Raw genomic sequence first — 143,387 nt, 5'->3', positions numbered from 1 at the left:
AATCTTATTATTCTGATTTTGACATATGTAGGAAGGGAGGCGGTGGCTTCTGCGCCGCTTAGAGGTTAGTGGGAAGAGCTAGCACCAGAGACCCTGGGTCTCAGACCCTGACACCACTGAGACCCTGAGCTGGTACCACTCAGACTCTGGGTTCCGTATGCCACGTTTCTGCCAACTGCGAGTAAAGAATGTTCGCAAGTGTAGTGACTCCATTATCTCAGCCCAGTCACCAGTGACTGCACACAACAACAACAAAATAGCAAATCACGAATGAGGGTCGACTCGACCCACGTCCCCCAACGTGCTCCTCGCAAACACGAGTTGCACTTTGTGGGAAGTCGATACAGCAATGCCTCGTTTAACGCGGTAGTAGATGCTTTCCTGAAAAGTGCCGCGTTAAGCGAAACCTCCCCCTCCCCCCCCCCCGTAAATAATGCAACGATTACGTTTGTCGAAATACGATGTGCTACTGTGCGCACGTGGTGAGAATGGCGGCACAAATCATTGAGGGTGCACCGCGGCGTTGCTGTGCCATTCCGCGTACTGTAGCAGTCCGCTCGGCCATGCAGCGCAATTAAGAAGTTTGGTGTCGACCACTCAGAAGCTGCCGAGTTGTAGCGGGCACATTGCACACAATAACGACGCGCGTACCGCGTTATAATGGGGCGTGTACCGCGTTATAATGGGGCGTGCACCGCGTTATAATGGGGCGTGCAATGCGTTATAATGGGGCGTGCAATGCGTTATAATGGGGCGTGCAATGCGTTATAATGGGGCGTGCACCGCGTTATAATGGGGCGTGCACCGCGTTATAATGGGGCGTGCACCGCGTTATAATGGGGTGTGCAATGCGTTATAATGGGGCGTGAAATGCGTTATAATGGGGCGTGCAATGCGTTATAATGGGGCGTGCACCGCGTTATAATGGGGCGTGCACCGCGTTATAATGGGGCGTGCAATGCGTTATGATGGGGCGTGCACCGCGTTATAATGGGATCGTGTTCCTCGTGCGAAATGTGTTGTCCCGAATGGGAAAAACGGCGTTAAGTATGTATGTTGAACTTCCTTCGCACCGTGTCGTGCTAATCGGAGGCGTGATACCGAAAACGCGTTGTGTGAACGTGCCATAAGCGAGGACTTGCCTATCGTGGTTGTCCTATATGTGTAGCCGTGTCTCCCGCGATAGGAATGCAGAATTCCCACCACCACCTCTACAAAGGTGAGTGCCACCCCCGACGCACACATTTCCTTTTCATTATATACAACGCCGATTGTATTCTTGAGTTGTTTTTGTGTGTGTGTGTTGATGCAGGCCTTGTGGAATGTGAGCAACAATGTGAAATCTCCTGTTACTTTGTCAACTGACATTGTATACACCGAGACCAACATTCGTTTTAAAAACCAGCCCAATCCTGCTCGTAGCCCTCGCAGCCCTTGTCCGAGCCGAGTCGGCACAGCGACGTCACCCTACGGGTGGTATTCCGCTGCCTATTTGTCAAATCGAGCCAAAATCTAAACACGAGAAGACGTCCGAATCTACCTCCGGGCCAAGCAGGGCCACATTGGGCATGGTCTCACGACTTACGCCATTAATTGTGTGTGACGTCAGTTTGTAAACGCTGTTGAAGACGCAGCACCAACGCGTTATCGACACGCGCGTCTCGGCTCGGGACTTGACGTCAGCGGCACGGCTCGGCTTGAGCAGTGGAAAAAAGAACAATAACCTGGCAGCGCCAAGCCAGCTCGGCACGGCCCTGTCGCGACTCGGTTGCACAGTGGAAAAGGGCTATCCGAGATAAAAATCCGATGCAGGGGTTTGTCTGCTTTGAAAAAAATGCTGCTGGAAAACTATATAGACTTATACTAAATTGTGTTATTTTATTTTACCAGGTAAGGCCCACTGAGCTATATAGCTCTTTGTCAGATGCGACCTGTCTATCATAAATGACAGTCCAATGAAGTGGCTTATCGTGTGGAAATTTATAGCAGCGAAATACTCTAAAATCCACACGGCTACGGGGAGAACATGCAAACTACAACTAAACAGCAGGCGTCAGGGTAGGGATCGAGCCCACGCCCTCCTGTACACCAGGCGAGGGAGTTAACATCTCCTAGCCACCGTGATGATGATGAGAGAGAGACACGCACACTACAACTAAACAGCAGGCGTCAGGGTAGGGATCGAGCCCACGCCCTCCTGTACACCAGGCGAGGGAGTTAACATCTCCTAGCCACCGTGATGATGATGAGAGAGAGACACAGACCTCCTGTACACCAGGCGAGGGAGTTAACATTCCACAACTGTGGCGCCCAAAGCAATGCAATGCGCAGAAGGTCGACAACCCGATGGACTTGTACAGTAAACATTTACATTTTTGACGATGAAACAAACCCCTGTTTGTGGGTTTATACTGCATACACATTCGCCCCCCCCCTCCCCTTTAAAAATACAAGAATGAAAAATCCTGCGTACGAAAGTATTTCGTAACACCCTCCAACACGCACGTGTCGGTTCGAGAAAGGAGCGTTACTCTTCAAGCCGCGCGCACGCATCACGTGGACGTCTCCAGGTGACGTCACAAGGTATCATAGGCGGGGTAGAAAGAACATTTTTAGATTCCTTTTAGCGCTGTTTTTTTGTTTCCAGAATTTTAGGAAAAACCCTTTTGATAATTAAAAAAAAATTGCCACGTTGTGCTGTTAAGGACAAGTCCTTTTATCGCAACGCAAACGTCTTTACGAGAGAGAGTTATCCCAGTAAACGTGCCAACGTTGGAACAGTTGGACGAACGTTGACCCAACGTTCCACGTGCACTCGTCATCGCCCTTCTGTGCGAGACGATTGGGCCGACAAAGCAATCCGTTGGCGATTTCAAGCTTAGTCTTGAAAGCCTGAAAAGCAAATTCACTCCATTAATTTACACCACATGCGACGACTGTCTGTGTTGATACGTGCTCTTGGTGTGTGTGTGTGTCAGTTTGTATGCAACCGATAGGGTCGTGGATAGCGGCACTGCACTACGAACCGGGCGACCCGAATTCGATCCGCGCTGACAGCCGGCATTGGTGGCGAATATCTGAGCCGCTCCTGGGCCTCCCCTAGGTCGACTCAAACCTAAATGTGTACCTTGGTGTAGTGCCGGATTATCCTAGTAGCAAAAGTAGCAACATATGTTACGGGCCCCGCACTTACAAGGGCCCCGCGCTAAATGCTTTCGAGCTATCAATTCCGGTTCCGTGATTTTGCACATGCTCTATTACTATAGTACTATACCGCCTTCCAACTTTTATGAACGACTGGGTGTTTAAGGTTAGCGATTTGTCGTATTATCTGGCTGTATAGCGAATGAAAAAAATACAATTTACTTTACTGTGCAAGTTAAACATTTGTGTGTTTTAATATTTTTGTGTATTTTTTTTATGCAGGGCCCCTTTATAACATCATATGCTACAGGCCCCCCACTAGCTTAGTCTGGCACTGCCCTGGTGGGGCCGGGCGTGGTGTTGGCCACCTACCCTCCCTCTCGTGTGCCATTCCGGCCTCGCTAACAGCACTTGCCCCCAACAGTCCGTAGAGCCTAGATGGGGGACCTTTTTAATTTTAACCTGCCCGATCTTGCTGCATCTCGAAGAATAAACAAGGGTCGAGCCTGGTGAGTACTTGGATGAGAGACTGCCTGGGAATATCGATTTTTTATTTGGTACCCCGGGGTGAAAAGTGGCTGTAGAGGAAGGGATTCTTGAATCCAGCTGTGCGGAGGTTTGAGTAATTGCCACCCTTGTATTTGTGAGTTTCTTCCAAGTTCCTCCCCGCATGGCGACGCCCTCGTTCGTGGAAGAGGCCAAACATCCCCAAATAGAAGAGAATGAGCCTTGAGGTCTCGATGAGGTGTTTTTTCCAGGATAAATGGAGTCCATTATAATCGAGGGCGTTATCGACGTACGCGTTGTTGACTGCGCTTGACAAACCTATTGTTAGAACTCTGCCTGGCCAAGTCGAGAATGTGGATGGGCCACATTTTCGACGATTTCCCTATACCATGTTGACTCACTCGTATACGAGGCACAGTGAGACCACAGAGAGCAAGCAGCCCGCGCTGTGTGCGTGTGTGCTTCGTGTGTGTGCTTCGTGTGTATGCTTCGTGTGTGTGCTTCGTGTGTTCAACTATGCGCGTATTGCGAGAAAAAAATGACAAAAATCGGGGTATCTTACATAAACGGTCACGTTATCTCTGCTCAAAGAGCACATGGGGAATGTTGTCTCAATTGTCCACTTTTGTGTCGATAGCGGAAATTCAAATTCCACATTCCCATGCCGGAGACCAGTCCGTCTCCACAAGGCGGTCCACTGTTGTACCGACATGTATGCTGAACTTCTTTCGCACCGTACGTAGCCAACCGCGCTAATCGAATGTGCGGGGGGAGGACAATAAACTAAACACAAAAAGCAGATCGAAAGAAATGAGTTTCCAGTCTAGATTTTAAAATTCAGAGAGCCTTACACCACGCTCACGGAGCGTGGAGAACGCCGTGTAGCCTGGATTAGTCGCATCAGTCACACGTAAACACATTCACTTTCCCCACTATCGCTTTGGGCTCGACTTGCAAGCCATCATGTTGGTACAACGTCCGTCATCATCATCATCACCATGCCTGCAGTACTCCTTTTACCGACAGGTCCAGTCGACTTCCGAATTGGAGCCTGCAGATTTCAGTTTGCGAGCCAAGTGTTGTCCCATGACTGTGATCGTTTCACACGATCTAAGTATAACCACGTGACGTGGTGAATTGGTGGGCGCAACTTTCAGAGATCGCCCCATGCGAGTGTTCTGGCAAGTCACTTCTGAAGCATTATTTGGGTTTATTTTTGTCGCAACGAGTTTAGCAATCTCGAAGTGTCACGCGAGACGCGTCTTGCGTACAAAATGTCAGCTCGTTAGGCTTCGCAGATCCGAATATATATGAAGCGACAAAGCTTTGAAAGAATATAAACGGACAACGGTGCAGGTTAAATAAAAGTGTCTAAAAACAGCGGGCGACAAACCCACCTAGAAACGCGCGCGCGCGTAGCCGCTAACCTTCATTATACAGGGTGTTAAAAAAGATGGACCCGATTTAAAATCGCTATATCTCTGCAACCACGAACCGTCCGTGAATGAAACTCGTATACGCCGTGCCCAAATACCGCGTTGAACGTTCAAGTTCCTCCTCTCAGTGGCCCCCACGTGCGTTGGGGAGCAGTGAGCCACGTTCTCCTCGCTTCACCGGGCCCTGTCGCCCTCCCCCCCCCCCGCCTCTCTCCACCTTCGTTCGGCGATCGGTGCTCTGTGTATCTGGGCTCGCGTTGAGTTGCAAATAGAGGAGAGAAAGAAACATTTCCATCCACAGTGAACGTGGAACGTCGGGCCCACGTTGTGACGTTGTTCCAACCACGTGCCGACGTGGGGCCGCTCAACGTTGCGCGTTTAGTCGGTCGTTGGTGACGGCGTCGATGCGTTGTCACCACCAACAACAACAACAAATCGGACGAAATGGAGCGCGCACTTCCAATGAGCCGTGAATTTTGCCCAGAGTTAGAAGCGTCGAGACTGCTCGTCTCGTGTTCACGAATCGCTCGTTCTTCGCAACGCTGGCATTTGTTCGAATTCCTGGGAGTGCGGGTAAGGGCGGTAGCGCAGCAGAGGTATGTGATTGCGACAGTAACAATAAACACCAACAGCAACAATAAACACCAACAGCAAAGTGACGTAGCACCCAGATTGGGTTTCTCTTTTTACGTGGAGAGATGCATATGGGAACGAGGCTCATTGTAGGCTTTGTTATTTTGTTGCATTCGGGTCGTGGGTGTGGATGGATGGCTCAGAATTGTAATGCCATGTCAGAGAATCGAAGGGCCGCCACTGCTGAGGGTCTGGGTTTTGAATGTCCGGGCTTCAGCCGACCGTCAATAAGTCTGGTATTCTCAAGTGTAGTGATGTGATGGTCTCAACTTGGTCACTCATTGATTGCGCAGAAATATAATCTGGAATACTTTAGTTAGTTTTATGTTGACAAATTGCAGCTCTGAGGTTTGAATAACACGTCACAAACAACCCACACTCACCAGTGTGGTGAAGTATGGTCAAACAGTCCCAAAGATGGACGTAGCATCGGGAGACCTTCATGCGGATACGGCTTGACACCTCCGATTGGCACGGTTGCAAGTTGTTAGATACGGCTCCCTGATGTAGTGATTATCTTCATCTTGTAAAGCGTTGTGAGATGAGATTGCATTTGGCACTGCGTACATTCACATCGATGGCATTGTTGGCTCACGTCGCTCATTGAACAGGTATTTATGAACACACGCAATTTACACTTAGTGGCCACACAGAGACATCGGTGGTAACTTCGGGTGCAGTGCACGTGATGCAAATAAAATCAGGGCCGTCATCCGGCAGCAGTGGCGGTGGAAGGTGACGGTGATGATGAAGTTGCGCAATTATTCAGGAGAGGCGGGCTTCCCTGTACGCGTGTCTGGCTCTTAGGCCGGCACCACAGGGGCATCGCAAGTAAGTTGGAGTGTTGAACGTGTAGTCGGGTATTCACGGTGGTTGGGTGGCTCTGAGCCCGGCACCACTGAGAGCCCCGGGTTTGAATCCAAGCAGCAGCAGCCGTCCGTGAGTTGATGCTAGTCTGAGCGCAATAACAAAAACGTCGTTTTCTCCGGCTACTCTGCTTCGTTCACACATGAAGCGAGACACTCCTTGATCTAATCATTATAAACTAAACGCATTTGTTAATAACGCCGTGGCCTTTAAAGGAAGCAAATATAATTGGCGACGTATTGGGCAATGGACCTTCTTCATAGGGCATCAAATGTCTATGAAGAAGAACCATTGCCCAACATGCCCTATTACGTACTGTTTTTACTCTTAAGGCCACGGTGTCACAGTAACACCCCGGTCTACGTCGGGGATGCGTTCCTTAAAGGTGCGACGACAAATGTCGAAACGACGTTAAATCGAAGTGAATTACAGGGTAGGTGGAGGCGACGGATAACGAGACAGGTCGGACGACGTTGTACTGTAGTGATATTAATAAGGTGACGACGCATTTGCGAAACGACGTAAAAGGGGTAGACGGATAAGCGGGGTATGACTGTTATTGACAAGTGCTGAGGAGTCTTTGTTGTTCACTCTGCTTGTGCACCACTGTCAACGCAGCAGCAACACAGCATCACTGAAATAATTTCCTCGATCATTTAATGTTAGCAGGGTTCTCTTGATAAAAAAAGTCTTGAAACTCAGTGAGGCTTTCCTGGATAAGTGAATGACATTCGTACGAACATTATGATTTTGATATATATGTAAGTATTATTCAAGTCCAGTCCGCCTCTTTGGCAAGTAATCCTTGTTAGGACGAAAGCGGCCAGACCGCATTCTTTGTGCGCTAATATAACGCGAGTTGCTTTGACCATTTGCTCACTGGTCACCTCGCAAAAATCCACCCGGCAACGTCGGCTCCCGCAATCACAACGCGAGCACAGAATCTGCTGTTTTTGACTCCCTCCCCTCCTCTTCCCACCTCGATTTTATTTCAATCGCGCCGTGGGTTTCAATTCACGAGACGAAGCGTCAATTGGGAACTTGTAAGAGCAGCGCTTTCACCCCATGTTCGACAATGGCCACGTGGAAGGAGATATCAAATAACTACTTTCGAGATTCCTTTTAAGTGACTTTTTAAGAAAACAAATTCAAATATTAGCACAATTTAACAACTACACTAGACTCCCTTCGCACAAACCCCCCCTTTACAAAGTGTGTTAGAAGTGACTTTAAGTATATATTTGTTTAGTGCTGTACCCAACCCAGGTACTTCATCGAAACTAAACATCTTCTCACTACCTGTATTCCTGCTGGTGGTGGTAGTGGTCATGATGGTGGTGGTAGCGATGGTTGTGTTGATATTGACGGTGGTGGAGGTAGTCGTGATGGTGGTGGTAGTGATAGTTTTAGTGATGATGGTAGCGGTAGTGACAGTGGTGGCGGTTGTGATGGTGTTTTGTTCACGATGGTTTCAGTGATGATGATCATCATGATGATAGCAGTGTTGTTCTTTATGATTTTCGATTATGGTAATGGTACTCTGTAGGTATTTCCAGTTGTGCTGTATCGCTCTCATGTGTGTTTGGGCATAAAACATGCGGTACAACCCAAACACATATCACAGAGCTTTTATGATGGTGTCTTTTTTTAATTATGGGAAATTATTATTTGTATTGATAATGTTGGTAGTGGTGTTATTAATGATGGTGGTTAAGTCATATTGACGTTACGGATGATGTATTCATGGTGGTGATGTTATTGATGACGACGAATCCTCTCCTTTTACTGCTGTTATTAAAATCGAACACCTTCTGTAAGAAGTTGAGAACGTCCGTCACAACTCCCATCATGCCTTGCATTAATGCATGCCATGTGACTCATGTCATTGCATGCACCATGCTCGTAGCCTTGCCTACACCACCAGCTCTGTAGAGCTGAATGTGTGGAACGCTGGACCATCGTCGGTCCAACGGGTCTCACCACATGCCAACATTGGTCCAATGTGGCATATTTACTGGAATATTATCGTCTGAGGCCACCAACTCAAGAGTTGTTGTTGTGGCTACGGCTGCTGCTGCTGCCGATGCCGATGATTGTAATGATGGCAGCCGTAGTGCCGTCGTTGATGACGATTACGTAACGACGATTTTGTGAATAAATTGTTCACAAACTCGAGCAGTTGCAGAGCTGCGCCTTTACCTTTCAGCCATGAATGTACGGGGTGGTCCGGTTGTCATGTGACCCCCCAATGAATTGACCCAAAACTTTTCTTAATATTTCTTTACATATTCATTTATGTTAATCTTGCTTTAAGAATATTACGTTTTAGAGAATTAAATTGGGGGGGGGGGGGGGTCACAAGACATCTGTACCACGCTGTAGAAGGTGGCCTGTGCTGTGACGTGTAAGTTACATTCGCCCGGCCCAGGCGGGCAACCTGCGGCTCTTGAAAGGACTTATTCGTCACGTGGTATTCGCATCTATTGGCGCCTCTTACAAATATATTGAGGGTTTTTTTTGCATCGAATTCTTCTTCTAAAAAAATGCTCTTCTTGTTATTTTGTTGTTGCAGACCCCATGGGCCCAGGCCCTGCGCAGAGGAATGTGGGTGGACCGCCTCCTATCGACGATCGACTGCCTCCCCATCATTCCTCGCATTTTCATTTGGAGTCGCATCTCTCTGAACAGCATGGATTTTTATCTTTGCCCGGGAATGTCCGTCATCAACAACACTGCTTTAATGGAAATGCATATATAATAGGCGACGTTTCGCGCAACGGCCCTGCTTCATTGCACATGTTTCCTATGAGTTACGTGCCAAAATGAAAATGTATTATTTCAATCTGTCGCTAGTTTTTGTTGCATCACGTTATATCGCGGTGGCTTTAATCAACACATTTCCTTGAGAATGAATCATTGTGGCGCAGTATTGGGTTCCAACCATTGTAATGCCGTATATGTTGTACGTGACAAATTCTATACTGCACTGGTAAGTCTTGCACAAGTGTAATGACACGTGTCATTGCCTTGAAAGGACAAATATATAATGCTATGTTGCATGTGTGTATTGTGTTGCATGTTTGTTTGCATGTCGTGTGTAGTTGTATAGCCTGAACAGACTGTTGGGGCAAGTGCTGTTAGCGTGCTGTGGTGTAGTTGTTAGCGCGCTCCACTACAAACCCGCCATTGACAATTATTTGAACCAGTCCTGGGCCCCCTCTAGGTCGCCTCAGCCCAAATGAGTACCTGGTGCGGTGTGTATACATCGCCACTGGGGAGACAAAGGCGGTCGGATGTGGTGTTGGCCACCCACCCACTCGTGTGTTCCGTGACACTAACAGCACTTGCCCCAACAGTCTGTTCAGGCTATATGGGGGATCTTTGTTTTTGTTCGGTCTGTAGTTGCGTGTTTATGTGTGTATAGCGGCGGTGTAGTAACGTGGTTGTTTAGGCTTTGGCTTTTATTTCCTTAATTTCTGTACTGTATTTTATTTTTTAGGGATTGTGTAATTTCGCTGACCCAGGTCACTCTTGCAAATGTGACTCATCCTGCTCCATGGAGGGTCCCACTGGTTAAACAAAATTAAAATCGAAATGCACTGGGAACCCTGCAATTCCTGGCCACAGCTAACATCAGTGGCGAGTGATAAACCGAACCAGTCCTGAGCCTCCACTAGGCTGACTCAACCTCAAGTGAGTATCCATCTGGTGCGGTTTGCATTAGCACGAGCGAGACAAGAGAGACCAAGCGTGGTTGCCGGTCACACCACCACCTCGTGCACCGTGTTGGCTTTAATAAATACTGCACTTTCTTACCAGCACTTGCCCCGTCGGTCTATATAGGCTCTACGGTTGATCATTGTCTTTGTGTGAATATCCCTTTTTGTAAAAAATGTATAACTTGCATCTGAGTGGCCTCGACGTCGACTAGTACCAGTGGCATTACATCAACCTCTGTGGAGGAGGTTTGTTGAAGACGCAAGTGGGCAGTTGCAGGCAGTCGCCCTCCCGCAACTCTCGAAAGGCCCAGTTGGCGGTTCAAGAGTTTAACATTTTAAAGAGCAGGGAGGTCAATTTAACCGTGGCCAGGTGGTTAAGGGGTCAGAGCACCAAGTCAGTCCCACGAATGTGCCTGGTTGAAAATCTAGGTTTTATACACCCGTGATGAAACTGGGTTTTCACTTCATCATTAGACCTCCTTTGCCAGTACCAAAATATAATAGGGTTTTCCCCTTTTTTCTGGCAACAAAACTGAAACTTTTTTACAAAAGGCCTTTTGGCGTCATCTGGTCGAGCACCAATTGGGTCGAGACTCAAAAGAAAGCCGTCCTTTGGTGTGGACCAATCAGTTTCAAGGACAATGCATATATTATCATAGTATGTTTTTGTTTGCATTTTGACTGCAGGTAGTCGTTAATGCAGACATGAATCCTTGTAAAAAGATTTCAGTTTCGTTACCAGAAAAAAGGTGAAAACCCCTATTCTTATATCTGGGGTTTCACTGTTAATGAATTGATGGCCTCAGCTTGGTTACCAGCCAATTCGAATAAATAACCTCACTGCATTTTGGTTTCGCTTAATTTGGGCAAATTGCAGCTCTGAGGATGTAAACGTGCATATGCAGTGTATACTTTTCTATATATGTATACAAGTTTAATATGCGACGTTTATCTGTATCAGGATGTGGGGAAGTGCTGCCCCCTTGTGTGTTCACACATCGGTCACTGCATTTCGGAAGCAGTTCTCTGATATCTGTTTTTGTGGGCTCACTCTCTGCATTGTCAGCTGTTCGTGTGCACCACTGCTAATGCAGCATCACAAAACACATTTATACTATATATTCTTAGTTTTTTCGGTAAAGTCACGTTGAAGAGAAACAACAAAATAACGTGACTTTACCGAAAAAACTAAGAATATGAATTACTGCAGTCACGAAAGCTTTAAATCAAAATTTACATTTATACTATTTAAGCAAAATTAACATCACGTATTGCCAAAACGATGTCATGTGACCAGCACTTTTAACGGGAAAGTAGTGACGCCTTGTACATGACATCAATTCCTGTGACCTCACATTGTGGATATAAGCCAAAACATTCGTTTAAGAACGTACATTTCTCATTATCGACTCAATTTCGTGATTTCGTCCGAAAGGGTTAGGAAAACAGCCTCCGTAATATGCACACGCGGTCACAATCCCTGTTCTGTATTTTTGATTTTTTTATTCAACAAAAATAGACACGTGGGTTCAACGTTAGGGACCCCCAGGTTAACACAAGAAGAAGAATAAGCTGCTGATCTGGTCGGGACCATGTGTTCATTTTGAAACCTTTGAGATAAACAATCATGATCATAATCACCATCATCGTCGTGGACAAAACTCGGGACGCTTTATCAAAACGTAAAATCACAGTGAGTCGCGAATGTCAGACAGCATGTAATGATGTTTACAACTTATAGATGTTTAAAGGGAAAAGCGCGTGTACGTGAATGCGGTGTGCATGTCAATGGTGAATAATAACAAGCGGTTCAATTGTTAACATAGTGGACCCCCATCCCCGCATCTCCGATTAGCACAGTTGGCTCGATACGGTGTGAAAGAAGTTCAAAGTACGTACTGTGAACAAAATAGGTCGACGGAGTGTGTACATGAGTACAAATTATATTTAAAAACGTGTTAAACTGATTATCGTTTATAATACATCCCGATTTCATCTTCCATCAACCGTTCGGTTTTTAAGACAAATCGCGTCACATTTGAATAAAGACACTTCCCACAAAGCCAACAGCTCTTGCGAATCCCACGTGGACTGTGTCCTGAGCTGCCCAACACGACTGTGAACGTTTGTTAATGAGAAACATATCCTTGAAATGGACTTTCGTGCACGCTGTAGTTGTCACTTTTATACGAACTGCAGTACTTTTACAATAAACAATGTCTACTCGTAACGTGCTGCACAGTACTCGCTCTTGAAGACGAATTAATTTTTTGAGCCAACGGCGAATCGCAAGTTGCCACACAGTGAGCCGGCACCAACATTTCCCGAGTTCTGCTGTTCTCTATAAAGGTGTTATCGGCCAATTAATTATGAGTGTTCACATGTGGGAGGAAACCGAAGCACCCGAAGAAAACCCAGGTGTGCGAGGGGGAAACACTCTATCCCATACAGACGCAACAGGCGGCGTGCACATGTTTGCTGTGCCGCCTCCTGGCGAGCCAGAGTACGGCTCCTCCTGGCGACGCTCACGGGACGATAATTGTTTTTAATTGTGTGGTGATCCACCAGTCCTCGCTGCTGGCTCCACGGTGCTGGATTTCAGGCGTGCAAAGGCACCACAGCCAGTTGCCGGCAGGGGCGGAGCCAGGATTTTGACTTTGGGGGGGGGGGCTGACTTCAATATTCTGAGATATCCAGTGTAATGTTTTCCAATGGGCGCCACAAATGTATAAAACAATTTTTATTGGATTTCAACGCAGAGTTTATTAATAGGTCGGGGCCGCTGATGCGGCTAATAAGTTCGATAAGTTCGAAAGGCTGCCGCTCAAGCAGCCTGCAGGGCAGCACAAGGTGGCAGCCTGCAGCATTTTGCAGCAGCTGGATATCCGGTTATCCCGATTACCGACTTTCCCAAAATTTCAGGGGGGGCTGAGACCCCCCCTAGCCCCCCCCAACCCCCCCAGCCCCCCCCCCCTCGTGGCTCCGCCCCTGCCGTTGCGGCAACGTCGCTAGCGCGCACCTCCGAATTACTTTTAAGTCTTTTTCGTGAGCTTCAAACGTGTGTCTGATAAGCACGAACTACGCAGCCGCAACGTAGTCAATCGATTCAACAAATCTAGGACTGTCGGCTTTCGCGGTTGTGCTGTTGTGTATCTCTCCGATGTGCTTTTTCGTCGCGGTATCCGACGTTTTGCTTCACGCGCCGGGAGTTTCTTGATATGTGGGAGCGGAACGTCGGACAACGTGCCGAACAACACCGAAAACACACACCTAATAAGAGCTGTTCTTGCTGAGATTGCTTCTTCATGTCAATGTAATCATAATCGATCGCTCCTGGATTTAAATGTTTTTTATAATGATAGAAAAAGAAACCCCACCCCAACGATAGGATTGTAAACATTAGCAAATGCATGACATCTCAGTGCATATGCACACGTGTAGGCCATGATGAACCAGTGAAGATGCACAACTGGTAAAGTAGAAGAATCAAGTCTTTTCTTCGACCACAATACATTCCTAGATAAGACGCGTTAGGCATTGTCTTTTATGTTTTTGAGTTCACGTGCCACGTACAAATATCGCTCGGATTAGCCTTGAACGGCCAACGGCCCAACATAGGAAACACGGCTCTTGAATCAGAGCCCGTTGAGAGAGATGACAATGTCTCAGTCTTTTCATTATCATCATTATCGCCGCCGTCGTTGTAATCATCATCGCTGTCAACGTCATCGTCACTGTAATGAATCACCGTGGACACTGTCAATGGCACCGTCATTAACAACATCATCATCGTGAACGCCACATCACCAGAGTTAGTGTCATAATCGCCGCCATCATCACTGTCATCGTCATTGTGAATGCCACGATTGTCGCAATCGTCAATGTCGACAGCATCACTGTTCTTGTCAAATTCGTCGTCATGCCCATCATCGTCTTTGTATCCACATTCACAGAGCGACTGTGCTTTAAGCATCACGGGACAGCTAGTAATGTTCCAGCAATGTTCCAGCAATGTAGCAAAATCCCGATACTGGGAACGACCTCAAAGCCCCCCCCCCCCCCCCATCATCCTGGCCCATCGCACACCCATAAAGGTTCCGTCTCACAGAGCCACCAGGCGGCAGTGCAGGCGTGGTTGACGAGGCTAATGCGTGCCACGTCTGCACAAATATTTACCAAGTGGGCAGGTTAGGCCCGGTTTAAGTGCAAGACCACATTTTTATTTAGTCATCACCAATCTATTTTAAAAAACCTCGCCGTATTTTTTCAATACCCATGCCTTAGAACAGAAGAAAGTATGCAGCGAGCTCACGTTTCAGGCAATGGGCCTTCTTTGGAGTCTCGAATCAGGACCATTGCTACGTAAAAGTATACATTAAGCCTGCAATGCGCGCGTCCAGCTTCTACTGCTGGATTAGGGCCCTCCCCGCACCGTGCGGGCCACGGGGGTGGCTTGACCACACACATCACCACCGCTGGGTCAGGGCGGGTTAGTCGTGGAGGGCAGTATCGACGGTGAGAGCATGGTACCAGAATGTTATTTAGTTATTTTGCTGCACCGACCTTGGCTGACAACGTAGCCCCCCTGGAGGAGCCATCAACGCCAGGTTGATTGCATGGCTGTCACTCAATGCAAGCAATACCCGGGCCGTAGCCTGCTTAGCGTCCAACATCTGATGGGATTGGGTCAAAGGCTTCCCTGTTATTGGGCAGTGTTGGTAACAAACGTGAAGAGGATTTAACACGTAGGCTTTCGCGACCAATATCATCCATAAGAGGTTTTTGTTGGGTTAGATGGTGTAAATATATAAATGCGTCGTTAAAACCCGCCACCTCCCGACACAGCCAACTAGTAAGGGTTATCACGTAAACAGAACATGCCAATTCGTCACTAGCACAGCACACCGGTGTGTTGGGGAGCCAAGCCACAATTGTAAATGTTGTGATGATTTTTTTTTAAATCTGTGGTTGTGGCACCACATTTTTAACTCTACCCCCTGAGAGATAACTAAATAACAGATGTTAGCTAGCGTTCAGGAATTCAACGCAAGATCTCAGCATGCTGGCCATTTTTGCTCTGACAATGGCGATTGGTCTTCCAATTGTTTTCCACTTGTGCTATCAACGCCACATCGTCACCAAGACACATTTTCGCTCGAAACGGTCGTCAGAAAGAAGCGTCACGTCACGCAGTGTCAGGGAACGGCGTCCAGAAGTTGCCGCCACAGATCTAGGTCCGAGTTCCCTGCAATTGCCTCTTATCCACGCTACGAAAGTTGTTGCCTGTTTACACGACCTGCTATAGAGGTGTCTTGTCACCTGTACAGGAGTACAATACAATGCTTTTTTTCTCAAATATGGAATTCAGCCACATTATATCCCGTTGCATTTGATATCATTCTTTTTGAGCAGTCCATGCCGAAGGCGGCGGGGGTTATATACCAATAAAATCACTATTCTTGAGAACCTGGCTTAATCACGAATTGCGTGGCTGAAACCCACAGGTTGGAGCCCAGGACGTCAGTGGTGTTGGCTCGGTGCTATGACACAACCGTGATAAACCCCTCCGAGACACGTGACCTACAACCTCTGCACACACCAGCGACGATGAAGCCCCTGGGCCACTGTGCAGTTCAACGTTGGTGCAAGCAAGCCTGACTCTCAAGTTAACTTCGCTTCACCAGGTGGGAACTCAAAAAGACCAGGATGGCCTCGTTTGCACGAGCGACCTGGGGCGTTAGTCTGTCAGCCGGGGGGGGGGGGAAATGATTGCTATGCATAATCCCAAAGGAGTAATTTGTGGGTAATTTTTTAATTAAGTAGATTTGGAGCCTGACGCCAGGGTCTTTATAACGTCCACTGAACCAAAACTCCGCGCAGCAATAACAAGGGCAGCCGCTGCATTTGAGCCGTGGAACTCTGCAACAAGCGGCAAACGCGCAAGTCCGAGGCCAAATAAAAACGACATCGCGGAGACGACGAAAGTCGAAACCGGATCAGAGCTGGCTCACATTGAACCAATGTTGCTGAAAGTATGCGCTTCCCAGAAGGCCATGCGGCTGATGGGATGTGTAACAATCACTTTTAGATTGTTTTTCTTTGTTTATGCGGAGGCTACAGATATGTGAATGAGGCGTACTGTCAATCAAATTGCCACCTTTCAAAAACCGAGATCTGGTACCGGTATTGTGTTGACTTTATGAGAGCATACCACTCCGTTTTGATAACAGACCTAGGCTGACAGAGAAATGTGTCCGGGTTTGGTCTACAGTGGACAAGCGTGGCGATCCTCTAGATACGCCTCGTGTGGTTGCAGGCCGTGTGAAATGAAGCAGCTGGTGGAATTGGGCCCGCTGCAGGCTGTGGGTTCTTCACCCCGCCGGTGTACGGAGACACCCGAGCGTGTGAAAGAAATTCCCGTGGGAGGACGTGGGAACACGAGCAGTTCATGGGACGGCAACACAAATACTCCACTGAAGTCAAGCTGAGGTGTTAAGATGATTGTTGACGGGCCAAACCGGAGCCCTACCATTTCAAGGTGGTGCCACGATGGAGCAAGTCCACCGATGGACACCGATTGTTGACTATCCAACGAGACACTATCCTGAAGAGCCAACAAAGGAACTACTCGGCTTCACTTCGTGTCTCGATGACACGGGAGCTGCGATCAACCGCGCTACAACTACACGTATGAAGCGGCGAATTCAGAAATTGCCTCATTGTGACTGCAGTGGAGTGAAATCCGATCGTTGCCCAAATCACACGCACGTGGTACGAACATAATCCATCTGGCAGCCGCAGACGCCAAGCTTCTCCATGCGTCTGCTGCTTTTAAAACGCAATACGAGAGGTCGATGGTACTTGCTTTAACGAAGAGAAGTAAAAATAGCGGGGCCCTTGACAATTCCATTTCAGGTCTGTCCAAGGAACATAAACCATCACGCGACACTTGGGCATCTTCGCAGCAGCAAATTTTGGCTGGCCATCGAACAAAGACGGCCACTGCATCGCGCACTTTCAGATGCACGTGTGGCCGTCTGGAACGCTCTTCCTTCCAATATTAGAAAACTGCTGGAGCGATGCACATTTACATCAAGATTGAAAACTAATTTCTTTAAAACAGCTTTTTGTTTTTAGTTTGTTCTCCTTCCCCCGCACCTCCGATTAGCATGGTTGGTTACGTACGGTCTGAAAGAAGTTCAACATACATACATACGTTGAACACTCTCTGGACAAAAGAAACCTCTCAATGAGCATCCTTGGTATGGCCGTCGATGACTCATTCTCCATTTGCATTCAGAGGGAGAACCACATCTGAGATACAACTCAGGTATATGGATTATGACTGGTAAGGCATCCCTGAAAGGCAACTAATTATCTTCGTATTTGTGATCATAAACTTAGAATGTAAGTTACTAATAGCCGAAAAAAATATCAAAATAAATAAGCAGACAATACGCCTCCTTTCCCATGTCTGTCCCTCCACATAAAAAAGTGAAATATTTATTTTACACATCCCATCAGCCACATACGGGAATATGTATTATCTGCTTAACTTGTTTATATTCACCACAATGACCCAAATGATTTGGTTGTCATCAAAATACCAATGTCTCTGGATGGGTGCTTTTATGTTTGTGTGTACAGGTCGAATTCTTATCCTGATAAGAATGATCGCGCATACATACACACGCATGCAGAGAATTTGAATGATATTTCGTCATTTGTTCGAAGTCACGCGAAGTTCTGCATGGGTTTTCCAGGAACGTCTAAGAGCATGCACACTCAACGTTCACACACACTTGTGCACGTGTACGCACTACCACATATGCACACCACACACACACGAATGCACACCTACACTCACACATACATACTTGCACATTCATACTCACCATCTCACCACAGGTATAGTGACTGATGGGGGCTTATTGAGCAAAGCAAGGCCACCGTAACGTACAGCTAAGTGTACAACACATTCTGCGTCCGGATAACCGGGAGGGACCTGACTGGTTATGGGATCTAATCCGGGAAGCATCCGTGGCGGAAAACCTTGGGTTAAAGGTCTAACCCCTCCACCACCATATAATGCCCCTTTCATGTGCAAGTGTACATATCCTGCCACGAGGCGATTTGCAGGTAGTTTTGTTGGGAATTAGCGGGCAACGGCCGTTTTAGTTTTCTTCCGGAAATTCACACCCAAACAAGAGAGAAAAAAAGCATGCGTATGCATGTATTCTAGAACACGCTTGAACACGTGACTATTCTCGGAAGCATTTAATGAGCAACGATAAAGTTACGTTTCAAGTTGCACTGTGAGACGTTATTGGGAGAGGGGAGGCCACACACACACTTGTAGCAATGGTTTCATGAGTTTGTTAAGCACGGCTTTTCATCTCCACTAATTTTTTTTTGGGGGGGGGGGGAGGTGGTGCAGCCCATTGACCGATGCAGCCGGTTCTCTCGACGGCAAGACCCTAATAGAAACACAACCTTACACGAAAGTTTCATTCACATTGGACCACCTATACAAGAGTTATCGTGCCCCCCCCAACACCCCTCGTTACAGACAGCTGGACAGAGATAATGCGGTTCACGCTGTCAAGGTACGTGGGCAGCGCGGGGGCGTGGCCACAAGGGTGGTGGGCGTGGCTATAATGATGGTGGGGCGTGGTCACATCGACGACGGGCGTGGCTACAGAGACGGGTGGACGTGGCCACAGCGATAGGGCGTGGCTAAGAGATGGGTGGGCGTCTCCAGAGCAATCCGTGGGGTTGCAGCTCCACAGGTGGTTTAAATTTCGATTTAAAACTTTCGTGACTGCAGGGATTAATATTCTTGGTTCTTTCGGTAAAGTCACGTAGAAGGGAAATAATACAAATAATACAATAAAATTCTCACTATTGTTTTATTTGTATTATTTCCCTTCTACGTGACTTAACCGAAATAACCAGTAATAAGTGGTTTGTTTACGGTTAGCAGCCAATGAGTAAGGTTTGTCACGGTAAACAAACCGTGCCAATTCGTTACTACTACTACAGCACACCGGTGTGTTGGAAAGTAAAATCCACAGCATTTACAATTCCGAGTACCGTGACGTTTCGCCAGTAATTACAACCAGCATCATCAGGCGACAGCCATAGTTGTGCAGCTCCCCCGCAATGGTTACCCCCCCCCCCCCCCGCCTTTACCAGAGGGATGGCGCTTAGAACCGGGGCGGTGGGGGGACAAGTCAGTCCGTCGAGTCGCGATTGTAACGGACAACTGGAAATTATAATCGACTATTTTATTTTGGAGGTCAATCTACTCGGGCCCCTGGAAAGCTGGCCCTCCCCAACATCTTAACAGGAATAAAGAAGGCAGGCAACCCCCCTGCAATCCACGCCCGGCCTGATGCGACTGACGACATCACCAAGCCATGCCCGTCACCTCCCATCCAGCGGCAAACATGAGACTTGCTTTCCCCCCACAACTGATTTCACGTTATCCCATGAGCCGAGTACTCAAACCGATAATCAGTGATCTATTACTTAGATAATCGGAAATCCCATCGATACATAGAACATCGTCAATGATGCCCAACACGTATTAAATACAAACATTACAAACACACATTACATACAGCCGCATATGACCTATTAACTCAACGCACTCAATCCTGTAAGATCTCGCAAGCTTAGCAGGATTGAGCCTGGATAGTGCTTGGAGGGGTGATCCCTGTGCGTAGAAAGTTGATGTAGGCTGCTGTGTGGCTATGCAGTGGACAGCAGAAGGCAGCACAGAAAAATCCATTGTTGTGCTGTACTTCTATGTTCCCATGCCTCTGCTCGCCACCTTCAACCCACACTGCCTAGTGTGGTGAAGTATGATCAAAACCACTCCCGTGACCCACAATGTGCTGGGAGGCCCTCATCCAGCAGTGGATTGACACACGGGCTTTAACATGTACATTACATAACAAATACATTATTTGCGAAGTTCTGTAATGCATACACAGAATTACATACGCATATTATATAATATGCATACATTAAACATACATGCATGCAGGAAGACGTACATTACTTACTTACACGTAACTTTACACACAAAAGCATAGCCATAAATCATGACAAATATTCTCACATTGTGGGCATGTGCCTTCTTTCAGGAAGACAAATTTGTAAACCTAAGAATAGCTTGGGGCAAGCCTTCATGCAGCGGTGGACTGATCATGGCTGATCAAGATGGATAACCACCCATCACTTTGGATCTCATGGTCAAGTGATTTGGCTACCAACATTTCTGGGACCCATCTGACCACCGTCAACCCTCACACATGTTTGCGGACCACCGTTAATGCCTGCCATGTGACATCCACATTGCATATACAATCCTCCCGGGCCTTTCCTTCCTTCAGCTAGAATCCTCAATCGACACCTAACCTCTCTCGTCTCATCAAAGATCCCCCGTACAGCACAGACTGCTGGGGCAAGTGCTGTTAGCGAGTAGCACTTACGAAGGACGGCACGACGCACGAGGGGGTGAGTGGCCAGCAACCACGCCCGGCCGCCTTTGTCTCCATAGTGGCAATGTTTACACACTGCACCAGGTACTCGTGTGAGGCTGAGTCGACCTCGGGGAGGCCCAGGACCGGGTCAGATAATCGTTACTGGTGTTGGTGACCGTGGGCGGGAATCGAACTCGGGTAGCCAGGTTCGTAACGCAGCACGCTAACCGCTACACTGCCGCTACATTGCCGCTACCCCCACTCGTCTTCATCAGTAACATCACCAACATCACCGTAGACCTTCTTTTGCTACAGTCAACATGCCATCCAGGGACCACCACTCTTACAGTCATCACATCACCACTGACTCTATAGGTCATCCCGTTAAGTACTGACCATTTTAGAACGTTTGACTCCAAATTAAAATGAATGTTGAGCTGAGCCAGTAGCGGCAATTCCACATTCCTTCCTATGACATGGACCGGTCTATCAACGTGATCACCGTTGACTTCCCACTGACTGTATCGGCACGTCTCAGTTGTGCATTTGTCTGTGTCCATGAGAGGAGCAATTTATGACCAAGAACTAGTTTTCAGCGCTCGCGATGCATTTGTCGCCTGCACGTGAACGGGTTGAGAATAAATTTGTCATGCACTCCAAGTAATGTTATTGTGATGAGATTACCTTTCATGTAATCACATTACCAAAGGTAGGCACTTGCAATTCTAACAAAGCAGGTGTATGTCACTCAGTTTTAGAATTATTGAGCATGTATCGGTTAAATACTTTTTTAATTAAAAGTACCTTCACTAAAAGAAAAAAATTCAGGTCGTTTCAATTGGTGTTGGCAGCTTCAATTAAGAAGAAATGTTATGACAGCAGTGCAAGTGATAATAATTCACAGGCATGAGATCGTGACTGTGGATGGTATTCCCCCTAAGATGCCAGGACGCAATCCAGGGTTGTTGGCGAATGTTTCCTTTACAGGTGTACATTTGGGCAAAATAAACCGTGGCGATATCTCCCATCACAATCGAGAAAACGACTTAGAAAAAAAATACGTGATCTTATTTACGGTCAACGAAAAATCGTGAAAGCGTCCCGGTGACAGTCATCGATGTCCTGTAAAATCCTACGACCGAGCACGTGAAGGATATGTTTTTTCGTCAAAAAATCGGAGAGGCAGTTGAAACGATGGTGCGAGTTTCCTAAATTCCCCACTCCACATCAGTCTATCCCAGTTAGTCGATGGGCAGGTGAAATGTTGTGGTGTGATGGTGTGGTGGGGGTAAAGTGAGGGCACTCCCACCTCTCCCACGACACAGGTGCGGCATTGAACAACGTGTCACCAATGCCCTCTCATGGATGGGAGGTCCCACCCAGGGTCCCACCCACAGTAAGCATGCAACGTGGGGACGTTGGTCCAACGGTTCTAACCGCAAATGCAAACGTTGGGCCAACGTTTGCATTTGTTTACTGGGTTCTTGAGCTCGTGGAGGCCCATTCCGTCAGCTGTGGCGTAAGATATCCTTGATCTCAAAGGTGTGAAGGTTCACACTCAGCTACAGTGAGCTGCACGTTGTTTTGGTGTGCATTGTGCCTTAACGACTACGTTTACTCCAAATTTACTTTCATCGTTTGTTATCGATGTGGATCCAAAAGACTGGTTACATGAATAAAAAGACTGCATGGAAGAGTTTCTTGGAAGCTCAAATCTGTTTTATCACAAATGCGTTCTTGATTTGATCAGCTCGTGAGCAGGGACTGGAGCTAAGTTTAAACAGCAAATTACCTTCACACGTTGTGTTGTTCAAATTTCGTACAACATTCCTCGTTGAACAAAGACACTTTTCTGCGTCCTGATTGCAACAAAGCTGCACATATTTGAACCACTTCCAATTATTTGAGCCACTGATAGCCCATTGGATCAATATTGTAGAGCCTATGAAGGCCTAAAGACCCGACCCCTCCTGCCCTCCCCTCTTGCCTAGACAGCCCAGCCCACGGAGCTCACTCGAACCGAGCAGAGGAACCTAGGCAAGAGAATGCGGCCTGCGCGGTTTATAAGTGGGCGAGAAACAAAGGAATTCGATAGCAATGTTTTAATGTACATTTTTTTTGTTTGCATTAAAAAAAGTTTTAGACTGTCATTAAATGCAAAATAAACTAGTTATCTTGTTAAACATATACATTTTGTCACGAACAAAAACAATCAGCGTCATGGGCTTTTGTCATTGTGTGGACAGCTCATTGCAAACTCATCCGGTCCCCTCGCAGTGCTCTCTTGAATTGTCGAGTAATGCAGTCCGGGAATAAACGAAACGAAACGCAACGCGCACACAACACGGCAACTACGTTGTGATCTCTACACCGTGGGCAGCATTGCGCCGCGCATTTGGCAGCGAGGCATTCGAGCTGCACCGACTTCGAAGAGACCGCGAAAACCTCCTCTTGCAAAGTTTTCGAGCGACGCTGAGCCATGTTGGCGCCTCACTCAACACTCGCTCGCTCACCCGAGTCGCGGTTATTTACGTCGGAAACATTGTATTACTCTCAACATAACTGCATGAGGATTGCACCGTTCAATTTGAGATAACATTCGAGAGGGGGGGTGTGCTCTCATTAGACAAAATGCGTGTTAAATTGTGGTGGAAACGTGCCAAATTCTCATCACCAAAAGTGGGTAAATCCGCAAGGTGATGGTGATTTGGTAATTTTGTTGAGATGCGAATTGATGGTAGCGTGCGTGTTTGGTCACGAGGTGTGGACTGGGTCAGAACTTATTCCAAATCTTGCGTACGGCGACGTGTCCAGGAGCTAAATACCAATGTCGAGGTCTGATAGCCACGAGAGGGCTTCAGGAGAGAGATAGTTCGCGCAAAGATGAAGAGATTATTCAGGAAGGCCAGAGTGGTGGTACAAGTACGGGAGGGGGGGTCCCAATATACGTCGGGGTTAGGGGTCGGAAAGTTGCCACTTGAAACGATGTATAACGGGGACTTTTCCCCCATATGGAATACTACGTGTTAATGGGGGGGGGGGGGCGTAAGAGTGTAAACATTGCCTATGCGACGCAAAGTGGGGCAATTTCCCCGATAAGAAATAATGGAATAAAGTAGGAATAAGGACCGTAACTTATGGAAATGTTGTGTCTCATACCTAGCATCCAAAATACCTACTGTACATGTTAAGGTAGGAGTTGTGTAATTTGGTAATGGCCAAACATCCCCACTGCTGAAATATTGCCTGCGAATTGCTCAATTGGGATTGGACACAGCAGCAGAATCGCCCCCTACTGCGAAAACTTGGTAGGACCCTCCTGAAAAACAGATGAGGCTGAGGCTTTTTGGCTATCTGACAAGATTGGTGGTGGGCGACAGAAGTCAGCGCAGCAAAACAGATCGTCGTACTGCTCTTTTATGCCCCCCTATGGCAACTCGCGCTGAGCGGCGTGGCAAAATATGGTCGAAATAACGCCCAAGATCCGCACGGCGTGGGGAGTGGGAGCTCTTATTCAGCAGTGGATGGACAAAAGTGGGGCTGTGCATTGACGAGGTTTGAAAGGCAGATGAAGGAAGAGATTGCCGAAGGCCGAGCTGCGCGAGGATTGGAAGAAGAGGGAGGATCAAGGCTCTGTCCTGCAGCGAGGCTGCTTACACGCAGTGAGGATGATCGTCACTGGCACATTCATTCATCGTCATCGTGAGTTGGGAGTCTCTGAGAAGTCGCGACGACCGACGCAACGAAACCTGTCGCATTAATGAACTGCCGCGTACTACGTGGAATGGATGTTTTATGGGTTTTTTTGTTATTTCGTAAAAAAATGTTGTTTTTTTCCTCGCGCAAAACACGATACGTGCCAGAATCTGGGCGACACCGGTGGCAGCGGGCCGCCGGTGGCAGCGCGCTCGGCTCGATCACCGCTAACAGCTCGCTCGGCTCGAATCGCCGCTGGCAGCACGCTCGGCTCGATCACCGCTAACAGCTCGCTTGGCTCGGGATGGCCGCTGGCAGCACGCTCGGCTCGGATGCCGCTGGCAGGGCGCTCGGCTCGGGATGGCCGCTGGCAGCTTGGCTTGGCTCAGATTGCCGTGCACATCCTTTTCTTGGACTCCAACGACAAGGACGCGTCCGTGATCGATTGTAAAGCTTCCAAAGCATTTTTTCTGCTAATGTCTCATGAATTCGGCACGCGTTCTGGGTTACCAGACGTGTGGCGACGTTCGAACCAACATGCGCGGTTATGTTGGTATTCATTGTTATTATTACTCAGGGCTGGATTTAGGCAGGGGAAGGGGGCAAACGGGATATTTGTCCATAGTCCAAAACTCCAGAGGGACACACACAAAAAGTTATATTTTTTTTATTCAGAAAAATCTGACTTGATTGGATCTTGTGTGTATCTGTATTTGTCTTGGGAGGAGGGGGTCTCTTCTCTGCCCTGGTGTCCCAGGAGCAAGGATACCTAAACCCGGCCCTGTTATTGGTTTGCCGAACCTCACGTGATCACAAATAGTCTTGCGTGATTGGTGGACTTGAACCCCTGAAACATAGTCCTTCCATCCCTGCATGTGGTCCCCATCAACAAACGATGACAAACAAATAACGACAACGACGACTTAAAACGTACGGCGACGTCGCAAAATCAATGACGGCAAATATAAAATAAAAACACACGAGTACTTTTAAAATAAAAATCATAGAAAAAAAACATTTAAAATACATGGCAAGATGAAAATTGCATCCCATCCATTTCCCTCTCCATCTTGGGCTCAACGACACCGATGCGCGTGTCGCTAAGCCACCCGAATATCGCGCAGGAAAACCGAGTGTAACAACAGAAAGGACATTTACAAAAAAAATAAAACAGACATTAACTTAAACGAATCATAAATAAACGTGTTGGGCACTGCCGCTATGGAGATGAAATCTGCCGCTTATCACTTTAACGAGACCGCACAGGGATGAGAGTTACGCATTGGGGCTGAGCTCAGAGCTAGAATGAAGGTTATCCCCCTCGCATGCATGGATTTTCTCCGGGCACTCCGCTTCCCTTCCGCACAGTAAAACAAAACAAAAACCCCACCCAGATTAGAATTGGCTGGACATCCCAAGCAGGACCGTCACTAAAAACAAAAAACAAGACAACCACAGTCTTGAGATTCCGCGAGTGAAGCTGTCCCGGGTAAACAAAGCATCAAGGTTAAGAGTTCACGGCTAGTGCCGTCAATCACTCCCCCCACCCCTCTCTCAACGAGCGCGGGTGTCTACAGGTCAACCTGCAGCTCTGCTTCGGCCCGGTGAATCGACAGCTCCGCCGGGTAGAAGCCCCCCCCACCCTGCCTCATGTAGGGACCGCCCCGAGGTCCCCCCGTGGGGGCGCCCGGCGACATGAAGTGCAGCGCGGCGGCGGGCGGCTGGTGCTGCGAGTAGATCGCCGCCGGCGCCGGGGAGAACGCGCCGGCCCTGCGTCCCGGCCCGATGTCGTCCGTCGGCGCCAGGCTCTCGTACTGCGGCGCCATCGCCGCCGCCGTCGCCGCCGTGCTCGGCCTCTTGGGCGCCGGCGGCGCGTGGTGCTGATGCGGCGCCGCCGGGTAGTGCTGGGATGACGGGTGCGCGTGCGGCTCCCGGTAGCCGGCATGCGCGCCGCCGGCCGACACCGGCAACGACTGCCGGCGCTCGTGGTGGTAGTGTTGCTGCTGCTGTTGCTGCTGCTGCTGCCGGTGCTCAGGCGCCACACTGTCCAGGTCCGTCGAATAGAACCCCCGCGCGGGCTGCGCTTGGAGCGGTGGCGGCGGCAGTGGCGGCGGCAGGAGCTGCCGGTGCGCCCCCCTCTCCGGCTCCGCTTTGCCCACGTAGTGGACCTCCATGGGCCGCCCGTGCTCGTACCCGCCGACTGGCACCAGCGCGTACAGCTGTGGCGTCGAGCCGTCGGCGCCCCCTCTCCAGTTGGCGCCGCGCCTGTCCGTCACATGGTACATGTGCTGCTGCTGCTGCTGGTACTGCTGCTGTGTCTGAATCTCGGCTCCATCCAGAGGCGACACCAGCGTGAAGCCTTGCTCCAGCAGCAGCGAACGGCGGCCTGGCTGGAAGAAGCAGCCCTCGGGCATGAGGCCGAAGCGGCCCGGGTCCGACTTGCTGCGCAGGTGAACCGGCAAGGGGAAGGCGTCCGAGCCGCCGCCTAACGGCGCCGGGCCAAAGGCCCGCGACGCGAACTCGTCCCCCGACGGCACCACGTTGTCGTAGCGCGAGACGAGCGCGGCAGACTTGGCCTGCTGCCGGGTGCGCGACTCCCTGCGCATGGGCGGGTGTTTGTCACGAGCGGCGCCGACGGCGGCCACGGCGGCCGCGGCAGAGCGGCGCGGAGATGGCGGGACGTCGCGGCTAACGAAGCTGTGCTCGCGCCGGCCGGGCGCCGCCACCCATGCCGGCTCGCCCGGCGCATGGCGCCCGCCCCACGCCGTCGCCGCCGGCGCTTCCTGCTGCTGCGCCATCGGCGGCTGCGGGGGGAAGTCGTCGCGCGTCGCGAACGTGTGCACGCGGCGCAAGCTGAACGGCGGCTGGGCCCCCCCGGCCAGGAAGTCCTGCAGCGTCTCGAAGTAGCTGCCGCCGCGGCCGGCGCCGGCCGCGATAGGCTCGTACGCGGCGCTGCCGCGGGGGGCCTGGTACGCCTCGGCCGCCTCGAGGAGGAAGGCGCCGTTCCGGGGAGGCCTGGCGCCGCTGCCGGGTCTCTGCTGGGGGTGCGCCGCCATCGGGTGGGGGTCCGACAGATTGAGCTGCCCACCGAACCCCGGAGGAGGGGGGTAAGAAGCAAAGCGGTAGTGCACGCGCCCGTTCTCGAAGTACGGCTGCTTGCTCATGACGTCGGTCGGCTGCTGCTGCTGCTGCTGGGGGTGGAGCTGGCGCGACTTTGACGGCGCCACGTACACCACCGTTTCGGGGCCTGGCGGCACTTCGGTTCGCAGCACGGGCAGCGAGCGGCTGTTGACAGCGTCGCCGAACGCCCCGGGCGCCAGCGCCAGCGGCGTCCTCCCGTCCACGGCGCCGGCGCTGCCCGAGCTCGGCCAGAACGGGGTGGACACCGGCGTCGCCACCGCCGACGAGGGCGCCGTAGCCGGACCGGGCCCCTCCGTGCGCCGGCCGGCGGCGGTCACGAACGTCGGGAAGCCCTTGCCGTGCGCGGTGTAGGCGAGCGTCGTCACGAACTGTGTGGGCGAGCCGTCTGCCCTGTGCTGCTGCTGGTGCTGCTGCTGCTGGTGGTGGTGCAGGTAGTGGTTGTGCAGTTGCGACGACAGGAAGTCGGAGGGGAAGGGCGGCCGCGGGGGCGCGATGTCGGAGTCGTGCGCCGTGAGTGGGGGGCTCCACGCCCGTGCCACGGTGCCCTCGAAGCGGCGCTCGGAACCGTCCGCCGACAGCGACAGCTGCCTCCTGTGGCCGTGGTGATGCTGCTGGTGCTGGTGCTGGCGGTGGTGTTGGTGGTGGGTGGTGGGCAGTTTTGAGTGTTGCTGCGGTTGTTGCTGCTGCTGCGATGCCCTGTCCTTTTCCATCGCCTTCTCCTGCAGAGACAGAGTGCAAGTGTCAACAAGAGTTAGCGGAATGATAGCACCAAGCTTCACGTGGGTTTAAACAACATTTTTTTAAAATAAATTCTAGACATTGTAAATCCACCAATGGATGAACATCCATGTCTGCGATGGCAGGGGGTGTTTGACCACAATACTACGCTGGTTAGTGCGGACTGGTGAAGAAGAGGAAGGAGCAGGACCGGTTCTGATATTATCTTGCCACGGGAATTGAACTCGACTTGCAGGGTTCAGAGCGCGGCGCTCTAACCACTGGTGCTATCACTCCTCCGCTGAACACACATTTGTGTGTGAGCAAGTAACGTGAGTGGGTCTGGGCAGGACACACAGTGAAAGAGGATGGCGACCGGTGGTCGGGACGACCGATGGGGGCTGCCCAAGGTGCCGTCCACCGCAGAGATGCAGCGAGGAAATCAACTTGCATACAGGCAGAGGACGTATGATAAACTTGATTGAATGATGTAGCGGAAGAGGAGGTGGAGGCAACAGAGGTGACAACAATAAGGAAACATCAGCAGCAGATGAGATACGATGACGACTGCTGCTGCTGCTGGTGTCACAAGTTTGTGAACAGCGGCCTCCACATAGGGGCTGGACAGGAAGAGGAGGAATAAAGCATCATGGATAAATGCTGTCCCTGCCATAGGAATGAGAGAAAACGAGACGTCTTGGGGAAGCTTTCATCTAGCAGTGGATTGATCACGGCCCACTGAAATCGATGACGGGATACGCGGGGGGACTCGCCTCCGCGTCGCGCCTCCCCCCAGCATCGTTGACGCTGACCAGCGGCAGCCTCTGCGGCCTCGCCGGCACCCTGGCGGGCGCGTCCCCGTCCAGGCTCAGGGCCCTGCCCAGTCGCTCGCCCCGCCCAACGGCCGCCGCCGCGGCGCCGCCGCCACCGCTCGCCCGCTCGTCCGCGGCCTCCCCGTGCCGCTGCTCCCTCTCCCTGCGGCTGTCGCTCGGCTTTTCCGTCGCCGCCGTCGCCTCCGTCTGCTTTCTCACGGCGCCGTCGGACGATTCGCGAGCCGCGCGCTCCTCTGTCGCGTCCTCCGGAGGGCCCTTGCCGTCGCCCGTGGCTCCTCCGTCCTTAATGCCTGTTCGACGAACGTGTCGTCATTTGAGAGGGACGAGCGTCAAGGATTCGCACGTACAGGGGCGCTTGCTCGGCAAGACCTGCTGCAGTCAAACTAGAGGGCACCCCAGTGGCAGCTGTCCCTGTGCTACACAAGGCGTGCGCAGCACCGGCCAGCAGGGGGCGATGATTGCTCCGTGTAGTCCCATTCGAGCAAATCGTGGGGCGTTTTTCAACTTTGGATCGTGAAACTGGCACCCAATGGACTACCCTTTTCAAATGACGTCACACGCTACTAAGAAGCAGACGGTGCATATTTTATGGTTGATACTAACTGAGGCAGCCTGGCAGATTTGAACCGCGAACCTCCGCGTGTTACCGCTGGGCCGGGATACTGACGTACAGACACGCAAAATGATACAACACACACACACGCTTATACAGACATAAACCTGCATACTACACACAGACACAAAAACACAAGATATATGCACAATTCAATTACACACAGACACATGCACAAAGACATCCATTGTCTCCCCGCTGCTGATGTTTACATACCTTGAGGCCGAGTCGACCTCAGGGAGGCCCAGGACCGGTTCAAATTATAGTCACCGATATTGGCCGCGAGTAGGAATCGAATTCAGTCGCCCAGTTCGCAGACCAGTGAGCCACCGCTCTCCATTGACATGGATTGACGCGTACAGATACAAGCCATGCACACTGCCACCCATTCAATACACAAAACAAAGACATACAAAGATCCCCCGTATAGCCTTAAAAGGCTGTTTAGGCAAGTGCTGTTAGGCGAGCACCTATGAAGGTCAGCACGGCACACGAGGGGGTGGGTGGCCAGCACCACGCCCGACCGCCTCTGTCTCCCCCATGTTTACACACCGCACCAGGTACTCATTTGAGGCTAACTGGACCAAGGGGAGGCCCAGGACCAGTTCAGATATTCGTCACCGGTGTTGGCCGAGAGTGGGAATCGAACTCGGGTTCCCGAGTTCGCAGCACAGTGAGCCACCGCTCTCCATTGACACACACGGATTGACACGTACAGACACAAGCCACGCACATCAATCAATACACACACACACACACCGACACGCACGCGCGCGTGCGCACCTTCCGCGGTCGGCGTCCGTGCCCTACTCGCTCCCCCATCCACCGTCGACGAGAAGTTGACCGTGTGGGCGTCGGGCGACCACGTGACCCCCATGACGGGCGGCGACTTCCCCAGGTACTTGAATCCCTTTGCGGCGGCACCGCCGTGGGGAAGCGGCGACGCCGGCCCCGCGGACCCGACGGACCCGGCCGGCGCGGAGGCTGCCGTGGCCGCCGCGGCCGCCGCCGGCGCGGCGGTCGTCGTCGCCGGCGTGGCCCCGATCATCTCGGACACGCGCGCCGGCAGCGTGATGGCGATGGGCTCAGAGATGCTCATGGGCGACGCCTTGGCCGAGTTGCGGCCCGCTTTCGGCGAGAACGCCTGCACCATCTTCTCGGCGAACGACACCGACTTGCTCGCCGCCCTCTCCTCCGACGCCGGCGTCGACGCCACCGCCGCCCCCCCCTCGGGGCCGAAGAAGGGGCTCCGGAGCCGCTCGGCAGCCGGCGAGGCCGGGGCGGTGACGCCGCCGCCTTCTGGCGTCGGCGCAGCCCCCGCCTCGGCTTCCTTCCCCGCGTCCGCACCGACGCACGCCTGCGGCTTCTCCTTGCCCCTGCCAGATTTGGTCGGGGCCGGCGGCGAGCGGTCTTCGAGGATGGCCGCGGCGTCTACGAGCGAGCGCGGCTCCGGCGGGTCGTTCCGCCCGTCCGGCGCGGCGGCGCCGGCGTCGCTTTCGCGAGTTTGCGGCTCCCGCGAGGCTTGCCCCGTCAGCATCACCAGCCGCCCCCCCCCACTTCCCGCCTCGAACTCGCCGACCCGGAACACGGCCGGACCGACCGCCGTCACGCCGCCGGCCGCGACGGGACTCCGGTGGACGCCGGCGGACGACGCGGACGACGACGCCGGCGATGACGCCGACGAGGGCTTGCCGCCGCTGCGCGCCGGGCTCAGGTGGAATGCCATGGGGTCGAAGTCCAGGCCGTCGCCCCCGACGTCCGGGGGGTCCAGGAGATCTTCGTCGCTGCCGACGGATTCCTCTGCGGCGTCGGCGGCGGCGTTGCCGGTTCTCTCCGCCGAGCCGGCGCCGTCATCCCGAGCGCCGCCGCGGTCAACCCTTCCCTCCGCCGCCGCGTTGTGGGAGTTGCTGTGACGGCGGGTGCCGTCGTGCCGGTCCCGGGGCGGTGACGGGGGAAGATTGTCGTAGGAGCCGTACTGCGAGACGTCGGAGAGCGCCGAGGCGCAGTAGCTGGGGGACAGCGCGTCGTTGCTTGAGCGAGGGCGGCGCGGTTTGCACGCCTTCACCTCGACTGCAACGAGACGGCGAGGAGGAAGGTCACGAGAGGGGGTGAGTGATTCATGCGTTTTCATCGCCACCATCATCATCATCTATCTGTGTTCCTGAGAGTGCCTTATTGTCTCAATGCATTTGCTTGCCTGTCTGTGGGTGTGCATGTCTGCGCATCTCTATCCGTCTGTAAAGGGAGCGGTGGTGCAGTGGTCGGCACACTGCAACGAAGAGCCCGGCCCCCTGGGTTCAATTGGTGGCCACGGGTCACATCAGTGATGATGAATAACTGAACCAGTCGTTGGCCTTCCCTAGGTCGACTTGGCCTTCAATACGTACCTGGTGCATTGTATAAACATGCCAGTCTTCATAGGTGCTCACACACGGCATTTACTGCAGCAGCTTAAGTAGGCTATGCAGGGATCTGTGTATTTGTATTTATACAGATGAGCACCTGCGACAGGATGTAAACATCGCTACTAGGGAAACCAAGGTGTCCGGGCATGGTTCTGTCCACCCATCTTGCTTGTGTACTAGGCCGGCCTTTATAGGTTCCCGCTTACAGCACTTGCCCTAAAAGTATATCAAGGCTATATGGGGGATATTTGTCTTGTCTTGTATGATGCATTGGGAGCAGTGGTAAGCTGGCCGGATGTGGTAAAGACCACAACTAATGGTCGCTAACAGTGCTTTCGGCAAGAGACAATGTGCGTTTGTATGTTGATCTTCTTTCACACCGTACGTAGCGAACCGTGCTAATCGGAGGTGCCGGGTAAGGACAACAAAATGAACACAAAAAGCTGCATTGGCTCCAGGGCGATCAAACTCAGATGGCAAACCGCGAGTTTGCGTTGCCTTCAAGTTGGAAATGTAGGCTATACGGGGATCATTGCACACGTGCGTGTGTGCGTGCGCGCGTGCATGTGTGTCCCCAAGCCCTCGAACTAGGCATACCCTCCGTACTATGCAGCGACGTCAGCGACTCCTCGCTCTTCGCCGACCTCAGGCTCCCGCGTTCAGACCGTACCAGACCTACGGGGGGGGGGGGGGGGGCGGACACGGGAACGCAGAGATAAAGCCGCACGGAGATCAACGATCCAAGCCGCGGTCGAACCCCCAAAGCCCACGTGCGGCTCGTGTAGCGCGACTCGCAGCGCGGGGATTGTGAAGCGTAATTATTCTGACTTCCCGGGTCCTCCTGTCGATGCCCGGCGAAGTTTCAATCGAAGCGTCGTGTCTACGGGAAAACTCCGGTTATCGCGGGGTAATGTGAGGGACCACCTACACTCGGATCCAGTAGTACGTGGTGGCTGTCACTTGGTTGTGTAAGCGTGTATGTTGCTTTTGTTGATAAAACCTGATTCAAAAGCCTCTTAACTCACAGGGTACTTGAAAATGTAATGAATGAAACAGAAATTGATTTGCACGGCTGACTACGTACGGTGAGAATCGGAGGTGGTGGGGAGGGGGAGAAGGGACAACAAACAACAGACTCGACACAATCGGCAGTTATCCGGATAACTGGAGTTCTCGCTCGTATAACCCCGGGGTAAAAAAAAAACCCCGGGTGTAACGGGATGCCGGGGCGTGAGGATTGAATCTCACCGGGGAAGGTGGAGCACTGCGTGGAGGTGGACGCCGGCTCACTCGGGTTGCGCTGCAGCTTGCGCCTCGTGGCGCCGCCGCCCCTGCCCAGCTGGAAGAAGGTGCGCCAGCTTCCGCCGCCGGCCATGCGCTTGCCCTTGCCCCCTGCCGGTCCTGCCCACAGTAGCCTCCTGCCGGCAACCAGCGTCAAGGGGTCAGAAAGGCAGAGGTTAGGGGTCGTCGGTCGACGGAGTGAGCGACCCTCCTTAATCGAGGCACAAAGAATCGCATTGGACATCATCACCGCCATATAGAGTGAGGGAAAAAAGTATTTGATACCCAGCTGATTTTGTACGTTTGCCCACTGATAAAGAAATGATCAGTCTATAATTTTAATGGTAGGTTTATTTGAACAGTGAGAAACAGAATAACAACAAAACAAATCCAGAAAAACGCATGTCAAAAATGTTATAAATCGATTTGCATTTTAATGAAATAAGTATTTGACCCCTCTGCAAAACATGACTTAGTACTTGGTGGCAAAACCCTTGTTGGCAATCACAGAGATCAGACGTTTCTTGTAGTTGGCCACCAGGTTTGCACACATCTCAGGAGGAATTTTGTCCCACTCCTCCAAGTCATTAAGGTTTCGAGGCTGACGTTTGGCAAGTCGAACCTTCAGCTCCCTCCACAGATTTTCTATGGGATTAAGGTCTGGAGACTGGCTAGGCCACTCCAGGACCTTAATGTGCTTCTTCTTGAGCCACTCCTTTGTTGCCTTGGCCGTGTGTTTTGGGTCATTGTCATGCTGGAATACCCATCCACGACCCATTTTCAATGCCCTGGCTGAGGGAAGGAGGTTCTCACCCAAGATTTCACGGTACATGGCCCCGTCCATCGTCCCTTTGATGCGGTGAAGTTGTCCTGTCCCCTTAGCAGAAAAACACCCCCAAAGCATAATGTTTCCACCTCCATGTTTGACGGTGGGGATGGTGTTCTTGGGGTCATAGGCAGGATTCCTCCTCCAAACACGGCGAGTTGAGTTGATGCCAAAGAGCTCCATTTTGGTCTCATCTGACCACAATACTTTCACCCAGTTGTCCTCTGAATCATTCAGATGTTCATTGGCAAACTTCAGACGGGCATGTACATGTGCTTTCTTGAGCAGGGGGACCTTGCGGGCGCTGCAGGATTTCAGTCCTTCACGACATAGTGTGTTACCAATTTTTTCTTGGTGACTATGGTCCCAGCTGCCTTGAGATCATTGACAAGATCCTCCCGTGTATTTCTGGGTTGATTCCTCACCGTTCTCATGATCATTGCAACTCCACGAGGTGAGATCTTGCATGGAGCCCCAGGCCGAGGACGATTGACAGTTCTTTTGTGTTTCTTCCATTTGCGAATAATCGCACCAACTGTTGTCACCTTCTCACCAAGCTACTTGGCAATGGTCTTGTAGCCCATTCCAGCCTTGTGTAGGTCTACAATCTTGTCCCTGACATCCTTGGATAGCTCTTTGGTCTTGGCCATGGTGGAGAGTTTGGAATCTGATTTATTGATTGCTTCTGTGGACAGGTGTCTTTTATACAGGTAACAAGCTGAGATCAGGAGCACTCCCTTTAAGAGTGTGCTCCTAATCTCAGCTCGTTACCTGTATAAAAGACACCTGGGAGCCAGAAATCTTTCTGATTGAGAGGGGGTCAAATACTTATTTTCCTCATTAAAATGCAAATCAATTTATAACATTTTTGACATGCGTTTTTCTGGATTTTGTTGTTGTTATTCCGTCTCTCACTGTTCAAATAAACCTACCATTAAAATTATAGACTGATCATTTCTTTGTCAGTGGGCAAACGTACAAAATCAGCAGGGGATCAAATACTTTTTTCCCTCATTGTAAAAGAAAATATATTGGCAAGTGATGTTTCGGGCAATGCCCGATAGCTTTACCCCCCCACCCAGAATGCAGTTCTACCTTCAAATGTAGCTATCTGAATTGACATAACTTATTGAGTCTTGCTTAAGTTATCGAGGTCACGAAAAACAAAACAGTTTGACTGTAACGAGACACACATTTCTCTCGGTGGCAGAGCAAGCGAGGTGGTGTTTCGAGGTCAATTGAAGGCATCCCAGAGATAGCTCTGTGGTATCCGTTTCCATGGACTGATATCGAACACAAACGGCTTGCACCATCCCCCCCCCCGACGCGCGGTACCACCGCCGCCCCCCCGCTACGCACCTCTCGCCGTGCATGTCCAGCGCTGGCGTGGCCTCGGCCGCCATCTCCCACGCCCGCCCGCCCTCTGGCGTAGCGGCCGAGGTGAGGCCGCTCGCTCCGCCAGCGCCGACAACGACGGCGGCGGCGGTGCCACCGGGCGTCAGCGGGGCGGGGGACGCGTGCGGGGCGGCGATGACGGCGGCGGTGGCGGCGGCGGCGCCGGCGGTGGCGGCAGCAACGTCCCTCCGCGCTTGGGCCTCCTCCAGGCTCAGCAGTTTGGTGGACGAGGAGCTGACGAGGAGAGACTTAGGCCTCGGTACGGAAGCGCGACCTGTAACCGAACGAGCGAATGAATAAACGCGGAGGTCTCCCGTCGCGCGCTCTTGGGCTGTACCGCATGTTTTGCGACTTGTCCGGCATTACGTCCGACGTTTCGCGCCACGAGCCGCCATCAACATCCATGCAGCCGCTCGTGAATAGCGCAGGTTTCTCAACCGTCCCTGCGCGGCAGAACCCCCGAAAACATACGCACAATGTGGGGAGCGTAATCGCGGCGCTCAGACTCCAAAAGCCGCGAGGCTGCGGACGTGGCCGACAGATGACAGTGCGGACTCCTCCCTGTGTTATCCCTCTCAATCGTGATTTTTCTCCGGCTACTTCGTTTTTTGTCTTTTTTTGCACAGTAAACCAAAATGCTGCTTCATTTTAAAGAGCGTTGGTCAAGCGTTCCAATTACGAACCCTTATGAATGAAGTTTTGGGTTTTACGGACGCAGTAATGACGTCGTTAATATTAAAGAACGGGGCGCTTCCAATCAGCGCTTAAGCAACTCCTTTCACTTTCCCCTCTCACTCCTACGATTCACTCCTTCCGCGCAACACAGGCGCACCTTCGTGAAAGCTTCCCAGTCGACACCTAAACGTCGGGGGGCCGACGCGGGGCCGACGTCGGTCCAACCGCGGGGCCAACGTTGGCCCAACGTTGGCCCAACGTTGGCCCAACGTTGGCCCAACGTTGCCACGTTTGCCCGGGTGTGCCGCCACGAGAATGAGGGCGCGCGAGCTGACGAAGGCAGCCGACGACTACGGCAGCGGCGAGACGCGAGTCGTCACCTGCGTTGTCGCGCACGATGGACGAGAAGCGGTCGCTGAACAGCACCTCGGTGTGGTTCAGCAGAAACTCCACCACCACGGACTGCATGCGCACCTCCATGAACGCCATCGTGCTGTTATAGCCCGCCATCTCGATCGTCTGCGTCCTGAAAGGCGCAGGAAAGTCGTGGAAAACGGCGGTGGTGGTGGTGCTGCTGTTGTTGGCGACGGTAGCGGTGGTTGTGATGTTAATGGTGATGGTTGCGGTGAGCGGTGGTGTAGCGGTTACCGCGCTGCGTTACGAACCCGGCGACCCGAGTTCGATTCTCGCTCACGGCTAACACCAGTGACGAATTATCTGAACCAGTTCTGAGCCTCCGTTAGGTAGACTTAGCCTCAAATGAGGACCTGGTCCAGTGCGTAAACATTGCCACTCGGGAGACAAAGGCGGTCGGGCGTGGAGTTGGTCACCCACCCACCTCGTGTGCCCGTGACGGCCTTCATAGGTGCTCACTAACAGCACTTGCCCCAACAGGCTATACGGGGGATCTTTGTCTTTGTGAAGGTGGTGGTCATTGTGAAGGTTATTTTGATGGTGGTGGCAAATAAACTTTAGTTTTTGGCTTACTGGTCTTTAGGAAACTCTTGATGTATTTGCGTGAACAACTTTAGAGAGATACTCCTTGGTTCTTTCAGTGAAGTCACGTAGGTGAAAAAGAAGTAAAATAAAAAAATAAAAAATAAATCACGACGTTTCGGGCGCAACACAAGCGCCTGTCATCAGGTGGGACCACCACAGCTAGAAAGAAACTGCTGGAGTGGGGGACCACCACAGCTGGAGTGGGGGACCACCACAGCTGGAGTGGGGGACCACCACAGCTGGAGTGGGGGACCACAGCTGGAGTGGGGGACCACCACAGCTGGAGTGGGACCACCATAGCTGGAGTGGGGGACCACCACAGCTGGAGTGGGGGACCACCACAGCTGGAGCGGGGGACCACCACAGCTGGAGTGGGGGACCACCACAGCTGGAGTGGGACCACCACAGCTGGAGTGGGACCACCACAGCTGGAGTGGGGGACCACCACAGCTGGAGTGGGGGACCACCACAGCTGGAGTGGGGGACCACCAGAGCTGGAGTGGGGGACCACCACAGCTGGAGTGGGGGACCACCACAGCTGGAGTGGGGGACCACCACAGCTGGAGTGGGACCACCACAGCTGGAGTGGGGGACCACCACAGCTGGAGTGGGGGACCACCACAGCTGGAGTGGGACCACCACAGCTGGAGTGGGGGACCACCACAGCTAGAAACAAACTGCTGGAATGGATCATTCCAGCAGTTTGTTTTTTATTTTATTTATTTTTCTACCTACGTGACCTTACCGAAAGTACCAAAGAGTATGGATCCTTGCAGTCACGAAAACTTAAAATCTACAATGAACTTCATAGAGAACCCAAAATTGCGTAAATTATTTGTTAATGTTGCATTGGCAATGGTGCACAAGCACAATGAACGAGAAAGGTCATATTCATCAGCAACACTACCTTCAAAATATATATAAATATATAATTGGCAACATTTCTGGCAATGACCCTTCTTCATAGCACGTAAAAATGATAATTGTGCATGTACATGAGTTGTATAAAACTGGATATTCATTCCTCTGAGATAAGTTGTGGGGTTTATTTTATTAGAATGTTGATTTAACGGAGTATAAATATCACGCAAAAATTTATAAGATATGATGAACACTTGTATGGCTGAAATTGATTGGTAAATACTTACATTTACATAGACCAAAGATGTGTGTGTGTTTTGAGGCCTAAAACCACACCTGAAGCTTATTCGTGCGGAAAATGTATCTGGTAAAAACTGGTAGTGATTGTGTTGATGCTGGCAGTGGAGGAAGTGGTAGCGATGGTGGTGATACCGGTGGTGATGGAGGCAGTGATTGTGGTGATGCTGGTGGTGATGGAGGCAGTGGTAGCGATGGTGGTGATGCTGGTGGGTGATGGAGGCAGTGGTAGCGATGGTGGTGATGCTGGTGGGTGATGGAGGCAGTGGTAGCGATGGTGGTGATGCTGGTGGTGATGGAGGCAGTGGCACCGATGGTGGTGATGCCGGTGGTGATGGAGGCAGTGGTAGCGATGGTGGTGATGATGGTGGTGATCGAGGAAGTGGTAGCGATGGTGGTAATGTCGGTGGTGATGGAGAAAGTGGCAGCGATGGAGAAAGCGGCAGCGATGGTGGTGATGCTGGTGGTGATGGAGGCAGTGGTGGCGATGGTGGTGATGCTGGTGGTGATGGAGGCAGTGGTAGCGATGGTGGTGATGCCGGTGGTGATGGAGGCAGTGGTAGCGATGGTGGTGATGCCGGCGATGATGGAGGCAGTGGTAGTGATGGTGGTGATGCCGGTGGTGATGGAGGCAGTGGTATCGATGGTGGTAATGCCAGTGGTGATGGAGGCAGTGGTAGCGATGGTGGTAATACCGGTGGTGATGGAGGCAGTGGTAGCGATGGTGGTGATGCCGGTGGTGATCGAGGAAGTGGCAGCGATGGTGGTGATGCTGGTGGTGATGGAGGCGATGGAGGCAATGGTAGCGATAGTGGTGATACCGATGGTGATGGAGGCAATGGTAGCGATGGTGGTGATGCCGGTGGTGATGGAGGCAGTGGTAGCGATGGTGGTGATGCCGGTGGTGATGGAGGCAATGGTAGCGATGGTGGTAATGCCGGTGGTGATGGAGGCAGTGGTAGCGATGGTGGTGATGCCGGTGGTGATGGAGGCAGTGGTAGCGATGGTCGTGATGCCAATGCGGACGGAAGGCGGTGACGTTGGTGACACTGGAGGCGCCGGCAGTAGCCGTGCCGATTTTTACCGGAGCAGGTTGGGCGCCCACACGATGGCCAGGTTCTTGCTGTGCATGCCCGTCTTGTCGCTATGCAACGCCAGGGCCCACAGGTGCTTCATCAGGTACTCCAGCGTCCTGCAGAGGCCAGTGAAACGCACGGCCACGTCCCAGGCGTCAGCGCTCGCGCCAGGCGTTGTTCTGTTCGTGCCCGCTCGTCGTGCGCCAACGGGTCGCCGGCGCCCGACCGTGCATGGTTGGTCAACGGGGCTCGCAAGGTGCGCACGTTGATCATTGCTCAACGGAGCTTCGTCTCGCAGTCCAATCTCGACCGACGGAATGTGCAGAGGGCCAGAGAGCTCGACGGGAATTTGACGCTCGCTCGCCAGCCTGGCTGCATTTCCCGCTCGCCTGCGGTTCTCCTCCCACCTCCAATTCGATGTCACTCCTCGAGAGCGAGCGAATACCGTACGGCGAGTTACAAAGTATCAAATCATTAAATTATTTTATTGTGGGCAACGGCACGCGCCCATGCGGTCGCCCGTGCGTGCGTACCTGTAGTGTGGTGGCGGTAACTGCTGGATGGCGTCGTGGATCTTGACGAGTTTGTCCTCTTCCGTTGGGGAAGTCATCGCCTCCTGCGCCGTCAGACGGAACCTCGCGTCACCGACAGCGGCGGCGTAACAAACGGTGCGTCAACACGCCAAAGCCTCGCCCCCACTCCGCCCCCCCCGGGGGCCGAGTGCACGCTCACCGAGAACTTGTCGTACAGCTGGTAGGTGAGCAGGGGGTTTGGCAGCTCGCGGAAGTAGAGCTTGCAGAGCGAGCTCACGCAGTGGATGTCCTGCAGGAACGCCTCCTTCATGAGGTCAGGCACGTGCTCCGAGTCGAACTCATGCCTGCGTGGGCGGGTGGGCGAGTTGGGGGGGGGGGGTAAGGAGTGGGAGAGTTAGGGCTCGGCCTCGCCGCAGATCAACTGCCAAGGAGTGCTTGGTACCGGGTCAAACTCTGGATGGGCGAACACCGAGTGATCTACGTGATCATAATGAGCCACGGCCTATCCACTGCTGGATGGAGGTCTCCCCGACGCTGTCCGCATGCCCTACGGCTCCGTGGTGCTGCAGGCTATATATCTCTCATGCACGCGAACCGAGCCCGCTCTCCTGGTGCTGGTGCCGGGAGACGAGTTTCGCCGCACGTCCTCACCGTAACTTCTGGATGTTGGAGGCAACCCCGGAGAGGCGGTAGATGCCATCCACGATGCCATGCCTCTCGATGAATTCGGCACAGCTCTTCACCACCTGCGGGACTGCACGCAGACACGACCGAGCGATCACTCGTGACTCCGCACCGCACGGGAGGAACCCGCTGACGCATTTCTGGGAGGCTCAACTGGGACCGCATGGTGAGCTGGCAACCCCTCCCCACATCTCTCAGCCCCCAGCCCCCCTTACTCTCATAGGCCCTACCGACCGGTAATCAGGTGGCCCCGCCCACTAATCTGGTGGCCCCGCCCACTAACCAGGTGGCCCCCGCCCACTAACCAGGTGGCCCCCGCCCACTAACCAGGTGGCCCCCGCCCACTAACCAGGTGGCCCCCGCCCACTAACCAGGTGGCCCCCGCCCACTAACCAGGTGGCCCCCGCCCACTAACCAGGTGGCCTCGCCCACTAACCAGGTGGCCCCCGCCCACTAACCAGGTGGCCCCGCCCACCACTCAGGTCGCTCTGCCCGTTATCCACATCATGAGTCGAGCACGTGGCCATAATCTTTCTATCCAGGGACAAAAGCCCAATAATGAATGTTGTCCAGATGCCTTGGACGATGTGCGAGTACCCACACTTTACCCCCACCACACAGATTTAAGACATTTTCCCATCCATTACATCAACTGCCACGCCGGGAGATCGAATCGGAGCGGCCACCCGAGAGGCATGCACGCCCAGGGTGCTCGCCAGCGTCACTGCACCAGGGTGGAGGCGGCGGTAGCCTCACGGGCAACGGAACTGCTAATTGGGTCGTGGAGCTGTTACAGCCAGCTCTGGGTCTGGAGGCGAGGGCAGTGCCAGATTCTCCTAGGAGCAAAAGTAGCTACATATGTAGCTACGGGCCCCGCACTTTCAAGGGCCCCGCGCTAAATGCTTTCAAGCTATCAATTCCGTTAAATTTCGATTTAAAGCTTTCGTGACTGCAATGATTCATCTTCTTTGGTTCTTTCGGTAAAGTCACGTAGAATGAGAATTCTGCACTTGCTCTATTACTATAGTACTATACCGCCTTCAACTTTTATCAACGACTGGGTGTTTAAGGTTAGCGATTTGTCGTATTATCTGGCTGTATAGCAAATAAAAAAATACAATAACTTTACTGTGCAAGTGAAAAATGTATGTTTTCATATTTGTGTTTTTTGTTATTTAGGACCCCTTTATAACATATGCTACAGGCCCCGCACTAGCTTAATCCGGCACTGGGCCAGAGGGGTTGGTGGATCACGCGGGGATGGGTGGGGGGGTGGGAGGGGACTGGATAGGCTCCCCGGCGGACGGGCGACGCTCACCGTCGTGCGCAGAGTTGAGCAGGTACTCCCCCAGGTCGCAGCCGAAGACCCGCTCACGCAGAATCCCGCGCTGCTTCAGCCGCTGCTTGGACGGTCGCGACTTCATGAAGGATCTGAGGAAGGTGATGAGCTTCCCGTGCTTCTTGGACACTGCGACGGGAGGGGCGGGGGGGGGGCGGTGCCGGCGGGTGAGACGCGACGAGCACGGCGGGAGAGGCGACGGGGGAAAGATGGCGACGGCGGACAGCGAGGGGGAGACGACGGGAGATCCAGACGGCAAGCGACAACGTGAGTCGGAAGGCGACACGGCAAGAGGCACCAATACACAAGGATTTACGGCGATGTACAACATCGTTGCCTCCGTACAATACACATCAGGAGACAGCGAGGGGCGGCAGGCGAACACACACACACACATGTACGTACGTAGTACGTATTTTGAACTTCTTTCGCACCATACGTGGCCAACCGTGCTCATCGGAGGTGCGGGAGAAAGACAAAAAAACGAAACGCAAAAAAGCAGTTCTAAAGAAATGAGCAGGCACCGCGATAGCCGCCTACTGTGGGCCGAGTCGACGATGCGGTGTGGAGGTCTAGTCCAAGGTCATCACAGAGGCCGGCGCGTCGGCTCCTCGTGTCGTGACGAAGCTACTTCCTGAAAGGACGGCCTCTCCTGCGTTCGTGCCTCAAGAACGTCAAAGGGATTTCCTGCTCCGATGGAGAGTTGCCGCTGCGCTCAACCTCTCATTTACAGACCTGAGCCTCTGGTGGGAAATTCCACGTTCCTACGGCAGAGGCGCGATCCTATTTTACCGGCCCCCGTAGGGATGATGGGGTGAGTCAACCTGAAAACCAGGATACGAACTCGCAGCCTTACGGCAGCGAGCCGCCCGGTGGTCTACGGCGGAGCCATCGCGCCGGCTCGGCGATGGCACGTGAACACCGGCGGCGGCACGTGAACACCGGCGGCGGCACGTGAACACCGGCGATGGCACGTGAACGCCGGCGATGGCACGTGAACACCGGCGGCGGCACATGAACACCGGCGGCGGCACGTGAACACCGGCGATGGCACGTGAACGCCGGCGATGGCACGTGAACACCGGCGACGGCACGTGAACACCGGCGGCGGCGGCGGCGAGAGGACGTGCACCGCGGAGATGGAGCGACGAATAAGAGGCCGTGTAGCAGGGCGCGAGGCGGATTGCGGGCGGCATCGCAAGGGGCTGTGAGGAAATGGCGACTGTGTGGCTCGGGGGACATTGGTTCAGCAGTGGATAGAAGCCAATGGCTGGAGGTGTATGTGTATGTGCACGAGGGGCTTTTGAGACTAAAAGTATCTCTTTCAAGGGAGCACTGGGTCACAAATACAATACCTCCGATTAGCACAGTTGGCTATGTACGGTACAGACAGCACGTATGTGATAAAGGGGCAACGATACTAATTTGCAAGATCTAACTATTGACCAGAACAAAAGAAAAGCCGGTATTTTGTTGTCTCGAGGCTTTGAGCAACCCTTTGCCCAACAGGACCGGTTTTCTCTCGGGCGAGTCCCTAACAGCGTCACAACTTTCCACGCAAGTTCCGTTCACGCTGGCTCATCTCCACGAGCGTTATCGTGCCCCCGAGTCGCACACAGGCACAAGACGGACGGACGGACGGGCACAAGGAGAGAGCTGACGCGTTAAACAATTGCAACCTCGGCTGGAAAGCGCGCAGAAAAATCGGAGCGTGACGCCCGCACACCGGCTTCGGAAAGTCACACGGGCTGCCCCTTGCCTCACATGTGGCGGAACAATCCGGCGCGAGCGCTCAGCACCCCCCCCCCCCCCTCACCGCTCGCTGCCGGCACTCGCCAAGCACGGTTCGCTGTATGCCGTGTCGCTGACAGGGGCGACTGGCGAGGAGCAACCTCGGTGCCTTTATTGAACGTCCCAAAGTTGCCCGTCTTGTTCTCGCTCGCTCTCTCGCGCCCTTTAAGCCAATAAGTGGTGCTGCGCGTGTGGAATTTGCTCAGGTTCTTAACCCGAATAGAATACGGTAAATGAAACGTAACCGAAGAAGTGGGCAAATAATGGAACGTCGTAGCCTCTAACCCGACTTTGAATTCCGCACGCCCGTCTGGTGGTGAAACACAAGTCGGCCACGGAAAGTTTTCCAGCGGCGATTTTAAAGCACGCATTTTCACGAGGAGAAAATAACTTTTTTTTATTATCGTCACGATGGTTATCATATTCTTTGCGTCTTTCGGTAAAGCCACGTAGATAGAAAAATCAATAAAAATATCGCGACGTTTCGATCGCAACACAAGCAATCGTCATCATTGTGTTGCGATCGAAGTGTCGTGATATTTTTATTATTTTTTTTCTATTAAATTCCTGCAGTCACGAAAGCTTTAAGTCAAGATTCGATCGTTATCTCCATCGGCCAAGATCGATCCACTGCTGGATGATCGCGCGACGGCAACGCTTCAACCCGAGCGCCGGCGGCAACACGAGGAGATTTCGTCGCTCCGTCTCCTCGTGAGACGTCCTCTCGGGGGGGGGGGGCACGTTCCATCCACGTCGGACGCCCCACTCCCCGTCAATTACTCTGAAATATCGCCCACTTCTGGCGTCGCAATGCCATGCCATTAAGCTGCCGTTAACCTGCGCACGTTCTCGAAGGGAACGTTACTTTGAGTGCGTACAAATAAACTGCGTGTGCTTCGGCTGAAATGGCCAAATCAACATCGCTGCTGCTGCTGCTGCTGCGGAGACCGAGCCCCCATTGTTAGGCACCGAATACCTCAGCACATTTTTTGGCAAAACAAAAAAAACCTGACGAACGTTGAACTTCCTCCGAGATCAAAATCTGGTCCCCGTGACTTTTTTTTCTGAAAGAAAACTATTATTTTTTCCCTGTGTACCTAATTAATGCTTGTTTTATTGCTACGAGGAGCGTGCGAGGCACACTTAATCCTCAACGTTTTTTTTTCTTTATCCCATTCAAGAATAAATCATAACCACGACGTCATAACTGTCATCGAAAGCAGCCTGCCACAAAGTTGCTACATATTTTTTTAGATTTACAAACAAGTCTTTCCACTAAAAGAGAACAAAAACGTGAGTATTTTACAACTTTTACCCTCTGATCCTTAAAGGTCTACGGACAAACATCACCATGTGCCAGGCTAGGTGCACTTTGAGGTCAATGCCAAGTGCCCCGCCACTGAAGAAAAAAAAACGCGAAACAATTTACGACTTACGTGACGCGTTGTCGTTTATCCGCCGATCCTAAACGTCCCACGGCAAACGCTGCCAGGTGTCCTTCTCGCTTCGCAGCAAGCGCATCCACACGGCGTCGCCCACACAGGGGCAAGTTCCTGCTCGCTCGCCGGGGCTATCTCCCTCGCGCACGCTCTCAACTCGCTCGCTCGCACGCTCGCACGCCCACTGACCCCGTGCCGACTGTGCGCCAGACCGACCGGATTTAGCTGTTAAGTCGGCGAGCGCACGAGAAAAACCCGGAGCACCAACTCCGCACGGAACGGACCGGACCAAGCTGGACTGGACTACAAGCGCCGATGACGGAATTCACCGAGTGGTCGCAAACAACTGTTCAGTTCCCTTGTTGAGCGAGAACGCCTCCCCCGCGCTCTGGGGCCCGACGTGTGTGTTCATGTTCTTTATGTGTTGTACGTCAAGCGTCAGCCTATACGCCTACGCAAGAAAAAACGGAACACGTGCATTTTTTGCCGGTGTTATTTTAAGGATCACAGGCATGGTCCTTGAGTGAGAAACAAGTACGGAAAAAAAAGCTACAAGTTTGCCAACTATTTTTTTTTGCCAAACATATTTGAGGAATGAGTCAAGGAATCAATAAAATACGGAAAGGAACAGGGGGAGATCGCCGATGCTGCTGCCACTGTAAAAGCAGAAGGGATCGAGTGGGAATGGGCAGGGCCAGGAACGACTGACTAGAGACGAGAGACGAAACTTGCCTCTGGAGTGGAGACCGAGAGAAGGGAAGAAGAAGGAGCGGCGGCGGAGGAAGAAGAGAGAGGAGGGGACGGCAAAGCGACATCACAGAGTCCGGCCGTCACCACCGGGACAAGAGGCTTTGAGGAACGGACCGAATGGAAGAGAACCGGGGGGGGGGGGGGGGGCGAGGCCTTTTCCCTGGCGGTGGGAAGTCGCAACAAAGACGCCGCCAGCATCGTCAAGATGCAACTTAATGGGTGTCGTAACAAGAACATAAACAATGAGTCTTTGTTAAGCCCAACAGAATCACGCGAGAGTCTCTCGAGATTGGTTTCCATCGGGGTTCCCGCGTCGCACTGGGACCTTTAGCCAAATCCATCTTTTTGAAGTTTGGTGTGCGTGTCATGGGGTAAAGAGAAGCCAGGGCGCTTGGAAAAAAAAAACCTAACGACATGTGAGAAAGAATGCTCAAAAGTCTGCCTCAAAGTAAACTCCTTGCTGCACTGCAGTATGTCCGCATAGCCAAGCATCACAGACGTCCGTTGTGATCAATTAACTGTCCGTACCCTGTGCAGTATGCGTGCGCAGTATGTGTGCACAGTGGTGTGAACCGACCGCTTTAACGCACGGTCTCGCGTTCTTAGTCTCGCGTACATTCGCTCGCTCACGCCTATCAGAATATTTATTTATACTGGAGGAATCCGATGAGCTAAAAAGCTCTTTTTTTTTACAGATGCCCCTAAAGCACAGCAACTCTTTCTCCCAGCAGTCAAATCAGTTTGCTCTTCATTTGTATCCGGTGACCTTTCTATGCGCGCCAATGGAACCGTCACTGTCTGTAGATGTTCAGACATCCGACCGTTTGACCCGGACCGATGCCTCAAGTCCCCAGCGAGTCAGATACGCGACGTCGTGTCGCACTTCGCAAGCGGGCACCAAAGCCGATGGCTCCCACCAGCCGACCGACGTCGCTCGAAGGGACGACTGGCTGGCAGTCGACGCTAACGACAGAGAAGCCGTAACGATCCACCTGGCACCGGCACGCGAGCCGATTTCATTGCTCCGTCTTCTCAGCGGACGACTTCTCGGGTGCTCTTGACCTCTGGCCGTCGTCTCTTCCTGCGACGTGTCCTGCCCAAGCCCGCTTACTTTTCTCGACAGTGAGCGACGTCATTAAACCTGGGTTATGTTTTCTCTCTCTCTGCCTCTCTTCGTACTTGCAAGCGTGCATCTCTCCACGCATGTTTGTTCCATTGTTGTTGTTGTTGTCTACCATGATTCTGAACCACGTGTTACAGACTTAAAACTTCTCCACAAAGTTTGTACCAACCCCACAGAGGGGTGATGAGTCAAGCCCCAACTAGGATTTGAACCCTCAACCCTCCGTTTGCGAGCCACTTCGCCCTGCCACTGAGCCTGCTGGCAAGACAGCACTGCGTGGTGCGTTGACCACAGAATACGCGCCGTCCGGTTAACCGTGAACGCCAACGATTCCGCAACGTTGCGTGAAACGGGAGAGGCCACGTGCGCGACGTCGCGGCCCGAATCTGACAAATTACTCGCGGATTTATCAGTCGGGGAAGTCGCATCGCAACGTCGGCCGCTGCCGGCTGGCTTGCGCCCTGTCGCAGGCCGGGTGCCGCCTTCACCTGGGGGGGGTGGGGTCCCCTGCCACCACAAGATGCGCCACTGCCGGGGGGGTGCGGTACAATCACGGAGCGCTGTTGACGACGGCGGCGACGACGATGAATTTCGGGTGGACGGTGGTGGGGGAGGAGGGCGCGGGGGGAGAGGGGGGCGAGTTCGGACCGCGGCCGACAACACAATCCCCGATCCCGTGCCGCCCCCCTCCTCTTTCGTGCGGCGTCCATCAATGGCAGGAAGCCGGGTGCTGCAGTAGCTTCCTGTGTTTGGCTCGGCAACGCACGGGGGTCACTAATTATAACCGACGCCGTCCTTGTTCGTTCGCTCGCTCACCGAGACAAAGGGCCTCCCGGTTAGCCCGGCAGAGGCGGGCGCTGTTAGCGAGCGCCTATTAAACTCCTTGCACTGAGATGGTAATTGGGCCTGGATTGGGTCTTTGCTGTCACAATAACACATCCTCCCACAATGCAATGGCCCACCAAACACCTCATAACTTTACTTTTAATATAAATTAGTTAAATTTATTGAAGGGTCTGTCTGATACTCAATAGCTACTATTAGTAGCCCAGTCCAAACAAGCAAACTAACAGACACACATACAGACACGACAAAGACCCCCCCCCCCCACATATAATCTGAATACACTTTTGGAGCAAGTGCTGTTAGCGAGCACCTATGAAGGCCGGTACGGCATACAAAGCGTGGGTGGCCAACACCACGCCGGGCTGCCTTTGTCTCCCGAATGGTGATGTTTATGCAATGCAACAGGTACTCATTTGAGGCTGAGTCGACCTAGGGCAGGCCCAGGACCGGTTCAAATAATCGTCACCGATTTTAGCCATGATCGGGAATCGAACCCCCGGGTCCCCGTGTTCGTAGCGAAGTGTGCTAACCACTGCACCACCACTCTCCACGCACACAGAGACAAAAACACACAGACACACACGCACACAGAAATCGACGGGCATTCAAAAACGCATGCAAATTCGCATGACACATGGACGCGCGCACACACACACACGCTAATTACGTAAGCATGCTACAGTGCTTACATTAACTTTATCCTTCGCCCCGAGTGCGTTCGAACGCACGGACTCGGCGCAAACCTTTAAGGGGACGTGGCGCGATGCCTCCCTCCCTCCCTCCCCCACGACTCTAAACCCTCCTTCAAGCCGGTGGTCACGGTCAAGGCCACGGAGGTCGAGTCGCTAAGCTTGCCAACTAACTTGGTGTGCCGTCCCCCACGGTGCAGCTTGGCAGAGCGATCTCCTGGGCGGCAGAGCGGCCGGCAGAGCGGCCGGCGGCGCGGTGGCGACGCTCGCCGCCCCACGGCAAGTACTGCCTGGGTTCGATTCCCGACTCGGGCGCCTTTCTGCGTGGAGTTTGTATGTTCTCTCTCTCCCCGTGTTCTGCATGGATTTTCCTTACGGGTTCTGCAGTTTCCTCCCATAGGTGTAAAAAAAAAGTACAATGTAACTGGCTTTGGCCAAAACATCCCAATGCTTAAACATTGCCTGCAAATTAGTCAATTGGGATTACACAAAGCAACGTCTCCCTCTCCATCCCCACCCATGACTGTGAAAAACTTGCAAGAGTTGAACCCGGGTTGCCGGGTTCGTAGCGTAGTGCACAACCACTGCACTCGCATACAAAGGCAAATATCCCCCATATAAGCCTTTAATCTACTTTTGGTGCAAATAATGTTAGCGAGCACCTATGAAGGCTGGCTTGGCACAAGAGGGGGTTGAGTGGTCAGCACCACGTCCGGCGGCCTTTGTCTCCCTCGTGTCAACGTTTACACATTGCACCGGGGGCTCATTTTAGGCTGAGTCGACCTAGGAGAAAATCGTCACGGTTTATTGGTCGTGAGCGAGAATCTAACTCGGGTCGCCGTGTTCGTAGCGCAGTGCGTCCCCCCCCCCATCCCCACCCGACTGCGAAAAACTTGCAAGGACCCTCATGAAAAAGAGCCTTGAGACTCGGCAAAGCTGCGGAATGATAATAACAATTAACAGGCCGCTGTAACATGGCAGGAGTTTCAGGGGGGGGCGACTTCCACGATTGAATAGAAAATGGAGACGCTGCATCGTCGCCCTGCCTCCACGGTAATTCACAAGGGTGACACAAACAAGCTCATACCGACAGCTCCTGTAGGCCTCGGCAAGGTAAGGTAAAAGGTAAAAGCAACGAGCCTACCTTTACCCTACCTTTTACCCTTAACTCATACAAATTACCCGATTACAGGGTAATTACTGGGGTACTACACATGAAAAAGGTTTATAACAGGTAAATGCTAGGTAGAGTGCTTTATTCATATAGAATACTCTCAATGACTCCAATTTTACACGCTTTCTTTTAACTCACTCTGTCTGTTGTTATTGTCGTTGTTGTATCCTCAAATCTTGTAACTAAATTTTAACCCATTTCCCAATGTGGTATCGACTGCAAACTTGGTATACTTATGTTATACTGATGAGAATACTATATTCTATCATAAAAAAATATATATATTTTTAAACACTTTTTATATATTATGTTTCGGCTTGGGTCTAATTGCCCACTGTCAACTGACGTTGGCTATAATTGGCCACGGTCCCTTACGTTGTGGCAAGCTTCTGGGCCACTTCCTGGAGTCATGGAGTTCTGCCATTACTCGTACATTTTATAAAAGCCTTTTTTATATTACTTGTTAAATGGAGTCCACGGACTGCGCCACGGAGCTTTTAGCGGTAAACAAGGTACCGTATTTACCGGGTAATACTTCCGAGCTACCTTTACCCTACCCATAACCTTACCCCTTGGTATGTCGACACCTTTACTCTTTACCTTTACCCTTTTACCCAGTAAAAAGTGTAAATTACCTTACCTTGCCGAGGCCTAAGCTCCTGTGATAAGCCCTGCCGGGTTGTTAACGCGAAGTAAGTTCAAAATCAATAATTACGGTAATGCCACATTTTTACCCAGGAAAGCCTCGCCGAGTCTCCAGACTTTTTGTTGTTGTTGTTGTTGTATCAGAAATGTTCCTGTAAACATTGCGATGTTTGGCCAACATGATTCATGAGTATTTAGCTTCATGTGGGGGCCAACCGGAGGAAACCCACGACCTACGACTAGGGGGTGATGACACTCAGCAACGCCATCTTCTAGTCGCCTAGCAACCCACGCCTACCACACCACCCCAGGCAAGCCACGGTGGTCACCCAAACACTAACCAGGCTTAACTCTACTTATCTTCCAAGGACCAATTCAATTATTCAACCAACCAACCTTTTCACCGAACCTCGCGTTTCGCTGGCCAATACAGTAAAACCTTGGATTGCGAGCATAATTCGTTCCGGAAACGTGTTTGTAATCCAAAGCACTCGTATATCAAAGCATTCGTATATCAGTTGTGTGATCACGTGACGCTCGGCAGACAAAGCGTATACGTACACTACTCGTATTGCAAGACCCTCGCTTGTTTATCAAATGTATATTTATTTAAAAAATTTGCTCGTCTTGCAAAACACTCGCAGACCAAGTTACTCGCAATCCAAGGTCTTACTGTATCTTACATCGTACCCCCATCCCATGAAACCAGAAGGGTCGGTCTACAGCTGGTGTACCCCCTTATCATCATCATCACCACTGGCCATGATCCACTGATGGATGAAGTCCTCACCAAAGCCATCACGATCTCTCACGGCCTCACAACACAACAAACCATCTCGTGTGTGTGTGTCCTATCCTAGAAACAATGGGCAGTAGTGGCGCAGTGGTTAGCGCGCTGCGCTACGGACACCAGGCGGGAACCAGAGGTCGATTCCCCTCTCATGAAAAATAACAGTGGCGATGTGAGCAAGTCCTGGGCCTCCCCCTAGGTCCACTCAACTTTAAATGAGTACCTGGTATAGCGTGAAAAAACCTCAGCACTGGGGAGACAAAGGCGAATGGGCGTGGTGCTGGCCACCCCCACCCCCCTCGTGTGCCGTGCCGGCCTTCATAGGTGCTGCTACTCGCTAACAGCACTTGCCCCTACGAGTCTGTTGAAGGCTAAGCGGGTAGAGGCGGGGGGGCATCTCTGTCTTTATCCCGGCATAATCACGACGCGTGCGCGCATGCAGGGACACTCGCAGCCGACGTCGAGGCCCCCCGGGGTCACAAAACCACCGCGTTTAAAATTCAAACTCTGGAGAACTCTGCTGCCTCATGAGAAGCGCGTGTTCTCTTATCAGCTGATACAGCAACGCAACGCGGATTTACAGGCCACCAAGGGGCGGGGGGAACATGGCGGAGCGCTCGTGTATTCTCCTGCTCGTTGGAGAGAGATTCGCGGTTCGAGCCCCACGACCGCCCGGTTAACGCTGCCACGGACGCATTCATGATGAGTATGCGCCGCCGTCTTCGCAGCGGAGGACGTCAACGATCCCGGGACTTTGCTCAAAGACGAGTAGGCCAAGCGTGTACCGGCTTCACGGTCCGAATTTGCCACGTTTGTAAACTTACTTGCAGATTACTCAAAACTATTAAAAAAAAACAATATTTTTTATAAGAATATAGGTTTTATCCTTTCTGGCAATAAAAGAGTTGTGTTAAGATGCTAAAACACCAAACAGAAACCTTTTTACAAGGAATCCTATCTGCATTAACCACACGTACTCGTGGTGAACATGCAAGCTAAAAACATGCTCTGATATTATAGTTTCTAAGACAATGCACAATATCAGATCATGTTTTTTTTTTGTTCGCATATTCGCCACAAAGTAGATGTGGTTAATGCGGACAGGATTCCTTGCAAAAGGTTTCTGTTTGGCGTTTTAACATCTTGACACCGCCTGTTTATTGCCAGAAAGGGTAAAACCTATTCTTATACAGTAAAACCTTGGATTGCGAGCATAATTCGTTCCAGAAACGTGTTTGTAATCCAAAGCACTCGTATATCAAAGCACTCGTATATCAGTTGTGATCACGTGACGCTCGGCAGACAAAGCGTATACGTACTACTCGTATTGCAAGACCCTCGCTCGTTTATCAAATTCATATTTATTTACAAATTTTGCTCGTCTTGCAAAACACTCGCAGACCAAGTTACTCGCAATCCACAAGGGTTTACTCAGTATGTTGATACTGGCAAGAAAGGTCCTATGCTGCTTATTTTTTTATTTTACTAGGCAAGGCCTGGGGGGAGGGGAGGGGAGGGGTGGGGTGGGGGCCACGGGGGGGGGGGGTGCGTTGTACCTGCCCTGGTGGGATGTCCGCATGCCGTGGCCGACTGTGGGGCCCTGCCGTTGATAATCTCAACGCAGCTGCTGGGAAAGAATCCGACCTGCGGATGAAAAGCAACGGAGAGACGGGAGATGAGACGGGAGATGATGGGGGATGCGGGCAGCCAATCAGATTGGGCGTGAAAACAAGGGGCCCATGCGGGTTGGCATAATAAACAAAAACCCACGTACACACGCGCACACACACGCACACACACGTAAACACACGTACACACACACACGCACACACACGCACACACACGCATGCGCACACATACGCATGCACGCACACACACACGCGCACACACGTGCACACACACGTGCACACACACGTGCACACACACGTGCACACACACGTGCACACACACGTGCACACGTGCACACACACACACGTGCACACACGTGCACACACACACACGTGCACACACGTGCACACACACACACGTGCACACACGTGCACACACACACACGTGCACACACACACACGCACGCACACACGCACGCACACACACAGACGCACGCACACGCACGCACACACACACACACACGTACAAACACACACGCACACAGACGCACGCACACACACAGACGCACACGCACGCACACACACAGACGCACGCACGCACGCACACACGCACGCACACACGCACGCACACACGCGCACGCACACACACAGACGCACACGCACGCACACACACAGACGCACGCACGCACGCACACACGCACGCACACACGCACGCACACACAGACGCACACACGCGCACACACACGCACACACACATGCACACACGCACGCACACACACACGCACACACACGCGCACACACATACACACACGCGCACACACATACACACACGCACACACACACGAACGCACACACAGACGCACACGCACGCACACACGTACACACGCACGCACGCATCACGTGCACACTCGTTCACATACTAAAGGCAAAGATCACCCGTATAGCCTACACATACTATTGGGGCAAGTGCTGGCACAGCACACAAGGAGGTGGGTGGCCAAGACCACGTTCGGCCGCCTTTGTCTCCCCAGTGGCAATGTTGACACACCGCACCAGGTACTCATTTGAGGCTGAATCGACCTAGGGGAGGCCCAGGACCGGTTCAGATAATCGTCACTGGTGTTGGCCGTAAGCAGGAATCGAACTCTGGTCCCCGGCTTCGTAGCGCGGCGGCGCTAACCGCTACACTGCCGCTCCCCACGCATAGAGAAACACACATACACACGCACGCACACACAACACATACACACGGGCGCCGATGAACAGTAAACGGCCGTATGCATACGCACACACAGTATGACAGCTCCATCTGATAGCAAGAAAAATGTGCCAAACACCACATTTGCACAGACCTGCTGACACGCTGGCGCACAAAGGCACTCTCCCTCTTGCCTTGCAGATTGTAAGTAATGTTATTGTAACTTCTAAGGCAGGCACGGCACACGTGCGCGTTGACACGTACGCACATTTAATACACACCAATGCATGCAGACAAGCGAACACACGCGCACACAAAGACAAATATCCCCAGGTGCAATCTCTTTTAACGGACTGCTGCGGGAAAGTGCTGTTCGCGAGCTGCTGCGAAGGCTAACACAGCGCACGTGGGGGTAGGTATGGCCAGCGCCACACCGCAGTTCACACACAGCAACCAGGTACTGATTTAAGGCCGAGTCAACCTAGGGGAGACAGAGAATCGGTTAAAATGTTCGCCACTGGTATTGGTCGTGAGCCGGAGAGGTGAACCCGGTTTTGCCGGGTTCGTAGTGTAGTGCACAACCACTGCACTCGCATACAAGGGCAAATATCCCCCATATAAGCCATTAATATACTTTTGGGGCAAGTGCTGTTAACGAGCACCTATGAAGGCTGGCATGGCACAAGAGGGGGTTGAGTGGTCAGCACCACGCCCGGCCGCCTTTGTCTCCCTAGTGCCAACGTTTACACATTGCACCTGGGTGCTCATTTTAGGCTGAGTCGACCTAGGAGAAGCCCAGGACCGGTTCAGAAAAATCGTCACGGTTTATTGGTCGTGAGCGGGAATCGAACTCGGATCGGTGTGTTCGTAGCGCAGTGTGCTAACCGCGCTACACTTTCGCGCACACACAGTAATGCACAAACACGCTCGTATACACACACACACATACGCGCGCATCAAACGTCCCGCGTTGCGCCGTTAGTCATCGCACCTGGAAGTCGTGTTTACCCCTCCACCATGTCGTGTCCTCCTTGGGAGGCATGTCCAGAACCGACACGAAATTCCCGACCTGACACAGACACGGGGGGCGGTCAGGGAGGAAGACATGGGGTCACAGGTTGTCCCAGGGGGTCATAGGCGGGACAAGGCGGCGATCAGACGCGATCAATTCGGCTGAGCGTGGGCCCACACGAGTGTCAGATGGGTGTTTTTGGTTGAAGTTACTTTGTATGCTTCCCAACTGTGGTTGAGAGTGTCGACACGTTAGCTCCTTCCTAGCTCCGTCCTAGCTCCGGCCTAGCTCCGTCCTAGCTCCGCCCTAGCTCCGTCCTATCTCTGCCCTATCTCCGCCCTAGCTCCGTCCAAGCTCCACCCTAGCTCTGTCCTAGCTCTGCCCTATCTCTGTCCTAGCTCCGTCCTATCTCTGCCCTAGCTCCGTCCTATCTCTGTCCTAGCTCCGCCTTAGCTCCGTCCTAGCTCCGCCCTATCTCTGCCCTAGCTCCGTCCAAGCTCCACCCTAGCTCCGTCCTAGCTCTGCCCTATCTCTGTCCTATCTCCGTCCTAGCTCTGTCCTATCTCCGCCCTATCTCCGTTCTATCTCCGCCCTATCTCTGTCCTATCTCCGTTCTATCTCCGTCCGTCTGTAACGTGAGGGGGGAGGGCACGATGACTATCGTAGGGATGATCCAATATGAACGATTCTTTAGAATGATGTTCCGTAGGAATTAGGGGACTCACCCTATGGAAGATTTCATCAGAATCTATCCCCCAAGAGTTGCGAGGTGAAAACCAGCGCCAAAAGGATTCACAAAACCAGCGCCAAAAGGATTCACACGCCAAAAGGATTCACAAAACCAGCGTTACAAGTCAGCGCGGCGCCTCCCTTACCGACGACGTCGTTACATGCGACGTGATCTGGTGACGTCACACGTCATGCGCGTAATGTTGTCATCACCAATTACCAACAGCACCACTACCTGTACCCAAGACAAAGATCTCCTGTATACCCTTAACAGCCTGTTGGGGAAAGTGCTGTTAGCGAGCACCGATGACGGTCGGCACGACACACAAGGGAGTCGGGTTGTCAACACTACTCCTGGCCGCCTTTGTCTCCCCGGTGGTGATGTTTACACACCGAACCAGGTACTTCTTGGAGGCTGACTCGACCTCGGGGAGGCCCACGACCGGTTCAGATAGTTGTCACTGGTGTTGGCCGTGAGTGGGAATCAAACTTGGGCCACCGGGTTCTGAGCGTATCGTGTTAAACACTGCACTCCCGATCCTCACTACAAATACCACCACCAAGGCCACAGGCATCATCATTAACATCACGAGTAGCACCACCACCACCAACGCCACTACCACGACCGCCATAACCATGACAATGACCGCCATCACCATCACTATTGCTCACCACTTCCTGCTATGGTCACTAAAATGATCACCATTATCGTCGCCACCAGAACTACCATGACCACCATCGTCACAACCATCACCAGCACCATCACCACCACTTCTACCTGCCTCCTCCTACCAAACACAATATCAATAATCACCATCATTATCATCTCTATCACCATCTTCACCACTACCACCACAACCATCACACACCTCCTGCCACAGTCAAGAAAATAATCACATCATCATCTCTAACACAATCTTCACTGCTATCACCATCAATCATCATCCCTCCGAGGGTCACTAAAATGAGCAAGCGCCTTGTATCGCCCCACCGCTTGGCATGACGAAGCGAACAGGAGTGCCCATCCTGCAGATGAGGGGGCGGGGGGGGTTGATTTATAGTTTTTGTTTTAAACTAAACAAAGGTTAAGTGCCGGCGGTGGTGGTGCGTGTGCTCTCTCAGTCATGAACACGGCAGGGGGAAATTCGCCGACAAAAGCTGCAAGAGACTTCCTGGCGTCCCGGCCCAAGTGAGAGGCGGGCTGCCAAGCTAATTATATCCACGGCCGGCACGGGAGAACAACATACAATGCAATATGTACTTGCATTAGAGCAGTGGTTCTCAACCAGGGGGTACGTGGCAGTGTCCCAAGGGGGTACACCGCGAAGCGATTTATAAACGCGTGAGATTATATCATGCGTGAGAGTCGTCGGTGAATAATAGCGTATGAATCTGCCATAATAAAATAACCACGATAGCATTTAAATCAGTATGGTAACCTAGAACAATATAAAAGACCTTCCTAAACACATGGTTACATCCACAATGCGGTTTCCAAGAGTAATCACCGAGCACGAACAAATGACGTCACGCGTGCAAGGCGCCCGTTATTCGCTCGCAGTTACTCGCGAGTAGGGATACCTCGCCAAATGGACAATTGCTTAAAATATTGATGTTCATTTTTCGTACATTTATTTCTCAGAACCATGTTGGGTCAAGGCAAGGAGGGGGGGGGGGAGTTCCTCGATTGAAACAAAATTCAACAAGGGGGTTACAGCAGCCAAAAAAAGGTTGAGAAACCACTGTGTTAGAGCCCCGGCTCCCTTCAACAGAACAAGGTAAGAGCTGATTTAATGCTTTCGTGACTGCAGGGATTCATGTTCTTGGTTCTTTCGGTAAAGTCACGTAGAAGGGAAACAAAATAATAGAAATATATTATTTTATTGTTTCCCTTCTACGTGACTTTACCGAAAGAACCAAGAATATAAGGTAAGAGCTTCCGCTACGTTCAAGTTCACTCTGATAACTAGCGGTCACGTGACGAACGTCACCGTTGGTGACGTGAACCGTGGAGCGCGGGAAAATTATTTCAATTCTGTCGCTCGTCCACACAAAGGCATCGGCCGAGTCCAAAACGGCGACTAAAACGGTCAAGGCGCCACCACTGTCCTACGATTGCCGTCTCACAGCCACTGCTGCAGGCCTCCACTAGAGGGAGCCCTGCAGGTGCGCGCGTCCACACACCCAGTGGGGATGAAGAGGCCATTCAAGCGACGCAGCAGCGACTCTGCCGTGTCCATTCCCGAGGCCGTTCTCCGATGTCACACTGGCTCGCTGCCACAGTTCCGACCGAGAAGGTCTTCAACTCATGACGCTGACAACGGCAGCGAGCTTTAAGAAAGCAAGGCCACAGCACCGACGTCTCAAGGCGTTCCTTTCAGGAGGGTGGTAAATGTGATTGTTTGGCCAATTCTATACTGCAAGCACAGAACTGCAGGTCACATCACTTCTTATTACTCCTTCCCTCGCATTGCCCGATGTTTTGGGATTCCCTCCCTATCATCTCTTTTCCCAAGCCCTGATATCTTTGCTAAATATAAGACGCGCGTTAACCCCTATCCGTCATACCCACCATGGCACTGGTTGTTGCTGGTTGCTTGCCATTTTGGACCTTGTGGGTCTGTGGGCCTGTGAGTCTGTGGGCCTGTGGGTCTGTGGGCCTGTGAGTCTGTGGGTCTGTGGGTCTGTGAGTCTGTGGGTCTGTGGGTCTGTGAGTCTGTGGGCCTGTGGGCCTGTGGGCCTGTGGGTCTGTGAGCCTGTGGGCCTGTGGGTCTGTGGGTCTGTGGGGCTGTGGGTCTGTGAGTCTGTGGGCCTGTGGGTCTGTGGGCCTGTGGGTCTGTGGGTCTGTGGGGCTGTGGGTCTGTGAGTCTGTGGGCCTTCATTCCTCCACATTGCTCCTTCCTGCTCATTATCTCTCGCCGCTTCGCCGTCGCTCTTTCCGTACCAAATCACTGCTGTTCAAGGCGGCGACCGTGACCGAGAGAAAACAAAAAATCTCGGACGGAGCAACGACGCCCTCCACGCACGCACGCACGCACGCAGGCAGGCGCGTGCGTGCGTCCGCGAGGACAAACATGCCTCACAGGCAACACCCCTGGGGCTCGTGTACAGTTACTCACGCACGCAACGCGACGCAGGCGGACGTAACACACGTACGCCAGCCACAGCGAGCGACCCGGGGTGGGGGGTGCGTGTGATGTACTACGCGCCAGTTTAACACGTAAGGCTTTCGCGGCCAATATCATCCATGATATAGGTTACTTTTTTAGGTTAGATCGCATAAATATAAATGTGTCGTTAAACTCGACACCACCCGACACAGACAATTATTAAAGTTTGTCACTTAAACAGAGCATGCCAATTCGTTACTCGTACAGCACACCGGTGTGTTGGAGAGCAAATCCACAACATTTATAATCTGAGTACGACGTTTCGCCGGTAATAACAACTGGCTGTCCGCCCTGATGATGCTAAGCTGTATTAAAAAAATATATTTTATACAGCGTACATATACAGTAGAGCCAATGACCAGTTTTGGTCTCCCGCAGTCCACTGCAGTCTCTAACAACCCGTTATCAAATCATCTCAGTCTGCGTCTTCGCTCGGACGAGAGAATTTGGTGGTAGCCGTTGCGTGCCGATCGCCGGCGCCGCGCTCACCTCGAAAGAGAGCTCGTCGGGCGCCTGTGCGGTGTAGCGCCTGACGACCTGCGCCGCCGCGATCGCCGGCACGTTGAAGGACGCCTCCTCGCTCACCAGCAGCCGGTGGCCGTGATTGTCCACCTGGCGGGAGCGAGCGGGAGCGCAGTACGGTGGTCACCGCCATCGTCATCGTCATCGCCATCACCATCGCCGTCGTCATCATCGCCGTCGTTGTATTCATTAGCGTAATCATCATCGAAATCATCGTGGTCATCGTAGTCATCATCAACATTGTAATCATCATTGTAATCATCATAATAATAGCCATGTATAATCAATTCCACAAAGTTTGTACCCAACTACCATATACCCGCTCAGCAATTGTAAATCCCGTTTTCCGTTCTTGTAGTATAACCTTAACTAGAGCTTAACGTGATGTTTGGAACATCATTGTTTAATAATTCCACGACACACTATATAACCCCTTACCACAGCATCTCTCCCACTTCAGCTAAAAAATGTTCTTGCTGTAGTTTTTCACACCTGATGATGATTGCTTATGTTGCAATCAAAACGTCGTGATTTAATTTATGTTATGTTTTATACGTGACTTTACCGAAAGAACCAAAGAGTATACACATTAGAGGGTCTCAATTTTCGTAGCAACCTCAACGCTGTCAGAAAAAAAAGTTAAATGCACAACTTCGCCCGACAGTCAATGCAGTTCACGTATTTGAGGAGTGACGTGATATCATCATCAGCATCATCATCATAAGCCATGATCAATCCACTTGCTGGGTGAAGGCCACCCCCAAGCCATGGCGATGCCAGACTGTCATCCGATACAACAATCCCCCGCTATCTCCCGCGCACACACAAGCCGACCAAGTCATTCCACCTCCGCAGTGGACGCCCTCTCGGGCGCATTCCCTCCTCTGAATGCAACCGTAGTTCGCCTCGACCCACGCCCACCGTCCCTTCCCGACACCGTGATGGAGCGCAAACGTATACTTGTACGGCCCTCTGTAAATCCACCGCTGGATGATAATTATGATGAATATGACATTTATGAAGGACGATGATGATGATGTTTATTATGATGATGATAGTGATTATGACATTTACGAAGACGACGTTCGACGACGTTCTCACCTCCATCCACGTGAGGACGGGTCCGCAGTTGAGTCTGTCGTCGGTGATGCAGGAGAGGTGCGTGAGGTATTCCGACAGCGTCTGCGCCACCGCCTGCAAACCGGCGCACAGCCACCAGCGCGCGACCATTATTCAACAACTCAACGCGTCATGCACCTAGCCCGTTATGACTCTCAGAGCGCTGTTCGTAACCGGCCGCTTAACGTTTTGAGGCTTTGTTTTTTTAGAGGCCCTGTGCTCAGCAGCCGTGATATTAAAGAGGAACCCGTCACGAGCAGCGTCCGGCGCAGTTGCTTAATAAACATCATCGGTGACGGGATGACAAGGCGGACGCGGCCATTTCTGCCGGCCAATCCACCCCCCTCGCTCGTGCGCCGTGCCGGCTTTCGCAGGCGCCACTCGCTAACGGCGCTCGGAACCCGCCCCCAGCAGCCCATCACAGAGGCCGCACGGGGGACCGCCTATCGTCGCTGTGCGGCGTAGACGACGCCACGCGCGGCGCGCTTGCCTCGCTGCCCTCCTGGTTGCCCTCTCTGCATGGCAGCAGCTCGGGCAGCTGGCTGTAGCGACGGTCGTAGATGCACAGGTGGAGGTGTTTGTCCAGGATGCGGAAATCCTCGTAGCTTCGCCACACGAGCCAGCTCTTGCCCTGCGCCCGGGGAAGGGGCGGGGGAGGGGGTGACATGTAACGATATGTTAACGATAATAACAATAATAATGTTTAGTGTTGTAGAGTGTCGTCATTCATGCAAACTGTACCTCTCCCAATTGCTGAGGGACCAGAGACAAATGGGAAGGCAGCAACGGCAGCAGCCAGGCCCGTGAGCGGGCGCTATTAACAGTTGCCCCAGCTCTGCGGTTCTCTATATACTAAGATGTTTTCAGCAAATCAATGAGTGTTTATATCGGTCCAAGGAAACCGGAGCAGCCGGAGAAAATGCCCGCGTATGAGAGGGGAAACACTCGATCCCATAGAGAAAGCGATCGATGATATGAGTCCGCACTTTGCTGGCATGTTATTTCTTTAAGTAATGGGTCTTTATCAAGAGGTTCAATACTCCACACGCAATACAAACATTTGCTGCCACCAACTTTACAGGGAAGCCAACAATCTACTAAATGAATATTTGGAAAATAATGTCAATAATCAGCATTTAAGGCTTACAAATTTGGCCGATGTTGGAAAACTGCTGTCACATCTGCAGTGAAGCAGGTGTGACAGAAGTATAGTTTAATGCGAGCAATATAGAGCAACCAGGTTCAGTCTATGGGTCTCTATGTAAGTCTGTGGCTCTCTATGTGAGTCTATGGGTCTTTTGGTAGGTCTATGAGTCTCTGTGAGTCTCTGTAAGTCTGCGGACTATTTGCTAGCCAACGCGTCTCTCTATGCGAGTCTATGGGTCTCTACGCGAGAAGGCGCAGATGATGAATCTCGATTGAAGACGAATTTATTTGCAGCTGCTTTTTGCGTTTAGTTTATTGTCCTTCCCCCACACCTGCGATTAGCACGGTTGGCTACGTACGGCGCGAAATAAATTTAACACACACACATACATACGAGCCACTGTCATCACAATTTCCACACGCGTCCACAACCTGACACTCTACCCCCCCCCCCCCCACCAGGTGGCTTCTGTAGCCTCCTGAGCTGAAGTTACGAGCCGCCACCAGCCGTGAAGGCCCTCCCTCGTAGGGAACGTCAGGCCATCATGGCGTCTCCTCTCTCTCTCTCTCTTCCTCTCTCTCGCATTGCGATTTAAGCCGCGCGTGTGATTCACGCCGCGAGTATGATTTACAAATTCCGTCACTTCCCACGTCGCAGGCTCGCTCGATGAATCATTGCAATAACAGCGGGGATATTTTTTTTGTTTTAACCCTCTTCTCTCTCCCTGGCCAAGATGGGAAATAAAATCTGAACGTTACAGCCACCATATTCTTGGTTCTTTCGGTAAAGTCACGTAGAAGGGAAACAATAAAATAATAAAAATATAAAACAATAAAATTCTCACGACGTTTCGACTGCAACACAAGCAATCATCATCAGGTGTGAAAACCACAACAACACCTGATGATGATTGCTTGTGTTGCAGTCGAAACGTCGTGAGAATTTTATTGTTTTATATTTTTATTATTTTATTGTTTCCCTTCTACGTGACTTTACCGAAGGAACCAAGAATATGTTACAGCCACCGTCGTAAAAACTCAAATCAATAACCGTACGCGCTTATGTATTATCCGCACCTCAGATTACCAAGGATGGCTATGTATGGTGTGCGAAATAAGTTAATACATATTCGTGGTGATGCACACATAATACATATGTATATTATGTAGCGCTCAATGTGGACAAGCCTATCCTGGAGGCCTGGATAGGCCCATTGAGGGATTAGCGACTAACACTCGTACTTAGACACCACGCTCGTAACTCTCGATGAGCTCTGGCAATGGGGGAGAGGGATGGCCCAGATACAACAAAACCAAGGATAACGCGTGCATGATTTAGGCTTTAAAACCACTCATTTATTTCGTGTTTACCTACGCAGAATGGTGGCGCAGATGTAGAATGCGTCGTCTGATTTCATTGCCTCCTCCCGAAGTAATCGGTTGACTTGCCGACGTGCTTGCAGTCACGTGGTCATTGAGTCACTTACCCTCGGATGCGTGGAGAGGCCAGGTGCATCCAAAAATCATTCCAGCTATTTCATCGCAAGTGCGGCTATTCTGCAACCTGCACGCCTGAGAGTTACCTGTGGACAATCGTCCGTGATTCAGCGGGGCCTCCTCGTAAGCTGATGGACTAACCCTTTGCTAGATTTTAACCTGGCTCACGTATTCTTACCTACAACCCACCGGCAGAGCGAACGGACACAACGGTTGCGATCGGATCGTCAACACCAAGTCAGCGGAGCAAAATCATGAAGAGGTGCGCAAAGGTTCGCCGAGCGAGACAATGCTTGGAATTACGACGAGAGACGGGAAGAGGGGAAGAGGAAGACGCGGATGAGAGAGCACGTGTAAAGTAGAGACGTGGCACAGGCTGCGAAGAGAAGAAAAAGGTCGGCCGGGGACGGACGCGTCGCCCGACAGGACGACAGCCGGTGGGACGAAACTAACGATGGAGTAGCAGCCAGAGGAGTGAAAACACGGCCTTAGAGGACGTCAATCGGAGAGAGATGGAGCGGCGAAGTTAGCTCATGTGCAGGTAAGCGTGTACATTTGGTAATCGAGGCATTCTTACAGCACAGAGGCTACCAGAGATGCACTATGTTCATGCTATGTTTACTATATTTACACTACGTTGACTACATTTACTACGTTTGAGCTATGTTTACTACGTTTACTGTTTGCACTGTTTACTATATTTACACGATGTTTACGCCTTGTTTATTGTGTTTACTATGTCAATGCTATGTTTACCTTGTTCACTAGATTCACACTAGGTTTAATATATTCACGCTATGTTTATTATATTCACGCTATGTTTACTATGTTTACGCTATGTTTACTATGTTAATGCTATGTTTACCTTGTTCACTATATTCACGCTATGTTTAATATATTCACGCTAAGATTAATATGTTAATGCTATGTTTACCTTGTTTACTAGACTCACACTAGGTTTAATATATTCACGCTATGTTTAATATATTCACGCTATGTTTACTATGTTTACGCTGTTTACTATGTTAATGCTATGTTTACCTTGTTTAATATATTCACGCTATGTTTAATATATTCACGCTATGTTTACTATGTTAATGCTATGTTTACCTTGTTTAATATATTCACACTAGGTTTAATATATTCACGCTATGTTTACTATGTTAATGCTATGTTTACCTTGTTTACTATATTCACGCTATGTTTACTATATTCACGCTGTTTACTATATTCACGCTATGTTTAATATATTCACGCTATGTTTACTATGTTAATGCTATGTTAACCTTGTTTACTATATTCACGCTATGTTTACCTTGTTTACTAGATTCACACTATGTTTAATATATTCACGCTATGTTTACGCTATCTTTACTATGTTAATGCTATGTTTACCTTGTTTACTATATTCACGCTATGTTTACTATATTCACGCTATGTTTACTATATTCACGCTATGTTTAATATATTCACGCTATGTTTACTATGTTTACAACTTGAGTTCGCAGCAGAGCCGTTAAATTGAGGACATTCACCGGCAACGAGTCCCGCGTACAGCAAAAGACCGTGACAGTTGGGCGAGGGCCTGAGAAGGCCTTCCTCCAGCAGTGGATAGATCGCGGCTAATAATGATCCACATCACGATCATCATCATCATAATAGTAATCACCATCATCACTGTCATGCGCAAGGCTAAGTGATCCCCTCTGGCCACAAATCGCCGCCTCGCCCGATTTTACCTGTCCCTCGTGAGGCCGCGCTCGTTCCCCGGCCGCTGCGTCACCCCCGCGGGTTTCCCGCGGTGAAACATTTCACGGGGCGCCGAGACATTTCCTCCAAATTCCTTCCACGTCGCGTCGCATTCCGTCGCTCGCTCGAGCAGCTGGAGCTCACGCCGCAACGCCTGCGGCCCGTTACGTCGGCGGCCGCTTTGGATTTTTTTATTTTTTTTGAAGAATCGTCCGACACCGGCGCGTGAAGAAGGAGCTTGTCCGGGTAGCGCGCAGCTCTTAAGCGCGAGCCGATGAGCACGCTGGAATATCCGGGCGCAGCCGGTAAATTAAAGAGACTTCGCATCGACCCTCGCATCGACCCTCGCCGGCGACGGTTTGCCCCGGTGAGCACAAGTTAGCGTGGGGGGGGGGGGGATGTAATCGCCCACCGAGTGCGTATGTACGTACGTACACAAACGTACGTAAACGTACGTGCAGCGTGTGCACACCGGTGCGTAGGAAAGCGTGTGACCGAGCCAGCGAGCGAGTGAGCCCGGTGAATGGAGAAAGTGGAAAGAAAAAAAATAAACAAAAAATAATTGTAAAAAATAAAAACTGGCAGAAAACAGGCAATCACTTCCAGATGTGTCGGCACTCCCTCCTACTTCCTCTGTGTGCGCGTTACAATTACAGCGTCACGAGGGGCCGCCGCCTGGTGCTGCCTCTCTTCAACACGCCGTGTGGAGCAATGGCCAAAGCTCAACACAAAAACACACAACACACAACAACGAAAACACAACAACACAGCTCGGAACAAAGACTGCGGTCGAGCGCACGAGCTTTACTCGTGGGCGGCGGAAACGCTGGGTTGCGTTCGGCCACAGGGTCGTGGGGTTCTGGGGTCGTGGGGTCGTGGGGTCATGGGGTCGTGGGGCCTCACCTGGCAGTGAATCTGCACAAGGAAGCTGGGCTCAACCCTCGGCTCCGTCCCATTCTTGCCAAAGTCGGAGTGGTCCTCAGCTAGGCACAGCTGGGAAGGAGAGAGAGAGGGCAGTGGTGAGAGGGCGGTGGTGAGAAGGGAGTGATGAGAGGCCATTGGTGAGATGGGGTTGGAAGGGCGGTGGTGAGGGGCTGTGGTGAGGGGCGGATGGTGAGGGCCGTGATGTGAGAGCTGTTTCGGGAATATCCCGGAACAAGGCCGGTTTTTGACGCTTTTCAGGAAACGAAGGGTTGGAATGTTTGGGCGGTGGGAGGGAGAATGGTTGGACTTTCTCTTTTCTCCTCCCAGGCTCTCGTTTTATCCATTTCTCTAAATCTGTCTTTTTTAAAACGTACTATTATTATACAGATATGTTTTTTTTTGCCTGCGTTTGCCATCTAAGCAACACAAACCATGCTGGTAATTTCTCGCACTTCCGATTCGCGCGGTTGGCTACGTACGAAAGAGGTTCAGCTAAATTTCGATTTCAACATCTGTACCCACTTCATTGCCTTAGTCAAATGACTGCTGGAGACATCAGTTTATCGTTGCGCAAACGGGTGAAATGCATTTATTTAGTTCCCGATTAACATAACATTGGACGTGATGGTAGCCGAAACCAAATACATATTTTTTCTATTTCTTTTTACATTTTTTGTGTACGAGACACATGTGTGGTTTGTTAGGGGCTAAGAAGCCGGCTCGGCTTGGGCTGCGAGTAGGCCCTGGGAGGAGGTCACTTGAGGCTCCTGGTTTCGGGTAACTCTGAGTGTGGGCCTCAAGAGCAGTGAAAGAGACAAGAGGACACACGGAGACACAGACACGAGAGACAGAGACACAGAGAAAGGCACAGAAGAGATACAAACAGACGGAGACACGGGGATAGAGAGAGGCGAAGATGAAGAAATATACAGAGAAACAGGGAGAGGCTCGCACAAAGAGATACACAGAGGATACACTGAAACACGCAGACACACATGCCCATACATAGACACAGACATACGAAGAGAGCCACAGAGATACAGAGATAGAGAGAACCACACAAAGAGATGCACACAGGGAGACATGCCAAGGGACACGGAGACACATAGTAAACAGAGAAAGACAGAGAAAGACATGGGAGACGGTGACGGCACGAGGGAGACGGTGACGGCATGGGGGTGGCATTCAGCAGTGGATCGATCATGGCTGCTGCTGCTGCTGTTGTTGTTGATGATGTTGGTGACGATGGCGCTACGGGACAATGGGGGCGGCAGTGCACCTGGATGCTGTCGAAGTCCACGTTGTCGTAGTGAAAGTGGGCGCAGTCGGCCAGGCGGGGGAAGTGGCCCTTGGTGACGGAGATCCTGGTGGGGGGGAGAGTGGGGGGGGAGAGAACGGCGCCGTCGCTCAGCCACTCGCTCGAAAACGACACAACCGGTGACCGCGCGCCTCCTCTGAGAGTTTTCATTTCATGAACGCGTGCAGCAGCAGCAACAACAACGACAAAAATACACATCCAAGCATCACGTTCACCGCGTGCTTACCAAGCCCAATTTATTTTCTTACCAAGACGAAGATCCCCCCCCACCTCCCCCCCCACGGTATAGCCTTAACGGGCGGTAGGGTAAAGTTCTGTTCGCGAGTTGCACCTACGAAGGCCGGCATGGTGCACGAGGGGGGGGTGGGTGGCCAGCACCACGCCCGGCCGCCTTTGTCTTCCCAGTGGTTATGTTTACACACCGCACCGGATACTCGTTTTCAGGCTGAGCCGAACTAGGGGAGGCCCAGGACCAGATAATAGTCACCGGTGTTGGCCGCGAGCGGGAATCGAACTATGGGTCGGACCTATTCTGGGCCGAGGATGTTCACGCCAACGCGAGGCGCTCACTTTTTGAGGTTTGTCACTCTCATGCTGGCGTTGCTGGCACAGGACCTGGCGAGGCCCTCTCCCACCGTGTCCGATCCGTCGTCAGTTTTGGCCTGGAGGTGGAGGGAGGGGGGGGAGAAAGAAATTGGTCAACCCGGGAACATGCCGCACGTCACGGAGCGGAGGCGATGTCGACGGGAGGCAACGCAGCGTGCCCGCCGCTCGGAGCCTGGTGCACACCTCCACCGCGCAAATTGTTTATACCGCCACGGTGGCTAGGAGATGTTATCTCTCTCGCCCGGTACACGGGAGGTCGTGGGTTCGATCGCAACCCTGATGGCTGTATATTTGGAGTTTGCATGTTCTCTCTCCCCGGGGTCGTGTGGATTTTTCTCCAGGTGCTCCGGTTTTTCCCTCCACATTAAGAATCAACATCACGCGTTTAGAGTATGTGGCGACTGCTATACATTTCCACGTGATGGAAAGCCACTTCGTTGAGCGATCGTTTGTGATGGCCAGGTCGCTTTTGAAAAAGAGCTGTATAGCTCAGTGAGCTTTACCAGGTAAAATACAAATACCTTATAGTCTAAGTATAGTATTTTTATACAAAACAGGCGTGCAGTGACGTAGCTTTTACTTTATACATTGTGCCGTAGGTCTCTTGTAACCGCGTGCGTTGATCGCCACGACGAGATTCAGTGTCTGACAACGCCCCCCGGCGAACGGAACAAAGCGTCGGACTTCTTCAAAATTAACTTCCTGAAGCTGCTTCCAGCAAGCGGAGCAAACCGTCGGGACACCGTGCCGAGAAAATCACGCGGCACAACACAAGAGCGCGTTTTATTCTTTTTCTGAAGTTCTCATCCAGGAACGATGGCGGCGCTCTGTCCCGCGGTGGCCTCCCCCCCCCCCCCTTCCCCAACCCCGAGCCCCACGCATCGCGCCGAAGAATTCGCACCTGCCACGGCGTGCCCGGTAAAACCGCGCCACCGCCAGCCGCCGTCGCAAGCCACGGCACGTGCACGCGCATTCCTGGCGAACGTGAACGAGTGTCATCATCCATCGTCTTCCTCCCCCATTCTCTCCCCCACCGCCACCCTCTGCCACCACTCGGCCGTTTAGTTTTGCTGAAAATGATTTTTATATTTTGAGCTTTTTGTTTGTAATCCTCCCACGGCAGGGATGCCATCGTGCTGCAACGGTGAGCACGCTTGGACTTGCATTCCAGAGGTCGCCCGTTCGATTCAACCCCCCGGCGGTATAAATGGCAACGCCCACGGTCAATCGACCGGCAGATCACGTGTGGGTAAGCTCCCACCTCGTCCAATAAGCCTGAACAGCGTAAATGGGCAGGCCAAAAAAATACCCTCACCACAGGGGTGCTCGAGAACGTCCCCGAGCGAAGATCCTTCCGCCAACAGCAGCGCGAGGGCGAAATTGCAGGGCCGCCACCCTTCCTTTGAGTTTTACTTTCCCAAACCCACGAGCCTCTTCGACCCCGCATGCTCACGCTCCGCTTTGAAGTGGCACAAAACACGCAAAACCATCATCAGCGGTGCGGGCGGAAACCCGTCGCCCGCCCGCTCGCTCGTCCGCCCGCTCGCCCGTCGGCGGAACGACTCTTGAGATTACGGCCACACATCACGTCCTGTTTGCCGAGCGGTGCCGAGCGAGCAAGCGGCGATTTCCCGTCCTCGGCGAGCGCGCCGGAGGTTTATTTTTGCGGCGGGGTTTGTCCGCACGATTTTTTTGCTTTTCCCCACGGCCGCTTTCCTGACGGCCGACCGCTCGCCGTCACCGCGGATTCACGGCGAGATTCGGGGGACAGGCGAGACGGCGCGGCGTGTCGTTGCGGTTTACAGTTGCCCATGTGACCCCCTCCCCCCAGACTCTGTTGTGAAGGGGTGCTTGCCGGTGACATGTGCAATTAAATGGCCGCCGCCCCGCGGTAGTTGGCTCGGTTGGTTATGCGACAAGTTTGCCAAAGATCCATGGGGGAGTGGTACATTGGAGAGGTAAGTGGAACCGACGGGGCGAAGGAATGAAGAATTAAGGAAAGGAACAGCGGTCACCGATGATGATGATGATGCTGCTGTTAAAGCAGAAGGAATCGAGTCGGAATTGGAATGTCATGAGAACAACTGATGAGAGATTGAGACCAAGAGGAGGGAAGAGAGCGGAAGGGACGGCAGCAGCAGCAGCGAGGCGACATCACAGAGTTCAGAGTTCGGAGTTCGGAGGCCGCGGATGGACAGGGGCAACTTGGGGAAAGGAGTAATGGAAGAGAATGGGGGAGGCCTTTGCTCAGCAGTGGGAAGTTCCAGGTTGACAACAACAACAATCACTGCCTACAGCCAGCAATAAAGTTGCCGTGGATTTTTTTTCTTACAGATTTGCTGGCAGTTGCCTGGATTCGGAAGCATGTGACTTGTAGGTAGCGCCACAGCGAGAGGCACACTGGATGTGGCGTGCCGGATGCAGACATATTTCAGTCCTGGGAATGAAATCGGTGTGGGTCGGTGAAGGACGAGGGCGCAGGATCTGTCCGGTTGGCGCTCGCAGCAAATGTTGGCCGTGGTCGGGAATTGAACTCAGTGGCCGCGTCCGAGCGCAGTGTGACAATTCACCCAAGAACTTTGTAACCGAGTGAAGTGTCATTGAGAGGCGCACGCTTGGAATTGACACCGAGAGACAGGAAGAGGAGCAAACGGTTTGAGAACACGCGCAACTGGTCAACGACGTCATTCAAAGTGTTCATAGAATTGAGCGGGATGCCTGGGGGCAGGGCTCGTCGCCAGGAGTGATTGACGGCATACAATCCAGAATAATGACGGATCGGCAGCCAAGGAACGGGACGCGTCCGAGAGCGCGTCCTCCGCGGAGACGGAGCGATGAAATCAAGCTCGCGCGCATGCACTCGTGCGGCACTCTACCGCAGAATAGTAACGTTGTGGCGGCTTGGGGGAGGAGCCTTGATCCAGCAGTGGACAGCACGGCTGATGATGAGATGACGACGACGATTAAATCCGATCAGAGACAAAAGCTCCTGCCGCCCCCCCCCCCCCCCCCCCCTTTGACAAGAAGGGAGGGAGACGAGGACTGAACAAACTGGACACAAACGCACGAGCCCAATCACGAGCACAATTTCCCGGGCAATCTCCCCGAGCCCATTCTCTCGGCGAGCTCTCGCTGCGCCGCGTACAGTGCGAGCCACCGGGCCTGAATGTTAAGCGGACGAGGTCCATTGAGGCAGAGGCGGCTCGCGTAGAGGAGGATGGGGGGGGGTGTGAGAGAGAGAGAGAGCACGGTGACGAATGTGGGAGTGCGGGCGAGCGGGCGGGTGTCATCCGCCCGCTCGCTCTGCTGAATCACCAGCGAGCGATGACGCCATCTGTCATCGTCTCCCTCTCTCCCGCTCTCTCTTCTCTCCCGCTGCGTATTCGCGCCGCGCCGCGTCCTGTTCGGCATGGAGCTGCCTCGGCGTCGTGGTTGGCACGCCGAGTGTGCGATACCGAGGTCGCCGGTTCGATTCCATCTCGCGTTCGCGGCAGTTGAAACGGTGGCTGCAAGTTTCTTAAACCACACACCACCCAGCAGTATAAACGGATTCCTCACAGTTGGTCTATGAGTGGCAGACCGCACGTGGTGGGGTAAAGCGTGGGTACTCCCATCTCTTCCAAGATGTGTGACCAGCGAGGGAAAAGAAGGCCCAAAACGCCCTCGAGAGAAGGGATCCCTCCCGGAGCTCTCTCGAGCGTTGATCGGCACGCATGACACACGGGAAGCTCCCAGCATGAACCAGCGGGCCCACGGCACGACCCGAAAATACGCGGCAGGCGAGCCGCACGGCACAGAGCGGCCGGAACGCCGACACGGCGAGGATTCATTCTCACAGCCACCCGCGTCAAGTGGCCCAGGCTTCCCTGCGACGTCGCTCGCAAGCGCCGCCGAATGAAAACTCATTTCATTAAAACTACTTTTTGTGTTTATTTTTGTTCTTCCCCATCCCCCCCACCACCCCCCCCCCCCCCCAAAACGTCCGATGAGCACGGTTGGCGACGTACGGCGCGAAAGAAGTTCAACACTCGTACGACGTTTGACGACCGCCGGCGGTGCGGACTGGGACGGCGTGACGTTGAGCGCTACGCAGCGCCCGCTGCGAGAGGACGCGCGTCGCGGCCTCGGGAATAACCCCAAAAACCACCTCGACACCCTCCACTGGCCCGGCTCGCTCAGCACGAGGGCGCGCCCAGACACAGACCGGGTTAGCTCGGCTCATGACTGCCCACGTGCTCGATGACAGCTCGTGTATTTGTTTTTTTGTTGTTTGTCACGGTTGCTGAGCGCAGGCCCCAGGGGCCCCGAAAAAAATGCCAAGCGGCCAACAACAATCAGCGACTGCTTGAGGCACGATCGGTAATCATAATAATAATAGGCAACGGCGCTTTGTGGATTCCGGCAAGGCTGTTGTGAGACCTGGGGAGGAGAGACGATGGGGTGAAATTGCAAAAGTGGAGCAGTGCGAGGAGAGAACCAGAAAGGGAATATGTTGTGAACTGCAGTGTGGTGGTGATTGAACAGCGTGGTGAGTGGGTGAGCGAGTGGCTGTGTTGTTGTGACTTGCAGTGTGGCGGTGGGTGAACAGCGTGGTGAGTGGGTGGGTGAATGGGTGAGCGAGTGGCTGTGTTGTTGTGACCTGCAGTGTGGTGGTGGGTGAACAGCGTGGTGAGTGGGTGGGTGAATGGGTGAGCGAGTGGCTGTGTTGTTGTGACCTGCAGTGTGGTGGTGGGTGAACAGCGTGGTGAGTGGGTGAGTGAGTGGCCGTGTTGTTGTGACCTGCAGTGTGGCGGTGGGTGAACAGCATGGTGAGTGGATGAGCAAGTGGCTGTGTTGTTGTGACCTGCAGTGTGGTGGTGGGTGAACAGCGTGGCGAGTGGATGAGCGAGTGGCTGTGTTGTTGTGACCTGCAGTGTGGTGGTGGGTGAACAGCGTGGTGAGTGGGTGGGTGAGTGGCTGTGTTGTTGTGACCTGCAGTGTGGCGGTGGGTGAACAGCATGGTGAGTGGATGAGCGAGTGGCTGTGTTGTTGTGACCTGCAGTCTGGCGGTGGGTGAACAGCGTGGTGTGTGGATGAGCCAGTGGCTGTGTTGTTGTGACCTGCAGTGTGGTGGTGGGTGAACAGCGTGGTGAGTGGGTGAGTGAGTGGCCGTGTTGTTGTGACCTGCAGTGTGGTGGTGGGTGAACAGCGTGGTGAGTGGGTGGGTGAGTGGCTGTGTTGTTGTGACCTGCAGTCTGGTGGTGATTGAACAGCGTGGCGAGTGGATGAGCGAGTGGCTGTGTTGTTGTGACCTGCAGTGTGATGGTGGGTGAACAGTGTGGTGAGTGGATGAGCCAGTGGCTGTGTTGTTGTGACCTGCAGTGTGGTGGTGGGTGAACAGCGTGGTGAGTGGGTGGGTGAGTGGCTGTGTTGTTGTGACCTGCAGTGTGGCGGTGGGTGAACAGCATGGTGAGTGGGTGAGCGAGTGGCTGTGTTGTTGTGACCTGCAGTCTGGCGGTGGGTGAACAGCGTGGTGTGTGGATGAGCCAGTGGCTGTGTTGTTGTGACCTGCAGTGTGGTGGTGGGTGAACAGCGTGGTGAGTGGGTGGGTGAGTGGCTGTGTTGTTGTGACCTGCAGTGTGGTGGTGGGTGAAGAGCGTGGTGAGTGGGTGGGTGAGTGGGTGAGCGAGTGGCTGTGTTGCTGTGACCTGCAGTGTGGTGATGGGTGAACAGCGTGGTGAGTGGATGAGCGAGTGGCTGTGTTGTTGTGACCTGCAGTGTGGTGGTGGGTGAACAGCGTGGCGAGTGGATGAGCGAGTGGCTGTGTTGTTGTGACCTGCAGTGTGATGGTGGGTGAACAGTGTGGTGAGTGGGTGGGTGAGTGGCTGTGTTGTTGTGACCTGCAGTGTGGCGGTGGGTGAACAGCATGGTGAGTGGATGAGCGAGTGGCTGTGTTGTTGTGACCTGTAGTGTGGTGGTGGGTGAACAGCGTGGTGAGTGGATGAGCGAGTGGCTGTGTTGTTGTGACCTGTAGTGTGGTGGTGGGTGAACAGCGTGGTGAGTGGATGAGCCAGTGGCTGTGTTGTTGTGACCTGCAGTGTGGTGGTGGGTGAACACAGTGCGGTGGATGAGATGACACAGCCAGTCTGGCAGTCCTTAGCATGTGTGCAGCAATCAACGAGTGAAGTTCACAGGAAATAGTAACGCCATAAACAGTGGTAACGGGGGTGGTAACCGTGCAATAAGAATTGCGATGAATCGCCTGCGAGCGAGTGAATCGGTGAGCGCTTGGTCGTCGTCCGTCTACCTTATGCAAGCACGAAGGGTGCGGTCTATGACCGGTTTTCGACTCTGTAATTATCTGCCAAGTCCCGTCTCGAAGTTGGGTTTCACCGCCAGGAGAATATGAACGGTGTTATGCATCGTGCTGCTTTGTTGTTCATGCGTTCATTGCCGACTGCACTGACACCACCAAACCCACTGCACATAACAACCTGCTTCACCCCGACATCGATGGTCAGGGTTACGGCCCAGGGTCTCAGATGTGCTGGCTCACCGATTTGAACCTAGCAATCGCAGCTGTTGGCTCAATTATTTAAATCGAGGAAACCGCTGTGGTTCTGGCTCACTGGTGAAAACCTAAGAATCTCCAATGGTTCTGGCTCACTGATCTAAAATTAGGGATCTCAGTGCCACTGACTCAGTGCTCTGGTACGAGCCCCCCCCCCCTACCCCCCCCCAAGGCCACTCAGACACCACCTCCCACGTTTATCCTTCATTGATTTATGCGGAAAGGACAGGCGCTGTCAGATTAAAGGCGCTAACTGTATCTAAATCCTCCGCGATGCGCTCGGATTCATTCCCGTCCGCGCGGCTCGCATAATGCCACGCTTGCAGCAGCCGTGGTGCCAGATCAGAGGGGGTTTTTAAAGCTCTGTAGTATTTAGATTTGTCTGACGGGTGTCGAGGGTGAATTTGAAGGTTGGGAATTTTCCTGAAACCGATATTTTCTTGGGTGACCCAAAAGTATCTGACCGAGTCTCACAAATCCGAGTCAGAATTCTACTCATCCCACCAAACTTGTGGGGGGGGGGGGGGAAGGGAGATAAAACTGGTACCGAATGTAGAAAATTAACAGTTGTCTCTATAAATAAGTTGGTCCTGCCACAGGAACATGGAATTTCCACCACTGCCTTAGGGTCGTTTGTGAAGAAATATTAGTATTTTTGTCTGTTCAGTTCTGAATAACTTCGATTCTTAATTCACAGTCCTTTGTCGATCCACTGCTGGATGAAAGCCACTCCACGCTGCGCCGGTCACAGGGGTTGTTTGACCATACTTCACCACGCTGGTCAGCTCAAGGAGGGTTGGCGGTCAAAGGACCTAAACAAAATCTATTTAGCTATCGACTCATTTGTTTATCCCGATTACATTCCTATTAAATCCAGTGTCTTGATCGGAGACCAAAGACATGTTCAATCAGGAATGCTCACAGCTAGCAGTGAGCTTCCTGCTGGGTGAAGAAGCCTTATGAAATAAGTGTCTTTAACAATCACCCAGAGTGCAGGAGAATAGCGTCCGGACGGTAACATCACCTGCGCCTTAAGTCACATCCATTGAACTCTTAATCCAAAACTACACGCACACCTATTATAAGAATGTTCACCATGTGCCGATCTAAGCAAAAATGTACGAAAGAATTCAACTCAATGCATCTGTCGACAAAGGAAGAATATGAAATAACATGACGATGGGACCCCTTCCTTCACTGCCAGCTCTGTGCGTGCTATAATTCTCTGACCTGCCCCAACTGGACATCTGTGAAAAAAAACAGCTTCAGAGCTCATTGGATTCCTCCAGGATAAATAAAGATTCTGATTGTTTTTTTCTCCATCATCATGAGATGGAGCGAATGCTCCCCCCGTGTGTAACCTTGCTGACTTTTGTTCCCACGTTATTACGAGTCAGCTGATCTCGCTTGTAAAGGAAAGCAGTGTTCAAGGCCTGGCGCCATCTTTACGGACACTGATCAAAATCACAATTTCTTATGTATCCTCAAATAAGGAATTCCCCCCCCTCCCTCCTTCCTCATTATGTCGTCAACCAGAAAACGAAATCTGTTTTTTTTTACTAACTCATGTGAAACGTATTCCTACTTAAAAGGCGAGTAACAATTCACCCCCTTGCGATTTGATGAACCGTCACAATTTCAGGGGCTCCGATTCGATTCCATCACAGACCCCCGATGCTTTGAATATCGAGTGGCGGGGGGGGGCGACGTAGCGCCTCGAGTGGCTGCAGGGGTCACGTGGACCAACTCGGCACGCCGGAAGCGTCGAGAAACACCCAACGTGGTCGCGGATGCACGCGCACACACGCAGTTCGACGCACGCGGTGCGATCTTAAGGATCAATATTGGGTCGATTTTTCAAGGGTTTGTCCGTTTCCCCAATAGCTACTTTCAGCAAAGCATTCATATGTAAACTACAACAACAAAAATGGTAACCACAACATTGAAAAAATATAATTATCATAAGGCCCCATGGTGTAAACAAGTGCAGTCTCCAACTCTTATTAGAAGGGCCAATTTAACCTGCAACGTCACCTGTTGTGTATTTTGTTGCGATTCTGGTCACACGGTGTAAGTGACGAATGTGCCATTGAGGTTTCTTGCGTTGATTGTGTTTGTGGCATCGCAGCAGCGGCAACATCACAAAACAGCGCGTTTAATTGGATGCATCGTCTCGGCCCTTTAAAACCATCGGGAATTGAGGAATTAAAACAAATTCTCGCGCAAAAGAGAACATGGTGAAAGAGTAACGGTCATTTTTGAGAAATAATCAAATTCAAGTCTCTAAACCCACCGACGCTGTCCAGGATGAAGGACATCATCATCATAGCATGGAAGAACACAAACTTCACGAATATCACCGGAATCATCCACGCTCAATCCGCTCCCAGATGAAGACCATTCCACGCCGTGGCCATCTCTCACGATCCCGTTCCCTAGTCCGCGCGTTCCCCCTGGCCGCCTCCGCAACGTCGGCACCGCCGCAGTCTATCCGCTGCTGGATGAGCAGCAACACGACGGAGGTGTCTCTCCGACCTGCGTACACGTTCTCTCATCCACGTGCTCCTGCTCCCTTCCCCCGCCTCCCCTGCCCCCCCCCTCTCTCTCCACGATCGGCGAGGTCAGGTCGCGGTGTGACAGGAGGTGGCTGCCGGTGACACTCCAGCGCTGGAAAGTCTCCGAGCTGCTGCGGTTCACCGGGGCCCCACCGATGCGCCGCCAGATTTGCCACAGCCGTGCGTCCACGCGTCCACATGTGGACGCGCAACCGGATTGGGTTCTCAACAATTTACACTAAAGGGCGTGACACCTGTTTACTCATATTATTGTTGGGGTTTTTTTTTTCTTTCTTTATGAAAATTAATTCCACCGTCTTGTTAGGAGGTCAAGACATTTCAAATTCGGAATGCTCGCAGCTAGCGGTGCATCACCTGGTGTGACATATAATAGCCTAAGGAAGGTGACATCACATGCTTCTGAAGTGACATCACGCCCCCCCCCCCCCAAAGACAAAGATCCCCCGTGGAGCCTTCACAGGCCAATGGGACAAGTGCTGTTAGTGATCACCTATGAAGGCCAGCACGGCACACGAGGGGGTGGGTGGCCAGCAACATGCTCGGCCGCCTTTGTCTCCCGAGTGCCGATGTTTCCACACCGCACCGGGTTCTCATTTGAGGCCGAGTAATCCAAGGGAAGGCCCAGGACCGGTTCAGATAATCGCCACTGGTGTTCACCACGAGCGGGAATCGAACTTGGGTGGTTGGGTTCGTAGCGCAGCGTGTTAACCGCTGCACCACCCCTCCGCCACCACCGCCGCCTCCAACCCCCCCCCCCCCCAAGGAAAATTTTCTTTGCCCGGGGTGTAAGAGGTTGCTGTATCTCTGCGCATGAAAGGCAAAGGCGGCTGCCCTGCAATTGCCCACTCACGCCACGACTCGTGCAGAACGGCGTCCACCACAAGCCGGAGCTCCAGACAGCCCCCTCACCCCCTCCTCCAGGGGGTGATTCTCGCCTCCTCTTCCACGCCGGCCAGAGAAAAAGTGGAAGCGGCGGGGGAATTGAAGAAACTCTGCACCATCGTTTCAATTCCCACGTCGCTGTGCGTTTGCGAGTCCGGTGTTCTCACCGTCGCAACCATTGGGGCAGCATCGCTCCGCGCGTCTCTCTCCCGGTCCGTCTGCAGGGTCCCCCCTTTCTCATCCCGACACCGGCTCCCTTCACGCTACGGTGGGAGTTAAAAGCAAATCATCTCGTGGAAACGACCTGATCCCATCGTGGAAATTGTGGAATTTCCACCACCGGCTCGCAAACATGGTCAGCGACAGTGCTTCGTTTTGTGACGTAGACGATGCGACTGTTGTACCGTGACGCAAAAGCGGGGGGCCGTGTTGACCGCGGAGCGGGTATCCTGTTTCTCCGCCTGAATGAGTTTAAAGTGTTGCTTACAACGCCAGGTGCTGTCTCTGAAGAGACAAAGGCGGCCTGGGATTTAATCACCGGCCTGCTATGGGATCCAACGTGCGTGTCTATTTCTCTCTCTCCGTGCGTCTTGTTTCTGTCCGATTCCCCATCACCGTCTCTGTGTGTATGTCAGATTCTCTCGGTCTCCGTGTCTGTCTGTATCTGATTCTCTCTGCCTGTCGGGTCTCTCTGTGTCTTCGTTTATCTCTGCAAGTCTCTGTATCGGTCTCTCTCTCTCTGTGTCTCTATGCGTGTCTCTGGATCTCGCTGTGATTTTATCCGGTTCTCTCTCTGTCTCATTGTCTGTATCGACATCTTTCTCCTTGTCCCTCAGTATCCAAGTGTCAATTTCTGCTGCGGTTACACCGTGTCTGTGTCTCCTAATCTCTACTCGTATATCTCTGTATCTTTCTCTTACAGGTGTCTAAACTCTCTCCACGCCGTACCTTCCGCGCGCCTTCCTGCGCATCGGGAATACTCATCGTCACTCCGTAGCAATCCACGCACATTCCCCGTGGTCGCAATTCCTCTCGACCGGCGTCAGTCACCGTCACCGCCGTGGCATTATGAGATGGAGCGAATGCTCCCCCCGTGTGTAACCTTGCTGACTTTTGTTCCCACGTTATTACGAGTCAGCTGATCTCGCTTGTAAACAAAAGCAGTGTTCAAGGCTTGTGCCGTGTTCACGGATACTGAACAAAAATCACAATTTCTTATGTATTCGCTGTGGCTGGGCGCTGATGAAAACCTTCACGATGCCTCTAGGCCAGCAGGCAGCCTTTGACGATGATTTATGAACTAATGGGAACACTTTGCTCGAGAGAGTTCCGTCTCAAGGCTCGAGAACGTTTGCACGACAAATACAGCCGCCCCGACCCGCAGAACCGTCGGGATGCCCTCCGTTAAAAAAAAAAAAGCGTTCCACTGGGTCTAGCAAAGTGACCGAGCGGGTGGCATCAGCCGAGGAATGTAACGCGTCCGAGAGGGCATCTTCCCAGGAGACTGCGCTATGACATCACCTCGTGCGCGCGGGTTCTAGGTGGAGTGTCACGTCGCGGGAGACGCCGACGGCTCGCGGAGGTCTTCATCCAGCAGTGGACCGGTCACGGCTGACGACGAGTACTAAATGTTACCATTCTGGTTGCCAAAGCTGGCGGCACGTGGTTGGGTGTGCATCGGTCCAACATTTCTCTCCGGACGCACAAACCGAACGCCGGACCGCCCCTGCGTCCATTAGCGATAACGCACGCCGCTAAATGGGGTCGTGTGCTTCGCTTGGCGGCAGCGAGGAGAGAACAATAGCCGCGGCCGGCCGTTTGGGAGACGTTCTTAGGGACTGAACGCGTCCGCGCGTTCTCCGCCTGCCTCGCGCGCACCGCTGAGTTTTCGACATCGCGGGAAACCACCGCCAACGCGGGAACTCATTCGCAGCGGCGCGAGAGACGCCGGCGGCATCTAGCAATGGGCCCACATAATATGGTGATGTAGAGAAGCCGTCATCTAGCAGTGGATAGGCAATGGCTGATGGTCGTGATGATAATGGGAGGCAATGAGGCGAGAGGGATAACAATGAGACGATTACTGGAGAGGGGATCCGTGGAGGGGTAGATTTGCGACGATAATCCGATGAAGAGAGAGCGTGACGATGACAACAGAGAAAAGTGGAAAGGTACAGTGCAGTTCGTCACATGGCCATGTGCGGCGAGTAGGAAACTACCGGCAGCAGGACCGCGACACGTGGAGACACAGGCACGCGGAGACACGGGCACGCGGAGAGACACGGGCACGCGGAGAGACACGGGCACGCGGAGACACGCGGAGACACGCGGAGACACGGGCACGCGGAGACACGCGGAGACATGGGCACGCGGAAACACAGGCACGCGGAGACACGGGCACGCGGAGACACGGGCACGCGGAGACACACGGAGACACGGGCACGCGGAGACACGGGCACGCGGAGAGACACGGGCACGCGGAGACACGCGGAGACACGCGGAGACACGGGCACGCGGAGACACGCGGAGACACGGGCACGCGGAGACACGCGCACGCGGAGAGACACGGGCACGCGGAGACAAGCGGAGACACGGGCACGCGGAGAGACACGCGCAACTCACCACCATGGTCTCCTGCCTCGCCGCAGGAGCCTGCCGGTGGCGGAGCACGGTGGGGTAGAGTGGTGCTGGCGTGGTAAGTGGTGCTGGCGTGGCGAGTGGTGGCAGGGGGCGGGATTTAATCGGGTGCGGCGGCCACGGACTCTCACGGCGACGGTGATGATGTAACCGTGACCCACCTCCGCACACAAAACGCTGCCTTCTACCCCCCCCCCTCTTACCCAACTCCACCGCCTCCTCCCTTGTGTGTGCGTGAGGTGCCGGCCATCCACGCCCCCTCATGCGCCGCCGTGCTCGGAGGTGCTCGTGAACAACAGCACTTGCCCCGTGAGTCTGTTTAGGATAATACAGGCGATCTTTGCCTTTGTGCGCGAATATTCACGTGTCTGTGCACGCGTATATTCACGTGTCTGTGCGTGTCCGTGCGGTGTTTGCGAGGGTGCGGCGCAGTAGGGAGCACTTGGCGATGCATCTGCCCGTCATCTCGGAATCAGAATATCTATTTACAGTGGAGGAATCCGATGAGATGGACGTCCAGTCGTCCATCTCAATTGACCCACAGGCGCCCGGGTCTGTCCCGTGAACGCCTCTCAACGAGCCTTCCACACTTCACGTGGCCTCAAAGAGCACCTAGCCTCCTCCCTCGCTCCGTGGTGACGTCGCCGCCATTTAGTGTCGAAAGATAGGTGCTCGCAAACAGCGCCCGCCCCAACAGCCTGTGAAGGCTATATTTGTTTTTGGTGTGTGTCAGTGTATGTCTGTGTGTACGTGTGTGTGTGTGTGTGGATGGGGAGCGGTAGTGTCGTGGTCAGTGCACTGCTCTGTGAACATGAACCCTCAGCCACAGCCAACATCAGCGGTGACAAATATCCGAAGTGGTAGTTGGCCTCCCCTAGATTGGCTCAGCCATAAAATTCGTACCTGGAACGGTGTGTAAACATCCACACAGGTGAGGCCAAGACAATCAGGTGCGGTGCTAACCACATCACCATGTGGTGCGTCGTGCCAGCCTTTATAGGTATTCGCTGACGTCACTTGCCCCAATCGACTCTTAAAGGCCACACAAGGGGGGTTCTTTGTTTGGTTTGTGCCTTACACCCACCACCATGACCCACAATCTCCATAAAAAAAAAATACACTGAGAAAAACCACGTCTGCACTTGGGTTGCATGAATGTGCAGTGCGAAGTCTGCAGTCTGCGTGGGGTGACCTAACAGCACTTGCCCCAATAGTCTGCTAAGGCTCTGGTGGTGGGGGGTGGGGGGTCTGTGTCTTTGCCTTTGATCTCCGACCTCCGTGCGGGCAATGGGAGCTGCAGGAACAGCCACCGCAGACCTCGTGCTGCGTGCCCAGCTGTCACATTCATTCATTCGCTGAATCGGCCGATCGTTCGCCCGCTCCTTCATTCGCTCGTTCGCGCCACCCCCCCCTCCCCGCCGAATTATCTCTGCGGAGGGCATTTCGCACAAACGCTCGCCTGCCACAAAAAATCTGCCCGGCCGAAAACTCGCGGTTTCATGAGTCACGAGGACATGTGACAAAATAATTACCGCTGTGCCGAGCCCGGGCCACGTGGGGCTCGTACGCTCGTGCTCTGACCATTACGCAAAACCGCGGGGCGACCGCGGGGCTGGGTGCAGCATCCCGAGTGGAACGACAAGCGGCAAGGGGCCGCGTGCCACCAACAATTGTGGGGGTTTAGATGCGCAGCGGGAAAACAAGACGAAAATGTGAGCTGGCACAGCGCGCACGCATCACCGCGGCGACGGAGGGGCAGCTCCGAACGTCCACCAGAGCTGCCCACCAGCTCCCTCTCGCTCTCGACTTAGCCGTGTCCTTCACTCAACACGTTGGCGATCGTGGCCTTCCTTCCATTCATCTCTGTTAGCGATGTTTACTCAACAGCTTCGAATCATTAGATGCTCACGCCCAGTTGCATACAGTTGTTCAAATTGCTTATGTGGCTTAATTTGCTGTTTTCCCTGGCTTCTTGTACCAATAATTTTCCCTGTAAAAACATTGATATTCAATCTCTTGTTTTCTCACGACACGCCCAAAAATTTTACTTGCCTTTCTCTAATTATTCTCATTCATTTTCCTTTGGTACCCTGCTCTTCGTAATACGTTCATGTCACTCTGTTCGTGAAACATCCACCTTAAAACCACTTTTCCGTTGCTTTTAATTGCTCTGCAGGGTCTTTTTAATTGTCCAACGTTCATCGGGACCCATAGACTCACAAAGAGATCCAGAGACTCGCATAGAGACGCAGACACTCGCATAGAGATCCCAACACTCACGTAGAAACACAGACACTCGCGTAGAGACTCAGATACTCACACAGAGACCCAGACACTCACATAGAGACACAGACACTCACACAGAGACACAGACACTCACGTAGAGACCCAGAGACTCACATAGAGACCCAGACACTCATACAGAGCCACAAACACTCACATAAGAGATACAGAGACTCACATAGAGACTCAGAGAATCACACAGAGACCCAGACACACAGAGACCCAGACACTCACATAGAGAAACAGACACTCACATAGAGACCCAGAGACTCACAGCTTTCACACTCACACAGGAGAACAGACCTGCGTATGCAACACTGTAGCAGTCTTTTTATTCTCGTTGCCGTCAGTCATTTCTTATTTTTCAAAACAGACCCCATTTTCTCAAATATATCTTTTGTCACTGCCATTCTTCCGTTAATCTCCATGAACGCCGCTTCCCTCCACTGTTATCGGGCTACCTGAAGAGTCACGATGCTCGCCTGCACGGCGCAAGTGAGCGGTCGAGGCGCAGCCCTGCAATTCCTTCCTCGCAACACTGCTCGCGGAACGTGCCTCAACCGAGAGGGAGCTCTGCAGAGCGGGAGAGGGGGGGCACTTATCCGTGTGCGAGTGCTGCCATTGGGGGTTTGACTGCAGCACGGCGATGACGATGGGGTTGAGTGTTGTCACCATTTGTGTTTTGTGTCGGGGGGCCGCACGTCAGGGGCCGCCAGTGGCCCACTGGGCCTTGCAATAAAGAACGCTGCTCGTGAGCGAATGTTTTCCCACCCCTCGACACTTGTCACACGTCTTAAGGAAGAGGTGGGAATGCCCACACTCGATCCAACCGCGTAAATTAGTGCAGTGTCATAATACGGAGCTATTCGAGAATGCACAGCCGGGAGGCTTGCACGCCAGCGGGCAGAACAACTGCCGTTGAGTGAAATTTGACCATTTTAGACGAAGTTGGAATCCACCGGGTGGAATTCCTGCAAGACGAATCTGACCAGATTCAAATGAAATCCAATCAAATTCCACCACTGAATAACACTGGTTTCATGTAATCAATATTCTCTCAAATTATTTGACGTCACAGCTCACTTGCCGTGCAAAAAATATACAGTGTGGGAAAAGAGTATTTGATCCCCTGCTGATTTTGTACGTTTGCCCACTGACAAGTCTATAATTTTAATGGTAGGTTTATTTGAACAGTGAGACAGAATAACAACAAAAAATCCAGAAAAACGCATGTCAAAAATGTTATACATTGATTTGCATTTTAATGAGGGGAATAAGTATTTGACCACTCTGCAAAACATGACTTAGTACTTGGTGGCAAAACCCTTGTTGCCAATCACAGAGGTCAGACGTTTCTTGTAGTTGGCCACCAGGTTTGCACACATCTCAGGAGGGATTTTGTCCCACTCCTCTTTGCAGATCTTCTTCAAGTCATTAAGGTTTCGAGGCTGACGTTTGGCAACTCGAACCTTCAGCTCCCTCCACAGATTTTCTATGGGATTAAGGTCTGGAGACTGGCTAGGCCACTCCAGGACCTTAATGTGCTTCTTCTTGAGCCACTCCTTTGTTGCCTTGGCCGTGTGTTTTGGGTCATTGTCATGCTGGAATACCCAACCACGACCCATTTTCAATGCCCTGGCTGAGGGAAGGAGGTTCTCACCCAAGATTTGACGGTACATGGCCCCGTCCATCGTCCCTTTGATGCGGTGAAGTTGTCCTGTCCCCTTAGCAGAAAAATACCCCCAAAGCATGTTCCCACCTCCATGTTTGACGGTGGGGATGGTGTTCTTGGGGTCATAGGCAACATTCCTCCTCCTCCAAACACGGCAAGTTGAGTTGATGCCAAAGAGCTCCATTTTGGTCTCATCTGACCACAACACTTTCACCCAGTTGTCCTCTGAATCATTCAGATGTTCATTGGCAAACTTCAGACGGGCATGTATATGTGCTTTCTTGAGCAGGGGGACCTTGCGGGCGCTGCAGGATTTCAGTCCTTCACGGCATAGTGTGTTACCAATTGTTTTCTTGGTGACTATGGTCCCAGCTGCCTTGAAATCATTGACAAGATCCTCCCGTGTAGTTCTGGGCTGATTCCTCACCGTTCTCATGATCATTGCAACTCCACGAGGTGAGATCTTGCATGGAGCCCCAGGCCGAGGGAAATTGACAGTTCTTTTGTGTTTCTTCCATTTGCGAATAATCGCACCAACTGTTGTCACCTTCTCACCAAGCTGCTTGGCAATGGTCTTGTAGCCCATTCCAGCCTTGTGTAGGTCTACAATCTTGTCCCTGACATCCTTGGAGAGCTCTTTGGTCTTGGCCATGGTGGAGAGTTTGGAATCTGATTGATTGATTGCTTCTGTGGATAGGTGTCTTTTATACAGGTAACAAGTTGAGATTAGGAGAACTCCCTTTAAGAGTGTGCTCCTAATCTCAGCTCGTTACCTGTATAAAATACACCTGGGAGCCAGAAATCTTTCTGATTGAGATGGGGTCAAATACTTATTTCCCTCATTAAAATGCAAATCAATTTATAACATTTTTGACATGCGTTTTTCTGGATTTTGTTGTTGTTATTCTGTCCCTGACTGTTCAAATAAACCTACCATTATAATTATAGACTGATCATTTCTTTGTCAGTGGGCAAACGTACAAAATCAGCAGGGCATCAAATACTTTTTTCCCTCACTGTATGCATTATTGAGCTCCCCCCCCCCCCCAAAAAAAGTGTATTTTTATATTTTTTGCATGGTGTACAGTCTGGAAAGTACCCACATGGCAAATTTTAACTTTGTTGCATGTCGGGAAGTACGCTAAACATTTTGAACAGACACACATATTCACAACTTTACCTTTTATATATATGGAGATTATCACCACGTTTAATTCAACATACCCGCCACCCACGTTGAAACTCGCCCAATTCAACCAAAAAATTCCCCCTCCCAATGGCAATGACCTCCCAGTGGGCTTAGAGAGGGGGCCCGAGCGAACGGCCGCTAATCGCCACGAAGCGACGGTGACGTCCCTTACAGCGCTCGTGCCAAGCCAGGTAAATTTCTGAGGCCACGTGGCTTCCCGGACGCAGCCACAAAGACAAAGATCCCCCGTGTAGCCTTAACAGACTGTTGGGGAAAGTGCTGTTAGCGAGAGCACCTATGAAGGCTGGCGTGGCACACCAGGGGGTGGGTGGCCAGCACCACGCCCGGCCACATTTGTCTCCCCGATGGCGATGCTTGCACAGCATAGCAGGTACTCATTTAAGGCCCAGTCGATCTAGGGGAGGCCCAGGATCGGTTCAGACAGGAGTCAGTGCTGTTGGCCGTGAGCGGTAATCGATCTCTGGTCACCAGGTTCGTAGCGCAGCGAGCTAACCGTGACACCACCCGCGCTCGTGCAAATCCGGCGCAGATTTTCGGCTTCGTCCCACGAGGTCGCGGCGCCCCGGATTTGAGCCCCAGGTTTTTTTTTATTGCCGTTGCCGAGCAAGGGCAGAGGCGAGGCTGCGTGTCGCGGTGCCTCCTCGCATTAGGCGACGGGGCCCCGAACACGCGCCGCGCGCCTCTTGTGCGTGCTCAGTGCGGCGTGATGCCCTGTCCGTGGCTATTAGCGGCGCTCGCAGCAAAAAACGCGCGCGGGACGCCGGGCCACGTGCGCGGAGAGACCGGTCGCGCGGCTCGTGAAGCGCGCGCGTGCACACACCCGGCACACACCCGGCACACACGTGTGTACAGTACACGCACTTGCGCATGCGTGCACGGACAAAGACCTCCTCCCCCCACCACTATAGCCTTAACAATCGCGAGCAGCAATTGCCCAAACATACAAAGACACAGACAAAGATCCCCCGTAGAGCCTTAACAGACTCTCGAGGCAAGTGCTGTTAGCAAGCACCTACGAAGGCCCGGCACGGTGCACAAAGGGGTGGGTGGCCAGCACCACTCCAGCCCACATGTCTCCCAAGCGGCGATGTTTATACATCGCTGTGGGTACTCGTTTAAGGCTGAATTGACCTACGGGAGGCCCAGGAGTGGTTAGGAGATTTTGCCACCGGTGTTGGACGTGAGCGGGAGTCTAACTCGGGTTACTCGGTTCGTAGCGCAGCGTGCTACATTACCGCTCCCCACACACATTCACAAAACGAAGACACAATTGCACACAGGTGCAGACAACCGCCGTTCGCCACTATGTGGTGGCCGCGAGATCACCGCGGCGCTTGTGCCAGGCTAGGTGCACCTTGGGGGTGGACAGACGCAGATTCGCACACGCACAAAGCCACATCCGCGGAACGAGCACGCACCGCCCTAGACTGACGGATGCGCACTTGAGCTGTGGTAATACGGACAAAAAAATAGCCTGACCATGCCACGAAAGGCTGACCTTTGGAAATCAATTTCCACTTTAAAAGGACTTAGAGGATCGACTTCGTATCGATTATGTAAGCTGCAATACGGTAGCTTAATAGGTGTGCACATATGTGTGCCCTTCATCTAGGCTGGCACAAGCCCTTTCCCCTAACGCTAGCAAGTCCAGCCCTTCTCCTTGGCCATCATAAGCTTGGACCTCGACTCTAACCGTGACTCCGTTAAGTCCAGCCCTTCCTGGGGGTTGCTGGGTTGCGTCAGGGTTCTCCTGCTTCCTTACACACGAAGCCAAACGCTCTTTGAATGGAACCGATCAAACATCCCCAATGGAGCAGGACCCTCCTGAAAAACAGCAGCCAAATAAATCGAAATAATGTCACTCGCCTAGACATTCATTACCCTCAACACCCCGGAAAGCCTCACAGAGTCTCAAGACTCTCTATCCCGAGGATCTGGCTCGCATTGGAATGTTTGGCCAATTCCATCAAGGGGTGTTTTGGCTTCTTGTGCGAGGAAACGGTAGAAGTCTGCAGAAACCGCACCACGTGCACGAGGAGGTAAAGCAACGCTACGCACAGATCGATTCAAGAATCCACTGCCGTACCTGCCATCTCCTGGCCGCCTCGCAACCCAACGCCGACAGCATCTGGTGTTACCAGGAAGTCTCCGATCCACACTAACCAGGTTCAACTCAGCTTAGCGTCTGAGATTTGATGGGATCGGGCACAGTGATGGTGTTTTTTGCTGCATGTGTGTAGGCAGAACTTCTTTCGTGCCGTACATAGCCAACCGTCCTTATCGGAGGTGTACGAATTACTTGTCACAAAGACAGAAATCGTTCATTGGGTGGAACTGCGAAGCAGTGTGTGGGGGGGGGCACATAATAATGGGGGCACTGCCACCCACGTGACTGATCCAATGAGATCGGACAGATGCAGCAAGGTGATTTGGTCACAGATGTTAAACTAAACAAGCCACAGCCTTACAACACTAAGCCTAATCCCTTAATGGGTTAGCCCTTGCTCCTAACACAATCCGAAAACTCCAGGAGTGGGCATCATCTTGATTTGGGTCGCCAAACTCCCCGGGATGTGGCGTCTCACAATCGCGACGACAACGAAGCGGGGCGAGAGATTTGAGAATTCGCGGTGTCGAGCGGCGCGGAGGGAACGGACTCGGCGTGACTTCGCGACTCCCCCCCCCGGAGGGACGGCGAGCACGGTGGGGAGCGAGAGGGGGCGGTGGTGGCTGCAGCGGTAGTTGGCAACGGCAGAACGCCCGTAGACAAGAGGACGCACGTCCAACTTGGACGGCGGAAACTTTGCGAGAGACGGACAGCGCGCCGGCTCAGAGGGACAGCGAACCTCTTGTTGTAGCTGCTCTCACACTGGTTCAGCAGTTCCACTGCTGGATTATATTTTTCTCCGCCTGAGGACGACCGCTTGTGTTGCGATCGAAACGTCCTGATTTACTTAATTTTATACCTACGTGACTTTACCGAAATAACCAAAGAGTATTAATCAAGCATTTGTCAGCGGGGCATGAGAAACGCATTCTCACTTTTGAGACGAGCCCAGCCTCAGTTAACAAAACCACTCTCAGAAGAAAAACCATGCCTACGCAGCGAATATGTAAACACTTTCTTTACACGTGTCTGTGCTTTAAAGTATTCTTTCATCATCGTCATCATCGTCGTCGTCGTCGGCCGTGACCAATCCACTGCTAGATGAAAGCCTCCACGGCCTCACCTCCCCCACCAAGGCAACGCCATCTCTCACGATCCTGCCATGCAAACGATCCACCCAGCACCCTGCGCACAAACGGATTCCGTCGCTCCATCGTTTATTCTGAGCTCTCCGATGTCTTGCCGAAGATGCTCCCAGCTCACGCGGACAAACGTCGGACGCAGTGCCGGTTAACGCACGGGCACGTACCCCCGAAAACACGTAGAGCTACGCAGCAGCAGCAGCGGCACGGATAGCAAAAAAAACGTGCACAGACCAAAGCACCACAATTACGTAAAGGTAATCTGGCGAGCATCCCAATGCAGCAGGACCCTCCTAGAAAAGGGTTGACCTTGAGACTCGGTGAGGCTTTCCCACGAGATTAATAAACGATTTTACCCTTATCAACACCGATGAAGGGCAAAACTGTCTTTGGCTCGTGTCTCGGTGTGCATGTCGACCTAGTGGGGAGCAGGTCGTGTAGCAGCGGTTAGCACTACGCTGTGCTGTGCACCCGGCGACCCGAGTTCAGAATTTCACTCACGGTCAACACCAGTGACGATTATCTGAACCAGTCACGGGCCTCGCCTAGGTCGACTCAGCCTGAAATAAGTACCTAGTGTGATGCGTAAACATCGCCACTGGGGAGACAAAGGTGGCCGGGCGTGGTGCTGGTCACCCACCCCCTCGTGTGCCCTGCCGGGCTTCATAGCCGCTCGCTAACAGCACTTGCCCCCAATAGTCTGTTCAGGCTACACGGGGGATCTTTGTCTTATGCGACATTTCGGACAATGGGCCTTTTGCTTAGCACGTAAAAAAAACATCGCTACGAAGGGCCATTTTCGTTAGAAAGCCACAGCGTTATAGCTGAACATGTCATCGGGTTTATGGTCACTGTGAATGCAGCAGCAGCAGCAATCACCAAATAACTTGCCTAATTGAGGCTATGAGGGTTCATGTTTCTCGTTGAGTGTGACGGGCTTTTCCCGGTATCACCGACGTCGTCATCATCATCACCATCACTCAAACTCGCGGTCTAATGGTCTGCGCAATAAGTGGATTCACTGTAACTTTGTTTAGCAAATCGATTTCGAAATACATGAAACTTGTGGCGCCCCGTGTCACACCACGGGAAGGGGGGAGGAGAGTCCAGGATTAATGAACGTGAAAAAGAGAAAGGAACGGCAAAGGGATGCCAGGATGGCATTCCCCCGTGACGGACAAAGAGAAGGCACGGCTCAAGATGAGCAGCTGCAAGAAAGGCGGGGCGCCGGGCAGGAAGGGGAGGAGAAGGAATTACTGGGCCAAGATGTCAGGGTTTGATGAGAGGGTGGTGGTGACGGTGCTGCTGCTGGTGGTGGTGCGAGGGGAGGCAAGAGAGAAAGGAGAGAGAAGGAAGGAGCGAGGGGAAGTGAGCTGCACGGAGGAGGAGGAGTAGCAGCGTCTGTTCTCACAGCGGGTGGCGATGGAGAGAGGGGAGGGACTCAGTGGGGGGTGGCCACACAGAAGTCACGTGATTTACCGGCGGCTCGAGCAGATTTAGATACATTGTTTACAGTTCCCATCATCGTCATCATCATGAGCTCTGGTCTATCCGCTGCTGGATGAATGCCTCCCCCCACTGTCACCGTCCTGCACTGGCACACTTTGATCGAGCTCCCGCGCCTGCGCTAGGCTCCAACGCTCCGTTCTCAACGAGCGTCTTCATCTTGGGAGCGTCCTCTCCCTTTTGGCTGCAATTCTGTCACCGGTCTCGTGCGTCGGCCACCATCACCTTAGGGATATCGTGCGCCTTGCGCAAGCCGTTTGACGGCCAACACAGTGTCTCTAACTTGAAAGTGTTCACCGATGCACGTGTTCACCGATGCACGTGTTTAATGATGCACGTGTTCGCCGATGCACGTGTTCGCCGATGCACGTGTTCACCGATGCACGTGTTCACCGATGCACGTGTTCACCGATGCACGTGTTCACCGATGCACGTGTTCACCGATGCACGTGTTTAATGATGCACGTGTTTACCGATGCACGTGTTCATCTTTCTCTCAGTGTAAATCTGAGCACGGATCTCTCCACGTTCGTTTGCGCCACCTTTGAGTCTTTCTTCCATTTGACTCTTTCGAGTTCTAATGCGCAACAGGCATTGATAAATATATTTTTTAATATTTTATTAAATTATTCCAAGGACAAAAACATGTGTTACAGAACCCACGTGCATGCATGACCCTTACTCCTTGTTATAGTCATAATGGAAAGCTCGAATTTGCATTGTCTTCCCCGATCCACGTGCCCCTCTGTCTCCTGGCGCAGCTCCGATGAGCACGCGTGTCTCCACGCTCCTTTGCGAGGAAAAATCATCATCATCATCATTCACGTGTTTACCCAGCAAGTCCCCGATGAGCGGTGAGAATGTCTTAATGAGAAGTCTACTTGGCAGGCACCGCCAAATACTGCTTTTTGCCGAAGCCGGAGTACCCGGAGAAAACCCACACGCAACGAGACTTATTATCCTCCTCCAGATTTAAACCCCCCCCTCTCCAAACCCCCTCTCCACTCCACCCCCCTCCACCCCCCTCTCCACCCCCCCTCTCCAACCCCCTACACCCCCCCCTCTCCATTGCCCCCCTCTCCCCCCACACCCCCCTCTTCACCCTCCCACACCCCTCCCACACCCCTCATATTGAAACAAAAGTTGGGGGTGCCATCGTATAAACCGTTACAACCAGATATTCTTAGCTCTTTCGGTAAAGTCACCAGGTTTGAATAACTTCATTGGCACCGAGAACAGTCAGCAACTTTATTGCCACCATGCAGCCACACTTCTGGCAGTTACCGCCGTCTCCAGAAAGAAAATGTTGCCAGCGTCCACTCTGCTTTGTGTAACTTTAATTGTAACACCCTTAAGTTCCCGCGGTCCCGGGACGTTGTATTTACCATTAAAACGTGGTTTGTTTGTCTTTCAAAACAAAACTTCAACATTTCTGGCGCGTCTTGCTTTCCCGAGCGTCTAATACTCCGCAATGTGGTTACTGCTACGCTCTACGCGGTCGGTAGCCCTGTCAGTAAACCTACTTGCTGCTCTGGCTCCTGCGGCCTCCTCTTTGCCCTGCAAAGTCAAAGCCTCACCTCGCTTACAGGCGTGCACCCAGCATGATGACGATCGTAACCATGATGGCAATGATGACCACGATGATGACGATAGTGACGACGATGACGACGATAGTGACTACGATGTGACTACGATGACGACGATAGTGACTACCATGACGACGATGTGACTACCATGACGACGATGTGACTACGATAGTGACTACGATGACGACGATAGTGACTACGATGTGACTATGATGACGACGATGACGACAATAGTGACTACGATGACGACGATAGTGACTACGATGACGACGATAGTGACTACGATGACGACGATAGTGACTCCGACAACAAAGATTACGATAACGATGATGAAAACAGATACAATGACAACGATGATTATGACAACAATGATCACCCCCACACTCGGGCCCTCACCTGTCAGCCCCACCTGCCCCTTCCCCCGACCCCCACCACTCCAGCGGGAACGGGGAGGCAGGAGCGATCGGCCGTCGCTCGCCCAGGCACAAGCGAGGAGCTGGAATGTGGTTGTTTCGGTTTTGAATTTCAACCGAAACGGGGAGGGAAAAAAAGATTCCTGGGGCGATTGCACAACAGGGATGGGTCTTCATCCCAACGAGCAACACGGCAGCAGGGTGACCCACCGACAGGTTGACCCACCGACAGGATGACCCACCGACTCACCGACAGGGTGACCCACCGACAGGATGACCCACCGACAGGATGACCCACCGACCCACCGACAGGATGACCCACCGACAGGATGACCCACCGACAGGGTGACCCACCGACAGGTTGACCCACCGCCAGGATGACCCACCGACAGGGTGACCCACCGACTCACCGACAGGGTGACCCACCGACAGGATGACCCACCGACAGGGTGACCCACCGACAGGGTGACCCACCGACAGGATGACCCACCGACAGGATGACCCACCGACCCACCGACAGGGTGACCCACCGACAGGTTGACCCACCGACAGGATGACCCACCGACAGGGTGACCCACCGACTCACCGACAGGGTGACCCACCGACAGGATGACCCACCGACAGGGTGACCCACCGACAGGGTGACCCACCGACAGGATGACCCACCGACAGGATGACCCACCGACCCACCGACAGGATGACCCACCGACAGGGTGACCCACCGACAGGGTGACCCACCGACTCACCGACAGGGTGACCCACCGACAGGATGACCCACCGACAGGGTGACCCACCGACAGGTTGACCCACCGCCAGGATGACCCACCGACAGGGTGACCCACCGACTCACCGACAGGGTGACCCACCGACAGGATGACCCACCGACAGGATGACCCACCGACCCACCGACAGGATGACCCACCGACAGGATGACCCACCGACAGGGTGACCCACCGACTCACCGACAGGGTGACCCACCGACAGGATGACCCACCGACAGGGTGACCCACCGACAGGTTGACCCACCGCCAGGATGACCCACCGACAGGGTGACCCACCGACAGGTTGACCCACCGCCAGGATGACCCACCGACAGGATGACCCACCGACAGGGTGACCCACCGACAGGGTGACCCACCGACAGGGTGACCCACCGACAGGATGACCCACCGACAGGATGACCCACCGACCCACCGACAGGGTGACCCACCGACAGGGTGACCCACCGACAGGATGACCCACCGACAGGATGACCCACCGACCCACCGACAGGATGACCCACCGACAGGATGACCCACCGACCCACCGACAGGATGACCCACCGACAGGGTGACCCACCGACCCACCGACAGGATGACCCACCGACAGGGTGACCCACCGACCCACCGACAGGGTGACCCACCGACCCACCGACAGGGTGACCACCGACAGGGTGACCCACCGACAGGGTGACCCACCGACAGTGACCCACTGACATGATGACCCACCGACATTATGACCCACCGACAGGGTAACCCAAAAACATTATGACCCACCGACAGGGTGACCCACCGACAGGGTGAGCCATGACAGGGTGACCCACCAACAGGGCGATATTGCAATGGATTATTATTAAACCCATCTGCGTGGAACTTTGGAGCGTCACGCCTTGGTGTGTGTGCTGGGTTTTCTCCGGTTACTCCGGTTTCCTCCCACACGCAGCCAAGGACTCGGTAATGAAATTGGCCAAACATCAACTTCGGCAGGGAGAGACACTGACTTTAGCACGGTCACTTGGAAAAGGAGACTCCTTTTTGTGTTCAATGGGCTCCGGGCCTGATTTAATATCAGATCGTTGGTTGTTACAGTTCACTGGTATTGATCATGCAAATGCATTAATTTAATTTTTTTAAAATAAGAGCAACCCAGTTCTTTCGCACCTCCGATTAGCACGGTCGGCTACGTACGGTGTGAAAGAAGTTCAACATATGTACATACATACGTACTGGCAGATGTAGTGGTTGACCACGCAGAGACAAGTACATTATTCTTTGGATCATAAGACACTCTAGAAAATAAGGCACACCCAACAAATGTTGGGGCCAAGCCATGAAATGCAACAATCCGGGAAAGCGTCAAGCTCGGGTGTAAATCCAGGGCAATAAAATATAAAGGCGAAGCGGAGGGGGGGGAAGCTTCATATCCGGAGAATACGGTAATGGTGAGAGTGGTTGCATTGTGGTGATAAAGTTGTTGACAGAACCTGGCGCCAAATAAAGTTATTCAAATCAGGTCACGCAAGTGACGGGCGGAAGTGAGCGTGGTGGGGCAAGAAAGGGGAAAATCGGCCGCCGCCCACAGCCCTACAGGGGAAAATGTGCGGCTTGTAACACGGAGGGTGCGGTGAACGATGGAGTTCCAACCTCCACAACCATACTCTCAGGAAAAACGCTGCAGCGACATTCACGAGAAACAATTGTTCTCCTCGCAGGGTCTGCCATCTCTCACTCAGCGACCCAACCGTAAACAAACTCAACTCCACAGAGACCACCCGAGCCAGCGCTGCAGAGATCCTACGTTCAATACAGGTCTCAACCACCGGTGGTGACGCCGGGTTCTTCAGCGCAGTGAAGTTTTTTATGGTCTCAACCCGGTCAAAGCAGTTCAACATACATATAGACTCACACAGAGATCCATAGACTCACATAGAGACAGATAGACTCACACAGAGATCCAGACTTACATAAAGACACAGACTCACACAGAGATCCATAGACTCACACAGAGATCCAGACTCACACAGAGACCCAGATTCACAAAAACCCATACTCACACAGAGATCCACAGACTCACATAGAGAGATCCACAGACTCACACAGAGGCCCATTTCTTTAAAACGGCTATTTTGTGTTTTAGTTTATTGTCCTTCCCCTGCAACTCCGGTTAGCACAGTTGACTACGTACAGTGCGAAAGATGTTCAACATACGTACGTAGTACATAGACTCACGCAGAGATCCATAGACATCAATGGCTGCCCAAAAAAAAACCCCTCACATTAAATGTCGTTTTTCACTTCGCTAAAAGGCAACTGACGGCTTGTGCTCCTTGTGGCATAAGTGCCTCCACGAAAGGAAGCTCTAGGGAGCTCATGTAAGGATTTTCACTTAACTTGGCCGAATTGTAGCTCTGAAAATTTAACATTTTACGGTTTGACTGCCGTGCCAAACATTCTATAGCTGCCCAAATCGTGCGGCAGCGCGGGCACCGACACTGACTTAGAAAATAAAACACAAAATATAAAACGATCGCCAAAACTTCAAATCGTTGCAGCACTTCCGCCGATACAGACGCGTCTAAGAACCAGAATCTTTATTTAGATGTCCGGTTCACATTCGTCGCTGTCCCCGCAGCAGCCGCAGCTGATGGGTCACACGCGCACGGGCGGCGGTGTGTTTTTGGCAAAATGGACGGACGGACTGCGACCGCGTATGTTTAGTGCTGCTGCACGACTCCCCAAAGTCTCTCCTGGGTAGTGCCGTCCGCTGTAACCCGAAAACGCACTGGGGAGCTCAACGGCGGCCGTGCGGTCGTAGCTTGGTCGTGAAGAGGAGGGGGGGGGCTGAGCGACAAGGGAGAGATGGCACCTGCTGCTCCCCCGCCACCCCGCACGACGGAGCCGATGGCTCAAGCAGCTGCGAGCGGCCGGGCGGGCGCGGTGCGGTCGGAGGAAGAAATCAAGCGAGAGGGGTAGGGGACCCAGGCACGCTCACGTGGCACCCGGACTCACAGCTTGCATTCACAAATGGTCGTCAACGTGACAGGCCGATGAACATAAACGAGCCAATTAATCGCTCTCCATCCCCTCGCTGCCACTCCACCCCCGCCCTGCGTTTCTACAGCTGGATTTAAAAAACTTTTTTCCCCTGTCCGGATGTATACGGTCAACCTCACTCGCATTTAATCCACTGAAAAGTGTTCTAGGCCCTCAACATAATGTACGCTCGGGGGGGGGGGGGGGGCTCCCACTGGGCCAGCAACACCACTGCAAGGAGTAGGGGGGGGGTCACCGCTCAATCGTTTGCCCATCTTCCCCCCCCCACCCGCCCGCTCGCCCATCCTTCCTCGTTCGTTGGCTCGCCCGCCCCGACGTTAACCTGCCGCAGGGGGGAACTTTGGGCTAAAGGCGGCGGGGGCGGCTAAGATTTATAGGGCCGCTTTTAAAAGCCCTTCCTGGACGCCGCTTCCCATGAAGTGCCCTTTACGACGACGGGGCCACCGGGGGAACCGTGCCGGCGGTCGGACCGGTGGGGGAAGGAATAAAACAGAAGCTGTTGTCGTTGTGGCGGTCGCTGGAGAGAGGGAGGGAGAGAGGGCGGGCGAGCGAGCGAGCGAGCGGGCGGGCTGGTGGTCTGCGCGGGAGAAATTGGGCTGTCGTGAGGAAAAGCCGGCTGTTTTCATTAATATTTTTGCGTATTTTTTTTTATCATCTCAGTTGGGCAATCGGAGTTGTGGGGGCAGCAGTTGGGGCCGGATGTCGCGAGTTGATTTTGTTGAACCAGGTGAGAGAACTCCACATGACTGGGATGAGTCTCATTTGCAAGAGTGAGATGGAGGTCACCAAAAATGACACAGAATAAAAAAGACAACTGATATAATTTTGAAGATAACTGGGTCGGTAATTATAAAATCATGGTTGTGAAAATTGTATCAACGTTCCAGAAGGGCTTAATGGTCTGCTTACCATAATAGCCTGGTTACCGACACAATTATCTTAAAAATCATCATGTGCCGAGGGGCATCTCCTTAATTAGAGGTTGTTTTCATGTTTGGCTACATCAGAGAAGCTGTGACCTTTAGACAGCACACACTCAGAGATCCATAGACTCGCAAAGAGACCCATAGACTCGCACAAAGATTCACCGACTCACACAAAGACCAGAGACACACATTTACCCATAGACTCACATAGAAATCAATACTCACACAGAGATTCATAGACTTACATATAGACATATAGACTCACAGACTCAGAGACCAATATACTCATAGACAGACCCATAGACTCACATAGAAATCAACAGACTCACACAAAGATTCATAGACTTACATATAGACATATAGACTCACAGACTCAGAGACTCAGAGACCAATATACTCATAGATAGACCCATAGACTCACATGGAGACCAACAAGCTTAAAAAGGTGCTTATACAGTGAGGGAAAAAAGTATTTGATCTCCTGCTGATTTTGTACGCTTGCCCACTGACAAATAAATGATCAGTCTATAACTTTAATGGTAGGTTTATTTGAACAGTGAGAGACAGAATAACAAACAAAAAAATCCAGAAAAACGCATGTCAAAAATGTTATAAATTGATTTGCATTTTAATGAGGGAAATAAGTATATGACCCCCTCTCAATCACATAGATTTCTGGCTCCCAGGTGTCTTTTATACAGGTAACGAGCAGAGATTAGGAGCACACTCTTAAAGGGAGTGCTCCTAATCTCAGCTTGTTACCTGTATAAAAGGCACCTGTCCACAGAAGCAATCAATCAGTCAGATTCCAAACTCTCCATCATGGCCAAGACCAAAGAGCTCTTCAAGGATGTCAGGGACAAGATTGTAGTCCTACACAAGGCTGGAATGGGCTACAAGACCATTGCCAAGCAGCTTGGTGAGAAGGTGACAACAGTTGGTGCGATTATTCGCAAATGGAAGAAACACACAAGAACTCTCAATCTCCTTCGGCCTGGGGCTCCATGCAAGATCTCACATCGTGGAGTTGCAATGATCATGAGAACGGTGAGGAATCAGCCCAGAACTACACGGGAGGATCTTGTCAATGATCTCAAGGCAGCTGGGACCATAGTCACCAAGAAAACAATTGGTAACACACTACGCCGTGAAGGAATGAAACCTAGCAGCGCCCACAAGGTCCCCCTGCTCAAGAGAGCACATATACATGCCCGTCTGAAATTTGCCAATGAACATCTGAATGATTCAGAGGACAACTGGGTGAAAGTGTTGTGGTCAGATGAGACCAAAATGGAACCCTTTGGAATCAACTAAACTCGCCGTGTTTGAAGGAGGAATGCTGCCTATGACCCCAAGAACACCATCTCCACCGTCAAACATGGAGGTGGAAACATTATGCTTTGGGGGTGTTTTTCTGCTAAGGGGACAAGACAACTTCACCGCATCAAAGGGACGATAGACGGGGCCATGTACCGTCAAATCTTGTATGAGAACCTCCTTCCCTCAGCCAGGGCATTGAAAATGGGTCATGGATGGGTATTCCAGCATGACAATGACCCAAAACATACGGCCAAGGCAACAAAGGAGTGGCTCAAGAAGAACCACATTAAGGTCCTGCAGTGGCCTAGCCAGTCTCCAGACCTTAATCCCATAGAAAATCTGTGGAGGGAGCTGAAGGTTCGAGTTGCCAAACGTCAGCCTCGAAACCTTAATGACTTGGAGAAGATCTGCAAAGAGGAGTGGGACAAAATCCCTCCTGAGATGCGTGCAAACCTGGTGGCCAACTACAAGAAACGTCTGACCTCTGTGGTTGCCAACAAGGGTTTTGCCACCAAGTACTAAGTCATGTTTTGCAGAGGGGTCAAATACTTAATTCCCTCATTAAAATGCAAATCAATTTATAACATTTTTGACATGCGCGTTTCTGGATTTTGTTGTTATTATTCTGTCTTTCACTGTTCAAATAAACCTACCATTAAAATTATAGACTGATCATTTATTTGTCAGTGGGCAAATGTACAAAATCAGCAGGGGATCAAATACTTTTTTCCCCTCACTGTAGACTCAAAGCTGCCTTTGTCTACGCAATAATGAAAACTGTTGCTGTACGGCATCTTGAGATGTGGTGACATTTAGATGAAGCTATATACATACAAATTGTATTGTTCTGTGAGAGAAATAAATGTCCATCAGAAACTCACGCAGCTAGAAGTGAACCACCTCGTGTGTGAGATTGGCCTAGAAAAATGAGCTTACGACATTAATTGTGGGGTCATCTTGAGTACCCTCTTATGCACACGAGGTTAAAAGCTTTTTTTATTGACACTTAAAATAAAATATATTTATATGCCCTGCAAAAAGTGTCGCATTTCAACGAATCCAACATTTGTAATTCTCAGAAAATATGAACAAATTAAAGTGACGAAGCAATCCTGGTGCAATTGGGGTTTTTTTTGGCAGGCTCTGCTCAGCAGGTCATGCACTTCAGGTGCAAGCTTAATCACTAGGAGCTGAAACCCAGATTCGAACCCAGGTCCTCAGCGGTGAACCCACTAAGTCGCCCGGTGCCCCCCTGGTGTTATCGAGGTGCACCCAGCCTCTCCAGATGTATTTCGTCGTTTCTTTCTTTTGCCCCACAGCTTGTTTAACCAAAACTCTTATTCAAGAGGGTCCTGCCAAGTGGCGAGATGTTAACTACCTCGCCTGGTGTACAGGAGGTCGTGAGTTCGATCCCAACCCTGACGCCTGCTGTATATTTGGAGTTTGCACGTTTCTCTGCCCCGCGGTCGCGTGGATTTTTCTCAGAGCTCTCCGGGTTTTCCCTCCACATTTAGAATCAACATCCACGTGTTTAGAGTATTTCATTGCGATACATATCCACGTGATAATCCACTTTGTTGAGCTATCATTTGTGGCCAGGTCGCTTCCGAAAAATATCTATATAGCTCAGTGGGCCTCACCTGGTAAAATAAATATAGCTTAGTTTAATTTTAGAGTTCTAGCCAGGTTTACTAAATAGTTAATAGTTTAGGTTAAATATTCGCAGTGGGGGGGGGGGGGGGGGGGTGGGGATGTTTGCGATGTAGATTCCCAACGAAACAAATTTGTAGCCTAACTTTACCGACTTTGGACTACGACACAATGGCCTCCCCCCTCGCCCGCAACGCCACGCGGTCTGTAACGTCCACTGCGAAGTAGATGGCGTGTGGCGGCAGCATGGCGAACGCGCACACGACCGCAGTGTTAACCAGGGGCGGCCGCTGCATTTGAACCGCGAGTGAACCTCTGCGACAAGAACGCGCCACTGCCCCACAGTGCTCACGGACACGGGGGGTAGGAGCGGGGTGAGGGGGGGGGGGCACATAAACCGTCCGGATTCGAAAACAACACCAGTGCGGCGCCTCTTGCCACGTGCCACGGTCGGTAGAGCGCGCGGCTCGCAAATCTCCATCGGGGTTCGATTCGGAGTATTCTCTCTCCCCGAGGTCAACGTCGGAAGGTCGTCGCAGCTCCCACACCTCACCGTCGCATCCGTTCATATGCTAGATCCTGTAGCTGCTTGACAATCGACACCCGACCTCAAGTCTCACCACTACCATCTGGCTTTAGGTCTTTCCCCTTGGTCCCCAAACCTTGAGTACTGTGACCCCCTTATCCACGGGAACATTCAAGCCAAGCCAGCTCAGGAAACCTCACGGGGTACGAGTGGCTGGCCACTGGCGATTTTCTGCGCGATGCTGAGCCAGGAATAAACGGTGAAATTTGGCTCGGGCGGCCAAGCAGGGCCACGGACGGGACCGACCGACAGGTTTCATCGCGCGCGAGATCAGTCGGTACGCCACGAGTACACGGTGTCGCCTCGTCATTCACACGCGTGTCGTCGGCGGAACGGCTCGATATCCCGCAGTGGAAAAACAACCAGGCGCGTCCTGAGCCACGCCGGTCGGGGCTTTGCCCAGCCGACGGCACAGCTCAGTTGTGCCAGTGGAAAAAGAGGTAAACAGAGTCGTAGGATTTGTGGGTGATGGAACTCACGGACGTGCCCACGGTGTCGAGACCGTCGCAGCTCAGCCGCTCCCGCGACGGAATCTTCCACAACGGGTGCAGCTCGCTCGCCATATCCTCCGCCGGCCGGCTCGGAGCCCGCCTCACCCGGCTGCGCAGGGGTCACAGAAGGTCGCCCGTTCGGGGGGGGGGGGGGGGGGCAAAGGCCAATCAAGAAGTTGGTGGAAGGCAGGAGAGGACACGGGGTGGTGGGGGTTGTGTAGGAGAGGTGGCAGAGGAGATACAGACAACGTTGTCAAGAGTTTGTTGAAAAGACGAGCATCATCATCTGTTGAAAATGTCACCGTATAAATATGATCGGGTTGGATTTTCTGCCGATTGAGGTAGCAAACACGGCGGAGAAATCCGAGCGAGCCAAGTGGCCCGATCGGGCAACGGCACTTCACGGACGGAAGCCAACAGCGCAGGACCGCCACTCGACAATGAGGGCAGAGGTCCTAATAAGAAGACGAACACCCAAAAAATACCGAGCCGGAGATTACTCCTCACATTGGCAGCCGACGCCGTATCCAGAGCGCAGCCCTTCCTCATCATCTCATTTGTGGTGAGCGGCCACAAGCCTGGAGATATCACCGGGGTGCTTCTGAGCTGCTGAGTAAACTGAACGAATCTTATTGGGGGACAAACAAAGTAACAATTATAGCCAATGCCTTTGTTTATCAAGGAAAGCCTCACTGAGTCTCAGAGAAAGTACAAGGACAACGTGGGAGTTTGCTGCACTGGCCCCCTGCCCCTCAGATGCAAATCGCTGGACAAATATTTTCCGTGTTACAAACCAGACGTTATCGTTACCCGCCACACGTCACCCTGCAAGCAGCAGCAGAAGCCTACAGCAACCGCGTTTCACACATGCCGGTCAGCCATCCAAGTACTATCCAATGAAATTAGCTTATTTATCCAGGAAAGCCAGCCACATTGGTTTTTATTTTACGATTTTGTTTTGTTTCAGCCAATTTCTGAGTTGTACATACAAGTGGGGAGGACACCAAAGCACCCGGAGAAAACCCACGCCTTGCGCGAGGGGGTAACGCTCTATCCCCGTACAGATGGAAACGGATGGCGATTAGTCCACTCACTGTACCGCCTTCTCCCATGAAGCCAGGGTATGGCACCTCCTCGACACCCACGGGAAGGGAGCTTCACAACCTTCGTGTGATCCACCAACCCTTGCTGTCTCCACAGTGCTGGATTCCCGGCCACGTGCATAGTCAGCACCGCCCGGCCACCACCATGAAGAAGGGCCATTGCCCGAAACGTCACCCATTCTATATATTATATTTTTTAAAAATCCCTTTGTCAGGCCACACATGCACGGTGTTATTGACGAGGCATGTTGGCCTTTCGTTCAGTTGTTCAGCTTAGCATGGGATCTGTCTGGTGAGATCAGAGGCACTTTGGGTGATTGCGCCATCGTAGGAATTTTGGATGAATAAAACACAGGGTTACAATCGTTATTGTTAGTCATAATATCGGTTTTTTTTGGGGTTAGATCGCGTAAATATAAAAGTGTCGTTAAACTCGCCACCGCCCGACACAGCCAGCGAGTAAGGTTTGCCACGTAAACAGAACGTGCAGTTGGTTACTAGCACAGCACACCGGTGTGTTGGAGAGCAAATTGGAGAGCAAATCCAACACACCGGTGTGCTGTACTTGTAATGAATTGGCATGTTCTGTTTATTTAACAAAACTTACTAATTGTCTGTGTCGGGTGGTGGCGGGTTTAACGACACATTTATTATATTTACGCGATCAAACCCAAAAAACCTATATTATGGATGACATTGGTCACGAAAGCCTGTGTGTTAAACGTTATTATTATTGAATTGATCACTAAAAGCATGCGATTTTGTTTCCATTATTGTGTTCATCCTCTGCACTTTGTTCTCCTCCCACCAGATCTGTTACTCGACCTCAACATGATGTTGTGGCGTCACAGCGTCATCTTTTGCTCACACCGCTTTGAACGTCTCTGTTTTTAGGTCAGCGTTGGCGTATTTTTCTGGGTCCCCGATTCAGCGTTTGATTAGATTAGGCGGGGGCTTACAAACCCTGCAATTTCTGGATTTGTGCTATTTGCATATCTTACCCACGACCGCGTGTCGCTACCCCAGCGCCGTATTCTCAGAGCAAAGCCAGAAAAAAACCCCGATAATCATGAGATGCGGTCGCAATTAAACAACCAATTGAATCCACATTGCAGTGTACTGACCCACGTAGAGAACCAGAGACTCGCACAGATATCCATCTGCTTAGAAAGAGACCCATAGACACAACATACAGAGCCGAAGTCACACAAAGATACGTAGAGTCACGCAGAAAATCACTCTCACGCAGAGACCCATAGACACAACAAACAGATCCACAGACTCGCACAGAATATCAGACTAACAAAGAGATCCATAGACTCCTGTAGAGATGCACTCAATAATAGCGACCGATAGACACGTACAGATCCAGACTCACAGAGAGCCATAAAATCGTACAGAGCACCATAGACTCACACAGAGATCCATGAAATCACATAGAGGCCCATAGATACACATACATACCAATAGACTTAAATAAGGCAGAATAGGCACACATTGAGACCCATAGAATTACATGAAGCAGAACGACTGCCCCTCTGTATCAAATTAATAAGCCCACTGTGTCTGCACAGTGTTTGTTATGCGGTCACATTGAGATGCTGTATAAATAAATAAAAAATGTACCATGTTGACTCACACAAGAGACCACTGGACTGACATATCCCACATGCCCAGAGACAGACAGACTCGTAAAGCTACACAGAGACTCGATGACTCCATCTGTCTATGAAATAAACATACCCACCGCTCCTGTCCACTGTCTTTAGATGCGGTCACATTTACACACCGTTTTATAAGTCCACACACATTGCACTCTACCGTGTGTTTAATAACGTTTAGTTTCATATCGCTTCATCGCCCGTGCAAAGTGCATCTCACAATCGCTGAGGAAGCGCAGACGGGGCAGCCGCACAGTGAGTCGGCGCTACCAACAATCGTCCAAGCTCTGCAGTCCTCTACGTATACTAAGACGTTTTCAGCCAATTCATGAGTATTTAATCACATGGGAGGAAACCGGAGCACCTGGCGAAAACCAACACGTGCAAGGGGACAACGCTCTATCCCATACGGAAGGGACAGACGATATTAGTCGGCACTTTGCTGGCCCGCCTTCTCCTGGCGAGCCAGGACAGGGCGCCTCCTCGACGCCCACCGAAAGGGAGTTTCTCAACCTTTGCACGATCCGCTAACCCTCGCTGCCTCAACAGTTGCTGGATGACAGGCCACCACCGCCCGGCTCAGCGTGGCTCAGAGCGCGCCGACCGCCGCGCCACCACTCCCCTCTCCGCAGCACGGACCGCTCCCCGTCAGAAACACCATCTACCGCATTGCGGGCGAGCCGCATCACACGTCGTCGCTCCGTCTCCGCAACAATCCACCAATCCCCGGTGCGCGAGCTCGGATCTCCTCCGCACGCGCCATTCAAGATGTGGGTCAAACACAAGCTGTCGCACGACAACAGCGGCATGTCTCGTCTTATCGCGCGTACGTGGGTACCGCCCCCTCTTGTCAATCCAAATTCACTGCTGGATGAGGGCCTCTCCACACCGTGTGGGTCGTGGGGGTTGTGTTGATTAGCGTCCAAGCTGCAGCACCACCAACACCACCATCACCACACGTTCAATAGTGGAATTGTGTCCCAGACAGTGCGAGGCATTTTTAAATGTATGTAATTGTTTGTTGTTGTTGTTGTTAACGTGACACAGACTTGGAGAACTGTCCAAGTCTGTGCTTTCCATTTGCCTGGGTGAAAAGTGGTGCTGCTCTTTCCTAACCCAATCCTGGCCCAGCTGCTTCAATAACTGAACAAACACCGCTGCCACCGTCACCACCGTCACCACCGTCACCACCGTCACCACCGCCACCACCGCCACCACCGTCACCACCATCACCGTTACCACCATCACCATACCCCATAATTGAAGTAAATCAATGGTTCGGGGAGTGCCAGGTGGCTTGGGGAGCAAAATTCAAGTCAGAGACACGGAGCGAGCGAAAGTGACACAGCCTGAGTTCGAATCCATGTTTGAGCCAGACCATGATTAAAATGGGATTCTCAAGAGTGTAATGTGGTGGAAGGGACAGTGGTGATGATGATGGTGACGATAGATGATTATTCTGGTGCGAGGTTACGATGATTGTGATGACGTTTAATTTGATTATGATATTGAACCGCCAGGTGGGATGACTGACGATAATTGCGACTGACATTAAAACCAACTCGCTCGCAAGCCCGACGGCCCGCCCGTCTCCACTCCACGATCTTTGACACCGCATCAGCGCTATCGATTACACAATTACCGCTCTCATCTCCGTGCGGCCCGGCAGCCTCAAGGTCACCATTAGCGCCGGCCATTACGGATCAATGCTGGCCCCTCCCTCCATCCCTCTCTTCCCCAAGATCTGCCGTTAGCGCCACGTGGCCCTCGGGGAGGGGGGCGGCTCGTCACAGCGTTCCCACGGGGACCAACGCGGCAGCCGTCCATTTGTGCCGGGGTGGTTGCCCCTGCTTTTATGCTAGCGGTGGGCACCGGTCATCTTCGGCGTGTTATTTATGTAGCCCTCGGATCGCATTCTTCAGACGCGATGCGTTACAAAACCGTGCTTGCGCTGATGTTGGTCGTCAAATGCAGTAAACCCTTTCCCGTACCAAGACGTCCGCAAGTTAAAGGGTGGGTGGTCGTCGTCCCGCTCGCCGCCAAATCTCGGAACGGGCAAGCGGCCCAGCGTGAATTTTACAACGAGAGGCGTAGTAGCGCCGCCGTCCGTAAAGACGTTGCACTCGCCAAAGAGAACTGCAGCGACGCGATCGCACACTCTCTGGCGCCACACTGTGCCGCACGCCCTCCCGCATGGCCTTTTACTTCCGATTCCGTTTGTAATCGAAGAAAAATCGACGAGTGCACGTACATGGTTGGAACGGGAAAGGGTTAAGCTGGATTCGCAGTTCAGCGAGCTAACCACTGTGCCACCAATCCCTACGTCGCTGTCATCACCGTCATCATCACCACCATCATCGAACGTGATCAATCCACTGCTGGCTGAAGGTCTCCCCAAGACGTCGTCATCACCCACGGTCCAACAATGTTAGCAAATCACCGAGCACCTGCACGAGCCGGCGACCTCTGGATCGCAGGTCCGGCGTGCGGATCGTCACGACCCGCGCGCGGGGGGGGGGGGGCGCTCGTGAGCACAATCGGCGGACTGAGGGATCGACACATGGGTCGCTGCTCACCAGGCGGAGTCTTCGCGACTGAAGGGGAGGGACACGGCGGCCGTGCCGGCCTCCATGGCGAGACGGCGCGCTGCGGCTCACGGCGCCAGCTGCACGCACGGACGTACAGACACACGGACACACAGACGTACAGACACACGGACGTACAGACACACAGACACACAGACGTACAGACACACGGACGTACAGACGTACAGACACACGGACGTACAGACGTACAGACACACAGACACACAGACGTACAGACGTACAGACGCACAGACGCACAGACGCACAGACACACAGACGCACAGACGCACAGACGCACGGACGCACGGACGCACAGACGCACAGACACAAGGACAAACACGGATTAGCTCAGGTTTTCGTCCTCAAGCCATCTCCGGATATTGAGGTCACTATCGTATTCCACCACACTGCCGCCTATTCCTTGCCAAACATGGGCACAGCTACAAAGATCAATACAAAGATAAAGGTCACCCGCACAGGCATTGTGACCGTTGGGGCAAGTGCCGTTCTAGCAAGCACCTATGAAGGTCGTCGCGGCGTACGAGGAAGTGGATTTGGCAGCCCCACGCCCGGCCGCCTTTGTCTCCTTCAGCGCCAATGTTTACGCACGGCACCGGGGACGACTCCCATGTTTGTGTCGAACTTCTTTCGCGCCGTACGTCGCCGACCGCGGCGAAACGCAGGCCGCGGGATTAAAATGGCACGCGATCGTATTAGAATCACGCCGTTGCTCGTCCTCGAGTCGCCCGATGGGAGGGCCAGGACCGGGGTTCAGATAATAGCCACTGACATGAGCCTTGGCCGGGAATTGACCTCGGGCCTCCGGGGGTCGTAGTGCAGGTCGACCCATGCAGAGACGCACGCAAGCACACGCAAAACACCGCACAGATGAGCGCGCACGCACCACCCCCCTCCATCACTCGCGCAGCAGCCGTTCCACAAACTCTGGCCGGTGGTGACGTGACAGCGGTGGGCCCGTGACAGGCTAGGTTCACGCTTAAAGCAACATACAGATGTCGTGAACACTCACTTGGCTAAGGGCAGTGAGTGTAACAATCGCAAACGCACCGCGTGCACACTCGCACAAAGAATGTTGTTTGACAAACAAGCTCCCCCCCCCCCACCTACTCTCTCAACCACGCGCCTTACAAACTTTACAGGCAAATGCCGTTCGCGAGCGCCTATTAAGGCTGGCACAGCAATGCAGCTGGTGACCGCCTGATAGCCCAGCACCATTTACATCTATTATTTCAGGCTGAGTCTACCCAGAAGAGCACTAGGGCCGATTTTCCGTTTGACCACTTTGCGACGTGCATCACGGCCAGGAATTGAACCTGGGTGATAGACGTCGCAAGCACAGGGAGACGAGGGGAGGGGGAGCCGCAAGTTTTGTCTCATTTGCAAGAGGACGTACATACGAAGGCTAAAACAAGAATTTAATTTTATAGAGCGTCATTCGTGCAATTGCATCCCACAACGCTGCACATCAACTAGCCAATCCCTTAACACAGATAATACAAAAACAAAACCCCACTCTGTTGAACTTCTTTCGCACCGCACGTAGCCAACCGTGCTCATCGGGTCGACAAAGTCACAAAAGCAAGAGAGTCAAAACAAGCAGAGCAATTAAGCGAATAGAAATCTGCGCAAAAAACAAACAAACAGGAACCGGCGCAAAAACAACTGCGTGCTCAAATGTTTATCACCGCAGTTCAGTCATCATCATGATGAGCAAATGTTGTTGCCTTAAGGGAGAAAATCTCAAAAAACACCATGGATTTTGTGGGTGTCTCTTAGGTCCAAACATGTTGAGTCTCTAGGTCAGATCTGAACATATCGAAGCTGTCTCTTAGCCGTCATATCTCGTGGCGCTGGGGGTGTTTTCCGCAGCCCCACGACACGCACAGAGGTGGTCGCGCCACGGCAGTGATGAGCTCGCTCACATAGCAGGGGTGCCAAAGTGACGCCACCGCCGGTGAGCAGAAGCCACCAACAAACACGAACACACACACGAACACACCGGGACCGCTCCTGTCCCCCCCTCTCTTTCCGTCTGCTCTGCTCCATTCAAACGTTGCGTTTGCGAAGACCGACCCCGCCCCTCCGCCCTCCCCGTACGTAAATTCTAAACGTTAGCACAACGGCCGCGCCGCATCCACCGCCGCTGCACCGGTCGTCGTCGGCGGCGGTCGCATAAAGGAGACCATTGTGGTCCCCTCGGCACTTACAAAGGGCGCATTGAGAAGGAGAGAGAGCACGCGGCTGGGGAGAGCGCACGGTGGGGAGAGCACGCGGTGGGGAGAGCACGCGGTGGGGAGAACACGCGGCTGGGGAGAGCGCACGGTGGGGAGAGCGCACGGTGGGGGGAGCGCACGGTGGGGAGAGCACGTGGTGGGGAGAGCCGTTGGGTGTGGGCGGGAGACTCACGCGGCGCTCGCTGCGCATCAACTCGCTTCGTGAATAAACAGGCGTGGGGGCGCGGGGGCGCGGGGAGAACAACGAGTTCCACCCGACTGACGACGAGAGACGGACCCCGACTCCGGAGTGGAGACTCGGAGAAGGGAACATAAGCAGAGGAAGGGAGCAGAAGGCACAGCAGCAGCAGCAGCGAGGCGGCATCACGGAGATTGGAGGACAAGGAGGGAATGGAAGAGGATAACGGGGGGGGACCTTTGTCCAGGAAGTCACAGGCTGATAACAACAACCGTGGCCTCCGACCAGGGCTTCATTTCTCATTGAACAATTTCTGGGTCACTGGTGGTTTGCATGGATGTGGCGAGTTCAGTGCTGGTGTTGGTGAGTCTGTGTGGGGAGTTCAGTGCTGGGGTTGGTGAGTCTGTGTGGTGAGTTTAGTGCTGGGGTTGGTGAGTCTGTGTGGTGAGTTCAGTGCTGGGGTTGGTGAGTCTGTGTGGTGAGTTTAGTGCTGGTGAGTCTGTGGTGAGTTTAGTTCTGGTGTTGGTGAGTCTGTGTGGTGAGTTCAGTGCTGGGGTTGGTGAGTCTGTGTGGTGAGTTTAGTGCTGGTGAGTCTGTGGTGAGTTTAGTTCTGGTGTTGGTGAGTCTGTGTGGTGAGTTTAGTGCTGGTGTTGGTGAGTCTGTGTGGTGAGTTTAGTGCTGGGGTTGGTGAGTCTGTGTGGTGAGTTTAGTGCTGGTGTTGGTGAGTCTGTGTGGTGAGTTTAGTGCTGGTGTTGGCGAGTCTGTGGTGAGTTTAATGCTGGTGTTGGTGAGTTTGTGGTGAGCTTAGTGCTGGGGTTGGTGAGCCTGGGTGGTGAGTTTAGTGCTGGTGTTGGTGAGTCTGTGTGGTGAGTTTAGTGCTGGGGTTGGTGAGTCTGTGTGGTGAGTTTAGTGCTGGTGTTGGTGAGCCTGGGTGGTGAGTTTAGTGCTGGTGTTGGTGAGTCTGTGTGGTGAGTTTAGTGCTGGTGTTGGTGAGTCTGTGTGGTGTATTTCTAGTTGTGCCATGCGTTGTTTGGTTCCTGACGAAGCTCCGTAGGGAAAAACGTCGGATATCATGCCGGGCAACACATGGCATCAGCACGTCTATGGCCGGACAGATGGGCGGACACGCGCCAAGGTACCAGTGGTCAAGGTGCTGTCTCTGACAATTGTTATTACCGTGGGTTTCAACTTTCAAGTTTATTTTGTGCCACCAGCATGAGAACTCAAGAGACCGGGATGAGTCTCATTTGCAAGAGTGACCCGGTACATTGGCATGCCAGGAGGGGGCAATGATGTGTGTGTACAATCCCAATTCCGTAACTCGCGGGCAATGTTGGTATTTGGCAAATTTAGACCCTGATGCCGGCACAAGGTGGCCAATTCTTGAGAATGACGTCAGGGGTATCTTGAACATCCACTGAGTGAAGCAAGATGGCGTGTAGCACAGTATTATTATTACACACCACAGTATTAACCAGGGCGGCCGATGGATTCTAACCGTGAACCTCTGCGACGAGCAACACACCCGGGCTACCACTGTGCCGCATCACCGTGCCAGGCATGACAAGCTATCCCCCTACCCCGCTGGCAATTCTGTGTCACAAGATCAGGAACAGTGGCATCTCTATTCCTCTCTTTCCCTCCCTCTCCCTCGCCTTCCAACAACAAAAACAAAACACTTCCACCAGATATCACCTTCCACTTTCCGTCAACACCTCCGCTGCATCGGCGTCACTGTGGTAAAGAGGTTTTGGAGAAGCCATGAAAAAAGCCTTCATGTCTGGTAGCATCGCGAAGCAAGAAAACTATTCAATTATTCTCCAAAACTGGCGGCGGCTCAGAGGTGGGCGCACCGCGTGAGCACGGACGAGTGCCGCAGAGATCCTGGGGTTTGAATCGGGGTTGCAGCCGCGCGCGACTGAACCGGTTTCTCAAGTGTAGTGAGATGAGGATCTCAGCTCGGTCCCTAATGACTGCACAGAAGCACCGCCGCTTTACATTTGTTTATGCCCTCAATTTGGATAAATTCCAGCTATGATAATTCAAACATCGGTTTGCGCTGTCACGCAGTGAACATCAACTGTCGTATGCAAAGCGGGTGGGGGAATTGCTGCCCCCTCTCTACCGTGTGAGGTCACTTGAAAGGGCCCGAGAGGTAGCTCAACGATATCCACTTCCGTGGGCCGCCGTTCTCGAAGGGCTGCACTGCTCCCACGGGAGATTCACGACGCGTCGCCCGCAGCGCAAGAGAAACGGGGACACACGAACAAATCACGCAAATGTTCTCAAGGAGACAACGACCGAAAATAATTATCGACTGTATTTCGAGTCTCAAGCGAACGCGCGCAACAGCGTGCGCACTTGCCCACCAACGCCGCACGGCCAGAGCTGCTCGCACAAAAACACCTGGCTTGCCTCCTCCTCCGACAGACGGCAGCGTAAACTTTTAAAACGAAAATGTCAAGGAAAGGAAAAAGAGGAAGGAGTCTCGCGACGCCATCACGAGCAACCTACTTTCACTTTGATGGTATCCGGCAGTGGAATGATATCAACGCTGCCTCGCATGAGATGGCACACGAGAGAATTTCTTTTAAAAACAATTTGAAGAAATGCAAAAAAAAAACACGGCTCTCGAACGTTTTTTTTCGCGATCTGCCGCGAGTTGTTCGGCACGGTGTACGACGTTCCGCTCCACGCGCCGAGAAAGAGCTTCTTCAGGAAATACTTCTTCGGCTCCTGAAGAAGCCTCCAACGGGTGGAGCGGTTCGTCGGACATCGGAGAGCTGCAGAGCACCACCCCGAAGAACCCCACAAATGTCAAATGTTTTTTTATTTTCTTACCATTTCACTGTGAAGCCGTCACCCATCAGCTTCAAAAAGATCGCAGTCAATGCAATGAGTTTGAAAAAAAAACGTGACTATCACGCCACAGCAGCATTTGTTGAACCGGGCTGGCCTTGTCAATTGTCGTCACTGTAAAACCGGAGCATTGTCTGTGACTGCACTGAACACATGGCACAGACTCAAGCTATAGTTAAGAGGGGACTTAGCGGGCTGTACCAACTCAAGGGTTTATACGTGTAATCCTTCCTCGGACTTTTAAGAGCCAATTTAATTATTGAAAGCAATACTCAACCGCGGTGCCTACATCTATGCGTGTGACATCATGCTCGGAGACGCAGCAGAAAATCCCAGCAAAGTGCTTCGCTTTTTATTTAATCAGTAACGTACTGAACGCGGTTGCAGCACCTCCCCCCCCTCGCCACGGCGAAATGGAACGTGCCGCGGGAGGAACCAATATCTACTTTGCCGAAGGGGCCAGACTGGTGGCACAAGCGGGGGTCAAGGGTCACGACCTCATTATCATCACAATGCCGCACGCCCGGCTATTTGTCACACGGCTCTGACCAAGTGGGGTAGCCAGCCGCTCTTCACCACCCCCCCTCCTGCCCCGGGGATAGATCTAGCCCCGCGAACGCCGCGTCACGGCTAAACTCGGGTGGCGCGTCCGAAAAAAATAACTATTTATCATCGCACGAATGTCAAATCGGGCGAGCGAACCTTGCCCTGACTGCCGCACGACGTGACGGGACGCCCGCTTGTCCGTCCCGTCCGTATTAAAATGCTGGCCGTGGACCGTTACCATGGAGACAGGAATGTACGGCGCCTGAGAAAGGACAATCGAGCAAGTGCGAGCGAAATTTTTCGGGAATTAATTCCGCACCAGTTGAGGTGAACACTGCGAGCTTTATCCGTGGTGACATGACGTATGAATATCAACTTCTAAATATATACACGGTGGAGTGGTGGCACAGCTGTTAGGGTACTGCGCCACGGACGTGACGATCCGAGGTCGATACCGTGCCACGGCGAACATCGGTGGTATCTGAACCATACTCTTTGGTTCTATTCGGTAGAGTCACGTGACTTTACCGAATAGAACCAAAGCGTATGGGTCCTTGCAGTCACGAAAGCTTCAAATCTAGAATTGATATCTGAACCAGTTCTGCGGCCCCCACCCCGCCATTCCCAGAGCGGCTGCACCAACCCGTACTGACCAGTACAGTGAAGTATGGTCAAACAACCCCCATGACTGACAGCGAGGGGATGGCTCTCATCCAGCAGTGGATTGACAGTGGGCTGTGTATAACATTGCACAGCTCCACCGCTCAAACACACGACGACAACAGCCGACGTTTGCCATGAAGCGATGGCGATATCACCACGGCGCCTGTCACAGGCCCCGTGCGCTTTGAGGCCGTCACGTGAAGTGTCAAAGGCTTCGCTGGCAGGAGGTCACAGCGCCAGATGTTGTGGCTTTACTGACAATGGTGGCTGTGCATTTTAAAAAATGGAGTGACAAAGACAAAGACCCCCCGAAAAGCCTTCCAATACGCCGTGAGGGGATGTTACGGTTAGCGAGCACCTGTTATTAACGCTAGCATGGGCACACGAGGCATCGGGTGACCAACACCACCACCACACTAATTTAAGGCCGAGTTAAGCTAGAGGAGGCCCAGGACCAGGGGTGGAGCCAGGGGGGTGACAGGGTAGACAATTGTCACCCCCGAAAAAAAAATCGAAAATCTGAAACATTCTGCATATAAGTGTACGACACTCGGTCTGGCGGACTCCGTGCAACTGCATTGTCAGAGTGTGTCGCCAACCGATGGCGTCTAGTTCAACAGCCTGACTCTCTAAATCATTCTTGAAATTAAAATTTGTTGAATGTCACCCCGGGCTGAAAATCCTGGCTCCCCCCCTGCCCAGGACCAGTTCAAATATTCGCCACCGTTGTTGGTCGTGAGCGGGAATCGACCTCCGGTCATCGTCGGGTTCGTAGCGCAGCGCCGCCGACCACGCCACTGCCACCCCACTGCCGTGTGTGTCTTTGTCTTCTGTCCGCGTGCGGGTAAACCACGCACACAAACACGTCGGGGAGGCGCAGCTACGCGAAGGAGGAATATTGGCCGCTTATTTATTTTGTTATTTGTTTTCTCCACGACGACGACGCTGCTCGCGCTTGCTTTGGGTTACAAAAGAATGCTACATTTGAATCGATTGGCGGTAGCCCGGGTCACCGCAAAATATTGGTGGGCCGGGCATAGTTTAAGGTTTTTTTCTGGGAGCATCGCTGGTACTACCACGCTGTCCTGCCGGAGGGCGACGCTGGGAGCGATGATCACGACGATATCGATCCCGCCAGCACGACCGTGACCGCCGGCCGTACCAAGAGAACGCCTGGTGCGCCATTGCCTCCAAGTGGTCTCGCTCCCAAAGACAAGGGGGGTGGCCGCCCCCGTAAGAAGCAGAACGTGCTGGGGAATGACCAGACCAGCATCCTGATGCACTTTCAAAACAAGCAATAAACATACTCTTTGGTTCTATTCGGTAAAGTCACGTAAAAAAACAACAAAAAATAAAATAATAAAAAAACAAAATTCACGACGTTTCGGCCACAACACAAGTGGCCTTCATCAGGTGAAGGGACCGTGCTGTCATAAGGACAGCGTTGGAGTGAAAACAGCCAAGCCCAGGTCGCGTCCTTTAAGCTGTGTGGGAGGAAGCAAAACGCTTGACAAAGGAATTAGCATAAAAATGAGCACGATGTACGTCGGAGGTGTATGGGCCATGATGGACCAGGAGCGGGTGGGGACCATGACGGACCAGCAGCGGGGGGGGGGGGGGGAGTACTCTACCCGCTCCTGGTCCATCATGGCCCATACACCTCCTACGTACATCGTGCTCATTTTTATGCTAATTCCTTTGTCAAGCGTTTTGCTTCCTCCCACACAGCTTAAAGGACGCGACCTGGGCTTGGCTGTTTTCACTCCAACGCTGTCCTCATGACAGCACGGTCCCTTCACCTGATGAAGGCCACTTGTGTTGTGGCCGAAACGTCGTGAATTTAGTTTTTTATCTTTATTTTTTTTTTCACGTGACTTTACCGAATAGAACCAAAGAGTATGGATCCTTGCAGTCACGAAAGCTTTAAATCTAGAAAAGCAAGAAACAGCCGATGCCACGCACAAATACCCCAGCCCCCCTTTTTTATGGGTGTTTTGCGTGCGTTTTTTATTTCCATATTTGGCGTGCGTGTCAGGCTCAGTGATATCTCCCGTCTTCATAGGCCTTCTGGTTTCGGAGTTATGGAGGTTTTGGTTTCCCGGGTCACGATGGTGACCCGGGTCACCGCCAATCGATTCATTTGACAGAACCACGACAATCCCCGCTTCACACTCTCGCCCACGTCTTGGGCCTGGTCTCCCCACTTGTCTCGCGAGGCTACGTTCCGGGCCGCAACACTGCCTCGTTGTGTTCCTGTTATTTTACGTATAAATATATACAGTGTTAATGTTCTTTGGTTTTTAGTGACTCACCCCGGTGCACTGGAATTCTTCTTCGGAGACATTTTTCATTCGTGCAGCTCCCCGAGCGTGGCAGAACACCGACGGCCCGAGACGCATTTCCTCATCCCCGGCCCCGCAAAGCGACGGAACGAACGCCGACAGGAAAGGGGCGTCTTATTTAAAAAATCTCCCGCTTCACCGGCACCATCAGCTCCCGGAGCCCGCCACTCATTCGTCATCGTCGTCACCATCATCGCTCCTCACCGGGGCCCGTGAGCTACGAGCGAAACCGGGTGCATGCAGAGCGGCGAGTCGGAAGCTCCCGAGATTTACGTGAGATTATTGCGGCGGGAAGGAAAAAGTACATAACGACGATGATGTTCCTGAAGAAGCTCCCAGCACCTGGAGTGGAACGTCGGACAACGGGCCGAACGACGGTGATCGGAGAGCAGCGGTGTCCTTTCTTTATCCAGGAAAAGCCTCCGATCAGCAGCACAGTTGGCTACGTACGGTGCGAAAGAAGTCCAACGTATGTACATGCAGAGGAGAGTGTGCTTACAATTGGATATTTGGACAGTTGTAAAAAAGAGAGTTTGGATTTGTTTGGGAGGAAAGTGGAGGACCCTGAATAACGCACCATGCGTACGAGGAGGTGACACCGGTGGAGTCAAGAATCCATCGCTGTACTGTCATCTATTGGCCACCTGCAGCCAAAGCCAACATTATTCTAAGTCAATTTTTTTTTCTTTCACCGATGGGTCTGTGAGCATCCTGTGGGGGGATTTGTTGAGCAGGTGGGAAAAAAGTTCAAAATATTTAAAACATTTCATCTTTTGAAATGTTTTCATGGCTTGTTATTTTTGTAACATATTTTGCTTTAAAGGGGATTTTGTGAGGTTGGGTTTTTTTTACATCTTTGTACTTTTTCGCAATTTTGTTCCAATTGTGCGATGGCCACCATTGCTATTAGATGGAGAACTGTACATTCACAACTCTCGCAGAGGGCAAGCGCATCACCCCGCGTGGGAGAACGGCCCACGGAAGGAGCTATCGTAAGAAATGCGTGTCACACGGCGGTCAAGCAAAGCTTTTCAACTCCCAGAGCTGAAATTCTGCTGAGATCATCATCGTCTCACTACGCTTGCGAACCCAGTTTAATTAGAAGCGACCAAAACATCCTGGATTCGATACTGGGCAATCAGCAATTCCGGCTCAGCGTCTCGGACCCCTGAGCCAGCCAACAGCCATCGAGTGCCCCACACTTTGCCCCACCGCACGCCACCGACCGGTGGACTATCTGCCAGGTTCCCGAATTTACACTGTTGGGTGGACAGGGGCGGACGCGGGGGGAGATTTGAAGAAACTTTCCCCATCGTTTCAACCGCCGCGCCGGGAGATCGAATCGAACCGGCAACCTCTCCGTGTCGCAGGTACGGTGTGATAACCGTGAGAACACCCGTTGAGGTACACAGCACCCCCGTTACTTGAGACTCGGTGAGGCTCTGACGTCCTTCGAGGAGACTGGTGGAACCATCAACCGCATCAGAGCACGGGCAGGCACATCCGCACATCTCCTCCATTTATGGACAATTACAGACGAGCCACACAAGTGCAACTGTGGCCATGCAACCCAAACTGTGGACCGTATAGGAAACCACTGGACTCTGCGCTCCTTTAATGGAGAAGGAGGAACAGCGACACTACACAAACTCTCTCTCTTTCTCTGCTGAAGCTCTCTCATCATGGCCAGCAGCAGCAGCAGACCTCGACGTTAGCATCGAGCTCCTGACCACATTGCTGCCACACACAAGAAGCGCAGCAGTGAGGCTTTCCTCGTTAAATAAAGGGCATTTAATCTTAAATAAAGGGCACTGGAAAATGTTGTGGCTTTGCTCTCCAACACACCGGTGTGTTGCACCAGTCACGAATTGGCATGTTCTGTTTACGTGACAAACTTAACTAATTGGCTGTGTCGGGTGGTGGCGGGTTAAACCACACATTTATATTTGAGCGATCGAGCCAAAAAAGAACTGTATTATGGATACTGGTTACAAAAGCCTACGTGTTAAAACTGCCATTAGTCTCATCATCATCATTATTGTTATAAAGCAGAGGTAGGGACGGGAGTCCCCTTCGATTACTTGCGGTGACTGCCGCTCGACGAAGGGAGGAGGAGGAGGAGGAGGCGGCACACGCACCGGCGCTAGCAGCCGCGTCGTTGCGTACACTCGGAAGAATGCACCCAGCGAGCACAAACCCCCGGCCCTGATGTAACGAGCGCCATTCCAGAAACGTGGCAGTGGCGGCAGAGTAGGTCGGCAAGCTTAAAAACAATAAAAAAATAAAACTATTACAAAACGCAGGCGAGCCAACCGTGCAGGATGAATGTTCATGTAGCAGTTGTTCATGCATGAGATGTTCATGCAGAAGAACATGTAAGGGCTGTTCATGCAGGAGTGAATGTTCACGCAGGAGTGAATGTTCACGCAGGAGTGAATGTTCACGCAGAGTGAATGTTCATGCAGGAGTTGTTCATGCAGGAGTGAATGTGCATGCAGTAGTGAATGTTCATGGAGGAGTGAATGTTCATACAGTAGTGAATATTCATGCAGAGTGAATGTTCATGCAGGAGTTGTTCATGCAGGAGTGAATGTTCATGCAGTAGTGAATGTTCATGCAGGAGTTGTTCATGCAAAGTGAATGTTCATGCAGAGTGAATGTTCATGCAGAGTGAATGTTCATGCAGTAGTGAATGGTCATGCAGAGTGAATGTTCATGGAGGAGTTGTTCATGCAGAGTGAATGTTCATGCAGTAGTGAATGTTCATGCAAGAGTTGTTCATGCAAAGTGAATGTTCATGCAGAGTGAATGTTCATGCACGAGTGAATGTTCATGCACGAGTTGCATTCGTTTGGGTTCACGGGACAGCCTCGCCTCTGGACTTATTTATTTATATGACCATTTACCCATCAAGTATTTGCTTACTTATGCACTGACAGTATTCCCAAGATTCTTAAGGCCTAAGTGGATAAAACAAAAAATGTGTAGGTGCCCAAAGATGCACTAATTGAGGTTTTTTTAAATCGTCAAAAGTATAGACTCGACTATGTTTGTGCCAAATTTCATCTTTCTAACCCTTCTGAAGCATCATTAGAAATACATCGGTCACTCGCTAGTGACCGACTTTATATATTAGAAGATTAAAAACAGCGATGAGATCAGCTGTGGGTGTAGGAATTGGATAAATTATTGGCGAGTCGTTCAGACCTTGAAAAACGCTGACGGTTTGGAGTAGGCCTTGATCCAGCAGTGTATAGATCATGACCGATGATAACAATGTTGACTAAAAGCTGTTTCAAATCCGAAGTTCAAGTTTCTTTCCTTAAAGCTGACTATAACTCTAAAATTAAAGAAACTATATTTATTTTACCAGGTAAGGCCCACTGAGCTTTATAGCTCTTTTTCAGAAGCGACCTAACCACAAATGATAGTTCAACGAAGTTGGCTTATCACGTGGAAATGTATAGCAGACAAATGCTCGAAATGCATGTCTCTAAATGTGGAGGTAAAAAACGGAGGACCCGGAGAAAAATCCACGCGACCACGAGGAGAACATGCAAACTCTAAATATCTAGGCATCATCAGGGTCGGGATGGAACCCACAACCTCCTGTATACCAGGCGAGGTAGTTAACATCTCACCACCGTAGCGCCCAGCTCAAGACAAGTGGGACAAACCGTCTCATTTGAAAGTGAACTTGGTCATGAAAATACTGCCTCCATGCGGGTGCCCCAGATGTGCTTTCCTCCAGCACACACAGATAAACAGTGCTGGTCTACACGTAGCAGACAGTTGATTCAAGAGCCGGAAAGGTATTTGGTGTGTTTACAAAACATGGGGGATACTGGACTCAAATGGGGCTCAAACTCTGTGTAAATTTACAACACAGCCACCGAGGGGGCAGCCAGGTGGCTCGGAGGTCAGGGCACTGAGCAGGGGACCGCTGAGCACCTGGGTTGGAATGCAGGCAAGCAAGCGCCTGCGATTAAACCGGATTCTCAAGCGAAGTAAATTCACGCAATGCCATCACATTAAATTTGGTCGTCCATTCAATTCGACGACATTCCAGCTCCGAGAATTAAATCACCGGTTTGGCCGTCATGCGACGAACACGACTCTCTTGTATGCAAAGCCGGTGAAAAAGAAGGTACTCTCCCTCAACTCGGAGGTTGCTCGGCGAGGTCTACTTCTGCGGGACGTTCTCTGAACACAAGGGTCTGCGCTGCTCAGCTCTGCGAGATTTTATTTGGAATGGATTCTTCCTCTCGTGACGCGACGCCGATAGCACAATCGGGATTACATTGGTGGGGGGTGGAGGGGGGGACGATGACGACGGCAAGCGAGACCAACACAGCCCGACAAACGGGAACACGCAGCGGAGGCAGCGATGGATTCAGGCCAAGTCAGCGAGCCGACAGTAAAACAAAGCGGAGGACACGATACGTGCGACGACGTTTAGAAAGTGACGATGATCACATTTACCCCCTCTAGTTAAGACCAAAACGGGAGGGATTCTCCACAACTCTGGCTGCCGCCCGATGATGCTGGTTGTAATTACCGGCGAAATGTCACGGTACTTGAATTGTAAATGTTGTGGGTTTACTCTCCAACACACCGGTGTGCTGAACGAGTAACCAATTGGCACGTTTTGTTTACGTGACAAACCTCATTCATTGGCTGTGTCGGGTGGTGGCGGGTTAAATGACACATTTATATATTTACGCACTCTAACCCAAAATAACCTATATTATGGATGATATTGGTCGCGAGAGACCTACTACCGCCACGCGTTTAAAATAAGTGCTCGCCGCAGCATTTGTTTTCGGCCACGCGGCCTGCATCCGCCCCCCGAACAACACGACGCACACGGAGCGTGTTCACGGCGGACGCGGTCCCGTATATTAATCCTGTAAGCTTGGAGAGAGATAAGTCTGCCACTACGGCCGCCACGGTGGCCACGTTTTACGTTCATTGGCGGAGCGCCCCGAGAGCGTGGAATACGGCTGCCCTAAAAGCTACCCACTGCGGGAGCGGAGCCGGCGTTTCCTGCCGCTATATACTGAAGACAAGGTGCTTCATTGTCCCGTTGTCTTCATATCCTAGAGTTGTTTTATTGTTGAATGCTGGGGAGGCTACTGAGAACCAAGGTTTTTGGGTCAACTGCGGGAGACATCTTTGTGAAGATTACATTTATTGAAAGAGTGTAATCTACTTGTGTTCTGTGTGTGTGTGTGAGAACGGGTGTCTGTGTTTGTTTGCCCCAACAGTCTTGTTAAACACGATACAGGGGCAGGTGGGGATAGAGGGGGCGGCAGGGGGGATTTTTGCATTTGTTTAAAGTGTGCCAACCATTCATGCAGTCATCCAGCAGTAGACAGACCAAGGGATGCAAATTAAAGAATGTAACAGTAATCGAAAGTCAAGTCAAAGTGATGTCTGGCTTAAATGAGCGTTGAGCAAGTGCTCAGTTTCCTGTCTACAACTCTGAGCCAGTGGTGGAAATTCCTCATTCCTACGTTGGGGGTGGCGAGTGTATCCATGGGCCAACCAGTGTTGACTTCCCCACAAAGAGGTACTCATCGTATCGATACCAGAGGGGGACGATGGGCCGAGTGAATGGCCCCCCAAACGGGATTTGAACTCGGAACCTCCTAATTGCGAGCCGCTCGCTCCACCGCCGAGTAGGTGGATACCCGGTTTGGCATTCCCTCCCGTCGTCCCTTCTCCAAAGCTCTCACAATAAGTTGTGGGCCTTTGGGCATTTGCGCTCAGGGAGTGCGTGCAAAAAAATGTTAAATCTTAGGTTTTTGCATAAAACCGCTGGCCGAGTGCGGCGCGTGGTCAGGAACGCTGCGTCCGCCGCAACGAACGCCAGAAAAGTCCGAGCGAAAAACACAGCCGGTGTGGCCGTCCACGTTATCACGCGGACACGACATGCCGAACATAGATACACAGCCCGTGCCGTTTTTCGTTGTAGCCGAAGACCGTTTCGGTGACGTCTGAGCGACAGCAGCGACGGCGGCAACGACGCCGTCGGTACGGCACTCGCGACCGCTCTCCAATGAAACCGCCGTTTAAACTAAAACTAAACTATTAACTATTTTTATTTTACTAGGTAAGGCCCTACTGAGCTGTACAGCTCTTTTTCAGAAGCGACTTTGCCACAACTGAAAGCTCAACGAAGCGGCTTATGATGTGGAAATGTATAGCAGCCACAATTACTCTCAATGTGTGTTTCTAAACGTAGAGGGGAAAACCCAGAGGGCCCGGAGAAAAATCCACGCGATGCCGGGGAAAGAGACGTGCAAACTCTAAATATCCAGGCGTCAGGATCGGGATCGAACCCACGACCTCCTGTAAATCAGGCGAGCGAGTCAACATCTCACCACCATGGCGCCACCAATGGAAACTGCTGCTCGGGGTCAAACGACGCAGGTGCTCGGTTATTCAGCAACTCAACCCACGGGCGGGGAAAGCTGCAGACCACAGGGCCGCACAGCACCGGCGGGCTTCAATTCACATGCAGGTTCAAGCGGTCACGCGAGGGTCGACCGCTTACCGGCAAATATCCGGTACCGTGTCTGGCACTGCGAGAGCGGGTTGGCGAGCGGAAAGCGGTCACACGCATCGCGTCAGTGAAGTAGAGGGGAGCCATAATGATTTCTCGCGTTACTGCCGGATAGCGTTCATGTGTGTATCGTAACTGCTTGCGCCCCACAGCTGGAAGGTCCTGGGTTCCATCCCCGGCTTTTTATATGCCTTATATTTTACTAGGAATAGTTTTTTGTCTGTTCTCCCTCTGTTCTGCATAAGTTTCCTCCAGGTTCTACAGTTTCTTCCCATAGCTTAAAAAAACACAGAATGGCATTGGGGTTGACCAAACATCCCAATGTGCCAGAACCCTCCAGAAAGAGTCTTCAGACTCAGTACAGCTTTCCTGGGTAAATAATGATTAATTACAAATGTGTGGCCAGCCAAAGGTGTTTGAAAGTCACGTTCAGACCTCGGTAAGTCCCTTTAGCCATCACTTTTAGTGGGCCCTGCTCATGTAGCCAACAGCCTCATTCAATAAATGAGACTGTACAAAAAAGACAGAACGTACGAGACAGACAATACCAAAGAGACGCTACAAACAATACAAAGTAACAATCGATCCTCAAATTGAAACATGACCCATAAACCGGGACAATTGCATTGCCGAGGGTGAAATATCAAGCACATAAATTCACTCCACTTGTTCACTGTCAAACATCCAACACGGTGAGCCAATTGAACGTTAGAGAATAACAGTAACACGTCAAGAGGACGACCAATGTGGAGATGGAGCAATGAGACATGTTCACGTGCAAGAGTGAGATGATCAGATGGTACCAGCACTGGGCAACGAGGGATGGTGGCGGTGTGGCGAGGCCTTCAAACCAGCAGTGGATAGACAATAGTCGACGATTATGATGAGGATTCAAAATAATAATAACCATTACCGAGAGTAAAAGTCTCTAAAAACAATATTTCAAGAGGGTCCTGCGTTGGGGATGTTTGGCCGATCCCAAAAGCAGAGCGATCGGCAGGTGTGGCGAGAACACAGGATAAGTACGTCATTCCGACTGTTAACAACAAAAAAAGTTAGTGGGCCCGGACCCAGGATGCGTCATGGTTCGAAAGGGGACGATGACCGGCGGCTGAAGAATAGCCATGAGCTGGCAGGCAAAGTCCGGAAGAACGCGCCTGAGACAGACATCCGCCGTGCAGATGCGTCGACGAGGTCAGCTCGTGCGCCGGTGGATTGTAATGCCGCAGCACCGCGAGGGATCGCGACCGCTCAGTTGAGGCCCTTAATTTTCCTTCGTCCTTCTTCGTCCGGCAGTGGATCGATCGTGGCTGCTGACGATGGCAGCGGCACGTGTTTGGCGCCGGTAAAACGAATTTCTGTTCGCCGCGGCCACCGGGCGCGCGCCGATGGAAAGGATGCGGCGACGTTTTTTCGGTGGGATAAATAAACCGCGGGCGGGTCACCTTCACGAGTTCCGCTCCCCCCAACTCCAAGCCGCCCCCCACCAACAACAACAGAAACACACGCAGGCACTTGCTGGCACAAGCCTCGCCCCGCATCCTGGATTCTAAGCGAGCTTGCCAGAGGCCTGACGACGCTCGCACATTCTTACCGGGAGGAGAATAATCGTGGTGCTTACGATTTTCAAAGCTAGATGGATTGCTCCGTCTGGCAGTGTGGGTGCCCATATAGAATCCCAAACAATGGACATTACCACGGCGCACGGCGCAGATAGGGGCGCCATGGTAGCGAGATGTTAACTACCTCGCTTGGTATACAGGAGGTCGTGGGTTCGATCCCGACCCTGACGCCTGCTGTATATTTAGGGTTTGCATGTGTCTCTCCCCGTGGTCGCGTGGATTTTTCTCCGGGTCCTCCGGTTTTTCCCTCCGCATGCATTCAGAGTATTTCACTGCTATACATTTCCACTTGACGATAAGCCACTTAGTTGAGCTACATTTATAGCCAAGTCGCTTCTGAAAAAGAGCTACGTAGCTCGGTGTGGTAAAATAAAATAAAAAAAATGTAGTTTAGATAAACGGTGGGGATTGATTCGAGAAGCCGCAAACCATTGTTTTCAAGGGCAGCTGCCCCGCCAGGAGATACAAGGGCCAACCTCTCGGTGTGCCAATTTGTCGCATCCCGTCTTTTTTGCTTTTCTAGCCAAAAAAAAGAGACACTGGGCACTGTAACAGGGCGACGCTGATGCTCGTTACCTAATCACGTAGCCACTCAGCGCTGCGTCAACACCGCTTGTTTGACCCCATTACACAATTACGTAGATGGGCAGGATTAATTTCTAATCGCGGAGTGTTGGGAACCAACTGTGATGGGAGTCAGGGCTTGCGCGTGTGGTTTTGTGAGTCTCTTACGCTGCGAGGTGCAACAACGTCCACCACATCATCATCCGCAAGGACTCTCTCTGCCGGATGTCGTCATCATCGTCACCAGCAGCCTTGGTCAATCCGCTGCTGGATGAAGGCCTCCCTAAGTCGCCGCAACCTCTCGCGATCCTGCGGACACCCTGCACCGACACTCCACTCCTCGTTGCACTTCCTCGGCTGACGAGTTCCATTCTCTGGCTGTCACTCTGTTATCATTATTCTGGTTATTGACCCTCGGCCATTGTCTGTGACGTGTCCTGCCCGAACCTCACTTTTCTGAACGATGTCAATAAACGGCCGCGTGTTCCGCCTTTCCGTCTTCTCAATCCAATTCCAGGCGTGGGTCCATCTCTGCACACTTCTCCGCGGAACTTTTCAGCGACTGTAATTTGTTCACCGTCGTCATCATCCGTCATCGTTAACTTTAATTAACGGGGGCTGCTCTCCCGGCATCGGCAGCTGTACAATGGGCGACGCGACGCGCAATTTTCCCACAAGCGCCTCGACGGCGATTTTAAATTATTAAGCGGAGCTGAGTGCAGGGTGGATAAAACTCAGCGAGTTGGCACAGTGGGGAGCACAAGTGGTGCAACTGCCAGTCAAGTCAGTCGGTCAACCCCATAACACCTGGGTCTGTCCAGTGGGACCTCCTTCCTGTAAGCGAGCCTTCGACACTTCACGCGGCCTCAAGGTGCACCGAACCTGGCACAAGCGCCGTCCGTGGTGAATGGTGGTTGTTGTGCGCACGGCCTTCATAGATGCTCGTCAAGAGCACCTTCCGCCAACAGCCTGCTAGAGGCTATGCGGGGGATCTTTGTCTTTGTGTGCGTGAGCTCACACACGCACGCGCATGCGATATAAGACAATCACATCGCACTATAACATCTGCATTGCCATGCCGATTACTGAACGGACTTGACGTGCGGAATCAAAATCAAAACGAATAAACAGATGTCCTTCAGTGGTCGTTCTGGAAAGCCTTACGACAGTTTCAAGGCTGTGTTTAGATCGAACCACAGATGACAGATAGACGATAACGATATTCGGGTTTGCATGGAATTTGTTTCCATCCCCCCCCCCCCCGTCTCTAGAGCCGTGGTCCCTTTCTCGTGGCTGCTGTCACTGACGGCGAGAGGATGCGAGAGGTAAATGGCGTTCATTTATGGTCAGGTAAAAGCCCTTTGAGCCCAGGAGGCTGTTATAAAAAAAGGAGCCCTGTACGTAAGTAAGGCAAACACAGACTTACATGGCGACACGTGGACTTACATAGAGACACGTGGACTTACATGGAGACACGTAGACTTACAAAGACACTGTGCACTTTGCAAAGATCCATGGACACAAGCATATATTAAGAATAGCATACTTATAAATGCATTACAAATGGCCCCGTAGATTTACATAGAGGCCTGTAATAAAGTAAACTGTATACTACCTTCAAGAAATATGTCCCTCCACGTAACATTTTTAAAAAAGTTTAGTACACATCCCATCAGCCAAACGCCAGACAAGTTTAGACTTTCTTCGTCTCATCGACAGTCATCATCAGTAGAGAGTGACTTGCACAGAGACCCACAGAGACCCATAGAGACCCATCGGGACCCAAAGAATGACATACAGTGAGGGAAAAAAGTATTTGATCCCCTGCTGATTTTGTACGTTTGCCCACTGACAAAGAAATTATCAGTCTATAATTTTAATGGTAGGTTTATTTGAACAGTGAGAGACAGGATAACAACAAACAATCCAGAAAAACGCATGTCAAAAATGTTATAAATTTATTTGCATTTTAATGAGGGAAATAAGTATTTGACCCCCTCTCAATCACATAGATTTCTGGCTCCCAGGTGTCTTTTATACAAGTAACGAGCTGAGATTAGGAGCACACTCTTAAAGGGAGTGCTCCTAATCTCAGCTTGTTACCTGTATAAAAGACACCTGTCCACAGAAGCAATAAATCAATCAGATTCCAAACTCTCCACCATGGCCAAGACCAAAGAGCTCTCCAAAGGTGTCAGGGACAAGATTGTAGACCTACACAAGGCTGGAATGGGCTACAAGACCATTGCCAAGCAGTTTGGTGAGAAGGTGACAACAGTTGGTGCGATTATTCGCAAATGGAAGAAACACAAAATAACTGTCAATCTCCCTCGGCCTGGGGCTCCATGCAAGATCTCACCTTGTGGAGTTGCAATGATCATGAAAACGATGAGGAATCAGCCCAGAATTACACGGGAGGATCTTGTCAATGATCTCAAGGCAGCTGTCCGGGACCATAGTCACCAAGAAAACAATTGGTAACACACTGTGAAGGACTGAAATCCTGCAGCACCCGCAAGGTCCCCCTGCTCAAGAAAGCACAAATACATGCCCGTCTGAAGTTTGACAATGAACATCTGAATGATTCAGAGGACAACTGGGTGAAAGTGTTGTGGTCAGATGAGACCAAAATGGAGCTCTTTGGCATCAACTCAACTCGCCGTGTTTGGAGGAGGAATGCTGCCTATGACCCCAAGAACACCATCCCCACCGTCAAACATGGAGGTGGAAGCATTATGCTTTGGGGGTGTTTTCTACTAAGGGGACAGGACAACTTCACCGCATCAAAGGGACGATGGACGGGGCCATGTACCGTCAAATCTTGGGTGAGAACCTCCTTCCCTCAGCCAAGGCATTGAAAATGGGTCGTGGATGGGTATTCCAGCATGACAATGACCCAAAACACACGGCCAAGGCAACAAAGGAGTGGCTCAAGAAGAAGCACATTAAGGTCCTGGAGTGGCCTAGCCAGTCTCCAGACCTTAACCCCATAGAAAATCTGGAGGGAGCTGAAGGTTCGAGTTGCCAAACGTCAGCCTCAAAACCTTAATGACTTGGAGAAGATCTGCAAGGAGGAGTGGGACAAAATCCCTCCTGAGATGTGTGCAAACCTGGTGGCCAACTACAAGAAACGTCTGACCTCTGTGATTGCCAACAAGGGTTTTGCCACTAAGTACTAAGTCATGTTTTGCAGAGGGGTCAAATACTTATTTCCCTCATTAAAATGCAAATCAATTTATAACATTTTTGACATGCGTTTTTCTGGATTTTGTTATTCTGTCTCTCACTGTTCAAATAAACCTACCATTAAAATTATAGACTGATCATTTCTTTGTCAGTGGGCAAACGTACAAAATCAGCAGGGGATCAAATACTTATTCCCTCACTGTAGACCGACACACGGACACCCATACACATCATCACGTGTACCCAGAGACCCATATGATCTATTAAGAGCCGACTGAGGCCATAAATCTGTCTGGCTACGGGAGACCTGGGTTTAATTAATTACAGCAGAAGCATCAACCATTTCCACAGTGTACACAAGCGAACACATAAAAGCAAATCCTAACAGTTTGAACAAAACAATTAGGTTCAAACATTAAAACTAGATTAAACAGAAGGGGGTTATGCAATGGGAAATTTACTGCAGGGCTACGGACTGCCAAAAACGTCACCTCCAATAAAAATGAGGACCATCTCGGAGGGATTTTCCGAGTAAATTATTTGACAGAGAAGTAAACACGAGCACGCATGGTGGCATAGGAACGCAGTCCGAAAGAGCGACGGGTTTGCAAATAAACAGGCACGCGTGTTCAGGCTGGCTCCGGTAGTATTACCGATAATTATCAGATTCAGAAGGTATTTTTGATTGAGGTCGTTCGCGTGGCTAGAACGCCAATGCCGTAGGACGCAGCCCAGTAAATAAGTCAAGTTTTCACGTGAACAACGGCTGGCAATTTATTACGGCGCCGCTCAAGCGAACCGATGCGGTTGGAGGGCGATCCGCGCGCGTTCACCAAGTCGAGGTATGGGGCGTTTTTTCAGGTCGTTACAAACGCCGCCGTCAAGGCTGACGATTAGAGAAGTGGTGGGGGGGGGGTGTCGGAATTGGGGCCACAATCAACCGCATTGCTGGAGAAATTCAAAACGGCGCAGAAACGTTAATCGAACTATTAAATACAATTATGTTTCCTGGAACGAATGCTGCCTCTCGGACAACTGACCAGGCAGGAAACATTGCTGGAAGAAGGCCTGCCCGGCACTGTCGACAGCCAACGCAGCAGCAATCCTGCGATGACTGCATCGCTCCATCTCCGCGAGCGTGTTTCGCGAGCGTGTTTCGTTGCCAGAAAAAAGGGGAAAACCTATTCTCATGTTTTGGTACTGGCAAAGGAGGTCCCATGATGTAGTTGCTCACCCCGAGCTCTCATTACTCTGATAGTGCGTTGTCTTTGTGCTTTGTATGCCTTTTGGCATCCTCTGGTCTAACACCGTTTTGAGACGAGGCTCAAAAGAAAGCCGTCTCTGGTGTGGACCAATCAGTTTCAAAGACAATGCATATATTTTGATTTAAAGCTTTCGTGACTGCAGGGATTCATATTATTGGTTCTTTCGGTGAAGTCACGTAGAAGGGAAACAATAAAATAATATTGTTTTATATTTTTATTATTTTATTGTTTCCCTTCTACGTGACTTTACCGAAAGAACCAAGAATATAATGCATATAGTATCAGTGTGTTTTGTTTGCATTCTGACCACAGGTATTGTGGTTAATACAGACATGATTCCTTGTAAAACGTTTCAGTTTGGTGTTTTAACATCTCAACACAGCTGTTTTGTTGCCAGAAAAAAGGGGAAAACCTATTCTCATATTTTGGAGCTGGCAAAGGAGGTCCCATGATGTGGTAGTTATTTGTTTATTGTTGTTGCCTTTTGCCACTTTGGTGACACAGCTTCGTCACTATTGCAAATGGGACCACATTAAACCCAGCCCCCCATGGTCTTCGCACCTGATAAGCTCACTGTGATGGCATCACGTTCACTCGATTGAAGAACCAAAGCAGGAGGACGTCTTCACAATTCTGGCAAATCGCCTGATGAAGCTGATTGTTGTTGTTGTAATCACCAGCGAAACGTCACGCTACTCAAATTGTAAATGTTGCGAATTTACTCTCCTAAACACTGGTGTGCTCACGCAGTGAGGAACTGGCACGTTTTATTTACGTGACAAACCTTACTAATTGGCTGTGTCGGGTGGTGGCGGGTTTAACAAATCATTTATATGTACGTGATCTAACACCCCCCAAAAAAATCCTTTATTATAGATAAATGGGGCTCTCCCTGGAATCTTGAGTTGCTCACGTGGTTAAACAAATTCGACTTAAAACAAGAAACTGCATCGTTAGCCTCAACCACCACGACTGCCGTTTATCCCCTCCTAGCGAGGAACAGCTAAGTGGTTGCATTGCCCTGCGGCATTCCCGGGAGAGTAATTCTCCACGTTTATGCAAGTTTGGACAATGAGTTCATGCGCCCTGCTTCATTGCCAGCGCGGGGTGCAAGGGCGTAACGATGCATCGAGTGATCGAATCACGTCCACTGCGGAGGGAGGTCTTCATCCTGCGGAGGGAGGTCTTCATCCAGCAGAGGAGGATACACATTGGCTGATCACGATGATAATCAAGTCATTTCCATACGTACAGTACAACCAAACAGATGGGAATGTGCATGCATACATAAACAAAGACAATAATCCCCCCAATGTGGCTTTTACAAACTATTGGAGCAAGTTTGTTCGTCGCGAGCACCGATGACGGACGGCACTGTGGCACACGAGGGGGTGTGGGTGACCAACACCTCGCCCGACCGCCTTTGTCTCCCCAGTGCTGAGGTTTAGAGACCGCACCATGTGATCATTTAAGGCCGAGTTGACCTTGGGGAGGACAGACACCGGTTCAAATTAGCGCCGCAAATGTTGGCCCCGAGCGGCAATTAACCTCGGGTGGCATTATTCATAGTGCAGTGCCCTAACCACTACACTGCATGCATGCATACATCACAAATCAAAATCATAATTCAACCGAAAACCTTCACCAATCAACATCGTCTGTTTAACCCTTTATAGTCCACAGGATAACAATACTATTTCTCATCTGGTCTACCCCCATCACCATCATCATCATTAACAACAACATCCAATAATTATCACCGCCACTGCATGAACGCCTTCCACCTTCATCACATCTGGACCATAACGCGAGCGTCGCCACGGCAACGAAAGTGATGGGGAGGGGGGGGAGTGGTGACGTCACCCTCATCATCTCATCCCCACGCACGCGCCCGCATCGCCATCCCACGCACGCGCACGCACGCGCGCTCCCCCCCCCCCCCCCCAGCGTGCTCGACCCGCTCTCGCCGTTTGTTGCTGGCCGCTCGGCGCCTTTTGGGCCCCGTGCTCAGAACGAAATGCTGAAACAGCGCTTACCCCAACAAAAGCCGACCCCCCCCCCCAGTCTCGATCAAAAGCCTCCCCGAGGTCTCGGGACGCGTTATTCGGTGGGGGGGGGGGGGGTCCTGCTACTTTTAGACATTTGGCGCATTTATTGTTTTTAAACGTTAAGATAAATTTGCGATAAAACAGGGAATCCCGGAGAAACCCCCCCCCACCACGCATGCATATGTGCGGCTAATAATCAAACGCTCCGCAACAGACAGATGAAATAATCCATTAAGGGAATGTCAATCTCTAAACTAAATCTGGAATCATATAGTGTACAGTATTATGACCTGTAGGTGTGGAGCGGTGTCGGGGGGCGGCTGGCGTGAACCAGGCGAGCCGAGTTCGATTCCCGGCCAGGGCTAACATCAGTGGCGATGTGATGACATCTGAAGCGGTTCAGTCGTTCACCCTTCGCCAACGCCGTGACCCGCGTGGTGCGAAACGTCGACAAAAAAAAACCGGCAGCCTCCCACGGCCGACACGGCGAGGAAGAGACCTCCAAACCACCCGTCCCAGCGATTGACAAGACATGAGCTTCCATCTAAGTGTTGCCACGTATAGAATGGTTGATTGGTCCATGGTGCCAACATCTGAGAAGCTAAAGCAGGTGCTGAGGCCGGGTAAGTGGGCTGGACAGTGCCTGGAACGGCTGACCCACTGTGGTGGGGCAGCCAGAGGGCAGCGCATAGCACACACACATCCATTGTTGCACTGAACTTCTATGCCACATGCTCTCGCCTCCATGCTACCAGCACTGGGCAGCCAGCGGTGAAGTATGGTCAAATAACCCCGCGCAGGTACAACGCCCCAGGCTTCCCCGGGTCCCCCCCCCCCAAACTCGACCGACAACGGCGTTGAGAGCGGGAAGAACAGAGAGAGAGAGAACGGCGCGCACCACGCTGACGTCTGAATGACTGCGCTGCAGAGGGCTCAAAGTGCTGCTCCGTGGCTCACGACCATAACAGAATGCCGCCACCCGCCGCCCGCCGTGCCACACGCGCACACAACCCCGAGTCCACCATCACTTTAGTAAAAACAAGTGACCTGGCGAGGCCCTCGCTCACCTCGTTCATCAGGGAGACGGCGATGACTGCGGCTGCTGCTGCTGCGGTGGTAGTAGTGGTGGTGGTGGTTGTGGTGGTGGTGGTAGTAGTGATGGTGGTGGTAGTGGTGGTGGTAGTGGTGGTAGTGGTAGTAGTGATGGTGGTAGTGGTGGTGGTTGTGGTAGTAGTAGTGGTTGTGGTAGTCGTGGTGGTTGTGGTAGTCGTGGTTGTGGTAGTGGCTCGCGTCTGTGCGTGGCTACGGAAGAGACGTGCGGGGGAGGGGCGTGGGGGGAGGCGTGAGGATGGGGGGAGGGGGAGAGGTGGGGCGGGGGGCGAGGGTGGGTAGGGGGGGAGAGGGGGCGGGAGGAGAGGGGGAGGAGAGGGGGAGGGGCGAGGAAAGGGGGCGGGAGAAGGAGGGGAAAAGGGGGCGGGGGGAGAGGAAAGGGGGCGGGAGAAGGAGTGGGAAGGGGCGGGGCAGTGGGCGGGGCTAAGGGAAGAGTCAGAGTCCACGTTGAGAATGTCACCATTCTATTTAGCATGTTGATGATTCAGAATCACGGACGAATTCCCCCCCAAAAATCTACTATTTTGGCTGTTAACAGCTTTTCGCGTTTACTCGGCCCGAAGGCACCGCGCCTCCTGTCCCCGTTTGCTTTGTCCGCCTCGCGTCTTGTGTCTCTCTCCCTCGGGGCTCTTCCGCGAGAGTGAATAATTCACTGTGTAACAAAACATATTTTGTCCCTGGGTAGTAAGTATAATTTCCTAATTGCTTATGCCTCAAAAGTACAGAAAATGGCTGTTATTCCCCACAAACTTTGCTTTTGTGACCAGGACAATGATATTTTGTACCTATTTTCAATGAGAAAACGTGTGCATTTGTGTCTTTTCCTACACGTAAAGTCCTGGTCACAAAAAAAACAACAAAGTTTGTGGGGCGTAATAGCCATTTTCTATACTTTTGAGGCATAAGCAATTAAAAAAAATTAACACTTATTACCCAGGAACAAAAATTGTGTTACATAGTGTCATATATTGCTGCAGTAGCAGCAGCATAGGCGGCAGATTATAACGATTGGCAGCTGACGGGATTCGGAATGATGATTCGCGTATGCTGCGAATCTCACGAGATTCCCTTGTGCGCCGGTTTTCTTACCCTTCAAAGTTGCCGTGTCGTGGGCAAGAACGTGGGTGCAGTGAGCGGAAATTCAAGCTCAAGCCTGACTGCCGACGAGGCACTGAATGTGGAAACCGGTCCAGAGTTTTGCTCGCCTTGAGACCACTGCTGATGAAGGCCTTGGGGCTTGGTGTGGTGGGTGCGTTAGGACCGCTTGCATCGTGTGTGCGTGGACATACATCATCGGTAAACCGGTTTTTCTGAAATATAAAACCGGTTTTTTTTCTGAAATATAAAACCGATTTGCACATTGTGTTGGCACAGGTGACAACTTGATTTGTGTGGCTGTGTCGGGTGGTGGAAGCTCATATAGATGTAACTGACATGCCTCCGGCATATAAACAAAAATAAAGTAATTTATGGCATCGTAATACCTTGGTCGTGACCCCGTACGAATGAAAGAAATTGTCTACAGTACTTAACGGGTGAGGGAAGATAAGCAGATAAGGGACCATTACACGAAACGTCGCCTGTTAGATCGTGTTTCAATCTCAAGACGACAGACACGGCGTTATTGACACCTCCGACGAGCACGGTAAACTACGTACGGTACGAAAGAAGTTCAAAGCACGCGTCCTGTACAAACATTGAGGAATGTTTTTGTTGTTAGGGGAAGGGGGGGGCATTGGGAGGGGGAGGGGCTATAGGGGGAAAGGGCAGAGCCAGAGTGGGGGCTGTGCTGGGGGGGGGGGAGCTGTAGGGTTTAGGGGGGAGCTGTAGGGTTTAGGGGGGAGCTGTAGGGTTTAGGGGGGAGCTGTAGGGTTTAGGGGGGAGCTGTAGGGTTTAGGGGGGAGCTGTAGGGTTTAGGGGGGAGCTGTAGGGTTTAGGGGGGAGCTGTAGGATTTAGGGGGGCTGTAGGGTTTAGGGGGAGCTGTAGGGTTTAGGGGGGAGCTGTAGGGTTTATGGGGTAAGTGGGGGGCTGTGTGTGCGTCATGCTGTGTGGAAGCTAGAGAAGACACGAGGCTTCGTGTCTTCTCGGCCACAGCCATTCCCTCCCTTCTCTACGCTTGTGAAACGTGGACCCCCCCCCCCCCCCTAATCGAACATCTGCGCCGATTAGAAACATTCAGGCGGGCCTGCCTACGGTCAATCCTGGGTTTAACCTGCAGGCTGGATTGTGTGAGGAGCTCACAAATCCTTGAAAGATCTCGACACATTCCCATTGGTGAGCTCCTCCAGCTGGGTCATGTGGCCCGCATGCCCAGCCACCGCACGTCCATTCGGCTTTTGTGTGGCCTCATAGAGGGGGCTAAACTCGCGCGGTTCGGGCAAGAGAAGAGATGGGAGCTGATGTGGCACGGGAGGATGTGGAGCTAAGGGGACTTGCCAATGACTGGTACCAACGGTGTCAGGATCGGCCTCTATGGAGGAGGCTCATGAAGGACGCTACTGGGCAGTGCCAGGCTAGGTGCACCTTGAGACTACCGGGCAGTCGGAGGCAGTCGCCCTCCAGCAACAACAGAGGGCAGAGGAGCGACGCTCACAACAACGAGCGGAACGCCGGGCGGCTAAAACACAACAAGTTGGCACAGTAGGTGGGTACAGCTGGTGGTGCATCTCCCAGTCACATCTCAGTCAGCCAATCCATGGCACCTGCAGGGTCTGTCCCGAGAGCCCCCTATCAGCAGCGATCCTTCAACACTTCCCTTTGGTAGCCTCAAAGTGCACCTAGCCTGGCACGGGCACCGTGGTGACGCCACTGTCACTTCGTGGCGAATGGCGGGTGTTGGTATGGGCGGGGGGGTAGCAGGACGATGACATCATCCAGCACGTGGCGCCCTGTGGGCAGGGCCAGCGTTAATTAATGACTATGACGTCATCCAACACCCCCCTCCCGCCACCTTAAATTATATTATATACATTATTAGCTGATGCTGCATTTAAATTATCTGTTATTCACTGTGCAGGCAATGGGGTTTTTTTTAGTTTTTGTAAATCTTATTTGAGTTTTAAAATATTGTTTCCAGTCCAGCCTATATTGGTTTTTTAGGCCATCACGCCAACGTTTCGCAGCAGGCAAACTGCTGTCGGGCAATCCAACGAAACAACGATTTCTGCATCGCGTGCGGTGCAAGAAATTGACGATTTTAATAATTGCCATCATTGTCGGCAGTCCAGTCTGGAACGTCTCCACTGCTGGGCAAGGGCGCGCGCAGGAAGAGGCTCACGCATAAGAAAGCTCCGTACAGATAGGTTCATTAATCTATTGTCTTTCGCATGGCAGGATGGAAGAGCAACAGTTTTTTTGTTCAATCCAATCCAAGTTGACGCTCCCGTGGGTCGCAGCAACGCCGACAGAATTGCGCGTGGGAGAGGGCGCATTCGCAGTTGATGGGGCAGGAGGCTTTGGACTTCACCAGAGTCGCAGCACTGCCATCTCCTGGCCACCTCACACCCAGCTCAAACCCTTCAGCACCTCTGGTGTTCTCAGTAATCAGAGGCTGTTAGGCAGGAGAGTAGAGCGCGTAAATGACAATGTGTCGTTAAACCCGCCGCCACCCGACGCGGCCTGTTAGTGAGGTTTGTCGCGTTAACAAAATGGGCCAATTCGTTACTAGCACAGCACACCTGTGTGTTAGAGAGTGAACACACAATAGACAAACCTCACAAGGACGCTACTGGGCAGTGCCAGGCTAGGTGCACCTTGAGGCTACCGGGCAGTTGGAGGCAGTCGCCCTCCAGCAACAACGGAGGACAGATGAGCGACGCTCACAACAACGAGCAGAACGCCGGGCGGCTAAAACACAGCAAGTTGGCACAGTAGGGGGGGGTACAGTTTGTGTCGGGCGGTGGCGGGTTTAGCGACACATTTAAATTTACGCGATCTAACCCAAAAAAAATATATTATGGATGATATTGGTCGCGAAAGTCTACTTCACGTTAAACCTGGCGTTCCCATGCAGCCTCCCATTCAAGTGCTAACCAGGCTGAAGCCAGCTGGCATTGTCCATTCTAAATCTGTTATCTGTTGTCCTTCCCCCTGCACCTCCGATAAGCGCGGTTGGCTATGTACGGTGCGTAAGAAGTTTAACATCATCGTCATCACAGTCCATGGGCATATAGCCCGTAGGGGTCCACTGCACATTCCATCACTCTCCTATGTCCTGTGCCAATGTGTGCAAGTCGGGGCCACAACTTTCTGGCACCAATCTCTTTACGCTGTCGTTAAGAGATTCTCCGTGAGGTCTTCCTCTCTTTCCTGTTCCTTCCATTTTTCCAAACAGCACACTTTTAAATTTCCTGTTGTTCTGCATCCTACACGTGTGTCCAAACAGTGCCAGTTTCCTTCACATCACTGCCTGCATCATCAGGTCTCCTATGTTCAACCTACATACATACAAAGTGCAAGTCCCGCCGATGAAAATAGCAGAGCCAGGGATGTTTCCCCCGAGATTCCACCCCGGCCTGTCCCTCTCCATCTCTCACCGTCTTGCTCTGACCATGCTAACCTTGACAGTCGGCTTAGAAAATTAGTTACACAAAAAAGAAACAGACACTACGCCCCATTCTCGTTTATATATGTTCATCTATATACAGTATATTAAAGTATGTTTAACGCATCGCATCAGCCACACGGCTTACTTGGGAGTGCATCATTACAGCAGCATTGGATCGACACCAGCAAACTCTGAACCGGTTTTAACACCCAGTGTCTCACCAGCACAGTCAAGGCCTCGCTTCAGCTAATGCTGGTGAACTTCCAGATGTTTATCGGCAAGGACCCCCCCCCCTCTCTGTTAGATACGAGTGCTGAGATTTATAAACTATTATTTTTTATGGAGAGGGACAATTATGTGAATTAGGAGGAATAATCGTCTGCTTATTTATATCGTTGCTGTTATTCTTTCACACGGACACTAGTGATTATTTTGTCTTTTGAGTTGTTTACACGAACGCACAAAAATTCGACCTTTCGCGAGACCCTTTGAAATGTAAAATCACCCCCACCCACCCACCTCTCGTTCCTCACGAAGCCCGTGTAACGTGACCTCGTTTACAAGAGGATGGGGGAGAGGTGGAGACGTATACATACGCTCAAGATGGGGGTGGGGGGACACAGTCAATGATAAATTCCATACAAGTTAGAATGTATTAATGAATACACGGGTCAACCCTACCCAGGCTCAATACCTGCTTAGCTGCCGAGATTTGGCACGCGAGTGGGCACATTCCTAGCGACGTGGTGTGTTGTGGTCACGAGCAATTTAACCCAATTAAACGCACCGGTGATGAAATATTCACGACCGTAACTCATAAAAATGTGGGTTAATTTCAAGATTAATATTTAATTGGCATGTCATTAAATGTTAAGTATCTTTACAAATGCCGCACATGGACGTGGTGAGGCTTAAATAATTGTTTTTTTGAGCTTGTATATCAATTGCCAATGAAACAATGGGTGCGGGTTTCGTAAACTCCCCCTAGCAGTGTATCGATGGGTAGACTACAACGAGTCGTGTGTTGGTGGGGCAAAGTGTGGGGGTACTCCCACGGCCAGCGTGGAAGATTAGACCCCAAATACCCACGACAGAGGGGGAAGGCACCGTCTGCCAACAGCGATGTGAGCTGCCAGTTGCAGGGCTGCACCTTTGTGTTCCGCCGTTGGCAATGCGGCTTCTTTGTTTAGATGGACTCTTTCAGCAGGTGAGCAGCCACGGGCCAGACGTGTGGCCCGCGACTTCAGAATCAGAATCTTTATTTATCCTGGAGAAATATGATGCGCAATGAAACTCTTTTTCAACAGATGTCCAGTAAAGGGGGCGAGTCGGAAAGCTACAACAACAAACGAACAAACAATGCAAAACAAACAATCGTGGTGCAACGTATAGGAAAGGAAGACCATTGAGGTCCTCTACGATCCTCAGTCTCGAGACGCCCAAGTCTCTTGTGCACGCGGTGGACAACCAAGGGTGACCTGGTGGACAAGAGACAAGCACCACAGCCCAATGCAGGCCTCGCATTCAAACAGTCTCTCACTGTTGTCCGTTCAACTATTGGCAAAACAATTATCATAATCAGAATCTTGATTTCTAATGGAGGAATCCGATGAGCTATAAAGCTCTTTTTTCACACATGTCCAGTCGGGGCATGTCAGAACATTACAACAACAAACGATACGAAAAAAAGAGTACAAAGAATAGGAAAAATACATCGCTTAAAATATAGATATACAAATAAAACTACACTATTTTTTTTATCTGAGGCGTGACGATGGCTCCAGCTACATCTCACCTCAGATCGAGGCGCTACTGTGAGATCAAATCAATGAGCCTGAGTTAAGACCCAGACTTTGATCGTTTCGTAACATTATTAGGTACTGTGGTGCACTGAGCAAGAACAACGTCGATTCCAGTATACGGTTTATAAGACGCACCTCAAACTTGTGCCCGTTGTCATTAAAGGTAGATAAAAGACAAAGATCTCCCTTATAGCCTTAATATCATTTTTGAGCATGTGCTGTTAAGGAGTAGTACCTATGAAGGCCGGTACGGCACACGGTGGAGTGGGTGACCAGCACCACGCCCGGCTGAACTTTGTCTCCCAAGTGGCGATGTTTCCACACCGCATCAGGTACTCATTTAAGGGTGAGTCTTCTAATCCGGGGAGGCCCAGGACCGGTTTAGATCATCGTCACTGGTGTTGGTCGTAAGCGAGAATCGAACTCGGGACGCTACGCTTCTGCTCCCTACACATTTGCATCCATCCAATCAACTGTTGCTGACAAGGAACATTCCGATTAATCTACTGCTGGATGAAGACTACTGCCAGCCATCGACATCTCTCGCGGTCTCGCGATGAAATCCCATAAAGTAGCTCCCGCAATAGGAGCTCATTTCGTTACTCCATCTCCGCGGGAGACAACATTCGATTTTTTTCGTAATTCGAAGAATAAGGCGCAGTGAGAGTAGCAAGGGAGGCGTCCACACCCCTCTCACTCAATCTCCCTGCTTGACATCGAAAGCGCTCGCGTGGATGAAAACCTTTCGCCACAACCTTTTTTTCTCCACCGTCAAAGAGACGTGAAATGCCCTTCTGTGAGATGGCTTTAGGAATTCACTTTGACTAGCGTGCACACGCGGAGCGAGATATCTACAGTGGCAAAGGTCAAATTTCAACCGTTCCGTTTCGTCGGTGAAGAGCAGTTCTCCCACGTTATCATTTTCGAAGATGCAATATCAAATTTCACGATCAGGATGATCGCGATGTCAGTTTTCCGACGACTTTGTAATTATATTACGGTACGAATAGAGGTTATTTAAAACTTTTCAACCGCAGCTCACTCAGCAATCAGCATAATCCTGCTACGAGTCTACTAACCATTAAAACTTGTAATCTATAACTCTTATAACCTACGTAATAAGTAACTACGCGATTAAATTAAAGACGAAAACAATGATGTCATGCAACCACCGTGTCGTCGTCATTGGCTTCCCATCATCGCCAGCTGAATCGACAACAAGATCGCCCGCCTGTACCACGACCGATCTCATCTGAATCGTCCACCGAGCCTCTCTCTCTCCTATCTGCTGTCGCTCTGCACAGACAGTTCGCGGTGGAAGTATCCTCCAGAAGAGCGACTAAACACCTCCTCCGTAACTGCCCCCTCCTGTTAAAATTTTAACTAAACTTTGTATTTATTTTAGCAGGTAAGGCCCACGGAGCTATACATTTATCTCTTTTTCAAAAGCGACCTGGACACAACTGATAGCTCAATGAAGTGGCTTATCATCATCACGTGGAAATTTCTAGCAGCCGAATACTCTGAACGCATGCTTCTAAACGTGGCGGGGAAAACCGGAGGACCCGGAGAAAAATCCACACGACCACGGGCAGACCACGCAAACTCCAAACATACAGCAGGCGTCAAGGTCGGTGATCGAACCCACGACCTTCTGCATACCAGGCGAGGGAGACTCGGCGAGGCATAACTGGGTACACGAACGGAATGCACAATAATGTGCATTCATGCAGCAAGAATGATTTACATTGATTGTCGCGAGGTGGTAGATACATATTTGTCTTGTAGCATTTTGTAATAACAATCAAGTTTAGTGATGTCTCAAATGTAGTCGCCTCGTTAAATGTTAAATCTATCATACATATATACTGGTGTAATGCAACATTAAAGGAGGCTATAGCAGCCAACCATATACGTGATAAGTTGCCGTTGTATGCGTTGCATCGCATATTTTGTACTTTTCTCGATCAAAATGTGTTATAACTCTTGATGATTAACAACTTTGATGGTGATGTTTGTCACTGGCCGTTGTATGTTTTGCCCCCTGTGCTCAGCAACTATGTTTACCCCCCCCCCCCACGAATGTGTGTGTTTACACGTGTGTGTGTACACGTGTGTGTCAGTGTGTACACGTGTGTGTCTGTGTGTACACGTGTGTGTAGTGTAGTGGGAATCGCGCTGCACTACAAACCCGGCGATCCCGGTTCGATTCCTGCTCACGGCCAACACCAGTTATAGCGATTATCCGAACCGGTCATGGGCCTCCCCTAGGTCGACTCAGCCTCAAAAGAGTACCTTTGTGCGGTGTGTAAACATCGCCACTGGGGGAGACAAAGGCGGCCGGGCGTGGTGTTGGCCACCCACCCCTTCGTGGGCTGTGCCGGCTTTAATCGGTGCTCGCCAACAGTACTTGCCCCAACAGTCTGTTACAGGCTACACGGGGGATCTTTGTCTTTTTGTACAAGCACACGAGCACAGGTGAGAGGAGAGGGTGGTAAGGGAGTGTGTACACAGGTAGACAGAGTGAGACCACACACACACACCGGTCGAACCGGCTTCTGTCCGTCTATTTTTGTTTAAAAAAATAACCAAATGCACATAGAGCACCCACTCCATTTCATCATTCTCTGCCCTTGAACAAAAATGCAATATTCTCTGGATTATGAGACACTTTTTTTCCCCCTCTGTTATAAAGCAAACGTTGGAGGGTGGTGCATCTTATAATCCAGCACGTGTGTGTGTCTATATTATTTAGAGTATTTTGCTGCTATAAATGTCCATGTGATAAGCCACTTCGTTGAGCGATCATTTGTGGCCAGGCCGCTTCTGGAAACGAGCTTAGAGGGGCTTTACCTGGTAAAGATAAAAACAAGTTGAGTTGTATATTATGTCTTAAAGTGATTTGCTAACCTTTTCTCTACTTTTCACTCCTATCGTGTATTCCTATTGTTTGTCGTTCAAACCTTCTCACCTGTCCCGACCGGACATCTGTGAAAGAGAGCTTTATAGCTCATCGGATTTCCTCGAGTACGAATACATATTCTGAGTCTGTGGACCAGATCAGGATTCGTTTATACGCCCTGCCGTGAGTCTCCACCGTCAGCTCCTGCAGCCCTCGGACCCCCGACGCCGCAGGAGCTGTCAGAGGCTGTGGTGCACCTCTGATGAGCACGGTTGGTCAACGTACGGTGGGAAAGAAGTTCAGCACACGTACACACAATGACATTGAGGTGGCGTCTTATCCTCCTGATATGGAGAACGCGGCAATAACGACGGTTTCCCTTCACCCAGAAAAGCCTCCGCGAGTCTCGAGATTAACTTTTCAGAAGCGTCCTTGCCACAATGGGACGTTTGGCCGATTCCTTCTTGCATTGAGAGTTGCTCGTTAAAAGTGAATTCTGTACCCGTATGCCCCATCATCCCTGCCTCTGTGCGCCACTCCTTACCCTCCCGCCCATCCCTTTCCGTTTGCCTGGCGCGCCTGCGACTTTATGGTTGCGCGTTTGATCGTTGATGCCAAAATATGTTCAGTCCGGCAGAGTCGACAGGGTGGTCCAGAGGCGTCTTGTGACCCGCGATGAATTGACCCGTAACGTTTGAAATAAACCTTGCTCGATTTTTATTTAAAAGTTTTATAGAACTAAATGGGGGGAGGTTGGGGGAGGGGTCACAAGACACCTGGACCACCGTGTATAATAATAATAATACTATTTTAAAAGGCGTCGTACGGCGACTGGCGAGACGGACCGATGGCCGGACGGTCCAGAGACGAAGGCGGCGGAGTGGCAGCCCTAAAAGGAGTGGCGGGGTGGGGTGTAGCGTGCCCAAGGACCCACGTGCCACACGGAGATGGAGCGAAAAAGATCAGCTTGTGCGTGTGCGCTGGAGCCAGGCGGATTGTTGCTTCGCAAGACCGCGAAAGGGGGCGGCGGTTTGGGGAAGTCTTCATTCAGCAGTGGATAGATCGTGGCTGATAACCATCAGCCGTCATTCCTTCCAGTCCTGCCTCACTGACTTGCGATGTCCCCACTGTCAATACGACGTCTCTAGCTCGCGCGTCTCTCGTCTGTCTGCTGCTTTCTTCTTCGTCTTTGTGCACTTTACAAATTCTGTTCCATTTTCTTTCTCTTTGTCGACGATGCGCGCGTACATGAGCGGTAACAAAGACAAAAATCTCCCTTGTAGCTTTAACAGACTTTTGGGGCAAGTGCTGTTAGCGAGCATCTATGAAGGCCGGCACAGCACACGAGGGGGTGGGTGGCCAACACCACGCCCGGCCGCCTTTGTTTCCCCAGTGACGATGTTTACACAACGCACCAAATACTCATATGAGGCTGAGTCGATCTAGGGGAGGCCCAGGGCCGGTTCAGATAATCGTCACTGGTGTCGGCCGTGAGCGGGAATCGAACCCGGGTCGCCAGGTTCGTAGCGCAGCGCGCTAACCGCTACACCACCGCTCCCCACATGCACACCGATGAACAGACAATATTCTCCAGTCACGTCGGGCTATTTACTTTCAAAGTATTCCCCTCGGTGTGCTAACGGCATCCGGACAAGTACACCGCGGAGCGACTTGATAATTATTATCAATGCCGATTGATGCAGGGCTGTTTTTAGCATTGGACGTTTGCGTGGCGGTGATGGTTATCAAACTGAACTTCTAGATATTGGTCGCAGACATCTGTGAGAAGGAGCTTTATTGCTCAGCGGGTTCCTCCAGTCTGAATAAAGATTCTGATTCCGTTCGGACCTCCCGGCGTGTGAGTTGAAACAATGATGCACGTTGAGTTAACCCTTCCCCATCACCTCCTCTGTCCACCCAGCAGGACTGTCCTGCGTAGATCAATAGCAATGGGCACAGAACAGCGAAAGACGCAACGGCAGAAGATCCCCTGAGGTTTCACCTTCCACGAAGCTGCTCACGGGCCACCACGGCAGCAGATGCCGATAACTCACGATGCACTAATGGGAAATTAAACATCCGGTGGCATGTGACTGTGGTCATCCAGAACAGAGACAGTACAATTTTAGATTTGAAGCTTTCGTGACTGCAAGGATCCATACTCTTTGGTTCTATTCGGTAAAGTCACGTAGGTAAAAAATAAAATAACAAAAAATCACGA

At 51.9% G+C, this 143,387-nt stretch overlaps 1 protein-coding gene across 6 annotated transcripts; it reads right to left on the bottom strand.

Moving 5' to 3' along the window:
• Positions 1–22,883: 22,883 nt before the first annotated feature.
• Positions 22,884–132,141, bottom strand: LOC116948201 (uncharacterized). Of its 6 annotated transcripts, none has more exons than XM_032964679.2 (23): positions 131,873–132,141; positions 106,701–106,789; positions 101,349–101,469; positions 67,976–68,067; positions 67,367–67,451; positions 66,067–66,156; positions 61,262–61,402; positions 60,754–60,846; positions 59,620–59,742; positions 55,211–55,288; positions 52,971–53,058; positions 42,147–42,296; positions 40,796–40,898; positions 40,344–40,488; positions 40,145–40,227; positions 39,620–39,727; positions 36,759–36,904; positions 35,668–35,977; positions 33,450–33,619; positions 32,799–32,876; positions 30,580–31,866; positions 29,124–29,473; positions 22,884–28,352 (listed from the first exon to the last, which is right to left on the bottom strand). In XM_032964679.2, exons 2-23 carry the CDS (start codon positions 106,754–106,756, stop codon positions 26,064–26,066), a joined length of 6,186 nt encoding a protein of 2,061 aa, XP_032820570.1. In that variant the 5' UTR covers positions 106,757–106,789; positions 131,873–132,141; the 3' UTR covers positions 22,884–26,063. The 6 variants fall into 6 exon arrangements, with proteins under 6 accessions (XP_032820570.1, XP_032820569.1, XP_032820568.2 ...); XM_032964678.2 differs by lacking the exon at positions 131,873–132,141 and adding an exon at positions 111,984–114,554; XM_032964677.2 differs by lacking the exons at positions 101,349–101,469; positions 106,701–106,789; positions 131,873–132,141 and adding an exon at positions 80,642–84,717.
• Between the last annotated feature and the right edge of the window lie 11,246 nt (positions 132,142–143,387).

This window comes from Petromyzon marinus, chromosome 32 (assembly GCF_048934315.1).
Source record: "Petromyzon marinus isolate PM22_M1 ecotype Great Lakes invasive population chromosome 32, UKy_Petmar_22M1.pri1.0, whole genome shotgun sequence".
Classification (NCBI taxonomy): Eukaryota; Metazoa; Chordata; class Hyperoartia; order Petromyzontiformes; family Petromyzontidae; genus Petromyzon; species Petromyzon marinus.
Note: the sequence above shows the minus strand (reverse complement) of the source record. Positions and strands in the feature narration are given on the sequence as shown.

Coding starts and splice junctions, on each gene's coding strand:
- LOC116948201 (XM_032964677.2), bottom strand. CDS start 80,920: ATGAGGGGGCGTGGATGGCCGGCACCTCACGCACACACAAGGGAGGAG. Junction 40,228..40,343: donor AGCTGTACGACAAGTTCTCG/GTGAGCGTGCAC, acceptor CTGACGGCGCAG/GAGGCGATGACTTCCCCAAC. Junction 28,353..29,123: donor GGGGGAGGCGCGACGCGGAG/GCGAGTCCCCCC, acceptor CTGTCTCTGCAG/GAGAAGGCGATGGAAAAGGA.